Source organism: Leuresthes tenuis, unplaced genomic scaffold (genome assembly GCF_036924035.1).
Source record: "Leuresthes tenuis unplaced genomic scaffold, fLeuTen1.0.hap1 SCAF_4, whole genome shotgun sequence".
Classification (NCBI taxonomy): Eukaryota; Metazoa; Chordata; class Actinopteri; order Atheriniformes; family Atherinopsidae; genus Leuresthes; species Leuresthes tenuis.
In genome coordinates, this window is record NW_027325358.1 from 38,197,296 (window position 1) to 38,320,728 (window position 123,433).

General features: G+C 42.5%; 3 protein-coding genes across 7 annotated transcripts; 2 read left to right on the forward strand and 1 right to left on the reverse strand.

Moving 5' to 3' along the window:
* Positions 1 to 23,688: 23,688 nt before the first annotated feature.
* Positions 23,689 to 55,883, forward strand: LOC140304856 (uncharacterized). Of its 2 annotated transcripts, XM_072383652.1 has the most exons (25): positions 23,689 to 23,815; positions 30,306 to 31,908; positions 34,165 to 34,226; positions 34,517 to 34,546; positions 34,970 to 35,160; positions 36,824 to 36,940; positions 40,104 to 40,285; positions 40,434 to 40,649; positions 40,768 to 40,866; positions 45,328 to 45,362; positions 45,454 to 45,494; positions 45,818 to 45,846; positions 45,964 to 46,083; positions 46,666 to 46,797; positions 46,953 to 46,994; positions 47,194 to 47,331; positions 47,505 to 47,669; positions 47,762 to 48,166; positions 48,255 to 48,713; positions 48,804 to 48,971; positions 53,898 to 54,141; positions 54,220 to 54,462; positions 54,741 to 54,854; positions 54,944 to 55,065; positions 55,627 to 55,883. In XM_072383652.1, exons 2-25 carry the CDS (start codon positions 30,664 to 30,666, stop codon positions 55,651 to 55,653), a joined length of 4,626 nt encoding a protein of 1,541 aa, XP_072239753.1. In that variant the 5' UTR covers positions 23,689 to 23,815; positions 30,306 to 30,663; the 3' UTR covers positions 55,654 to 55,883. The 2 variants fall into 2 exon arrangements, with proteins under 2 accessions (XP_072239753.1, XP_072239754.1); XM_072383653.1 differs by lacking the exon at positions 23,689 to 23,815 and having other exon boundaries at positions 25,146 to 31,908.
* Positions 55,884 to 71,000: 15,117 nt separating this feature from the next.
* LOC140304862 (E3 ubiquitin-protein ligase TRIM39-like) lies at positions 71,001 to 85,425 on the forward strand. Its single transcript, XM_072383664.1, has 11 exons — positions 71,001 to 71,158; positions 74,490 to 75,051; positions 76,878 to 77,058; positions 77,438 to 77,533; positions 77,612 to 77,701; positions 77,830 to 77,973; positions 79,914 to 80,061; positions 80,300 to 80,344; positions 80,471 to 80,497; positions 80,608 to 80,783; positions 84,981 to 85,425. Exons 2-11 carry the CDS (start codon positions 74,507 to 74,509, stop codon positions 85,347 to 85,349), a joined length of 1,821 nt encoding a protein of 606 aa, XP_072239765.1. The 5' UTR covers positions 71,001 to 71,158; positions 74,490 to 74,506; the 3' UTR covers positions 85,350 to 85,425.
* A 9,668-nt stretch (positions 85,426 to 95,093) lies between these two features.
* Positions 95,094 to 110,982, reverse strand: LOC140304857 (adipose secreted signaling protein). Of its 4 annotated transcripts, XM_072383655.1 has the most exons (7): positions 110,695 to 110,982; positions 110,417 to 110,610; positions 107,438 to 107,515; positions 103,706 to 103,842; positions 102,952 to 103,105; positions 101,387 to 101,512; positions 99,580 to 100,366 (listed from the first exon to the last, which is right to left on the reverse strand). In XM_072383655.1, exons 3-7 carry the CDS (start codon positions 107,454 to 107,456, stop codon positions 100,233 to 100,235), a joined length of 570 nt encoding a protein of 189 aa, XP_072239756.1. In that variant the 5' UTR covers positions 107,457 to 107,515; positions 110,417 to 110,610; positions 110,695 to 110,982; the 3' UTR covers positions 99,580 to 100,232. The 4 variants fall into 4 exon arrangements, with proteins under 4 accessions (XP_072239758.1, XP_072239756.1, XP_072239757.1 ...); XM_072383657.1 differs by lacking the exon at positions 110,417 to 110,610 and having other exon boundaries at positions 95,094 to 99,670; positions 110,660 to 110,981; XM_072383656.1 differs by lacking the exon at positions 110,417 to 110,610.
* Positions 110,983 to 123,433: the final 12,451 nt, after the last annotated feature.

A 123,433-nucleotide genomic window follows, 5' to 3' on the forward strand; every position in this document is an offset into this window, starting at 1 on the left:
GACAACATTTCAGAAAACACAACGACATTTCAGAAAACGCAATGACATTTCAGAAAACGCAATGACATTTGAGAAAACACGACATTTCAGAAAACACGATGACATTTCAGAAAAAACTACGACATTTCAGAAAAAACGCGACGACATTTCAGAAAAAAACGCGACGACATTTCAGAAAAAAACGCGACGACATTTCAGAAAAAACGCAACGACATTTCAGAAAACGCGACGACATTTCAGAAAACGCGACGACATTTCAGAAAACGCGACGACATTTCAGAAAACACGACGATATTTCAGAAAACACGACGACATTTCAGAAAAAACTACGACATTTCAGAAAACGCAACGACATTTCAGAAAAAACAACGACATTTCAGAAAACACGACGACATTTCAGAAAACGCAACGACATTTCAGAAAACACAACGACATTTCAGAAAACGCAACATTTCAGAAAACGCAACATTTCAGAAAACGCAACATTTCAGAAAACACATCTACATTTCAGAAAACACAACGACATTTCAGAAAACGCAACATTTCAGAAAACGCAACATTTCAGAAAACACAAAAACATTTCAGAAAATGCAACAACATTTCAGGAAACACGACAACATTTAAGAAAATACAAAAACATTTCAGATTACGGAAAGGGTAGGGACCATGGGGACAGCACTTCTTGTTCGTGATTGGACAAACCCAAATCTGGCGATATTTCCTGTTACTCTCAGTAGCATCCTTGTGGGAATTTTAAACCCAGTTTGAAAGGATGGAAAAGGAGCTTGAATTGAGAAAATAGTATTTCAACAAAGGGCATACATATGTAATATGTGCTATATGCTCTAGACCCATCATGACATTTAATGTCCCGCAGGACTCTGAAGGCACGGCTGAAAAATGTATGACTGAGACAGGGCGGCTACTCTTCGCCAACTGAAATCAGACGGGCCATTGTATCAGAGCTAAGCGGACCAGGACAGCTGTTTGGGTACAGAACAATGTGGCTGACTTTAAAACAGAGACATGGCTTGTGTGTCAAAAGGGAGACGGTAATGCGGATGCATCGCAAACTCAATCCATGCGGAACCTTGTCGCGGTCAAGTCGTAGGTTTGTCAGACACACGTACTCCATGGGTCCCAAACTAAGAGACAACCCTGAGAAAAGTCAAATATGTCTATAGTTGATTCATTGTTGTCAGAAGGAACTAAATCTAAAAGCAGATTTGGAAATATCAGTATGTCTGATTCTAAATTAGTACATTTTTGAATGTACATGTAATAGTATCAACAGTAACAAATAAAGACAAAAAGGATGATCAGTACCAAAACTTATCTTTAGTCTGCTTTTATGATAGAATTTCTACAATTTCTGAATAAACGGGGTCAATTCTGAATTGTACACATCAACGTTCTGCCTGCTGCTCTTCTTCTTTTTCAGGTTGAACTTAATTATTTTAAGGAAAACATTGCTGCCCAAACAGTGTCAATAAGTGTTAAGAAGCACTTTCAGTTTCTTCCAACTCACACCAGCATACATGGAACTCTTTTAAAGAACCCATTTCTGAAACTAGTTAACTCCCTTAGTTCATCCACAAACTTGTGAACAAAGTTTTTATAATCCACCTTTTACACCCATTTTTTATTTATTAATGTATCTATTTTTACCACATCCCATAAAGGAAAGTTGTAAGTAGGGGGACTGTTATTGTTATCTGTTTGTATGTGTACATAAAATTGCATGCTAATAATATGTATCTATTCAATTCAATTCAATTTTATTTACATAGCGCCAGATTACAACAATTGTCATCTCAAGGCACTTAAATAATATAGTATAATTCAAGCGAATTGGAATTCAATTCATTGTAATCATAATCCAATTAATTCATATGGAGCCAATTAAAAAAATTATATCCTAGCTAAGGAAACCAACAGATTGGACCGAAATGTGTCTTCAGTCCAATCTCCCGACCTGAGCCTGAGGGACTGTGGAAAGGAACGACTCCCTTTTAACAGGAAGAAACCTCTGGCAGAACCAGAACCAGGAAGAAACCTCTGGCAGAACCAGAACCAGGAAGAAACCTCTGGCAGAACCAGAGCCAGGAAGAAACCTCTGGCAGAATCAGGAAGAAACCTCTGGCAGAACCAGAACCAGGAAGGGTGGCCATCCGCCTCGACCAGCTGGGGTTTGAGAAGACAGAAAAGAGGGAAAAGAGGGGGGAAAAACACCATAACACCATTCAAAGGATACCTGTTGGAACAGGGAAACACAAGTTAATAACCACAGTAATGTCACATGTACATAAAATCATTTAAGAAATTAAACAGGGGGAAAAAGAGAGCAAAGTGAGGAAAGGTGTGACAGATGAGGTCCCCCAGCAGTCTAAGCCTATAGCAGCAGAACTATGGGATGTTTCAGGATCACCTGAGCCATCCCTAACTATAAGCTTTATCAAAAAGGAAAGTTTTAAGCCTAATCTTAAAAGTGGAAAGGGTGTCTGCTTCCTGGACATTTACTGGCAGCTTATTCCACAAGAGAGGGGCCTGATAATTGAAGGCTCTACCTCCCATTCTACTTTTAGAAACTCTGGGAACAACAAGTAAACCTGCAGTTTGGGAGCAAAGTGCTCTGTTAGGGAAATATCTTACAATGAGATCTTTAAGAAATGATGGAGCTCGGTCATTAAGAGCTTTATATGTGAGGAGAAGAATCTTAAATTCTATTCTGAATTTAACAGGGAGCCAATGAAGAGAAGCTAAAACTGGAGAAACATGATCTCTCCTGTTAGTTCTCATCAGAACTCTGGCTGCAGCATTTTGGATCAGCTGGAGGCTTTTCAGAGAATATGTGGGACAGCCCAATAATAAGGAATTACAGTAGTCCAATCTTGAAGTAACAAATGCATGAACTAGTTTCTCTGCATCATCCTGAGACAGGATGTTCCTGATTTTAGCAATATTACGAAGGTGAAAGAAGGTAGTCCTAGAAACCAGTTTTATATGTGCGTCAAATGATAAATTCTGGTCAAAAATAACTCCAAGGTTCCTCACTGTAGAACTAGAAGCCAAGGAAATACCATCTAGAGTAACTATATAACTAGACAATTTCTCCCTGAAGCGCTCAGGTCCAAAGAGAACAACTTCAGTTTTGTCTGAATTTAGAAGCAGACAGTTCTGAGTCATCCAGGTCTTTATGTCTTTAAGACAGGCTTGTAGTCTGACCAACCTATTGGTTTCATCTGGTTTCATAGATAAGTACAGCTGAGTATCATCAGTGTGTGAGGAAGATTCTTCATTAACAAGAACAAACTGGAATCTATCAGATAAATATGACTTAAACCAGCCTAATGCAGTTCCTTTAATCCCAATAACATGTTCAAGTCTCTGTAACAGAATGCTGTGATCGATCGTATCAAATGCAGCTCTGAGATCCAACAGGACAAGCACAGAAACAAGTCCGCTATCAGAGGCTAAGAGGAGATCATTGGTAACTTTCACCAGTGCCGTTTCTGTGCTATGATGAACTCTGAATCCTGACTGAAACTCTTCAAACAGATTATTTCTATGTAAATAATCACAAAGTTGAACTGCAACTATTTTTTCAAGAACTTTGGACAAAAAAGGGAGATTGGATATAGGTCGATAATTATCCAACACTTCTGAATCAAGAGTAGGTTTTTTAAGTAAAGGTTTAATTACAGCAACCTTAAAAGTCTGAGGTACATATCCTGTCAACAAAGACAGATTGATCAAATCCAATATGGAAGTATTGATTAAGGGGAAAACCTTCTTGAACAGTTGGGATTGGGTCTAAAATACAAGTTGATGGTTTAGAAGAGACTATTGCTGTTGTTAGCTCAGAGAGATCAACTGGACAGAAGCTGTCTAAATACAAATCAGGTTCAAAAGATACTTCTAAAGCTGCTCTACTTGATGATACATCAGTGATAATAGTGGGAAGGATTCCATTAATCTTCTCTCTGATAGAAACAATTTTATTGATGAAGAATCTCATGAAATCATCACTGCTGAGAGTTAAAGGAATACATGCCTCAACAGAGCTCGGACTCTTTGTCAGCCTGGCTACAGCGCTGAAGAGAAACCTGGGATTATTCTTATTATCTTCTATCAGTGATGAATAATAAGCAGTTCTAGCTTTACAAAGTGCTTTCTTATACGTTATTAAACTATCTTTCCAGACTAATTGAGACTCTTCTAAATTAGAGGAACGCCACTGTCTCTCCAGCTTTCTTGCAGTCTGCTTTAAAGCAGCTGTGAATTATACCAAGGAGCCAACCTCTTCTGACAGATTACCTTCCTTTTCAGAGGGGCAACATTGTCCAGTGTTGTACGCATTGAAGCTATAGTGCTGTCAACAAGAGAGTCAAGTTCTACTGGAGTAAAATTTAGGTAGCCGTCCTCTGTCATATCTGCACATGGCAGTGAAGAAAAGGATGATGAAATCAACTCTTTAAATCTGGTTACAGCATTCTCTGACAGACACCTTCTATATGTAGAATTCTTCTCAGAAACCGTGTAGTCAAGTAATGTAAATTCAAAAGTTATTAAAAAATGGTCAGACAAGACAGGGTTATGAGGGAACACTGTTAACTGTTCACTCTCAATGCCATAAGTCAGCACAAGGTCAAGGGTATGATTAAGGCAGTGAGTAGGTCTGTGAACACTCTGAGAAAATCCAATAGAGTATAATATAGAATTAAAGTTAATATTTAGGCTGTCATTTTCAACATCTACATGAATATTAAAGTCACCCACTACAATGACTTTATCTGTACTCAGCACTAACTGGGATAAAAACTCTGAGAATTCAGATAGAAACTCAGAATAAGGGCCAGGTGGACGATACACAACAACAAACACAAGAGGTTTTTATGATTTCCACTTTGGGAAAAACTGAGAATCAGAGATTCAAAAGAGCTAAAACTAATCTTGGGTCTCGGACTGATTAGTAACCCTGATCTGAAGATAGCTGCCACTCCTCCTCCTCTGCCTGTGGTTCGAGGAACATGAACATTTAAATAGTCAGAGGGAGTTGATTCATTAATGCTAACATGATCCTCCTGCTGCAGCCAGGTTTCTGTCAGACAAAATTTATCAATATGATGATCACAGATCAAATCATTCACTAACAGAGACTTCCAAAGGAGAGATCTAATATTCAGCAAACCACATTTAATAGTTTGATGTTTTTGTTCAGTTAAAGTTTCTGTTTTAAATTTTTTTTGCACAAGAGGATTTGCTCCTTTTGTGTTTTTTGATTGAGGGGGGGGGGGGGGGGTAGCATCAGGTGGGAAGCCGCAGAGAAGTCTGTAAGACTACAACTCTGCATCCTGGTCTCAACCCTGGGTTGTCATGTTTTTGGATGACTAATAAATTCGTCCATATTTCTAGAAATGAGAGCTGCTCCTTCCAAACTGGGACGGATGCCGTCTACAGTGGGAATGCGCCTTATGTCAGATCCTTGGTGATGTATGTGCCTGTCACGGGAGCATCAGCCAAACCAGAAAAAAGGACTCAACAGTGAGATTCAGTTTAGAAGGGAAAAAAAATTCTTTGTGACCAAGTAGAGGTAACAGGAAAATGTTGAATCAGAATGGTGAGTAACCAGGCAGCGCAGGAGTCTATGAGGCAGGCGTAACTGGTTGAGGAGAGTTAGGTTAGCTTGTGAATCCAAATAGGGAAAATGATCCAAAACAGGAATGAAGACAGTCTTACTGTGAGCTGGTGGAATATGACTGGAGAGTGGGGCAGAGTCGGACTGGCTGGAGGATGTGTTCCAGAGTGGCGGCAGGTGAGCAGGCAGGTGGTGAGGTGGATCCGGAGGAAAATCCGGGTAAGGCACTGATGTTGGTAGGCCGAGAAAGGAAGCCAGGCGATCCGACAGAGTCTCTGGAGGAACATGGCTGAAACGATGGAAACAAGGTAAGTAAACACTAAACTCTTTGCTTAAACCCAGAGAGAATTATACGGCCTGATTAACACGGAAATGGTAAAACGATCTGGCGAAGACTGGTGCTCCTGCTGCTCCTTAAGTATGGTCCTTGATGACTGTAGATAATGAACAGGTGTGAGAACAGGCAGCAACCAGACTCCGCCCTGGTACCCAAGGAAACCTTCTTGCCCAGCCTGAAACTCAGAAACACACCTCCACAGCCAAGTCAGATCATAACGTGCCAAGGAATCTGACTGATTCCACTCACTCCACCTCCTCACCCATGATGTAGATTGGGTGCTGTGCCGTTCTCCTGGTCCTCTTGAAGTCAAAGATGACCTCTTTAGTCTTGGAGGTGTTGAGGACCAGATCGTTGTCAGCACACCACCCCTCCAGATGCTGGACCACCTGCCTATACCAGGTCTCATCATTATCCGCAATGAGGCAACCGCTGTAGTGTCATCTGCATTTAACTACAGTGTTGGAGGAGTGGGTGAGGACACGGTCCTGGGTGAAGAGGGTGAAGAGGGCCGGACTGAGCACACAGCCCTGTGGAGTGCCAGTGTTCATGATTACGGTGTCAGATTTCCCAGTGTCAGATTCCCCATCCTGACATTCTGAGGTCTATCTCAAACCAATCACGGACGCCCTCCTGGACCCTTTACAGTTTGCCTTCAGAGCAAATCGTTCTGTTGACGACTCCATCAACCTCAGCCTCCACCACATACTCAGGCACCTGGACCAGCCGAGCTCCTACGTCAGGGCCCTGTTTGTGGACTACAGCTCGGCCTTCAACACCTTCCTCCCAGACCGCCTGCACACTAAACTGCTACAGCTACATGTACCCAGCCCCATCTGTGAGTGGATCACTGACTTCCTCACCAACAGGAAGCAACAAGTGCAGGCTGGAAGCCACCTGTCGGTCCCCTCATTACCAACACCGGTGCTCCACAAGGTTGTGTCCTCTCCCCCTACCTGTTCTCCCTGTACATCAATGACTGCCTCTCAAGCTGGTCAAGTTTGCAGATGACACCACTGTCCTGGACCTCATCAAGGACGCCGATGAGACAGCGTACAGGGACACGGTGTCACAGCTGGCAGTGTGGTGTACATGCAACAATCTGGAGCTCAACACTAACAAGACGGTGGAGATGGTCATGGACTTCTGGAGACACCCCCCTCCCCCTTCTCAGCAGCAGCTCCGCAGTTCAGGTGGTGAGCTCTGTGAAGCTGTTGGGCACCACCATCACCAGCGACCTTAAGTGGGAGACACACTCCTCCAAGGTCATCAAGCGGGTGCACCAGAGGATGTTCTTCCTCAGCCTGCTCCGCAAGATGTCTCCCCCAAGGTTCGCTCCCACTTCTACAGAGACACCATTGAGAGTGTCCTCACCTGCTCCATCACTGTGTGGTACCCTGCATCCTCTGCCCACACCAAGAACAGACTGGAGCGCATCGTGCGAACAGCAAGCCGTCTCATGGGCCTAGAACAGGAGCCTCTCTGTGTTCTGCATGATGGCAGATCCCGGCAGAGAGCCAGGAAGATAGTGGGGGCCCATCTCACCCAGCTCACTCCGTGTTCATTCCCCTTCCATCAGTTTGCAGGTTCAGGTCCATCAGAACCAAAACCACCAGGCACTTGAACAGTTTTTTCCCCCAGGCCACCACCCTCTTAAATAAGGACATCTCAGCCCCCCCAGCCCTGCCACTTCCACACACACTTAAAGATCACTTAATTATAACATTAATTCCTGCCATCCTGTACATACTCCTGGTCAACTAATTTTATTTCATTCTGAAAATTCCATTCATTCAAATTGTACATATTGTATTTACCATTTTTTTCTTCTTTAATTTGTTATTTTATTGCTCTGTGGCGCTGTTACCAGGTCAAATTCCTGTGTACATTGTACATTTGGTGAAATAAAGTGATTTAGCTATTTCTGATTTTTTTGGTCAGAAAGTCCATAATCCGTGAACAGAGTGTGCTGGATAGTCTGAGGTTTATGAGTTTGTGGACCAGATTGCGGGGGACTACAGTGTTGAATGCGCTGCTGTAGTCCACAAAGAGCATCCTGACGTAAGCCTTAGGCTGCTCTAGATGCTTCATGGCTGTGTGAAGTGCAATGGAGACTACATCCTCAGTTGATCTGTTCGCTCGGTATGCAAACTGATGGCTGTCCAGGTCTGCAGGGATTATTTTACACTGCATCATCAAATACAGTTAATCCCCTTTGGAATACCACTTACTTGTTATCCATTTTGACAAGCTGACATTTAGGTAAGATGCCATAGAGTTGAACCATGTCGCTTGAAAATGACATCTGAATACCCTTCTTCTCTCCAACCTTCAGGTGGTGGCACCCTAGGCAGCTACCAAACCCTCCTATGCTTAAAACCAGTCATGTGATGATGACGGTGATGTGTGTGAGCCCTTGGTCCGGTGACATCAGGAATCTGCTTGTATCGTTATTATATACCGCCACTAAGCTCTAAACTTTACTGACATGGCTTTTTTTGGCTTCCTAAGCTGTATGACATTATCAAGGTCTGCTACTGCCAGGTAATTTCTCAGTAAAATATTCATAGACTGCAGAGGAATGAATGTGATATTTCAAGCACACGGGAGAGAGGTCCCCATGATCCTGCTACCACAAATCACAGACAACTTTATGATGCCTCTCAGGCGTGTCCTGTTCAGATGCTTGGTCATGAGACACACATCATAGCAGTCATTTCACTTGACACACAGAGTGTGTACCAGCAAGATTTCGTGGAAGGTCAATAAAAAACTGAACTAATCTCAGAAAGGCCACACACAGAGACATTCACCTCCAAACTCACCTCCACACTTGAACCCTCCTCCAGTACAACAGTAACAAAGTTAAATACCAGACAGGTCACATAGTAAACGGTTAAATTGGCACTTTATTACAGATGAGCATGAAATTGAACATGTATTTTTTTGTAATATTCAGCATCATTTACTATATGTAATGTATTGGGTGAGATATTCATTTCCAGCCCAACTGCACAGAAATGTGGAAAAGGCATAAAACAGAAAAAACTTGATATGTTAAGTACTGATACTACTGTAAGATGATCTTATTGTAATGACAAATGACAACATAACCGCACACATACTCGATCTCTCTAAATTTTCCATCTCAACGACCCCATGGCCTTGGCCCTTCAGAGAAGTGTCAGCAGTAAAATGGTCAATAAATCACACAGACACAATTAGACAACTTAAATATCAGCTTTGGCATAATTTGGCCTTTAGTGGTCAAAAATCTGACAAGTATTTCAAGTAGACAGTCATAATTTTGGCATCTGGTGCTCATGTGTTTAAGACATTTGTTCTAGTGTTTCTGGCATTGAAAATAGCTGCACCAGACTGGCGGCATGCCACCTGTCCCCATAAAGTAAAGTCAATGTTACTGCTACACAGATGAACACTGGTTTAAACCAATGAAAAGTTTGTTAAGTTTAGATGTTGAATGTTGAATCCTCACTTCTCATCACTGGAGATACAGACTCAGCATGTATTGCTAATTTCTTTAGAATAACAAAAATAATAGGGAAACTGATATGGCACCAGGAATGCATTTAAACAGCACATTGTATTCTGATAGATTACAAATGCATTAGTGCCTATGAAACTGGCAACTTGCACATCATGAAAGGCATGATCAGTGCTGAAAAGTATATATAGATTTTAGAGCAACACATTTTCCTGTCCAAATAACGTCTTTGTCTGTCAATGACTTGCATATTTCAGAAAGACAATGCTAAACTGCATACTACATCTGTTACAACAACATGGCTTTATTGTAGAAGATTTTGGATACTGGACTGGCTGGCCTGCAGTCCAGACTGTCATGAAACTCTGAGAAAGAAGATTTGCTAATAATTGTATCCTGCTTTAATTGTATTTTAAAGAGCATCCCAACTCCAATTCTTTTGGAACTGGGGTTGTAATTCACTGTTGTAAACCTAACATGAAACATGACACCTTCAACTGACTAAGCACCTGTATTGATAAAGAAGCTCAGGCTCATTACTAAGGTACAGGACTGCAGGTTGGTCTCTTGCCATGCATCAAGGACTGGTAGTATACTAAAATTTTAAAGGTTTAACTCAGAGGATGCGTCACCTTATTAGAATTTGTTGGTGATATCATGTTCATGATGTTTAAGAAGTCATTACTGCTGAAATCAAACGGTTGCCTAAAAACTATTTTTATCTAAATTGCAAGATACATGTTCATCTACTGTTTGTGACTACAAATTAATTTTTTTAACTTAAAGTATACTATTGTAATAGCATACTGGGAAACATTTAAAATAATTCACAGCAACTAAGATTTCTTGGTCTTAGTTCAATCATAGTTCAAGGCCATCCAGGTCCATATGAGAGTCACTGCAGGCACCATTGCACCCAGAAGACAATACTTTGGTATTATCCTCATAGAAATTTCTGAAATGTCAATAACATCCAAGCTTTTATTTTTAAGGAAGGACATAAAATCACCAGCCTTACAGAAAAACTTCTGTTGGAAAAGTAAGACTGGAACCATTCAAGGGCAGCACACACAATGAAACAACACTGGTCTCTGCCACTCAACCCTTGAAAAACACCACAATCAAGGTTAAACCACAACAGAACCATGAATCTGTAGTGTGGTGTGGTGGTTAGTGCTGTCACCTCACAACAAAAGGGTTCCTGGTTCAAATCCCAGCTGGGCCTTTCTGTCTGGGTACTCTTCCCACTCTCACCACCCAAAAACATGCATGTCAGATTAACTGGTGACTCTAAATTGTCCCTAGAAGTAAGTGTGAGCATGGATAGTTATTTGTCTGACTGGACTGAAGGACTCACCATTTGTCTCTCCCAATAACAGCAGGAATAGGCTCCAACAACCCTTAGTTGGATGGATGGGTGAGTCTTTGCTCTAAGCATCATTACTTCAACCATACAAAATAATAACAGATTAATAACAACAGAGCAACATGTTTTTAATCCCAAAATGCAGCCTAACTTAATGCTAAACACTGCACACCATAGTTATGCATTAATAGGAGTGTCATCCATGCTGCAGCTATGAAGACTGTGACAGTGAGGAGTAGCCGTGCTTACTGCAGCTGCTTAAGTCTCCACAGCCATAGACAATCCACTTTCTACCAACTTTACAAAACACAGATACTATAAATACAATTCTAAAATGCATAACAGCCACTGCTCTTACCTAAAAAGGGAAACAGTGAATGTTTTATAGGAGGTTTCTAATTAAGGTTTCACCGTCATCACAGGGCATCGGTAAGAATACCCGCAGTCAGGAGTCCAAGAGTTTCACGATTAACTAGTTTATTTGTCAAAATAGGATTATTTCTTTAAATTATATACGAGGGAGAAACAAAACACACATGGGTTTTCATATCAGCACTGCTACCCCATGCCAAGGTGAGGAACAAAGGGGTGCAGGGGAGTGCAGTCTTTAAATAAGAAGTGAACAGGTGAACTCAATCAGATAAATGAGGGAGGGATAGAAGGTGAAAACTAGAGCCAATTGATGAGATGGAGAAAAAGAAGTGATGTAAAGGAAATGATAGAGGTGATGACAGGAATGTAAAAGTAAAATAAGGATCTTTGCTACAGCCAACCCCAAATTTCTAGTGAGAAATACAATTATAAGATCAAACCATGATTAGAGGGTGTCTTCGGGTATGGCAGGAAGGGGGATCAGACTAGCAACAGGCCCGACATAGGTCTTATCTTTAACCAGAACTTTGGCGGTCCTGATACAGCCATCTTTACTCTGGAGGATTACTCTGTACTCAGTTACTTTCCCAACTGGCCAAAGGGCTCTTGGGTGCTGAGAATCCATAATCAACACTATTGAATTCAACATCAGATTTGGTTTATCCTTTTGCCATTTTTGCCTGGTCTGAAGCAAGGGTAGGTAGGATTTGATGAAATGTTTCCAGAAATGGTCAGACAGTATCTGTGTATGGCGCCAACGTCTTCGGCTAAGTAGTTCGGAATCAGGGTAGGACACTAGAGGGAGTGATGCATCATGTCGTCCCATGATGAGAAGGTTGGGAGTGACTGGGTATCTGCGATATCTGAAGACACGTAGCCCAGCGGTTTTGAATTGAGAATACCTTCAATTTCAATCAGCACTGTTCTTAGAACCTCTTCAGTGACCATTTGTGCACCAATGATTGTCTTTAGAGCATTCTTTACCGACCGAATCTCATGTTCCCAGACCCTACCAAACTGGGGTGCGTGTGGAGGGTTGAAACAAAGGTTTATTTGTCATGTTGCCAGTACTGACTTAAGGGTAGGAGACATGTTATTGAAGGCTTCCTGTAGTTCTTTGTGCCCTCCTTTGAAGTTGGTTCCCTGATCACACAAAATCTCAGCTGGTGTTCCTCTCCGAGAAGTGAATCTTTGAAAGAATGAGGAAAGAATCTGTATCCATGTTATTAAGGAGATCAAGGTGTATACATTGTGTGGTGAGACATTTGAATATTATATCCTACCTTTTCTCAGTTTTGCGGCCAATCTTGACACTATAGGGTCCAAAACAGTCTATTCCAGTGGAGTAGAAGGGAGGCTTAAGTAACCTGAGACGAGCTTCAGGCAAATCAGCCATCTTTGGAATGACTGGTTTTGCTCTCCACTTCTGACATGAAGCACAGGTACGTTGATATCGTCGTACTGCCTCTCATCCTCTCAAGATCCAAAATTTCTGTCGGATTTCAGAAAAGAGTCTTTCTGAGCCAGGATGATGCAGTTTTTCATCATAATCCTGAATGATTATTTTGGTGACATTGTGAGAAGGATTCATGACTAATGGATGGACTGACTCTGATTCCAACTGATGACTGTGCCGCAATCGGCCTCCAACATGAATAAGTCCAGAGTTACTGCAGAGTTCTGGGGATAAGCAGAGTGAGCGACTGTGTGATGAAAGTGGTTTCTGTGATTGAAGGCAAGCTATCTTCTCACCAAAGCTGTCCATCTGTGCTTGCTTGAGGATTTTCTGTTCTGCTTTCTGGTGGTCAGCTGCAGAAGGATTTCCAGTAGTTGGATTTGAGAGAGATCGGGCCGTAACAGCCAGAAGATCTTGGTAAGACTTAAGGTTGTTGATGTTTGGAACATTAGCAATAGGACTGATGACACCACAGAAAATAGGTCTTTTCAGTTCTGTTCTATCATCTTCAGGTTTACAAGAGGGCAGCCTGGGCCAGTTATCTGGAGGTCCATATAAGAATATTGGACCATTAGTCCATCTGTTTGGACTGAGGAAATCTGACAAGGATTTGCCTCTTGTGACATCATCTGCTGGGTTATTGGCTGACTCAACATATCTCCAGTCTTGACTGTTTGTGAGATTTTGGATCTCTGTTACCCTTGCTCCTACGAATACTTTGAAGCGTCAAGAGTCTGCTTGGAGCCAGTGGAGTACAGTTGTTGAGTCCGCCCAAAGTGTAATGTCTCTGATTAGAAGTGTGAGTTCATTCCTGATGAATTCACAGAGGCGTGCACCAATTAATGCTGCACAGAGCTCTAGTCTGGGAACTGACAACTGTCGCTTAAGGGTCACACGTGATCGAGCAAGTATGAAAATCACATCTACCTGGTTTCTGTTATCGTCTGATCTCAAGTATGCAACAGCACCATAGGCATGTTGAGAAGCGTCACAAAAAATATGTACATCTCGAACTGTGGTTGGAGCAACCATTTCTTTGGAAGTATAACAGCGAGAGATGGTAATTTGTGGAAGGGAACTGAGTTCTTCTTCCCAGGATATCCAAGCTGTTAAGAGGTCATGTGGAAGAAGAGGATCATCCCATTCTCGCTCCTTTCTCCAGAGTTGTTGGACCAGAATTTTGGCACGAGTCGTGAAGGGTAAAAGATAACCTAATGGGTCATACAAACGGGCAAGAATGCTGTAGATGTGACGCATTGTTACAGTATTTTTCTCCAACGTTCTGTATTTGTACTTGAAGAAATCTGGTTTGCAATTCCACAATAATCCCAGTGAACGTTCTTGGGGGTTAGTCCGGTTTTCAGAAAGCCATAGTTCACTGCTGTAAGATCTTGCATCGGATGGTAGATGGCTGATGACAGAAGATGGCTGATGACAGAAGGATCATTGCTCGCCCATTGATGGAGGTCAAACCCTCCTGATGAAAGGATAGCTCTCAGTTTATCAAGGAGTGTTTGTGCTGCCACTGATGAAGGAAAGCTTTGCAAGCAATTGTCAAGATAGAAGCAGCGGGTCACTGAATCCTGCACCTCTCCATCAGGTTGGTTGCCTTTGACATGCCTTTGCAGAGCATAAGTGGCACAGCAGGGGCTGCAAGTGGTGCCGAAAGGAAGGACCTGCCATTGATACACTGAAGGGGGAATATCCTTGTTCATATCACGCCAGAGGAATCGAAGAAGGGGCCTGTCTTGAGGTAAGAGACAAATCTGGTGAAACATACCTTTAATGTCACCACTTATTGCTACAGTATGTTGCCTGAAGCGCAACAACACACCAATTAGTGAAGGACCAAGGATTGGTCCTGGCAGTAAGTATTTGTTGAGACATTGTCCTTGGAAAGGGAATGACCAATCAAATACAATACGGTCTTTGTTGTTATGTGTGACCATATGATGTGAAATGTACCAGGCTTCTTTAGTGTTGTGAACCTCTTCTGGGGTCAGCTTTGCTACATAACCAGCCTGCTCTAGTTTTGAGATCTGATCACTGTATGAGGTGGCTCTGTTTGGATCCTTGGATAATCGAAGTTCAGTATTACAGAGCCGTGACATCACAGACCGAGGAATATTCAAGAGGGGAGAATTTGCAAATCTGTTCAAGGAGCTCTATGGCTTGTTGGTCTTGCCTGGATCTGATCACTGCCTTCTCACTTCGCATCAAGCATCAAGCTTCCAAAGTTTTTCGACATGATAATGCAGCTCATCAGCAGGAGATCTAAAGGATGTCAACAGGCACTGGACATGTACTAAAGAAGACTGAGTGTGATAATCTGTAATGGGGTCTTGAAATGTCCATCCTAGACGAGTTTTGCTGCTGCAGGAGACCCGATGGGGCCTAGTCTAACTGGAATAGTTGGGGTAATAAGATGGATGTGATCTGATCCTATGAGCAGTAATGGTGATGCTCTGTTGATGGATGGTAATGAATTGCAGTGTAAATGTCTGTATTTACTTTGAAGGGTTAATACAGGATATGTATGTTCTGAGAGGGCTAACTGATTAGCAATAAAGGCATGATTGATAATGAAAGTCTTTTCAGGATATGCCATAGGAGAGAGCTGAAAACTAACAGACAAACCATCATGAGTTTCGACATCTTGGCGAACAGTTCTGAGAGAAAATTTCTCAACTTTACCATCCAGATGGAGGTGCTGAGCAACTGGCTGCAGAAGAATGGTACGCTGAGAACCATCATCAAGGACAGCATGTGTTTCAAGAGTATGTTTACCATTATGGAGAAGCACTTTCACAACTTTCAGGAGTACACCATTGCAGTCACTTGGTCGGTCTAAATATAATGTTTTCACAGCAAGACTAGCAGGATGACTGGATCTTTGATTTACCTCGTACAGGATTTGTAGATGTTTTCCTTTGCTGTTGGCACAGGATTTCTTCAGATCACACTTAGCAGCTTAATGAGTCCGAGCATGTCGCCAGCAGCATTTTTTCTCCTTTATCCAATTTACCTTTTGATCCTTTGTCATAGCAATGAAAGCAGGACATTTGCTGATATGATGTTCAAGTGAGCTGCAGTATGCACAGGTTGCTCTGGACCTTGGAATGGGTTCTGAAAATGGCATGTCATCACTAGGTTTGTTTGCTCCATGCAGAATTGTTGTTAGAGCAGGTATTGACCTACGTGGGGGTCTCTGGTTGAAAGATGACACTGGGCTTCAGTTTGCAACCAGGATGAAAAAATATGCAAGTCATACTTCATGGTCCCTTGATTTCTATATACATGACGCTTAAAGCAACTGGAGTGTTCTGCAGGCAGCTTTTCAAGGAAGCGATCTACATGAGAGCCGCAGAGAAGTTCTGCTTGTCCTTGATCCTCCATGGTGTTAAGCAGACCAACAAGTGCTTGTACACGAAGGGAAAAGTTGTCAAGAGCATGACCATCACCTACCCTAATGGAAGGGAGATCCATGATGTTCCTGAGCTCCTTCAATGCCAGTTGCCTTGGTTGTACATACCGTTCATCAGGGGCTTTGATGGCTTTAGTGTATGGGTTAGAGGCATAAGAAAAAGCAAGAGCTAGTTGCTTGGCTTGGTCCATTTTCAGATGATCAAGAATAACATGATATTTGAAAAGCTCTGTTTCATTAGGATCAAGTAGATTGCTCAGTGCCATCCGCAGCATCCTCTACTGCATTTCATCCTCTTTAGTAAGGTTTGGAAAGGAAGGGCCCTCAAGCTTATAGACATGTGTCGTGCCTGGAAGGGGAGCCAAAGATCTCTGTTCCTGATGGTGGCTAGAAGACTTAAAGGACTGATGCATTTAAGAGGGAGACTGCCTCTGCTGTGGTGAAAGGGAAACAAGAGGCTGAGTAGGGTTTACTTGGAGATTCAAAGGCTGAACACGGGAACTCTGTGGTTGGCCCTCTGGTGATGCTGCATGAAAACTGGAAGGTGGCAAGTCTTGTGAATACAGAATTGGTCTAGGTAGGCCTGTAGGAACTACAGCATCAAGGATTGATAAATTGGGTGAATGGGGCATAGCAGAAGAAACTGCTACATGATGATGACTGACCTCTGGTGGACAGGAGGATGACTGGTATAGTGGTGATTCATACTGAACTATTTGTGGATCCGCCAGAGAAATTGGGGGTTGATTACACACCGAGTTTCTACTCCGTGTTGATGATCCAGATTTAGATGAATGAGAAGTATCTGATTGTTCCATGAAACGTTGAATGTCTCTCATTGTCAAGAATTTCTTTCATGATTTCAGCCTGATTAATGGGCACATGATCAACACATTCAGTGAAGTCTTCTCTTTGACTATCAGGCCCATGTCTTTGTTCTTCCTCTGGAACGTCTTACAACCCATGTGTGCTTGCATCACATTGTGTGCACTCAGTTTGACATGCAGCACCTTTAACTTCAACTCTAGGATATTGTACATCTTAATCTTTCAAGTGGCCAGGGGTTCGAGTTTCACGGCCAGAACGGCGAGTTTCCTCTAATGACTGCGCATCCATGAAAATGATGAATTCCGGCTCGAAGGACCATGGTTTATAGGAAGTTTCAAATTAAGGTTTCACTGTCATCACAGGGCATCGGTAAGAATGCCCGCAGTCAGAAGTCCAAGAGTTTCAAGATTAACTGGTTTATTTGTCAAAATAGGATTACTTCTTTAAATTATATATGAGGAAGAAACAAAACACACATGGGTTTCCATATCAGCACTGCTGCCCCATGCCAAGGTGAGGAACAAAGGAGTGCAGGGGAGTGCAGTCTTTAAATAAGAAGTGAACAGGTGAACTCAATCAGATAAATGAGGGAGGGATAGAAGGTGAAAACTAGAGCCAATTGATGAGAAGGAGAAACGGAAAAGGAAGCGATGTAAAGGAAATGATAGAGGTGATGACAGAAATGTAAAAATAAAAGGAAATAAGGATCTTTGCTACAGTGAAAAACAAACACAGTGTCACCTCTGCCATGTCCAGTCTTGTAATGGACGAACACAGGCAACATGCCTCCCCTACGGAAAACTGAGTGTGTTACACCTGCGTCAGTTTTTCCTTATCAAGTTATCAAATTACAATGCTATCAATATATCAATGCTATATTGTTCTTTTTACCAGTTACTTTCATTAATTAAAGCAAATTACTTAGAACCTGATAATGTTAAAACAATGCATTCTTTACTTAGTGGTCTTTTTTTAACTGTATTTGTATAACCATTACACACCCACCCAATCTGTCTTCTTTTTCTCCATCCTGACCAGTGTTTCTTGGCAGTGTGTTGGTCCAGAACACAGGCCAACATTCCAGATCCAGATGATTTAATTAAGTCCTTCATATGACTCAACACAGAAATATTTTCTGGGTGCAGTTATCAGGTTGAGTGGAAACGAGAAGGATAAGTCAGAGCATATCATCTATCTTATTATCACATTTATTTCAATTCAATTCAGTTTTATTTATATCGCTCCAAATCCAATTAATTTAATTCAAAATTGGTCCAATTCATTCATGTAGAGCCAATTCAAAAACAATTTTCTAGCTAAGGAAACCAACAGATTGCACCGAAACTTGTCTTCAGTCCAATCTCCCGTCCTGAGCCTGAGGGACTGTGGAAAGGAACGACTCCCTTTTAACAGGAAGAAACCTCTGGCAGAACCAGACTCAGGAAGGTTGGCCATCCGCCTCGACCAGCTGGGGTTTGAGAAGACAGAAAAGAGGGAAAAGAGGGGGGAAAAACACCATAACACCATTCAAAGGATACCTGTTGGAACAGGGAAACACAAGTTAATAACCACAATAATGTCACATGTCATATGAGAAATTAAAGGAGGAAAGGTGTGACATAACAGTCAAATGATAAATTCTGGTCAAAAATAACTCCAAGGTTCCTCACTGTAGAACTAGCAGCCAAGGAAACTGGAATCTATCAGATAAATATGACTTAAACCAGCCTAATGCAGTTCCTTTAATCCCAATAACATGTTGAAGTCTCTGTAACAGAATGCTGTGATCGATCGTATCAAATGCAGCTCTGAGATCCAACAGGACAAGCACAGACACAAGTCCGCTATCAGAGGCTAAGAGGAGATCATTGGTAACTTTCACCAGTGCTGTTTCTGTGCTATGATGCACTCTGAATCCTGACTGAAACTCTTCAAACTGATTATTTCTATGTAAATGATCACAAAGTTGAACTGCAACTATTTTTTCAAGAACTTTGGACAAAAAAGGGAGATTGGATATAGGTCGATAATTAGCCAACACTTCTGAATCAAGAGTAGGTTTTTTAAGTAAAGGTTTAATTACAGCAACCTTAAAAGTCTGAGGTACATATCCTATCAACAAAGACCGATTGATCAAATCCAATATGGAAGTATTGATTAAGGGGAAAACCTTCTTGAACAGTCTGGTTGGGATTGGGTCTAACATACAAGTTGATGGTTTAGAAGAGACTATTGCTGTTGTTAGCTCAGAAAGATCAACTGGACAGAAGCTGTCTAAATACAAATCAGGTTCTAAAGATACTTCTAAAGCTGCTCTACTTGATGATACATCAGTGATAATAGTGGGAAGGATTCCATTAATCTTCTCTCTGATAGAAACAATTTTATTGATGAAGAATCTCATGAAATCATCACTGCTGAGAGTTAAAGGAATACATGGCTCAACAGAGCTCGGACTCTTTGTCAGCCTGGCTACAGTGCTGAAAAGAAACCTGGGATTATTCTTATTCTCTTCTATCAATAATGAATAATAAGCAGTTCTAGCTTTACGAAGTGCTTTCTTATACGTTATTAAACTATCTTTCCAGACTAATTGAGACTCTTCTAAATTAGAGGAACGCCACTGTCTCTCCAGCTTTCTTGCAGTCTGCTTTAAAGCAGCTGTGAATTATACCAAGGAGCCAACCTCTTCTGACTGATTACCTTCCTTTTCAGAGGGGCAACATTGTCCAGTGTTGTACGCATTGAAGCTATAGTGCTGTCAACAAGAGAGTCAAGTTCTACTGGAGTAAAATTTAGGTAGCCGTCCTCTGTCATATCAGCACATGGCAGTGAAGAAAAGGATGATGAAATCAACTCTTTAAATCTGGTTACAGCATTCTCTGTTAGACACCTTCTATATGTAGAATTCTTCTCAGAAACCGTGTAGTCAAGTAATGTAAATTCAAAAGTTATTAAAAAATGGTCAGACAAGACAGGGTTATGAGGGAACACTGTTAACTGTTCACTCTCAATGCCATAAGTCAGCACAAGGTCAAGGGTATGATTAAGGCAGTGAGTAGGTCTGTGAACACTGAGAAAATCCAATAGAGTCTAATATAGAATTAAAGTTAATATTTAGGCTGTCATTTTCAACATCTACATGAATATTAAAGTCACCCACTACAATGACTGTGGTTCGAGGAACCACAGGCAGAGGATTTGCAGTCAAATGTGGTCAAAGGTAATTGATAAAGACAAACCTGATAGAGCTGTTCTAGGATTCAGAGATGTGTGTTATCATAACCCATTACAAAAAAGCAAAGCTTTCTTTTGTTGTGCTAAATTTAGAGAAAGTACAGTTCCTTCAAACATGTTGCCACAACACATCTGCACATGAATAAAAACTTGTCAGGCATGCACACAAACCTACACACACACACACACACCCACACACACACACAGAGCTCAGTGACCACTTGCTAATAAAGTTCAACCTCTGACATTCAGGGGTTCAGAAGACCACATTACAGCCATTTGATAACATTCTGTTCTCCCATCTCCCCTTTCTTTCTCGTATGGCATACACATTATATAATTGCACTTAGTTATTTTGGAATATTATTCTGCAGTCTAATTGCCAAAATGTGTTAGTGCCTGACATAGTTTGTGTGCAGTCAATACTGGCAATGTCCTCACATGCCATAAAGGCCAAGGCCTTGCTTGCAAGGAGGCACACACAGTCAAGCTGAAGCAAATTAATGATATGGATGATGTTACTTTCAAAAGGTCAGGGTTATTTAAGATGTATGCTTCCTCAGAAGAAACATTAAAATGAAAACACATGATCATATCAGGGGATTTAGGTTAAATCACAGTCAGACTGAGGATTTCTGAGGGGGTAGGATATGGTGCTCTCATAAGGCAGGCCTAGTCCACAGGAACACAGGTATTTTTAAAAAAAGACAGAGATATAAGGAGTTCTCCCCTCCGTCATCCACATGGCACTGTTGAATTCTACATCCATAGGGAAACACATGATACAACAGTACAACATAAGTTCCTGAGTGACAGATAACTGTACATACACAGGACCTAGGTGGACTCTTATGTCATTTGACTGCTGCAATATTTCCAAACCCTTTATGGGCTGTCCAAAACAATACCCTGGAGATGTAATCTCATGCCATGTGCTAAACTGTGCAATGTGCACAAAACGTGTTTTTCAACACTGAATGGTGCTCACATTATACTAGTTTCCTTCTAAACGTGTAGAAAAAAGTGGTTCTATTGAAGCAAACAGCACTGTCCGCAACATATGAAAATTCTGTGTTTTGGTTTATTAGTTTCTATGTCATGTGGTGTTTTGTATTCTATTTTTTTATCCTGTAGCTCAAGATACCACAACATAGTACTCCACATACAGGAAAAATGAGAGGAAATTTCTGCCCCAGCACTAAACTGGTTTGAATCCTTAAAGACAGAGACTACTGTGTGTCCTCAGGTAATCACACATCTGAGTGGACTAAAATGGCATGTGGAGCTGCCCATGGTTAAATTCTAGAACCTCTTTTTTTCAACATTTGTATGCTCCCACTGGTTTAGATCATATAAAGCAGCAAAATATACTACCGCTGTTATATGGACGGTACACAAATCTACATCACCATATCGCCTGTGAATTCTGATCCCTTACAAACACTCAGACAAGTAAACAACTGGATGTTCTGGAACTTTATCCAGTAAACAAAGACAAAACATTGTCTTTGGGAGAATGACCCACGCAATTATCTTCAGTAGACTGGTGTGTCTAAAACATTGAAACAGAATAGAATAGCCTTTACTGTCATTATATATTTCCAGTGCATACATATAGTGAAAATCTGATGCCACTCCTGCTGGTGCAAATATGGAAAAAATAGAAAATATATAAAAGAAATACAAATCTTCACAAGAAAAAAAATAGAAAATAAAATAAGATAAGAATAAAATTAAATCGGTGTTCTGTAAGACCAGAAAAATGAATCACATCACTCCAATCCTGAGGTTTCTACACTGGCTTCCTGTGCATCAAATAGACCATTTTAAAATACTGCTGTTGGCTTGTAAAGCTTTAAATGGTTCAGGGCCAAAGTACATGTCAGCTCTCCTGATACATAATGAACATTCAAGACATGTCAGGTCATCAGTAACAGGTTTACTTTGTGTTAGAACTAAACATGGAGAAGCTGCTTTTGGTTTTATACGAAGAGCACCAGACGGACGCCTACCTGCAGGACTGCATCAACGCTTGCTTATTACAAACGATAAGCCTTTCCGTTCACTGCTGAATTTAATTAGTTCATTTAATTGGCTTAATTACTGTGATCAATCATTTACACTGCACATTATCTTTTTTTCCTTTATCTCATGTAAACTTTGTTTGAATGCTTTTATGTAAATGCTTTTTTATGTAAAGCACTTTGAATGACCTCGCTGTCCTACACAAATAACTTTGCCTCGCCTGCCATTGACAGTTTAGCAGAGCCTATAGCTCAAGTACATTTTAATGGCTCCATCAGTCTGTCAACGATATGGCATACATTCATTCAGATATTGCTCAAGTTTTGAAAGTGGCATGTAAATGTTAGCACATAGTGAGCTACTCATTGGCTGTTACCCTCAACCCTGTTACCTTTCATCCCTGGAACTTCTCGTTTGAGAATGGCAATAAACTCTTTGAATCCTTTGAAATGGTTTGTAGATATAAAAACATAGATGCACTGTTTGCTATTGAGCTGTGACTTTGCCATACTGGGACAGTTAATGTTTTCTTATAGCCATTTTGGCTAGGTTCGGCTACTTGACGTTTCCTGTGAACTCGGGTATTGATAGCAATCAGTACTGTGTACCTTTCAAGTTCAGGTTACTATCATAGGAATGTCACATTTTATTCACCTGAAGCACAGTATATCTGAAGACACTCTAGGAACTTATGTCATCCACTTTCTATGAATGGCAGCAAAGTTTGACTGTCTAGCTTTCTCACTGAGGTAATGCAAATCTATGAAACATGAGAAGCATAAAACAAGGCCTCATGATCTTATGATGAACCACTAAGTTATGAGAAACCAAGCTTTTGGCCCTTTGATTTGCCAAACCAACCAGAAAGACTGGAGAGACATTGAGTTCCAATGAATCTAACATAAGCATTCTTGAATTTATCTAGTTTATCTCTTTTATTGATTTATTTTTCTTTCATCTATCTATTTTTCTGATTCGATTTGTGGGGTCATAAAACTGGAAGCCCACTATACATCAGCTACAAACTACACTTTTAAAGCTGTTTTTGAGTGTTAAATGTTGATGTCATGGTCAGTTAGAATCTGGTTGTGGTTTAAGTCAGGCTTTTGGTTAGGCATTCAGTTGGTTAGGGTGGGTTAGGTTACGTTGTTCAGAGTGAATGGAAGTCAATGTTCTCACACAAGCTCGTGTGCATGTTAAAATACTTTGAGCTCTTCGGTGCCCTTCGGTGTCCCCGAACGGTAAAAAACAAAAAAGGATGCTTTTCAACATATTTTTAGAGGAGAGTTTGAACAGGTTGCCCAACTTACAAATAGCCTACACCGCAGCTGTGTCTGTCGCGCACGTAGATTTTTGTTCTGAAGCAATACTCTTGTTTTTTGTTTGTTTCTGTGTTTTTAAAAAAAAAATAATGTAATCAAATACAATGCAAGACTCAAAATTGGGAATATGACGTGATTCATAGTAATGTTATATCGGTTGGATGTATAGAGATTTATTCTGAAAAACCTAGACGGAAGTATGTCCTGATGGTGCTGATGGCGGACCACAGGCTAACGGCAACGGGTTGAAAAACAGTCAGGAGCGTCCAGTATTACCTGAGACCCTCGTCAGCTCATTGTGAAAGGTATTTATTGACTGTATTATGAACACGCTAAAGGTACGAGTGTCCATCATATGTTAAGGAAGTGTTGGTAGCAAAACTGTATCGTGGCTAATATTAGCCAGCCACTCAAAATGGCTGGTATGTGCGGGGCTACTGAGGGCGGTCCAGTGTTCCCCAACGGACGGAATGATTTATCTGAACATATACAGTATTTCTTTCATTGCAGTTTGGAATGTCGTGTATATTTAACTGCGCGGGTGAGTTGAAAAGATAAACTGCACGTTTGTGTTTGGCGTCCTGGAAAGAGTTGAAAGTTACGCGTTCACACTCGTTCCAGTCAACCACTGTTGTGGAGGCCTGTACCTCATCACGAGCTCATGTATGCGCGCCATGCAGGGCTCTCGTGCAGCCATTCAGACAGTGTAGTCGTGTTTCTGCGGAACTGGGTCTAACCTCAGCATGGTACAGCAGAGTCTGTGTACCGGGGCAGAGACCTGAAATAAGTGTTTCTTGAAAAGAATGTTAAAATTGAAAAAGTGTCATTCATATGCCAGTGCTCCATCATAACGGACAGAGCTCTTTTTTTCTTTAAACATGAATCAAACTTGGATGTCATTATAACCTGTCATTAGAATGTCATTATAACCCTCATGGTGAGAATATTCCACCTTGAACTGGTGTTGTGGCTTATGTGAGCACATGGAACCCGTGCATGATTTCACGTGTGCGACTGGTAACAGCTGATCAGTCTGAATGTTAGACCTCACTGCTGTCAGCCTGTTTCGGCCCTCCTGTTCTCCACTTGCAGCTTTCTGTTGGAGCAGTCCTCACTGTGTTCATTTGTGTCTTTAGTGATGGACTCGGGCTGGGGGACATGGGGAAAAAGTCATATCACGATATATTTTTTACATTAGTCGATAAATATCCAGTTCATAACTTTCAGCAAACAGTTGAACGCCTTATTTTCCACTGTGCTTCTTGGTAGCATGTCTTTTGCTAAACAATAAGCTACTGCATTTGTAATATCACGGTGTCTCTTAGATTTTTTTTGTCATGCGGCATGACGATGGACAAAGCAGACTCTACTATCTTTTGTTGCTGCTGCACAGGTGCTGTTATTGGGGGAAGATTAGCACTTGTTCCGGGCTGTGTTTGGAATCGTTTGCATTCTCCGTGCTTGTACGGGTTGTGTCTTCCGTCGTTTTTTTTTTTATACGGTTACAGCAGCACAGACAAACACGCCACGACTAGCTGCTGGCATGGCTCTATTTCAGCCATTAGTGATTGGTTCAGCGCGGGCAACTCTCGTTGTCATTGGCTATTTGTATTGTCTGTCAAAACATGAACGAATGTAATCTGTCAAAAAGTATATTGACCATGGCTGTGTCCAAAATCACTCCCTAACCACTATATAGTGACCAGCCATTTTGTAGTGGTGTCCGAATGTTTAGTGATTATTAATGTTCACTATATAGTGCTCTGAATGTATCCCACAATTCACCTCAAAATGTAGTGAACATCAGATGAGCAAGATATCCCATCATGCAACATTTGGGAGTGAGTAAAAGTTATTTTTTGAATTGCTCGTCGTTAGCCGTTGGATGACAGGCGCGAAACAAATTCGTCACGAAGCCAGTTTATTCCATTTTTATTTTATGACACATTTCAAAACAAGGCAATTTAAATGGCTTCTTACATTCATTAAAAGAAAAAGTGTAAAACGAACAGCATATAATTAAAATTTTCAGTTGGTTACAGAGTAACTTGCTGTTACTAATGAGCCCAGAGAATAAAATAGGCTTAAAATACGATGTAAAAATTACAGGGCAGTAATCAAAAGCCTCTAATTTAACAAAAATGCAGTAGTAAACAGGAAAGTATTGTGTGAGACAACATTGATGCGGTACGTTTTAATTGCACGATAACAATGATGTGATTACTGGCGCCGAGAGTCGTGTCCGAAAGTATCTAAAATATTTTTCTGTTGAGCTCACTATATAGTCCACTACCTTTAGTTCCCTGAGTAGGGAAAGAGTGAGTGATTTCGGACTCAACATGTTTCGTATAGCTATCGAGGAAAAGTTATTCCTTGATAGTTATCGTTTTATCGCTCAGCCCTATGGTGGACTGTACAGCCTAGTTTATGCTTCTACACCGTCGACGTGCACCCCTACGCCATAGCGGACCGCCAGGGCTGAACATCATTCCGGCAGTTGCTTTTTCCAGTCTTCATGGCTGAATATGGTGTATATTGTTCATCCAGGTCCTCAGTGGGGGAACCAGTGTTGTAAATTCACCCGTTCAGCCTCGGCCGGTCGTACAGACCACCCCCGCAAACGTCTTCTCTGTCGCCTGCTTCAACATTTGCAATTTAAGCATTTGGTCTTCATATTGATGAGCTCCAGCTGCAAATTCAGCTGCTCCACCTCGGTTGTCATTGGTTACTGTTGTTAACTGTGACCGGAAGAAGAAGCAAGGATTCGGCCATAACCCCTGAAACCACACAAACACACAGCCACACCCCCCTACTGGCATGGTGGTGAACTGCAGAGCAACGCAGAACTTCGACTGCTCAATGACGGCGTCACGTCCTACGCTGTCGACGTGACTCACATGCATAAACTAGGCTGTAGATGGTGGGTCTCTCATCCAGAACCTGTGGCAGATGGAGGAGGTTCATTTGTTGCCGGGACTGATGTCAGCTGATCAAAGATTGCCATGACAAACTGCTGTCCAAGACAGGCGGGTTGGGGTCTGTACATAGGATGAGGGGGCAGTTTGATATTTTGTCACAAATGACTTTCTAATGACCAATCACAAGCTGAATGGCATGTTGTATGAAGTCTTTATGGATTCTATATGCAAATTAGTTGTCACATTATGCAGAAATTGCTGAAGCTTTGTTGCTTCCAAAGTCCCATTTTTGGTCTTTGTCTGGAACCCTAACCCTGGGACAAAGCTGACACATGCTGCTTAAAAGCCTTCTTTTTGCACATGGAGTATCTGTTTATGCCTGCTTGTTGGAGAAAGAGCTGATGGATGTTGGTTTGCTGTTATTCGTATTGGGAATGTTAACCTGCGTGATACAGATGAAAGAACATTTGCTTAAAGTTGTTTGGATTGACATGATGAAGTCTGCACTGTTTTCACCCCTCAGCTTCACCTTGATTGGGTCACCCAGGTCAATGCACAGATCGCCAGATATCTGGCAGACTGAATGTTAAATATGAATTTTTTTCTTATTATATATTTAGAAAACGATGACAGTTCCTCATTATTGTAGGGTTTGGTGTCTTTGATGGTTATCTACTGTATTTTGAAAGGTCAGTTGCTGCTTTTTACTGATGCTACTGAAGCCAGGGAGGACCGGTTCTAAGGCTGCATGATGTGTATAGTGTTCTGATATGTGCACGTCCCATACAAAATGGATCGAGTGTTTTCTCATGTTTATGCACATGTCACATACATGTATGATTTCTTTTTTCTGCATGACCTTTTTTCATGATTAATCAACAAGTGAAGATTGTGAATTAGTGTTTTTGTCCGTTTTTTTCGATGAACAGCTGCAAATTCTCTTTTGTTAGAGACGACTCAGCCGCCTGACAGCTCACAGACTTGAAGCCCCTCTGCTAAGACGCTCAGTTTCCTCGGGCAAATTGAGACCCAGCCTCCTTTCAAGCATCAGTCCACTTAGTTATTGATCTCTGCTTGAAGTCTCTTCTGCCTCCCCCTGACTTTCAGACTTATTTCTGCTTCACCCAACCCTGCTGACTGAGCAGTGTTGGAAGAGGATATAAGACTCCATCAATAATCCATAGTGATGGTCCTTTAGTTAGAGACTTTTCTGTGGTGTTTGATCATTTAAAACTACCATATTTTCTGAACTATAAGTTGCACTTTTTTTCATTGTTTGGCTGGTCCTGCGACTTATAGTCAGGTGCGACTTATATATGAAAAAATATATAATTGAACATGTTTTTAAATGTTAATTCATACTGACTGACATGAACCAATGGGTAAACATTGCTATCTACAGCCGTGAGAGGACACTGTAGGCTTGTGACAACTATCTGCTGCTCCTGCACCGCTGAAACATCAACTTGGAGACAACTGAGAAAGAAAATCCTATTCTGCAGATTACAAACTGCTGGTGGTAAAATGTGCAGCTGAAAACGGTAATCGAGCAGCAGAAAGAAGGTTTGGGGTGAGTAAGAAACTTGTGAGGGACTGGAGGAAAGCAGAGGTTAATCTGACAGCAAAGAAGAAAATAAAGAAAGCTAATCGTGGGCTGAAAGCGGGACAGCCAGAGCTGGAGGAAGGGGTCCACAGGTGGGTGCTGGAACAACGTACTGAGGCTCGTCAACAGTGCAGTTCCGTCTCCACGCCCTGGTCGTTGCCAAGGAGATGAACAGAAATGAGTTCATGCAACGCAACCGCCTCGCAATCAGGGCAGGGACAGCAATGTGTCAGAAACTGCCAATAACTGTTAATGTGTTACGTTATAACAGTACAAATCTTCACTTTTATTGTTCAGCTCAGTATTTCAGTTTCCCAAAGGGATTAATAAAGTTGTCTATTTTTCCAGTCCAAGCAGTTTTCTTACAGGGAAAATAAATCATTTCCAGTTTCAAACAGGTGCCAGGTTGGTGTCTAACACTATCCTACACACTGAGGATACTTTTCCTTCAGAAACATCAGCATGTCTGCTTTCTGCAGTATTAAGCTGCAGTAACATTGAGATTACTGCCGGTTTTCGCTGAACGTTACCTGTTATAATCCCACACTCTGCGCCGTCCTCGGTGCTCTTAGATGAAGCCGAGTCCAGTGGTGGACATTTTGAATTATGCTGTCCACAGGCTGACTTGAATGCTGAGAGGAGGATGGCTGCGGTCCGACCTTCTTGCAGTCAAACACGGAGCAACTTTCTGCTCTTTAATGGATTTTTGTGCAGGTCAAATAATGAATTAAATTAGTTGTGTTGCTGGGCTTAGCAGTGATGACTTTTTGGCACATGTTGCATTGCGCACTGTTGGCGTCGATCTTAGTGAAATGGAGGCACGCTTTAGACCTCGGTGGCAATGTTTAACCGGTTCCACACACACATATGAACCCGTCTGTGGGCGTAAGCACATTTTCCTGCAGGCGGCAAAGTGTAACGTTCATACAGCCAATCGAGAGCAGCACGATCAGTTCTTGATCACGTGATTAATCTCTGGGCACCGAAACTTGGCACCAAAAGACGAGGCATGTTTTGATACTCGGTGCTACCGAAGCATTTCGGTCGGTGCCTTAAAAGAACCGAAGTTCGGTACCCAGCCCTATACGTTAACATACCGCTCACCTATCCAGCCTGTTCCGTGTGCGATGGGGGAGTTGAATAATTTGCCTTTCCAGATTAAATGGAATTTAATTTAAATTTCTTAATAAATGCGACTTATAGTCTGGAAAATGCGGTAATTGGATAGCATCAAAGTTCAACTGTGCGATAACTTGTGGGTTCTATTTATTTCAGTCTTTCTGCAAAATGATGCTAGAATAATGAAGTCTTTCCAAATAAAGCTATTTTAGGTAATCTCCTGAAAGTATCTTTGTGATAAAGCACTACAGTTGGGAAAAAGGATTCCAACGTTTCCTTGTTTTTCATTCAAACAGCAGGTCCTTGTTGGGATGGGTTTGTAGAGAACACGGCAGGTTGAGTAAAACTGATGTGAGCTGGGTTTTGCCTGTGTGTGATCATGGTCTGTGAGCTGAGCCCCCCCCTGCACACTTGCAGCAGATGTGTGTTTTCCTGGTGCTCTGTAACTAGCTGTTGTGCACTTGATACAACAGAAACCCTCCTGCTGTCACCTGCGTGCGTGAACAGTAACTGGGGAAAAAAGGGGGCTCAAATTGTCCTGATTTTATCCTGAAGATATCAATTCTTCATGTATGAGAATGGCTCATTTTCTTGTTGGAGGTTTACCAGCTTTATGCAAATGCAGCACAGTAGAGGTGTTTAATGTCTGTTCTGGGGCGAAGTCGTTAAGTTTTCTAATTTAGAAGCACTGGAATGATCTCATTTTACCTGCAGGATGTATACTGTAAAAAATGCCATCATTTGACTTATTGCCCTCTGTAATGTTGAACAGTCCTCACAGGTTAGCAGATACTGCTTTATGAAATGTTTCTTTCAGGCACAGAGGGTTAGCCTCGTGCAAAGCCTTCTTTTGGTTATTAAATCCATATTTTCTGTTTGGGTTTGTCATGCTGTTGAGTTAATTGTTGTTGCATTAACCATAATTAAATTTCCATCCCAAAAGAAAGTTACCTTGTCTTTGGTGCACTGGACTACACGAAAGAGATCTATAAGCTGACTACACTTCTATTTAAAGGAGACACTGCGAGCAGAAAGGACTGACAGCGTGTTAGAGCGTGCGTTGGAAAAAGAGGAAGACTTTGACTGAGAGCTACTTTTGAAATGACAAACTGAATCTTGTTTATTGTAATAGTATATTTCTGCTTTTCACTTCAGCATCACCGTGCACACAGACAGTAATTCTCACCTTGCTCCTACCCTTCGTTCGGAGCGGAGTGCAACACTTTCCATCGCCAACCGTACCCGAGGGACCCATTTCATAGTTGGACCTGTGGCTGCAGTGACAGCTCTCCGACTTGCTCAGATTGAGACTCGGACACAGATCGCTCTCCAGCAGCTTGCTCTATTAGCGTCCATCATCATTGGCCATCAGTTGCGCAGCAGTGAGCTTGCAATACTGTTGCCTCCTCACCAGGCCCTCCTGAGTCTTTTAAATAGACAGCAGGTGTCGGCTGTGAGGTTAAACGTCAACCGCAAGAACTCAACAATCACACGGCCGAGTCTGTCAGCTGCCATGTATCAGCAGCACTCTCAGCAACAAGGGTCCCAGCCCTATCCTAACGCACCCATGCCTTCTCATCATCAGTCACCTGCAAATCAACATCCAAATCGCTCCAGCATGCAGGCCATGGCTTTCCAGTTTCCCCGTCCCACTCAACTTCCTGATGAGCTAGAGTCTGCCCTGGCTATCCGGGGTGCCAGGGACATGGACCACCGTCAACTTGACCACATGAGTCAACCAAACCAAGGCTCAGGATCTGGGATCGGTCAACATGGAGGCTTCGGTCCTAATCCAGTGTCCCTTCCTGCTGATAACCAGCCTGGCCAGCAGCAAGGAGTAGACTGGTCAAGCTACCAACCCCCAACTAAACTGTTTGCCAGTCCTCCACCTAATGCTGGCCATCAGGGGACACAGCAGCAGCCCCAAAGCCGGCAATCCCACGTTGGTGGAGGTGGTGGGGAAGGTCAGAGTTTGTACACACCTGAGAGTGCAGGGAGCATCTTGGCTAGCTTTGGACTTTCAAACGATGACTTAGAAGTGCTGAGTCATTATCCTGATGATCAGTTAACTCCGGATACTTTGCCGTTTATACTTCGGGACATTCAAATCAACAAGTCAGGCAACAAGAAAACTGTGGCTTCCTCATCCTCATTTTCACGCAGCATCCGTGACATGCCAGCACCTCCTTCCTGCACTTCACGCTCTCCCGAAGTACCCAGCCTTCTTACTGTTACACAGACGGCGGGTAAAGTTATTGACTATGGTCATGCCAGTCGGGGACAGGATGATAGCAACACTAGAGAGACTTTCAAAAGAGAGCCACTCTCCAGTGAAAGGACAGTTAAGATGTACCCAGCAGTATCGTCATCAACAGTTCCAAAAGTGGATGAAACTGAAAGACGACAAGTTCGTTTAGAGCACAAGGAGCCAAATAAACATGGAGACAGGGACTATCGCAGGACAAGCAGCGAAAAACACAAGAGCAGTCGCTCACCAGGGAGAGAATTTCCACGGTCGCCCAAATCACGTAATTTAGACAGAGACTATCGGCACGAGGGTTCCAAGCCAAGGCCCTCATCTGAAACCAGGAGTGAGGCTTCATCAAGACGATCTGTTTCCTCTTCATCTGGCTCAAGACCACACGGCAGCAGCAAGAAGTTACCAACTCCTACCATGATAAGTGATTTTGCTGCTGTCTCTCCAAAGGTGTATCCCCATACCTGCTCCCTGTGCAACATACAGTGTGATCAGGACAAGGTGAGTGTTACACCATGCCCTTGTACAAATGTCCAACTCTTACCTTAGAATGAATGCCTTGGATTTTATTCAGTGACCTCTCCTCCAGGTAGTTAAGATGTCATTCCGTCTTTCATTATCATAAATCAGTGCTACAATATAACACGGTGTCTTTAGAAGCATCAGCTTTTTAGCATTAAGCCATATGATCACTACGATTGATCTACTTCAGAAGTTGTCAGAGCATCACATGTTGCAAATGGACGTATTTCACAGCAGACATTTTGACATGTAACCGCAGGGAAACAACATGCTGAATAAATATCACAAAGCACCTGTTGGCAACATGGTGACACTTAATACATCCAGTTGCAGAGCCCCCCCTGAGTCCAATGAAATAACTAATACCCATGCCCAGCCGCTGGTTTCCCAGCTTGCACATCGGTGATTAATTTCCTTCCCTTCCTTTATTAGTTCCACCCGGCTGATAACGGAGGAGGTAATGATAAGACAACGAGCACACTTTAATATGACAGCATGTTTCAGAAGCGTCATTTTAAATTGTTTCGCTCTGACTTCGACCTGTTTGAGATGGAGCGTACCACCTTGGTTCGAGGTGTCATATGTATTTGATTTGGTTCAAGGCTAATGGCTCTTATAGTGAGCCTCCATGATGGCGTGTCGAGATGCGTTTCTGGCTACAGTGAAGAGGATCGATAGCAGCAGATAATGATCATTGAGTAAAGAAAGGAGAAGCATGCGTGATGCCTGCTCTTCCAAAGCGAGGCTCTTTTCTTCCCACATGGAGAGAAATGATTGTCTTGTAACATTAAAAACCAAAACTCTTTTTCATTCAGCGCCTGGGTGTTAGTTGCTGTGTTGTCATCGTAACACTGTTCTACTCAGGTTTGCTCATCATTGCTCAAATAAAGATTTGCTTTGAGTCAGTAAAACAAAGCAGGCTTTAAACATTTCTGATAAAACCTTTTCTGCAGTCAGAAGGCAGGTTCTGGTGAATTAAAATAAAGTTGAATTTAAACTGCAAAGTGAGGCACGGAAACCTTCCTAAACGAACTTCTGATCAAACCTTTTGACTGTTTTCCAATAACGAGTTATCCCTAATTCCATCAAGTGTGTTTGCTTAACCGCAGAGATGCTTCCTCTGATTCCCCCGATCAATTAAATCAATATGACACTGTAATAATATCCGTCTCAACTTTCCACTATTTCTACAGTATGAACAGTTTAATTCTCGAAAACAATAGTAATTAAATGAACTTGCACAGTAACAGCATATGTGTTGGGTTAAAATTCTACCCACATCGCAGGTTTTAAAGCAGTCCTGGTATTTTGCCGTTTTCTGCTGTTGACCATTTCATTGATTAATCTCTTTGGTTCTAATTTGTAGTCAAATGATAGAATAAGTCAAACTGACAGTAAACTGAGTTATCGTCTTTAAAGAAGCCTTAAATCTGAGACTTTAGTTTTTTCCGTTGCTGTGAAAACAAGCACAGAAAAACTGAAAGTGTACTCTGAGCTAATCCAGCACTGGTTGTAGGATTGTTAGTCATCCTCTGAAATGATGACGTGATTGATTTCACGAAGAAATGAACTGAGTTTTAAGATTGTTTCTGGTTTATTGTCAGTGTAATCATTTGGAATTTCACAAAGCTGACTGTGACTTCTAAAACTTTTCAAGTTAAAGCCAGTTGTAGAATTTGGAAAAGCTTATAAATTCAGACAAAAGAGCATAAACACATAATTTCTGTCATCCTCCAGCATCTCCCCGGGTACATGAACACTCACGTGTCACGGTCTGCAGCTTTATTCATCTGAGTTGTTCAAAGTTGTTGTACAATTTCCTTCATTTATTTAGCTTAATGGTAATGATATTTTGATACACTATGAATTCCATCTAGCAAATAATGGTGTAATCAGTGTTTTTTACCTTGGAAGCCAGCGTTTTCCACGACAGGCTTCATTTTCTGGTTTCTGCATTGTATTAACGGTGAAGCGTCACAGTTGCACTAAAGATGGTGGAACATGGGCCGAACATGAAACATGTCTGCATTATGTTGTGTTTCTGCTGGCAGGCAGTAAGCAGAGGAGTAAAGAGCTGGACCTTTTCTTTGACTTTAGGGGTGTGCATGACTTTAGGCATTGGCACAGAGATCCACATCTTAGATCCCTGACAGTGAGCCCGACTCTCTGGTTGTTTTTATCCATCTGTGTTTCCTCTCCTGTTTCCTCTTCTCTTTTTTCTTTTCTTAACTCCAGGACTGGATTGAGCATATAAACACTGTCGACCACACAGCTGCCTGCAGAGACTTGCGCAACAAGTGAGGACACTTTAAGAAAGCTTTTGCACCTGCGCTGTATGTTTAGTACTAGAAGACAGTAGGAAAAGTATTCTACTTTTAGTTTTGGATGAGTGATCAGAAGGTCTTATTTGAAGATGTTAATTGGAAGTTTCCTTTTGATAACAGCATTTTAGATGAGAATGAAATGTTTATGGCTTAAGTGTGTGTTTGGTGACTCTGTAAACCACAATTTGCCATCTCACACTTTAATTTATTCCACTATATCCTAACTAACAGATAACTGTGTGTGTGTGTGTGTGTTTTTGAAGGTACCCTGGCTGGAGGCCAAATCTACCGAGGTCAGTTGCACCCAGTGGGTGTCACTTCTACCACTTGGCTCATAACATTACATAATAGTTACAATTTTGACAACCAAGCATGGAAAGCAGTTGTGGTTGTTATTTTGGATAGCTTGTATAAAATGCAACGCGTTATGTAAAATTGAAAGTAATGTAAAATGTGTTAATTCCAACATAATTTGCTCTCCATTCAGTTGTCTATATTTGATATGCAACAACAGATATTTGCTATGAGATGCTTGTTCTGACACGCAGCAGACTTTATTTACAACGATCCAAAACCTTAGGAAGCTATGGTGCGAAGGCAGCAAAAAAACAATAAAGTGAACAAAACTTTACCAGTGCCAGTTTTAAGCTGGCTTTTTTCTTTCTGAGTGATGTCAGGGGTAACACCTGTAACTCTGAATGTTGTTCTTTTTCCAGTCGGAGTGGACGATATGGAAGCCGGGCTCTGTGGGATCCCAAGGATGGCTCTCCATTCCATTCTGCATCTCGATCCCTATCTCGTTCTCCGAGCCCCTCACAGGGCAGACATAGGGTGGACAGCCATCCTCACAGGCCTCACGGGAGGCCTTACTCTACCCACCATCATCCTCGTTCCCCTCACTACACAGGTAGACTTCCTGCCAGATGAAGGGCTCAACTACATATGGTTCTCCCTCAGAGTTAGAGTTGATAAACAAAACTCCTGAGCTAATTTGCAGAAATTAAATTGGACCCTATATGGACTTAATTAATTATATTACAGTTCAAAACCTTGATTGAATGTACTGGTGATATGAACACCAGATGTCAGACATACACTTAATTGCCAAAAGTTTTGCTCATCTGCCTTTACACCCATATGAATTTAAGTGACATTCTGTTCTTAATCCATAGGGTTTAATATGACGTCCTATAAGTCATCCCAAAGGTGTTCTATCGGGTTGAGGTCAGGACTCTGTAGGCCAGTCAAGTTGTGGAAGATCCACACCAAACTGGCTCATCCATGTCTTCATGGACCTTGCTTTGTGCACTGGTGCGCAGTCATGTTGGAACAGGAAGGGTCCATCCCCAAACTGTTTCCACAAAGTTGGGAGCATGAAATGGTCCAAAATCTCTTGGTATGCTGAAGCATTCAGAGTTCCTTTCACTGGAACTAAGGGGCCAAGCCCAGGTCCTGAAGAACAACCCCACACCATAATCCCCCCCCTCCACCAAACTTTACACTTGGCACAATGCAGTCAGATGAGTACCGTTCCCCTGGCAACCGCCAAACCCAGACTCCTCCATCAGGTTGCACTGTTCCTTTGCAAATCTGAAGGCCACATGAAGTTTGGAGGTCTAGCAATTGACTCTTCAGAAAGTAGGCGACCTCTGCGCACTGTGTGCCTCAGCATCCGCTGACCCCGCTCTGTCATTTTACGCGGCCGACCACTTCGTGGCCGAGTTGCTGTCGTTCTCAATCGCTTCCATTTTTATGTTTCTGTTTATGCATTTAGCAGACGCTTTTATCCAAAGCGACTTACAGGTAGGCAGGTAGGGTAAGGGGGTCTTGCCTAAGGACCGGAGGTAATACCTTTCATGCAGGGGATTTGAACCCAGGTCACCCACACGGAAGGTGGAATCATACCACTACACTATCCAGCGACATTTTGTTATATACTATAATATAGTATATTTAGTAATGGGGAAATTTCATGACTGGACTTGTTGCACAGGTGGCATGCTATCATGGTACCACGCTGGAACTCTCTGAGCTCCTGAGAGCGACACATTCTTTCACAAATATTTGTGGAAGCAGTCTGCATGCCTGGGTACTTCAATTTATACACCTGTGACCATAGAAGTGATTGGAACACCTGAACTTAATTATTTGGATGGATGAATGAATACTTTTGGCAGTCTGGTGTGCATTAATTTGCTGAACAGTTCATACATACAAGGAGTTTATTGAATACTTTAACATAACATACATAGGAATCAAAAGTTAAAACTGATGCCCAGGGTTTACAGCTAATCAGTAAATGTAAACAATCTATTTCTGTCAACCTCTGCACTGAAGTTACTCATGTGTTCATTCACTGAGGCTTTCCACTTCTCCTTGGCTGCAGTTCTCTGTTGGCCATTTACTTTTGAGACGATGGCATCATCTTTCAACTCATCCCTACAGAACTGTTCTTTATTATCTATTACACTTGAAAGATACTCACGGCTGAATTGATCAAACAGGAAACATGTGTGCAGCATTGTATATCTACTAATAAACTCAACTATTAAAATTTTTGCTTTACCAAGAACGCAGTCATCGGTTCGCCCACCACAACTCCAACTCACAGAGTCCCTACTATACGCACCGAACTGCCTCCTCCTCCAGAGAGAACTGGCCTGAGAGGAGGAACAGGGGACCGTCAGGTTGGTTATTTACTTTTTTGTGCAGCTGACTGCAAGTTGTACGTTTATATGCTGTCTGTGTGATCCATTTTTATGAACAGTTTCTTAGGAATTACATGAAAGAAATCAAAGGCCCCATGAAACAGTTCATTGAGTGCTATTTTCTTCCTGTGAAACAGGAACTAGAAGGCATTCCAATAACCCCAGTCTGCTCTGGCTGGTCAGCCCCAGTTGCCCTGATTAGGCACTACCAGTGTTATGCATCAGCTGTGCTGAATTTCAATATACTGTAAATTCCAGACTATGAGCCGCTACTTTTTCCCAGAATTTGAGCGCTGCGGCTTATGATACGGTGCGGCTAATATGTTTTTTCTTTCTTTTTTTTTTTTCATGCCGCCAAAACATTTTGCCTCGTAACATTAGACCAATAAAATTAACGAATAGTTCACAGTGGTCAAATTAAATTGCAAGATAAATTTGTCGGTCATTTGTACTCACCCTCAACATGGAAAACAAACAAAGAAATGCATATGATGCAGCTTCTAATTAAAGGCGATCAATCTGAGATGAGATTGTGAGAGCGACAACGAAGAGACTGAAGTGAGTGACTAAGTTCTGAGGCTTTTCAATTCGGACATAGAAGAAGATGACTTTGATGGTTTTAGTGTGCAGGAGGGAGATGAAGAAGGCGATCAATGACTTTTCCTGGTAGGCTACAGTCTTTTTCTTTTTTTTACCAGGCGTGTTACAGGCACTGTTTGGGGGGAAAAAAGACATTTACTCCACGTATTTGTGCGTTAGCGACAGGTATTTAAGTTAAAACCATCGGTGTTACAGGCACTGTTCAGGAAAAAAAGACATTTACACCACGTATTTGTGCGTTAGCGACAGGTATTTAAGTTAAAACCATCGGTGTTACAGGCACTGTTCAGGGAAAAAAGACATTTACACCACGTATTTGTGCGTTAGCGACAGGTATTTAAGTTAAAACCATCGGTGTTACAGGCACTGTTCAGGAAAAAAAGACATTTACACCACGTATTTGTGCGTTAGCGACAGGTATTTAAGTTAAAACCATCGGTGTTACAGGCACTGATTGGGGGGAAAAAAGACATTTACACCACGTATTTGTGTGTTAGCGACAGGTATTTAAGTTAAAACCATCGGTGTTACAGGCACTGTTCAGGAAAAAAAGACATTTACTCCACGTATTTGTGCGTTAGCGACAGGTATTTAAGTTAAAACCATCGGTGTTACAGGCACTGATTGGGGGGAAAAAAGACATTTACACCACGTATTTGTGTGTTAGCGACAGGTATTTAAGTTAAAACCATCGGTGTTACAGGCACTGTTCAGGAAAAAAAGACATTTACTCCACGTATTTGTGCGTTAGCGACAGGTATTTAAGTTAAAACCATCGGTGTTACAGGCACTGTTCAGGAAAAAAAGACATTTACTCCACGTATTTGTGTGTTAGCGACAGGTATTTAAGTTAAAACCATCGGTGTTACAGGCACTGTTTGGGGGGAAAAAAGACATTTACTCCACGTATTTGTGCGTTAGCGATAGGTATTTAAGTTAAAACCATCGGTGTTACAGGCACTGTTCAGGGAAAAAAGACATTTACACCACGTATTTGTGCGTTAGCGACAGGTATTTAAGTTAAAACCATCGGTGTTACAGGCACTGTTCAGGAAAAAAAGACATTTACTCCACGTATTTGTGCGTTAGCGACAGGTATTTAAGTTAAAACCATCGGTGTTACAGGCACTGATTGGGGGGAAAAAAGACATTTACACCACGTATTTGTGCGTTAGCGACAGGTATTTAAGTTAAAACCATCGGTGTTACAGGCACTGTTCAGGAAAAAAAGACATTTACACCACGTATTTGTGCGTTAGCGACAGGTATTTAAGTTAAAACCATCGGTGTTACAGGCACTGATTGGGGGGAAAAAAGACATTTACACCACGTATTTGTGTGTTAGCGACAGGTATTTAAGTTAAAACCATCGGTGTTACAGGCACTGTTCAGGAAAAAAAGACATTTACTCCACGTATTTGTGCGTTAGCGACAGGTATTTAAGTTAAAACCATCGGTGTTACAGGCACTGATTGGGGGGAAAAAAGACATTTACACCACGTATTTGTGTGTTAGCGACAGGTATTTAAGTTAAAACCATCGGTGTTACAGGCACTGTTTGGGGGGAAAAAAGACATTTACTCCACGTATTTGTGCGTTAGCGATAGGTATTTAAGTTAAAACCATCGGTGTTACAGGCACTGTTCAGGGAAAAAAGACATTTACACCACGTATTTGTGCGTTAGCGACAGGTATTTAAGTTAAAACCATCGGTGTTACAGGCACTGTTCAGGAAAAAAAGACATTTACACCACGTATTTGTGCGTTAGCGACAGGTATTTAAGTTAAAACCATCGGTGTTACAGGCACTGATTGGGGGGAAAAAAGACATTTACACCACGTATTTGTGTGTTAGCGACAGGTATTTAAGTTAAAACCATCAGTGTTACAGGCACTGTTCAGGAAAAAAAGACATTTACACCACGTATTTGTGCGTTACAGATAGGTATTTAAGTTAAAACCATCGGTGTTACAGGCACTGTTCAGGAAAAAAAAACGTTTTCAGCATGTATTTGTTTATGTTACCATACGTATTTAATTAAAAGTTTAAAAATCCTCACGTGTAACATCTTTCTGTGTAAATTTCTCATTACAATGTGGACACCTGTGGTTTATAATCCGGTGCGGCCTATACACGTACAAAATGGATTTTCTTTTTAGAATTACAGGGTGTGGCTTATTTTCAGGTGCGCTCTACGGTGCGGAATTTACAGTATATATTTTTTAAACTAACGGGCCACATACTGTAGGTATTGAACAAGAGAGATCATGTTAAACCACTTGATTTGATTCCCTGATGACATTTTCTGTGCATTTTTAATTCAAGGATGAGAAGAGCAGATTGCTTTTGTTTTTGATCCTTTGTCACATTTCTCTAGAACTCAGTCTGTGTGTGTTCACATGAAAACATTACATACTGGTTTGAAAAATATCTTATCCTACCATATGTAATGTGGTACATGTTATTGTGGATTGATTAAAAATAAATATCCTGTCCTTTCCCCCCTCTTTTTTTTGCTTCTGATTTGTGGTGTATGCACAGGGGATTACTCTCGCAGTGGTGTGAAGCGTCCATATGAAGTTTTATCCAAGAACTCTGCTGACGTCAGCCAAAATCCAGCCTCCTCAGCTACAGGACACGGTTCCAAACAAGGACCATCGCAGCCCTCCACAAAAAGCATCAAGGGCATCATGTCGAAGCCTGCAACCAGAACACCCAAGATGGCGAGTCCCAATATATATATATATATATATATGTATATATGTATATATGTGTATATATATATATATGTGTGTATATATATATTGTGTGTGTATCATTTTTGAGTAATTTATTGTGGATTAAATCTAAACAAAATCTGTTGGTCTATAGTCAATTAAACCTCCACCAGCCAAGAAGAAGAAGAAGACCGTGACCCCAGCCTCCCAGCATTTGAGTGTTGCAGATCGTCTGGTTTATCTGACGGGCATCCCACAGGACGCCTCCGAACAGGAAGTTACTGATTTGGTTGGGTCTTTTGGAAAGATTAATAATGTGATCCTCATGCCGTGCTCTGAGGAAGAGTGTGAGAAGGGCCAGGGGCAAAAGGTGAAGTTGAAGGGTCATTGATGTATTTTGATGTAAAAGAGTTCAGATTATGATTCCAAACAGTTGCCGTGGTTTTTCTCTGTCACACATCTTGACTGTGTCCCCTCTCTTATTGCAGGCATCTGTATGCATGGTGAGGGCCGAGGACGCACAAGCTCTGGCCTCCTCTCCAAACCTCTGCATCAGAGACCAGGAAATAACAGCTACAGGAGCCAAGGTATGTGCGTGTGGCATTGTGGCAAATTCTATGCTCATATCCTTTGGAACTTTGGAGTGGCTGTAGCTCAGTAGGAAGAGCAGTCACCTACCAATCAGAAGGTTGGTGGTCCAACTCGGCTTCCCTCGGTCACATGTAGAAGTGTCCATGGGGAAGACGCTGAACCCCATTGCATCCATCTGTGTATGAATATGTGTGAATGTAGAACCTAATAAGATTTCCACATCACTGAATACGGCACAGTTGTGAAATGCTGCAGCCACATTAATGGACAAACGCCCAAAGCAACCACATGATCAAAACCACTGGTCGGGCTCTGTCAGAGGTGTAGAAATGGAGTGCAGGCACAGAGGGAAGTACAGAAAAAAGTGCAGTAGAGGGGGTAAGTGCTATGGTAGGCGGTAGGGATGGAAGGATGTTCGATCGGATCGAAGGGAGGGTCTTGATCTTTTTTTCAAATGGCAATCTTTAAGGTGATCTGGAATTAATTTAATGCCATAAGATGTTGAAGAACTGCATACAGAGCCCTTTGATCTGTGCAACTGAGGAGTGAATATTAAACTCTTAATCACACCCTGTTGTAGGGCTGGGCGATATACTGAAAATTTACTGATACCCAAAGTTACGACTATAACCAAATTAATTTTGCCTATGTTGGTATATTTGGAGTTTTTAAAAAAAAAAAAAAAAAAAAAAGAAGTGTTTTTCGTCTTTTGGCTGTGTAGGTCAGCTGTGTTCAAGTCCCTTTAATACGCGGCACATGTACAGGGTTCCCGCGGGGTCTTAAAAAGTCTTAAAAACATTGAATTTATGAATTTGGAAATAATACCTTAAAAAGACTTGAAAATGTCTTGAATTGTTATATACGGGTCTTAAAGCTTGTGCAATATGTAACTTCTCCGTATCACATTCTCCTCAAAGGTTTCGTTTGTCAACCACTAATATTTTGATTAAATAGCGTAGCCTGAATAAAGAGTGGTGGAACCAATAATTGAGAACGCAGCTGCTCCGGGTCTGAACACGTCACTTTGCGACAGCACGGGCCACCACACAGACACGGACACGATCAACAAGCCAAGCAGAAGCACAACACAAGAAGTTTGTTTTTGGTAGTTACCATTTCATGTTTTACGGGGAAATGTAAATTTAACGACGCTTGGCGAGAAATGCAAGCATTTTGTCACTGGTTAAAACCGGTGGACAACAATGTATTCCAGGCTTTTTGCACTCTATGCAAAAAAACATTCAGCTCGGTACCATGGGCATGAAGGCTTTAGAGCATAGGTGTCAAACTCTGGCCAGAGTTTGGCCCGCAGTGTAATTATATTTGGCCCGCGAGGCAATTTCAAATTAATATTAGAGCTGGCCGGCCAGTATTATACGGCGGCAGCGCTGTAACACCTGTTGTTTTGGCGCGTCAATTAGAACAGAGGCAGATACGCCCCCTCCTCTGTGTCAGTAGCGTCTATGCCAGCGGTTTTTTTGCGCACTCCTTCGGCTGAAAGCCCCGTGCCTCTCCCCCAGACAACACTTCGACCTCAAACCACAGCTGTCACTGTTACCTACCAAAAAATGGCCAAAAGAAAGGCAGAAAATAGAACTTTTGGACCTGGACAGGTGGGAGACAGAATATCTATTTACATATGTAAAAGACAGACCTGTTTGTCTTGTTTGTGGAGCCAACGTGTCAGTAACTAAGGAGTAACTAAGGAGTAACTAAGGATATAATATTAGACGACACTATGAAACAAAACACTTGGACACAGCTCAAAGGAGCCAGAAAGTAAAGGAGATGAAAAGAGGTTTATGTTATTTTATTTTCAAATTTATTAGCCTGTGTAAGAAGCTAATTTTGACATTTACCTCAGAAGGCTGCAAACAGAAAGGAGGCATTAAATTTTTATTTTTATTTAATTTAATATGCCATTGATATATTTTTATTATTACTATTGTTATTATTATTAGCAATTTTGCAGCCTGGACTTTAAAGTTATATAAGCCTTGCTTGTTCGGTATTCATTGTTAAATCAAAACTTGTTGGGTTCCATATTAAAAGGTTCATTTGTTCAACCTCGGCCCGCGGCTTTGTTCAATTTAAATTTTGGCCCACTGTGTGTTTGAGTTTGACCCCCCTGCTTTAGAGTCTCATGCCAAGTCGTCCAAACACATCAAGTCAACCAAAGGGAAGTGTCAAACTCCTTCCATTGCCGGAGTATTTCAACCCGCTAACGTTAGCCAGTTAGCTGTTAATGTGCCGTAAGCAGCTAACTTAAAACCAGCTAGCTGCTAGCGCTACAGCCCCCCCAGCTACAACCGCAACTAGAGTGGATCTGCGCGCAGCTTTTGGGTCCAAACCAGCTATGAAAGTTTAATTTTCATCGGTGTGGATTCAGTTGTTCAGGACTTTCTCTACTCCCCATATTCCCAGCATGGAATAAGTAGCTAGCTGCTGTAACCAATGTTAAAAATAGAACTGATCTGTTTTAGTCGAACTTTTGTGTGGCCTGCTGAAACTTTTTTTTTTTTTTTTTGTCCACATTTTAACATTTGTTTGAGAAATAAATGAACAACTTTAGAAAATAATTATTTGCCGGTAGGTCTGTGAAATAGGTATTAAGTTTTTATATAAATGGTCTTAAAAAGGTCTTTTTAAAAAGACTTGAATTTGACTTGAAGAAACCTGTAGGAACCCTGACGTAGTACAGCGTATGTAGTCACATGATAGAGGGCTCCCGTGGTACCCAACTCTCACAGGAGCGGGCAGTATGAACTTTGCTGCGGGCGACTAATAAATGATGTGGAAAGGAAGCTCAAAGAGGGTCTTTACAGCGCAAAGCAAGGCAAGGCAAGTCTGACATTTGGAGAAGTTTCTCAATTGTCCATGAATCTCTTTATTAATAGCCTATAAAATGACGTGTTTCCTCCTGCGGGACGGGAGAAGACACAAGTATTGATTCTATTCTTAAAGTTTTGCGGGTGCGGGTGGTAATGGTCAGAAACTCAGCGGGAGCGGGATGAAGAGAAGAGACGGGGAAGAGACGGTGACAAAATGGAGGACAGTTCAAATACTGAAGCTGCAGCGCCGGCAGCGGAGGTCGACCTGGTCGAGGAGGAGGAGGAAGAGCAGCAGCTTTTCAGTTTAGCTATTTTAATGCGCAGGTTATTTTAAACTTTTAAACTTGTTCAGTTGTGCTTAGTTGTTCAATAAATCTTAACTAAACGTACTTAATTTGTATCTTCATTTATTTTCAGATACTGTAGATTTTACAGTCCTTTTCAAAGTGACAAAACTAGTTCCAATAAATGGGTCCAGGGGAATCGTACTAGTATCGATTTAACTGGCTGTGGAGAAATTCTGCTGCCACAGCCCCGTCGAGTGGTCAAACTTTTTTTGGCGCAAGGGGTGGTGGTAGTTATCGTTCATTTATCGTTATCAAGGTGAGCTGCTCGCTATATTGTGGTGTTGATTTTAGGCCATATCGCCCAGCCCTACCCTGTTGCATCTTTTTTTCCTTCTCACCTTTTTTCGGAGGTGCGTGCTCTCTTTGTCTCCTCTGTTCTTTATCTTCTTGTTTGCTTACCAAACACTCTTCTCTACGCCACAAGTGGCGTGCTATATTATCTTTCTTTTTAGTCACAAAATAAATAATTCACGCACATATTTGAACAACAATAACTTTATTAAATTGAGGGATCAGTGTGCATAAATGAAATGCTCCTCACACAAATAACCAAACCAAAATAAAAATTTGAGCCACAGACACTTCTGTCTGTGCAGACATGGTGCAAAACCTATATTTCTAAATAAATAATAGGGATGGAGGGATTTTCGATCGGATAGTCTATCGTAATCGACAGTGGCCATGATCAAATGATCTGAAGACGGGGCCGATTTCACATCCCTAGTAGGCGGGAGATGACCATAGACTGCACCAGGAGCAGGGTGGCGTGTTGGGTTAGGTACAGTCTGATCTTTCTTATGTTTAACAGTGCAAAGTGGCACGAGGTCAGATCAATGCATCATTAGCAGGCTTGTGCAGAACTTCATCTTTTGAAGAGATCCATTTCATCTGAATCAGGGAAACATCTAAAACCTGCAGGATAGTGGCCCTCCAGGACCGACTTTGGACATCCCTGCCTTAGATATTCTACTCTCTGGTTCCTCTGGTGGATTCTGCAGTTTTACTCACATGCTGGGCTAACACTTGTAACGTGTTGGGTGTATAGAGTCGCTCTGCTGGCAGCACCAAAAGCACATGCTGCTACACAACAGAAATCTTTTTAATGTTTATGCTTCCTAAAAACAAAATAACACTTTCTGAAATCGGCATCAGTGGTTTGGTCAGTTGGAGTAAGCTTGTAGAGGAAAAATGCTAATATGTTAAACTTAATTTCTGGATGCCATTGAAATCTTCTCATATGCATTCTCCTAAAATGCATACTTTGTTTTTCTTCTTACAGAAAGCTGAAGATGGACAATCTTCTGATGCCAACAGGTTGGTCTTTTCATTTTTTGCTCTGCACACTCTCCAGACACACTGCCTGTCTTAACCCTCACGAGAACTATTAACTCTCCTTTCTTTCCAGTAAACTTGCTCCAGAACAGGACAGAGCTGGGAAACACTCAGGTAGGCAATCTGTTCAGTGCCCTCTTTGTAGTTTGTGGAACAGTTGAACTGTACTGTGTTGAAGGTTTTCTGTTACTCTGACCACGTTTGTATCAGTGATGGTGAAAACACGATCATTGTCACACCATTAACTTAAACAGTATTACAATTTACATTTTTAATGAAACTGTAAGTTTGCCAGTGGAAGGGGTAAACCTTTCTCAACCTTGTGGTTTTTAAAAGCTGCTTCCACCTCTGTATGAGGTCAAGACTTTTTACCCAGGTGTGTAGTAGAAAACGTACTGACTGTGACTCTTCCCTCCTGCTCCGACTCCATCCTGCAGGGATTGAGACTGACAAGACTGAGGACCAGGTACATTCTCCAAATACTATTTCTCAAGTGCAAAAATGAATCGCCAGAAAAAATTCTGTTTTTTAAAAAAAACAATTCAGCATCACATTTGACTTCTCAATACACTGTCTTCAACAGAAGTGCAAGGTGTTGATCACAGGACTTCCTGAGACAGGTTGGTCAGAGAGTGACATCATCCAGTTGGTCCAGCCGTATGGCAGTCCCTCTGACATCATCTTGGCGACGCACACCGGAAAGGTTAGTGTCCCTGGGTCAGTCAGCAGCACGTTAAAAAAGATAAAAATAAAAAAGTACAAATCGCAGCTTTCGCGATCAAATGATCACGTTGTCTGAAATTGCAATTTCGATCAGAAAACGATAAATCGTTCAGCCCTAATAAGGAGCCTCATTTGCTATCTTCAACATGTTTTAAAGTAAACACAGTCATTTCCACGGTGTAATTTCTCCGTCACATGCCGCCTCCCACCGGCTCGAAACACGCATTGCCGGCACCACTTCCCTCACATTTCCGGCTGGGAGGGGGCATCTCCAGCAGAAAGCCTCCCGCTGTCATTAGTTTGTTGGACAGCATCTACAAAAAGTCTGGGCTAGATGGTCACACATTGACGTAAACATCACCTTTGTTCATGTGAGACATGATGGCTTTTAAAAGAAAGTTTTAAACCTTCTGAGCATCACTATTAACAACTCAGTGGGGCCTTCTTAATATGGATGGTTTTTCTGTAGTTATCATTTCTGACTGACCACTGGCCTTAAATATGATATAGAAAAAGTTGATGTGCCTGCAACAAACACTAAGCATGTTGGGTGTTTTGTTAGGCACTGGTGTCGCTACCTGACCTGGATGTTGCTCAAGAGTTGGTGAAAGTCCACAGCTTCAAGCCTGCAAGTGTTAATGACTCCGAGGTGAAAATCAGTCTTCTGAACCAGCACATCAGCCTCAGCACACCGGTAGGGCTCCAGCTACAGCTCCACAGTAAACAATATCTGGTTATTTTTGTTTCTTTGATTTTGTTTTTTTTTCCTTCTTCCATTTTTGTGTTGTAATAAAAAATGGATAATTACTGACTGATTACTGACTGATTCTCTAAAAACCTATCACACAGGTGGCTCTTTACAATCTTCTCATGGGTTCAGTGGATCCATTAGTAAGTATAGTTTTGATGGTAAGATCACTTTGATTCTGATGAGCATGAGAAACGCAGGGATACTTGTAATGCCTTTTTAACTAGTATGGCTGCTTTTTGTGGTAGGAGCTTGTTGAAATGTAAGTTCATTGTATTTTCCTTTAAAACAATGTAATACCGCAGAATACCTCAAACAGGTGGTTATCCTTTTCTCTTGCAGGAAAGTTCAGCTCTAGTTGGCTGGAGCAGCCTGCTGGTAATCAGGAATGTTCCAGACACAGTGTCGGCTTCCTCTGAGGTCCTGAAACTAGTGCGACGCTTTGGTACCGTCATTAAGACTCTCGTTCTCAACAACATGGTGAGGGCTGGGCCTGGCTGTTGGTCTGCGCAGCCCTGTGTTGTAAACCACTCTTCCTATGAGTTCCCTCAGACAGACTTATGCCAACAGTTAAACATCAATTCCCCTGAAAGATCCCACTTTTTATTTGTAAGATAAATAGATGTAATGTGCTGTTGTGTCTTCCCGCTCAGGTCGTTTGCGAGATGGCAACCGCGGCCATGGCCTTGTCTGTTTACAAACGCTTTCAGATGTTTCCGTGCATCATCCAGAACAACCCTCTGTTTTTCTCCCGAAAGCCTGATCCCAAACCCAACCCACAGAGCAAAGTTATTGCTGCGTACCAAGATTCATCTGAGGTTAGTAACTGTGATCATTTCCACTGATTTTAGATATGAATCTTCTGGAATGCACGTGACTGACGTCAGTACCTCTGTATGTCTGGTTGTAGGATAAACCTGCAAATGGTGAAAACCAAACAGCAGCCGCTGCAGAAGAAGAGGTGACGGCACATGAGGCAAATTCAGAATCTTCATTGGAGGGGTTGGAAAAAGATGGTGATGAAAATATTAAGAGCACAGAGAAGACAGCTGAAGGTGAATCTTTGGGGGAAAATGACAGCAAAGATGAAAGTATTAAAAAGAGGGAGCTCTTTATTCCTGGCTCATCAGCAGACGCAGACCTGGTGACAGAGATGAGAGGAACATTAGCTGTTGAAGCTGAGACAGCAGAAGTCAAAGCTGTCGTTGCAGCTGAAATGGGAAGCGACACAATTTCTGTTGGAGTAGAGACAAAACCACCCACTTCTGATGGCAGTTCAGCTTCCCAAGAGACAGCCATGCTAGAGCTCCCAAAGGTTAATCATCCGTTAAGATTTTGAACCTGCAACACTTTAATTGATATTCAGTTTCTAACATCATACTTTTCTATCACTGTTTGAGCAGATGACTCAAGCTATGGTGAACGCACTGCTTGTGGAGTGCAGAACAAGGACGTCGAGCCATCCAAACAACGCAACCGCTCACCCCACTGGAGAGGAGGAAGAAGCTCAAATGGAGACAGAGCCAGGGGACAAAGCTGCAGAGGAGACAAAGAAGTTGGCCAAGAGCTCCACAGGAGTAGAGGAGGAAGAGTTGAAGAAGCAAGAGAAGGAGAGGGAGGCGAGAAAGGAGAGAGAGAGGAGAGAGAAGGAGAAGAGGGCCAAGAGGGAGAAGGAACGGGCTGAAAAAGCCAGGAGGGAGAAGGAAAGAAGAGAGTGTGACAGGAGAGAAAGAGAGAGAAGGGAGAGGAAAAGAGCCTATGGTGAGGGATTGTCGGGGTCGAGGTCGTCCTACAGATCGGAGGGATACAGGCAGAGCTCCTGGAGGGATGAAAGGGCCAGTGTGGAAGCTGAAACCAAAAAGGTGAGCACATACAGACAAGTCAACAGGTGTAGAAACCTGGGAGCTCAGTTGCATCTGATACATTCTGCTTTTGTCTTGATGTAACATCAGGAGGATGAAGATTTTGAGGAGTTCCCGTTCAACTTGAGCGACTTTGTGACAGTAGATGAAGTTGGAGATGTGACTGACCTTCCTCTGTCTCCATCTCCCACTGTTCCCATGGAAACTTCAGAAGAAGCAGATGGTGCTCCTAAAACTGGCCAACAGGATGCTCCTGAGGTACTTTATTTAGCTTCTATTGCATGCAAAGGCTTGTTCACCAATAGGTAAGAAATAGTCGGTTTCCAATAAGACTCACTTCTTCCACCCTTGATGTTCGACATTTTTCAAAGAAAGATGGTGTTTTTGATTAAAGGATATCCTCTGTCTCCCTGTAACATGCAGATTTTTAGTAATACTCCAGAGCTCCCAGAGTTGGTCTTCTTTATACAGTGTGAAGAACTTCCATCCACAGGTTACCTTGTAGACGTCAGATGTTGATATTAGTTATGGATTGAGAAGGCTTCCCTTGCATGGCCCTTCCACAGCCCCTTCCAAGGGTCATTCCATGGGTCCCTCCACGGCCCCTTCCAAGGGTCATTCCATGGCCCCTTCCACGAGTCCTTCCACGGCCCCTTCCAAGACCCATTCCATGGGTCCCTCCACGGCCCCTTTCAAGGGTCATTCCATGGCCCCTTCCACGAGTCCTTCCACGGCCCCTTCCAAGACCCATTCCATGGGTCCCTCCACGGCCCCTTTCAAGGGTCCTTCCACGACCCCTTCCACGAGTCCTTCCACGGCCCCTTCCAAGAGTCCTTCCACGGCCCCTTCCAAGAGTCCTTCCACGGCCCCTTCCAAGAGTCCTTCCACGGCCCCTTCCAAGAGTCCTTCCACGACCCCTTCCAAGAGTCCTTCCACGACCCCTTCCAAGAGTCCTTCCACGGCCCCTTCCAAGACCCCTTCCACGGCCCCTTCCAAGACCCCTTCCACGGCCCCTTCCACGAGTCCTTCCACGGCCCCTTCCACGAGTCCTTCCACGGCCCCTTCCACGAGTCCTTCCACGGCCCCTTCCACGAGTCCTTCCACGGCCCCTTCCACGAGTCCTTCCACGGCCCCTTCCACGAGTCCTTCCACGGCCCCTTCCACGAGTCCTTCCACGGCCCCTTCCAAGACCCCTTCCACGGCCCCTTCCACGAGTCCTTCCACGGCCCCTTCCACGAGTCCTTCCACGGCCCCTTCCAAGAGTCCTTCCACGGCCCCTTCCAAGAGTCCTTCCACGGCCCCTTCCACGAGTCCTTCCACGGCCCCTTCCACGAGTCCTTCCACGGCCCCTTCCACGAGTCCTTCCACGAGTCCTTCCACGGCCCCTTCCACGAGTCCTTCCACGGCCCCTTCCACGAGTCCTTCCACGGCCCCTTCCACGAGTCCTTCCACGGCCCCTTCCACGAGTCCTTCCACGGCCCCTTCCACGAGTCCTTCCACGGCCCCTTCCACGAGTCCTTCCACGGCCCCTTCCACGAGTCCTTCCACGGCCCCTTCCACGAGTCCTTCCACGGCCCCTTCCACGAGTCCTTCCACGGCCCCTTCCACGAGTCCTTCCACGGCCCCTTCCACGAGTCCTTCCACGGCCCCTTCCACGAGTCCTTCCACGGCCCCTTCCACGAGTCCTTCCACGGCCCCTTCCACGAGTCCTTCCACGGCCCCTTCCACGAGTCCTTCCACGGCCCCTTCCACGAGTCCTTCCACGGCCCCTTCCACGAGTCCTTCCACGGCCCCTTCCACGAGTCCTTCCACGGCCCCTTCCACGAGTCCTTCCACGGCCCCTTCCACGAGTCCTTCCACGGCTCCTTCCAAGACCCCTTCCACGGGTCCCTCCACGGCCCCTTTCAAGGGTCATTCCACGGCCCCTTCCACGAGTCCTTCCACGACCCCTTCCAAGAGTCCTTCCACGACCCCTTCCAAGAGTCCTTCCACGACCCCTTCCAAGAGTCCTTCCACGACCCCTTCCAAGAGTCCTTCCACGGCCCCTTCCAAGACCCCTTCCACTGCCCCTTCCAAGACCCCTTCCACGGCCCCTTCCACGAGTCCTTCCACGGCCCCTTCCACGAGTCCTTCCACGGCCCCTTCCACGAGTCCTTCCACGGCCCCTTCCAAGAGTCCTTCCACGGCCCCTTCCAAGAGTCCTTCCACGGCCCCTTCCACGAGTCCTTCCACGGCCCCTTCCACGAGTCCTTCCACGGCCCCTTCCACGAGTCCTTCCACGGCCCCTTCCACGAGTCCTTCCACGGCCCCTTCCACGAGTCCTTCCACGGCCCCTTCCACGAGTCCTTCCACGACCCCTTCCAAGACCCCTTCCACGGCCCCTTCCAAGAGTCCTTCCACGAGTCCTTCCACGGCCCCTTCCACGAGTCCTTCCACGGCCCCTTCCACGAGTCCTTCCACGGCCCCTTCCAAGAGTCCTTCCACGGCCCCTTCCAAGAGTCCTTCCACGGCCCCTTCCACGAGTCCTTCCACGGCCCCTTCCACGAGTCCTTCCACGACCCCTTCCAAGACCCCTTCCACGGCCCGTTCCACGAGTCCTTCCACGGCCCCTTCCAAGACCCCTTCCACGGCCCCTTCCAAGACCCCTTCCACGGCCCCTTCCACGAGTCCTTCCACGGCCCCTTCCAAGACCCCTTCCACGGCCCCTTCCACGGCCCCTTCCACGGCCCCTTCCACGAGTCCTTCCACGGCCCCTTCCACGAGTCCTTCCACGACCCCTTCCAAGACCCCTTCCACGGCCCGTTCCACGAGTCCTTCCACGGCCCCTTCCAAGACCCCTTCCACGGCCCCTTCCAAGAGTCCTTCCACGACCCCTTCCAAGAGTCCTTCCACGGCCCCTTCCAAGAGTCCTTCCACGGCCCCTTCCAAGACCCCTTCCACGGCCCCTTCCAAGACCCCTTCCACGGCCCCTTCCACGAGTCCTTCCACGGCCCCTTCCACGAGTCCTTCCACGGCCCCTTCCACGAGTCCTTCCACGGCCCCTTCCACGAGTCCTTCCACGGCCCCTTCCAAGAGTCCTTCCACGGCCCCTTCCAAGAGTCCTTCCACGGCCCCTTCCACGAGTCCTTCCACGGCCCCTTCCACGAGTCCTTCCACGGCCCCTTCCACGAGTCCTTCCACGGCCCCTTCCACGAGTCCTTCCACGGCCCCTTCCACGAGTCCTTCCACGGCCCCTTCCACGAGTCCTTCCACGGCCCCTTCCACGAGTCCTTCCACGGCCCCTTCCACGAGTCCTTCCACGGCCCCTTCCACGAGTCCTTCCACGACCCCTTCCAAGACCCCTTCCACGGCCCCTTCCAAGAGTCCTTCCACGAGTCCTTCCACGGCCCCTTCCACGAGTCCTTCCACGGCCCCTTCCAAGAGTCCTTCCACGGCCCCTTCCAAGAGTCCTTCCACGGCCCCTTCCAAGAGTCCTTCCACGGCCCCTTCCACGAGTCCTTCCACGGCCCCTTCCACGAGTCCTTCCACGGCCCCTTCCACGAGTCCTTCCACGACCCCTTCCAAGACCCCTTCCACGGCCCGTTCCACGAGTCCTTCCACGGCCCCTTCCAAGACCCCTTCCACGGCCCCTTCCAAGAGTCCTTCCACGACCCCTTCCAAGAGTCCTTCCACGACCCCTTCCAAGACCCCTTCCACGGCCCCTTCCACGGCCCCTTCCAAGACCCCTTCCACGGCCCCTTCCAAGAGTCCTTCCACGAGTCCTTCCACGGCCCCTTCCACGAGTCCTTCCACGGCCCCTTCCAAGAGTCCTTCCACGGCCCCTTCCAAGAGTCCTTCCACGGCCCCTTCCAAGAGTCCTTCCACGGCCCCTTCCAAGAGTCCTTCCACGGCCCCTTCCAAGAGTCCTTCCACGGCCCCTTCCACGAGTCCTTCCACGGCCCCTTCCACGAGTCCTTCCACGGCCCCTTCCACGAGTCCTTCCACGACCCCTTCCAAGACCCCTTCCACGGCCCGTTCCACGAGTCCTTCCACGGCCCCTTCCAAGACCCCTTCCACGGCCCCTTCCAAGAGTCCTTCCACGACCCCTTCCAAGAGTCCTTCCACGACCCCTTCCAAGAGTCCTTCCACGGCCCCTTCCAAGACCCCTTCCACGGCCCCTTCCAAGACCCCTTCCACGGCCCCTTCCACGGCCCCTTCCAAGACCCCTTCCACGGCCCCTTCCACGAGTCCTTCCACGGCCCCTTCCACGAGTCCTTCCACGGCCCCTTCCAAGAGTCCTTCCACGGCCCCTTCCAAGAGTCCTTCCACGGCCCCTTCCAAGACCCCTTCCACGGCCCCTTCCAAGACCCCTTCCACGGCCCCTTCCACGAGTCCTTCCACGGCCCCTTCCACGAGTCCTTCAACGGCCCCTTCCACGAGTCCTTCCACGGCCCCTTCCACGAGTCCTTCCACGGCCCCTTCCAAGAGTCCTTCCACGGCCCCTTCCAAGAGTCCTTCCACGGCCCCTTCCAAGAGTCCTTCCACGGCCCCTTCCACGAGTCCTTCCACGGCCCCTTCCACGAGTCCTTCCACGGCCCCTTCCACGAGTCCTTCCACGGCCCCTTCCACGAGTCCTTCCACGGCCCCTTCCACGAGTCCTTCCACGACCCCTTCCAAGACCCCTTCCACGGCCCGTTCCACGAGTCCTTCCACGGCCCCTTCCAAGAGTCCTTCCACGAGTCCTTCCACGGCCCCTTCCACGAGTCCTTCCACGGCCCCTTCCAAGAGTCCTTCCACGGCCCCTTCCACGAGTCCTTCCACGGCCCCTTCCACGAGTCCTTCCACGGCCCCTTCCACGAGTCCTTCCACGACCCCTTCCAAGACCCCTTCCACGGCCCGTTCCACGAGTCCTTCCACGGCCCCTTCCAAGAGTCCTTCCACGAGTCCTTCCACGGCCCCTTCCACGAGTCCTTCCACGGCCCCTTCCACGAGTCCTTCCACGGCCCCTTCCAAGACCCCTTCCACGGCCCCTTCCAAGAGTCCTTCCACGGCCCCTTCCAAGAGTCCTTCCACGAGTCCTTCCACGGCCCCTTCCACAGGGCCATTTTTTGTTTTAATTACTCTATATTGTTCTTGTCCTTAGAGACGTTTGCTTCTATTTCGTCAGTTTGATACTGTGATATCATGCTCCTCTGACCCTTCCAGGACACGCCCACGGAGGCCCCAGTGACTCTGGCAGAGTCTGATGAGCAGACATCAAAGTCTCAAGATGCAAACTTGCCGATGGCTGATACTTCAAATGGTTTGACGCTGCCAGATTTAACACCTCTGGACCTCATCACTGGAGTATCTTGTCCACATGCTTCACAACTTGACTGTTCTCTGGGTGGAACACTTGCACCAGCATGTCACCCAGAACCACCGCAGGCTGATGTCAAACCTGAGCCCGGTATAGCTGTCACACCAAAGAAACACTCTTTGATTCTGTACTGGGTATCTTAGTCTGAAATCTTTCACTCCTCTTTAGAAACGACAGCGGACTCCACCCCAGATGTTCACCCTTTTTCCGTGCCAGCTCCCGCTGAGTCAACTGACCCCTCCTCGAACAGCCCTGATGCAGTGACTGTAGGGAAAGAAGATGGGAAAGAGAGCGTTCCTGTTAATCCCAGTCAGGCCAACGATGAGGAGGTGGTGGAGTTGTCGCAGAAACAGGAGGAACTGGAGCAGGATGAAGACAGCAAGGAGATGGCAGGTGTAGCTGGAGGAGCACGTAAGCTTCATTTGATTTTGTTTGTGACATTTAGCACCCTGACACAGCAGCGGTACGGTTTTCTTTTGGGCAGAAGAACTCTGGTTGGGATGCTCAGATTTGCTGAAATAATTGACGCCATGTTGACAACATGTGCCAGTGTTCAGTTATGATGCTGCCAAGATGATGACATCTGCAGTTATTCAGCTGTCTGTATTAACCTGCTGTTTAAAAACCAGGACCACTTATTTCTTTATCAGTCCATGGTCTAAATTCTGAAGACGGTTGTTTTTTCACAGGAGAGCTGCAGAAGGCTGAGGATCACAGCAACAGCCAAGAAGAGACAATAAAGACAGAATTAAAGATGGAAACACACGAGCCCCTCCCTCCGTATGACCCCAGCAAGCCTGTTGGTAAGATGGTTAACTGAATAAATGCTAATGAAATATGATTTTGCATTGACAGCCCTTAACTTTGTGTGTATGTGTTTGTGTGGCTACAGGTTTGGAGTATTTGGTCCCAAAAACGGGGTTCTTCTGTAAGGTGTGCAGTCGGTTCTTCAGCGGAGCAAAGGTGGCAGAGATCAACCACTGCAAAACCTTCAAACACTACGAGAACCTGCAAGTAAGTGCCTCACACACTCACTGCCAGCGTCATGAATATTTATGCTCCTCACAGCTCCATTCAGACACTGCTCTAGAGAATTATTGAGAATGAAGTCATGTGATTTATTTTTTTTCCTTTGCAGACATACTGGCAGTAGAAGTCTTTACTGCTGTCTATAGTTAGAAGTTCTTCTGTGTGATGTTAATGTTGTCTTCGCCCCCATCATCTTACTGTAAAGCTCCAGTTTCACTTCACCTGAGTTTAAATTCTACAGCTGCCTCTGCTGTTCACGTTGTGTGTCAAACAGAGACGGAGGTGCAGCACGACCGTACTTTACATCATTTAACACAGGTGCTGCAATATTGGCTTAAGCCACAGGAGGAGAAAGCATGCTGTAGGGCAGTTTAGGAGTTACAGCAACATGTCATCAAACAGACCTCACCTAATGACTGTATGTCTGCTGAGGTGAACACGAAGATGACATGTTCACATGCAAATTAAAGAAGTCTGTCAGCAGTCTTGTTCTCCATCTGAATATTAGTCACTGATAGAGCCGCTCTCTCGTTTGTTCTCTTGCAGAAATTCTTGCAGAATACGAAACATTGAATGCGACTGTCAAACCAACGGAATGCTTCTATGAAACGATGTGGCCACACTTGGTGTCCAGATTTGTATCTTGATTTTGATTATTTTCATCTTGTCTCAGTTGAATTATGTGGTATTGATAACACCCCCCCCCCCTACAGTTAAGTGACATGAATGCAAACTGTATATTGGAAGAGTGCTACCAGGAGGAACTATCCACAATCATTAAAAACCTTTTTACTGTACAGAAACATTTGCATCTCTCATCATTTTAGTTGTAATATGCATAAGAAATGATTAAATCATTTATTTATATTGATAAATAATATGTGCACTGCATATTTTCATATATTACATTTGGACAGTTCTTGGATAGTCAGAGAAGTCCAACCTCTGCACGTCTCCAGTCACCCATTGCTTCAGTACAGAAATGTATGGCTTTCATTCAGATTGTAGGTTTGAATACAAAGCGCCACAGTCGTCAGTTTGCTGAGCTTCAGCTGCTTGTAAAACAAAGGTTTGGTTACCATTGAAATCCTACCCATCTAACATTTAGATAAGCAGAAGACAGACAAAATAGCATTCCTGTTTCAACCAGATTATTTTGTAGCAAGACTGGAGAATCTAATCAGTGATCCACACATGGAGCCTCTACCATCACTGCACCTGCACGCCACATTGTGTGCTCTTTAAGTAGTAGACGTCTGAAGAGGCTACCAGAAGATGGCAGTGGAGAGCTTTTAGAGGCTTGGAGCAATAAACATGGATAGTGCTTTGAAGATTTTGTGAAACGAATTAGAATTCTTTAGTGCAAAGTTTAAAATGTCCCCATTACAACAACATAAATGATCTGCTGTTCCGAGGTTGACCCACTTCTTCCCCCTGCTCAGCTGAGCGTAGCGGTTTACAGCACTCCAACAAGGGTTATTTAAACAGGGGTATCTCATAGCACAAAATGTGTCAAGTAGGCTTCTTTCCTTCTTTCAAATGAGGCACATTAAAAGATGTCAAACAGGCCTAAAAACCTCCAATTTTTGCAGCGTTTTCCTGTAAAATAATTGACCTTGTGCAAAGTCTCCAAAGTGTCCAGCTTTCAGTGGATGGAATATGAATTTCACATGAACAGAAAAAAAATATTTCAGGTAATATTTTATTACACAGAACATGTTTTAGTTGTGAGCACGAAATAATAGTAAAGTCGGCACAGCAGAGCAGCCTCTCACTCTGGCTTGTGTTTAAAAAATGGGCAGTTTTACACATTTTTGCAGCCTAAACTTATTGTGTAAGAGTCGCCTTATTGCCCTGAAGACTCTAAAAAACAGGTATGTTTTACATACTTTGCAGTTATTAAGGTCCTATTGGCTTTTCATAACTGAACCCCAAAGTTAGACCCAGTTTATGCTTTCATGGAGATATCGTTTGCAGAGCTTTCAGCCTATGCAGATGGACATATTTTAACACTTTTTCCCCATTGCAAAGCAGGTGTTTGTCCACTGACCTGCCTTGTTCACAACAGAGCGAAGCTAAAGTAACAGCAACAGTGCTAACACAACCAAGAGCAACCCCCAGCTGGTCGAGGCGGATGGCCACCCTTCCTGGTTCTGGTTCTGCCAGAGGTTTCTTCCTGGTTCTGGTTCTGCCAGAGGTTTCTTCCTGGTTCTGGTTCTGCCAGAGGTTTCTTCCTGTTAAAAGGGAGTCGTTCCTTTCCACAGTCCCTCAGGCTCAGGACGGGAGATTGGACTGAAGACAAGTTTCGGTGCAATCTGTTGGTTTCCTTAGCTAGGATATTGTTTTTGAATTGGCTCTATATGAATGAATTGGACTGATTTTGAATTGGACCACATCACACAAGTGCCTTGATATGGCATTTGTTGTGATTTGGCACTTTATAAATAAAACTGAATTGAATTGAGTTGCTTTGACAGGACTACAAAGAGATTGTGATTATAAAGCCTGTCAAACCTGTGGAAGTGTCCAGGTGCAAACAGGAGGCCCAGCGCTACCTCCAGCCCTGCACTGATGCACTGGCTTGTAATCTTCCACAATCCAGGGACCAAAGGTGCATTTTTTGAAAATCCCAGAGAGTTGTTACGACTGTGAAATCCTCTAAATAGCTTGTTGACAAATTCTCTGTCAGTCGTGGTGACTCAAGCTGAACTTCACATCTCCATAGACAGAAAGAGCCAGTTTGGGCGTTAATGGCAAATGAGTGTCTTTGTGAGAGGCTTTTGCTGTGTTTATCACAAAAGACCAAATGGGAGCATTGTTTATGGCGTTTATTCAGTTTCAAAAGTGTGTTGAGGGCTTAATATTACCTTTAATTGTACATATTCATGCATTGTGCTTATACAGAGTTGATGCACTCCTTTCTGAAGGGACCAAGCATTAACCCCACGGTGTGAAGGGTTAAACCAGGAAAGGGACTGAGTTGAGTGTTGAGAGAAACGGCTACATGCTTACAGGAAGAGTTCAAACAGGTGGGATGAAGCCTAGAGTGGAAAAGTACCAGGCACAGGGAGATGGGGAGGAGTCTCCCCACACAGGGAGAAGAGGTCTGAATGGAGCAGAGATGGGGTAGGAGGCTGATATCGGACCCAGGACCAATCAGGAAAAGCCAAGTCTAAACCACAGCTTCTCACCAACTTTTGGACCAATAGTATTTACATTGTCTATCTCTCAGCACACTCGCCTGCAGGACCTTTGAGATTCTGGAGGCGGGGACTAAGAAAAGTGGTTATAACACAGTTTAATCTCAGATTTTGATCCTCCTCTCGTTCAGTTCAGGGGGTGATGTGTGTGTCGAGAGCAGCTTGTTGCATTCAAAGGTCATTGTGGATTTGAACAATATATGCCGAACAAGCCTGTAAAGTATGGCATCAACATCTGGGTCATCTGTAATGTGGCAGCTGGAGGATGCCTGGAGGATGCAGATTTCCATGGGAAAACCCCTGGTACTTCTCAGGAAGTTGACTAGGGAATGAGGGTAACACTCCAATCTGAAGATCCGAGACTTCATTTTCAAAGGTAACCATGTCAAAACGTCCCAAGAAACTAAGAAACACAGAAAGACGTAACAGTAGAATTCTGTGTGGCCTAAAGGTCAGAACAGAGAAACTACTTTGGATTGATTTTGATAATCTTTGAGGTACCCTAAGGCCACCTGTGTCATCAACAGCAGTCCATGGAAATGTATACTTAATCACATAGAACAAGAGCATCAATAAACAGACGCAATATGTAGAAAATATAATACCTGTAAGATGCAGATCAGTGATAACGTGCTAGACTTCTCAAGGGTTAACAAGAAGTGGAGGCAATCAAACATAAAAAATATTTGGTCACTGGTGTTCTTGAGAAATTGATAAACAAAGCAACACATTTTTCCAAAACTATTTTCAATTCAATTTCAATTCTATTCAATTTTATTTATAAAGCGCCAGATTACAACAATTGTCATCTCAAGGCACTTAAATAATATAGTCCAATTCAAGCCAATTGGAATTCAATTCATTGTAGTCATAATCCAATTAATTCATATAGAGCGGTGGAATGGCTGAACCTATTGAAGAAGGTGTTCAGGTCGTTGGCTCTCTCCACCCCTCCCCCTTCTGGGCTGGGCCTGGCTTTGTGTCCAGTGATGGTTCTAACACCTTCCCAGACGTCCTCCAGCTTCTGCTCCACTTTCTGCCTGTAGCAGTCCTCCTACAGGCAGCGTTTCACCTCCCACTGTGCTGCTTTCATATCCTCCTTGTCCTTGCTCCTGAAGACCTTCTTCTGGTTGAGGACATTCTTGACTCCCTGTGTTACCCATGGTTTGTTATTTGGGTAGCACCAAACAGTCTTGGTGGGGGCAAGCACATCTGCACAGAAGTTGAGATAGTCTGTGAGACAGTCAGTGGGTTTACATGATGAGATTAACTGGATTATAGCTACAGTTGGGTTCTGCTCCTTATCTGAGGGTAATTATCCTTGGATATATGGTGGTGAATGAATGGAATCACTGGCACAAAGCATGTCATACCCCGGTACCATAGGTGGCGCTGTCCCCATTTCAGCTATCGCTAATAGAGCCACTTCCTGTTGACGTCTTCACCACCAACAACAACAATCTCAGGCATTCAGAAAGATGGCGAACGCAGAGCGAGATGAAGCTGCGTCCCTCTCCATCTGTGATGAGCTGGTTATGGCACAGACGATGCACAACGGCGCATTCTCCATCGCTTTGTTTCTTTCTTTCTGACGGCGACGGCTGCAACAACAGTTGAGGACCTCTTATGCAGCTGCTCTGGGATATTGTGCCTTTGTCCATGTGTGCTCCTTCTGAGAGCCAGCAACTCCCTGCGAGAATAAGCGAGAGGGCTGGCTCTTGTGTAAAAGTCAGCTGTATCCATGGGATACATTTACAAAAGACAAAAACGTTTCCTACAGCGCTGGAAGCACTTCAAAAAGCAAGGTCACCGAATGGCAATGAAAACCCAAGTGGTAGTGGCGAGAGTCACCCACCCCAGCAAACCGAACTCGTGCCTAAAAAAGGCTCGGTGTGGAAGTATTTTGAAATGAAGCCAAATGATGACAAACAGTGTGAGATACATTGTAAAGTGTGTTTTTCCCTAGTTGCAGCACCATAAGGCAACACCACAAATCTCTTCAGTCACTTTAAATGTCACCACAAAGTGCAGCACGATGAAACCATACAAAGCAAGAAACAAAGACAGACGTCAATAACCGGAATCTCGTACAATGCAATGTCTTACCCACCAAACTCCAGTAGACCGTTATGTACCACCTGGCCAAAGATATGGCCCCAATAAACACTGCACAACAGGGATTTCAGAGGAAACACTCTTGATTCCCTCCTGCAACGACTTTTCTAACCTTTCGACCCGACATGTACAAAAAGCAGAGGGCGGGGGTCGAGGCAGGACTGCAGAAAATGGAACATTTTTCTGCTACCTCTGATTTGTGGTCCAGTCGCACCATGGAGCCATATTTGAGCATCACGGTTGATTCTATAGCGCATGATTTCACTATCAAAAGCCAGTGCTTACAGACAGCTTTTTTTCATTGAAGACCATACAGGAGAGGACCTAGCACAGGGATTAAAGGATACCCTCTCATCTGGGAGTCTGAAAGAGGATAAACTGACCTGCATCACAACAGACAACGGTCAAAACATAGTAAAGGCCATCTCCCTCAATAACTGGACCAGGCTGCAATGTTTTGGCCATAGACTCCATCTGGCAATAGAGCTCCTTTATAAAGTCACAACAAAAAATAATTAACTGTACTGTGTTTGTATCACAACAACAACAATAATAATAATTCTTTTGAAAAGTCTAATACTAGTTGATGTTGTACTGAGTCTTTTTTTTTCCTGTGGAAAAAAAAATAAAAATCTTGCCAGAGAATCGTGATCTCAATTCTAAGCAAAAAAATCGTGATTCACATTTTGTCTAGAATCGTGCAGCCCTACTTGTAGGTCTAAATTTACATTTTTATATAAAGATCACTTACATGTGAATTGAATTCAATGTCACAGAATAAGGCAAAACGTGAGAATCTGGAGAACAAATCACCTGCAGAGAATATCTACACAAACTGGTTCTGAAAGAGAATTAAGCCATAAAAGACAAAAAAAGGTTTAAAAGGAAACAAAAAGATTGCTCACAACTTCTAATCCATTATTTGATTACAAACTTAGAAAGGAGCCTGTCATAGGGAGGTTTATAACGTCTCTTAAAACTACTTTTTATGTGTAAAGTGTGGTATAATTAATTTAAAGTTACACATGGAGAAATCAAAAACAGCCATTAGTCAACTAAAGGCAACATGCAAAGCACCGGAGGATGGAATTACTCACATGTATATTTGAACTGAATCCTATTAAAATGAATAAAAATAAAATAAATTTAAAAAAATGGACCAGACTCAGTGAATAATTCATTATAATTCCTATATAGACCTGTGAGCAGTGCTGACCAACATGTCTTTGGGGTCATCAGGTGGGAACCTCCTTTCATCAGTGTTTCGTCTAGTTGGGCCCACGACACCTCCAGGAGGCCAGACATTGATCACTGGCATCCCAGAGTCACTCCCCTAATGCCAGCCATCACTGCTTCTTACACCACAACAACCATCTTTTTTTATTTCCACAACCACAAGCTACCCCAGCCTCCCACCAAAAACAGAGTGAGAAACCTCAGGACAGCAGAGTGAGAGGAGCATGATTTTTTCCTAAAACAGCCATTGTGTCAAAGCTATAAAAGACATCAACAGACCCTTCAGTTCAGTAAAAGTCGAGTCTTTCCTGACCTGTTTAAACTTTGAATGATGTGATGAATAATGCCTGAGTTATGAAGGCTCCAAATTGGGCTATTTTTGTCACATTATATTGGTTAGGGTTATCAAAATCCTATGGGCCTCAATTCCCAGTTTTTCCCAACTTTCCAGGAAAACAGTTCAAGTAATGAGAAAGAAAAATGCAAGCACACTATTCCCGATCGAGGAACACGCGGGGATATGATTTTTGTCTCATTCGGACCAACCGTGCGGGACTAGTTATGCCTCGAAATTTGTGACCGAAACGGGAGAATAATAAGTATGCACAATAGTAATGTGTGTGCCTTGATGGCACCCTTAATAAACCTTGTTAAAGGGCACCATCCTTACAAGAAAAATCTTAAAGTCATTAATATTAAAATGAATGTTAATCAGTCTCAAAGTACTGCTTCACGAGTTCTCGTTTGCACTGACCGAAATTACATAAAGTGACATTCAACAATGACATGTTAAATATATATGAACTATTTATTGAAAGATGTAACAAAAAACATGATCTTTAAAGGACAAACAGGAGACATTTGTGGACCATGTATGGTGGTATAGGGAACGCTTTGAGGTTTGGGAAAGAGGCAACAGAATGGAGAAATGTACCAGATTTGCTAAAATTGTCCCAATTTTAGTCACTATTACGGTTAAAGGCTAACAACTTTGGAGTCATTTATAATTTTTAACAGTGAATTCTCTTGACACTACCGTACTGTCTGAGAAGGAGAGGAAGATGGCAGACCTTACTTTAGTTGGCACTTAGCCCAGTTAGTCAGCTGTGAACACACCAGGTCAATGGCCAGCGATATCCAAGTGGGTCTCCCTCAGGTCCGCCGTCTCTGGGCCTCTCTCGGTGGTCAGCTGGTTGTGAATAACTTTCTGTGGCCTTTCAAGGTGCCTGGGAAGTTGTGGTAAGTCTCTCATCTCCACCAGGGGCTTCTTGTTGCCAAGGAGACAGAAGGCTGATAATGAAGTTTTAGCATAAAAAATTACACACAACTATAGATGTTCACCTGAGTGTTGGAGTTGGTTCGTTTGTTTGGTCAAATAACCAACTCTGGTGAAGTGAACTTCAGTTGACAAAATTATTAACAAAACGTTGACAAGCTTATGCGGGCTTTCTTTGCAGGAAAAACTATTACTGTGTGGTAACTTATGCAGCAGCGAAGGTTAAAATGTACAACGAAAAAACAGACGTGGAGATGAGTTAATGACAGACAAATGAAAACAAAAAAACTTAAATCTTTCTATTACTTCATTCTTCTTTCTTTCTCTTTTCTCTCATATTCTTTTCCATTCTTACTCATTATCATACTTCATACATCTTAATTTCAAGAAACTGGAGTCGTACTTAATCGTGTGCATAGCCATAGGATATATAATGAGCCTAAACTTAAACTGCGACATGAAAAACACACGTAACATACAAAAACACAGAGCTCCTGAGAAGGCTGCCTGCTCACTTCAGGCGCTGGAAGTCTAAATAGACATAGGCAGGTTTTATTGTCATTCAGATATACAAGTATACAGGATGAATACTTGATGTTACATGATGTTATTTCCTGTTTAACAGTCTGGTGTCATGGGGGAAGAAACTATTCCAGGAACCTGGTGGTTCTGCACTGAATGCTCCCAAACATTTTCCCAGAGGCCAGCAGGGTAAACAGTCTCTGGTGGGGGTGTGAGGCATCACCGATGATGTTCCTCGCTCAGCTCACACAGCGTTTTAATGCAATGTTCTGAATGGGAGGAAGAGAAGTCTCTATGATCTTCTCTGCTGTCCTCACCACGCTCCTCACGTTCCTCCAGTCAGAGGCCCTGCAGCCTCCACAACACACAGAGATGCAGCTGGTCAGGATACTCTCTATGTAGAGTATAGAAGGTGGTGTAGAAGGGTGGGGGCAGGTGGGATCTCCTCATTCACCGCAGGAAGTGCAGACGCTGCTGTGCCCGCTTTACCAGTGATGCAGTGTTCATAGACCAGGTGAGGGTGTCTGTGATGTGCACCCCCAAAAACTTGGTGCTGTTTACCACCTCCACGTCCATGTTGTCGATGAGGAGAGGAGCGTGGCTGGACTGGTTCTTCTTGAAGTCGACGATGATCTCTTTGGTCTTGTCCACATTCAGGATCAGGTTGTTCTCCCTGCACCAGTCCTCCAGCTGCTCCACCTCCTCTCTGTAGGCCATGTCAGCATTGTCCCTGATGAGGCCCACCACTGTTGTGTTGTCTGCAAACTTCACAATGTGGTTTGTGGCAGACCTGGGGACGCAGTCGTGTGTCATCAGGGTCAACAGCAGGGAGCTCAGAGCACAGCCCTGACGATAACCCGTGCTGAGGGAGCAGACCACACTCTCACCTGCGTCACTGTAGGTTTTCCTCTGATTAGCAGGGGCCTGTATGCTGGAATTAGCATAACAGAGGAGTGATCCGAGGAGCCAAGGTGAGGACGGGGGCTACCCTGAATGCCTCCTTGATGTTTGTGTAGACTTTAACCAGGGTGTTTGCGCACCGAGTTGCAAAATTGGCATGTTGATGGAACTGTGGGAGGACTGTTTTCAGGTTGGCCTGGTTGAAATCTACAGCAATGATGAAAACATCCTCAGTGTGGGCAGTTTGCAACTCACTGATAGTTTGGTAGAAAACACCCTCCTTGGTATTAGCGCTGGAGGACACGTACACAGCAGTGATGCTCACCACATTAAATTTCCTGAGTAGGTAAAAAGGTCTCCACTTCAGTCAGAAGCTCAATGTCCGGTGAGCAGAACTTTGAGATAACTCTAGCGTTGTTGCACCAGTTGCTGTTCATGTAGATACACAGTCCACCTCCCCGGGATATACCACTGAGTACGGAGCTCCTGTCAGGCCATTGTAGAGTTAGCCCCTCGATGCTAACCGCACTGTCTGGGATAGATGAGTTCAGCCCCATCTCTGTCAAAATAATAGCACAGCACTCTCTCAACCTATGATTTCATGTTAATTCCAGATGTATATGGTCTATTTTTCACTCAAGGGAGTGAACGTTGGAGAGGAAGATGGATGGAGGCGGCATTTTGTAGGGGCTAGTCTTTAGCTGTTAGCCCTCCCCAACATCCGTACTTCCATCTCCGATCACACTTCTTTCGCTTGCTCCAACTGTCCTGAGCTTGTGCAGCCACAGCCAATCAGGGTACCGCCATATTGGTACTCCCTTGATACTCCATGGTACTAAATAAGACGAGTTGGTCATTGTAATATACTTGGTTTCAACAGTTCAACACATGTACATATCAGTCTGAAATTGTAAAATAGACAATGTAAAATATCCTTGTGTGTGTGTCTAAACAGCTTTTTATACTTATTTCACATCATCAATAAAAGAATGTTGTCTTGTAAGTTAAATAAAACAACCAATTCACACAGACAGTGGAAAACATCTAGGGGTAATATAAAGGAGCGGGACAATGAAGGACATTGTCTATTAAACTTATGAATGGTTGAAAGCTAATTTAGATCAACCAATCAAAACTAACACTGTCAAATGTCAGATTATTCAGGACTGCTTGCTAAGACTATCTCTCAAAAGTAACTGTTCCAATGCGGGCCCAGATTGTTCAGTATGTAAGTATGAGAGAAGATCTATATTTGCCCTATCAACTCCTTCTTTGCCACAAGAAAGAGTGCATATATATACGAAAATGGTTAAGCAAACAATGAACATTTGTTTTCACAACTAGTAGGCACATTAATTGTGGGATTTGTTATGCAGTGATACAAATGCAAGACAGTAACTCTTGATCAAACATTTGGAAGCAAGATAATGACTGTTAAGTATGAATAATTAAAACCAATCAATTACTTTAAAAACAGAAATCAAATATGACCAACTTTTTTGGGAGACTACTGTGAGTCAATTTGAACTAGTTTTGTATCTTTTGTTTTCAGATCCTAGTAAATGAGTCATCCAGGTCTTCTGTCTTTAAGACAGGCTTGTAGTCTGACCAACCTATTGGTTTCATCTGGTTCCATAGATCAGTACAGCTCTCGGCCATTTTTATTTTGTAAAAGTAGCTCTCAGAGGAAAAAAGTTTGGAGACCCCTGATCTAGAGTAACTATATAACTAGAGAATTTCTCCCTGAAGCACTCAGGTCCAAAGAGAACAACTTCAGTTTTGTCTGAATTTAAAAGCAGACCGTTCTGAGTCATCCAGGTCTTTATGTCTTTAAGACAGGCTTGTAGTCTGACCAACCTGTTGGTTTCATCTGGTTTCATAGATAAGTAAAGCTGAGTATCATCAGCATAACAATGGAAATGTATACCATGCTGTCTGATAATGTTACCTAATGGAAGCATGTATAAAGTAACAAGAATCGGTCCAAGCACAGAACCCTGAGGAACTCCATGACTTACTCCAATGTGTGTGGAAGATTCTTCATTTACAAGAACAAACTGGAATCTATCAGATAAATATGACTTAAACCAGCCTAATGCAGTTCCTTTAATCCCACTAACATGTTCAAGTCTCTGTAACAGAATGCTGTGATCGATCGTATCAAATGCAGCACTGAGATCCAACAGGACAAGCACAGAAACAAGTCCGCTATCAGAAGCTAACAGGAGATCATTGGTAACTTTCACCAATGCTGTTTCTGTGCTATGATGCACTCTGAATCCTGACTGAAACTCTTCAAACAGATTATTTCTATGTAAATGATCACAAAGTTGAGCTGCAACTATTTTTTCAAGAACTTTAGACAAAAAAGGGAGATTGGATATAGGTCGATAATTAGCCAACACTTCTGAATCAAGAGTAGGTTTTTTAAGTAAAGGTTTAATTACAGCAACCTTAAAAGTCTGAGGTACATATCCTATCAACAAAGACAGATTGATCAAATCCAATATGGAAGTGTCAATTAAGGGGAAAACCTCCTTGAACAGTCTGGTTGGGATTGGGTCTAAAATACAAGTTGATGGTTTAGAAGAGACTATTGCTGTTGTTAGCTCAGAAAGATCAACTGGGCAGAAGCTGTCTAAATACAATTCAGGTTCGAAAGATACTTCTAAAGCTGCTCTACTTGATGATACATCAGTGATAATAGTGGGAAGGATTCCATCAATCTTCTCTCTGATAGAAACAATTTTATTGATAAAGAATCTCATGAAATCATCACTGCTGAGAGTTAAAGGAATACATGGCTCAACAGAGCTCGGACTCTTTGTCAGCCTGGCAACAGTGCTGAAAAGAAACCTGGGATTATTCTTATTCTCTTCTATCAATAATGAATAATAAGCAGTTCTAGCTTTATGAAGTGCTTTCTTATACGTTATTAAACTATCTTTCCAGACTAATTGAGACTCTTCTAAATTAGAGGAACGCCACTGTCTCTCCAGCTTTCTTGCAGTCTGCTTTAACGCACGCAGCTGTGAATTATACCAAGGAGCCAACCTCTTCTGACTGATTACCTTCCTTTTCAGAGGGGCAACATTGTCCAGTGTTGTACGCATTGAAGCTATAGTGCTTTCAACAAGAGAGTCAAGTTCTACTGGAGTAAAATTTAGGTAGCTGTCCTCTGTCATATCTGCACATGGCAGTGAAGAAAAGGATGATGAAATCAACTCTTTAAATCTGGTTACAGCATTCTCTGACAGACACCTTCTATATGTAGAATTCTTCTCAGAAACCGTGTAGTCAAGTAATGTAAATTCAAAAGTTATTAAAAAATGGTCAGACAAGACAGAGTTATGAGGGAACACTGTTAACTGTTCACTCTCAATGCCATAAGTCAGCACAAGGTCAATGGTGTGATTAAGGCAGTGAGTAGGTCTGTGAACACTTTGAGAAAATCCAATAGAGTCTAATATAGAATTAAAGTTAATATTTAGGCTGTCATTTTCAACATCTACATGAATATTAAAGTCACCCACTACAATGACTTTATCTGTACTCAGCACTAACTGGGATAAAAACTCTGAGAATTCAGACAGAAACTCAGAATAAGGGCCAGGTGGACGATACACAACAACAAACACAAGAGGTTTTTGTGATTTCCACTTTGGGTGGGAAAAACTGAGAATCAGAGATTCAAAAGAGCTAAAACTAATCTTGGGTCTCGGACTGATTAGTAACCCTGATCTGAAGATAGCTGCCACTCCTCCTCCTCTGCCTGTGGTTCTAGGAACATGAACATTTAAATAGTCAGAGGGAGTTGATTCATTAATGCTAACATGATCCTCCTGCTGCAGCCAGGTTTCTGTAAGACAAAATATATCAATATGATGATCACAGATCAAATCATTCACTAACAGAGACTTCAAAGGAGAGATCTAATATTCAGCAAACCACATTTAATAGTTTGATGTTTTTGTTCAGTTAAAGTTTTTGTTTTAAATTTTTTTTGCACAAGAGGATTTGCTCCTTTTGTGTTTTTTGATTGGGGGGGGGGGGGCAGCATCAGGTGGGAAGCCGCAGAGAAGTGTGTAAGACTACAACTCTGCATCCTGGTCTCAACCCTGGGTTTTAGGTTGTGGACTGACAAATAGCTTCATCCCAGTGCATGTAGTTTCCATTTGCTCTGCTGGTCCCATCATGCTCCTCTGAATTCTTCTGCAGTGTGTCCACCATCAACATCCTTAGGAAATCTGAACCATGAGACAAAGATGCTCAACTGAGGAAGGAAGGGAACCGACAGAAGAAGATGGCTTTAGAGATTATTTGAATATGGTATCGATGCTAGTTTTTCATGTTCCTCCATTCATTGTGGCACCTTTACTTACAAAAGTCAATCAAACGGATTTGTTCAATATAGCATTCACACTGACCACTGTTATATGTCCAGTGCAGACATTTTTTTATTCCTTAGCAGGTGGGAGAAGCTGCCATTTCAAGGTAAAAGGACATTTGTCTTTAAATAGGATTACAGCTGTCTCTTTGTCAGTCCTTGAATACTGATTTACAACAGTTCCAACTCATCACATTGGATTGGGGGATTATTATGTATTTATCTTATTATTTATCGAGATGGGGACTCAGTCTGTATGAGGAGGATGGCTGAAAAACATGTTGGCAGTGAACAACAGTGAATGTTTGGTAAGACATCTGTATCCCCAAATTATGGATGAACTCAGTAATATCTCTTCATAAGAGGGGTTTGCTTCATGATGCACCCCTTTCACTGATTGTGGCTTGTTAAATTGTATCTGTGTCTTCCTAATGATGCTTGCTTTTCCAAATTTTGGATGATAGAATTACCTGTAACAACATTTGGCAGATTTCCTTGTACTGTTTTAATTTTAATTTTCTGTCTCTTTTTGGCTGACCCAAAGCGAACATCCCTGAAGTAAAATCCAAGCTAAAAATGAAAATCACTGAATCCAGTGAGACCTGTCTGCTGTCTAGTCTTGGAAGTTTTTATCAACTGAATGTGTTACGAACCATTTTAAATGAAAAAAAGGAGCAGGGCTGCTTCAGAATTACTCTCGGAATTAATCTCCAGGCTCCCTTTTATTTCCAAAGTTTAAATAATGTTGGTCCTTAAAACTGCTCTTGGCAGCACAAGATAGTGACATTTGTGAAAAGTCTAATCCATCTGGTTTTCATCATTTTTTTCTTACCTTTTAAATAGCATATTTGGTTTCTTCATCGGGAACAAAAAGTCATCCTTCTCTCCTGTAAAGTGTGGCTCCATCAGAGATCAGTTTTGGAACCTGTTTTCCTTTCTTTTGACAGGATGTGAGATCTATTATTCTGTCACTGTTTTGCTGATGAAACACAGCTGCACTTGTCAGTTTGATTCTCTGGTTCTGGAACAATGAGTGCTCTGCATCATTACTTTTGATGGTAAAAGCTAAATGTCACTTTGGCATATAATGACACACATGCACAATCATTCAGTCTCTCACTACAATGTGGCTTTAATAATAATCAGTAACTACAGTGACTTTCCATCTCGTATACTTGCTGCTGGTCGTGTTGTTGCTGTTTGTTTGTTGTGTGTTTCTTCCCATTCCCACCTGCCGGTGCTCCTGGTGATCCTGTGCCTGGTCACAGTTTGCTTTGTGTTTTGGCTGTTGGTATTAATCCTTTCAAGTTCTCTCCTTTCCTCACTCCTCACTCCCTCTCTTTCTTTAAATTCTCCTTTCAAGTATTAAAAAAATATATAGAATGGTGCTGCAAACTAAGATGAGAACACTGGCACTGAGGGCTTTGGCTTTGTTGTGCCTCCGAGTCCAGCCAAAACAAAAAAAGTTTGACATTAAATTCTCACGAAAGAGTGAACAGTCAACAGTGTAATCATGGTGCTAAACAGATAGCCTAACAAATGCTGTTATAATTTGTCCTGATATTTTTGTTTAATATTTGTCTAAACTTGACTGTTTCAGAGGTGAAAACGAGAGGTGACAGAGCATTTGAATCAGAGGTTCTTAAATGTAGAGCAAGCTGCCTGACTTTAAAACTTTGAAATGTTTTCTTAAAACACACTTTTCTCAGGAAGCCTTTTCTGATTGTTCTTCCTTTTCCAACACAATGCCCTACAACCTTATAATGTTTTTCTTAATTGTTTATCATACTCGTTTTGCTTTGTTCAACTTTTCATATTGATTTGATAATATTTGCATACTGTGAAATAAAAAAAACTTTATTATCTATGTTTAGAAAAGAAAAGTGTAAGTAGAAATGATTCTATTGAAGAAAAGAGTACTATGATTATGTCAAAGAATTGATCTCATCGATTGGGTTGATTTCTAATTTATACCAAACACTTTTTATTCAGAATTGACCCGTGGTAGCTTCAGCCTGAGTCTGCAGAGCTGCAGAGCTGCAGAGCTGCAGAGCTGCAGAGCTGCAGAGCTGCAGAGCTGCAGAGCTGCAGAGCTGCAGAGCTGCAGAGCTGCAGAGCTGCAGAGCTGCAGAGCTGCAGAGCTGCAGAGCTGCAGAGCTGCAGAGCTGCAGAGCTGCAGAGCTGCACCTGTTCAGCCGCACCTGTTCAGCCGGTTGGGCTGGTTATGTTTGCTGGGTAAAGGGTGAGAGGGGAGGGATCATGAGCCTGTTCAAGGGAGGAACAAGACGAATGATGCTGCAACTCACAAGCACACAGATTAAGAGAAGAACACTATGAAAGACCGAAAGGGTTGAGAACATTTTGGACTTGTGCTTTACCTCTTTACCACTACTGACCAAGAAATAATATCCTCAATTAAAGAGTTTTGGTCCTCACACACAGGTAAGCCACGTTAACTCACTCAGAGATGTTGGAATTACCCTATTATGAAGTTGACCTTTTTGAAATATTTTCTACATCATTGCTTGTTATTTCAGAGTGAGACTTTCAGTGCTCCATGATTATCTTGTAAAACGTCCATAGGAAGCGTCAGTACACACATGCGATAAAGGTTTCAGGCTGACAGCACAGTTTGTTATTTAAGGTGCCCATAACTGTGAGCAGTGTGTGAAAGAATGTGACAAGGCATTAATGGGCACTGGTGGAGGAGGAGAAGAGTCATCTACACTACATCCAACTCAGAATAACTAATTCAGGTAAATGTGTGGATAAAGATCATCTCTTATACTTCTATGAGGGTGTGCCATGTGCTTTGTTTAGTGCAGTAATTTGAAAGTTTAGAAACAGCTGTGAAATCAATCTAAAGAAAGAGGTAATTATCTCTTAAAGTTTGGCTCAGGAACATTTACAACAATGGCCTGTTGCTAATATTGTGTGGGATGATCACTTTTCAATGGATTATCTAGGTTTCTTTTGTAAAATAATCATATATCTACGTCTACGAATCTCCTGGTGAGAAAAATTCTCACTTTTTTCTCATTAAAACTATTCTGAAGAAAAATAAACTTCTCTGTGATGATGATCTCTGACCGAATATCTCAAAACACTCACTTGGATTTCACAGTTTTCCTTAGTATCCCAAAGTTCTTCCTAAAATTTCAAAATTCTAACTTAGGATCTCAAAATTCTGACTGAGTGTGAAAACTTCCCACTTATGGATTCTTCACCTTAGAATTCCTAGTATCTCTAATCTCCCATTCTTTCTTAGTATCCTACACTAATGTTGTCAGAATTCTGATTAAAAATCTATTATTAAAGCTGTTATTTTAAAAGGATTTTGTTTGTTAAGCTTAAAGTTCTGACTGAGAGTTCTGATGTCTGATGTTTTGACTCAGTCTCTAAACTTCTGACTTTGGATATCAGAATTCTGACATAGTGTCAAGGAATTCTCTCTTCGTATTCTGACGTAGTTTTTTAAAATTCAGCAGTTCTATGTGATTATTCATAATTAGTTTGATTAAGTATCTTGAAATCCTGACTTATTGTCTCAAATTCTGAGATATGTGGTCAGAATTTTGAGACCGAATAACTTTGAAGGTTTTATCTGCAGAGGGATGTTTGCAACCTCTGAGTTATTTCAAGTCTACAATTTAGCTTTGTTAGCAATGAGTATTTGTCATATTATTTAGCACATTATTCACAGAATATGTTGTGACAGTCAGTCTCATTCACACAGTTTCCACTTGTTTCCAGCTAACAAGCAACATTTTTATGATTGTTAAAAGAATTTAGTTCTGTCTGGAAGAACTGTTCCCTGTCTCACTAGAACCACACACCAGACGTAGAATACCTCAACATGTCGGTGGGTGGTGAAAGGAAAGAATTTACTGATCTATATCAACACCTGCAGTAACTTGGAAAGCATTGAGTTATTCCACAGGAAAAGACAGTCAGTACTGTGTCATGTTCCCTCTAAACCAGCTAACGTCACAATGCTCAGGCTGTTGGCTTCATACCCAAACTATTACCTGTGGCTCACCAGTGAGAAACTGCCGCGACTCGTTGGGCAACTATTTTGCCTATTTGCTTGTGTTATAAGATCCTTGGCAGCATATCCACATAATCTCTCTTGTTTGCTTACGTTACTATCAAACTTACATTTTTAGAACAGTGAGGATTATGTTAGAGCACAAATGTAGGACTTTGTGAATAAGAACACAATCATATGTATGTGTGTGTGTTCCACCTTTTCATCTGACAACAACTTAGCCAGTTTTTGGGCACTGTATGGCTGAACTGGTTGAGCAGGTGTCCCGTGCACAGAGGCTGTAGGTCTGCGATGCAGCTGGTCTGGGTTCGAGTCCCAGCCATAGGCCCTTTCTGTATGTCTTCCCCCACTCTTTCTGCCCCCGTTCCTGTCCACCAACAGTCAAAGAAAGATCAGTAGGGTCCAAAAAAACCTCCAAAGGAAAGCTACTTACAGTTACCTATGATACTGCTTAAAGCAACACCTTACAGTTATCTCCAGACTGAAAATGAAATATTCATTGATATAGTTCAACTTAGGGGGCTGCACAGTGGTGTGGTGGTCAGCACCATCGCCTCACAGCAGAGGGTTCCAGGTTCAACTCCAGCTGGTTCTTTCTGTGTGGAGTCTGCATGTTCTTCCCGTGTATGCGTGGGTTCTCTCCAGGTTCTCCGGCTTCCTCCCACCATCCAACAACATGCTGTTAGGTTAACTGGTGACTCTAAACTTGTCCTTAGGAGTGACTGTGAGTGTGTGGTTGTTTGTCTCGTTTGTCTCTGTGTGGCCCTGTGATGGACTGGCGACCTGTCCAGGGTGACCCCGCCTCTCGCCCGATGACCGCTGGGATAGGCTCCAGCCCCCCCACGGGGGGTATAGAAAATGGATGGATGGAGTTCAACTTAGCTAAAGATGCAGTTTGAAGGAAACAATATATTTTTGGGTTAGGTTAACCCTAGCCCTTTCACTCCAGGTGTTGTAATTAGCTGATGTTAAGGCTGGTATCATTATCTGTTTTTGTCTGCAATCCCATGTAAAGAAAACAAGTTTTCTGACTGTTAATGGGCCTAATTTCTAATTTGTTGTAAAAAGCTAATAATTAGGCTTTAGAAGTCGCAGTTTTTAACAAATGTGACTTAAACAGGAAAAGCACTGCATTTTTTGGGATCCACATTTTGTGATCTTTAGGTATTTCCAATTACTATTCATCAGAGCTCTGTGGCAGAGAGAAATAAGAATACACTTTAATGATGACGCCTGATTTGTGTACGGGAGGGGAAAAAAGAGGTGAGAAAAGGACGCTTTTTTTGTTAGTTATCTTTATTGCTATATTTATCAAGGGAATGATAACATCATGTTCGTCATACCATGTTCCAACCAAGCCTGAATTTCCAGATCTTTCATAACTCCCCAGTTTGTTGTTTCAGTGTGTATATTTGTTTAAGGACCGGGAGTGCATACTGTCTGAGATCAAGTCACATTCCACCAGCAGCAAGACAGACTTCCCCAGCAGTGTTGGTTGGCTGCTTTAGTCTGGAAGAATTTCACTAATCACGAATGGATTAGTTTTAGGTTGAACTAAGTCTTAGGATGACCTGTATTATCCTAGAAGTGAAAACATAAACTTCTGATATCCCTAAAACTAAAAGGATGAGGCGTCAGCAACGTGGCAATACTTTGTAGAGTTTTCTGTCTTCCTAATGAGTTATTTCTAAGTAATTTACTATGTTGGAACTCTCTCTTGTACAGCTGAAGACTAAGTGGTTATGGCCTTGCCTGCTGCCTATCTGTCTGAAGACCAGTTCACCTGCTCTATCTGTCTGGAGGTGTTCCGCGACCCAGTCTCAACACCATGTGGCCACAGTTTCTGCCAGCCTTGCATCTGTTCCTACTGGGACGGAGGTGGAGGAGGACGGGGTGCAAAGTCTTACCAGTGCCCCCTGTGCAAGGAGTCTTTTCGCAAGCGGCCAGAGCTCCATATCAATCGAACCCTAAAGGAAATCACTGAAAAATTCCAGCAGATGGCAAATTCTAGTTTGCCAATAGACGGAAGAGTCAGAGGAATAGAGAATTCCAATTCACATCATCATCAGCCTGCAGTGTCTGCACCCATGAGACCAGTGGAGATGCCAGATAGTGTCTTTGCTGAAATGATAACACGTTTTCAGCAGCTGACAGCTCCTGGAAAGCCACACGCCAACCTCTCCTACATTGGTAACTCTCCCCCCCAAAGCCCCAATGCTCCCCTTGCTTTTCAGGCTCAAAATAATGTGTTCCCTGACCCACCACCACCTTACTCCCCACCTCACAGGTACAGTTCTACACTTTTTACATCAGAAATTAAGATATGAGTCCTGAAATGTGGTATAATATTATCCTTTATGGTTATAATACTGTGTGTACCCAATAACAAAAATGCATAAAATAAAAGAAGTCATTCAGCTCATAAAAGTGATTTTATTCATACTTTTCAATATGGCTAATATCGATGTCCTGTAAAGTACCGTCCCTACAACAGCAGAAGGAAAGAAATTCATAAAAATGTTTCCACATCAGAGAAGTAATTCTCAAGTCTTTTGTTAAAGAAGCGTCTTTTGTTTAAGTCCTCATACGGAGGAAGGAGAGGGATGCATGAAGGGTTGCTGCACTTTCACCCATGGGCCTTTGTGAGATGTGAGATTGAGACCAACATATCAAGAATACAACACTACACTCCACAACACCATTACTAAAATGATTTGCTCTTCGAATTGACCATGGTTAAGTCTAAAATAAAACCTTTTTCCAATACAACCTTCAACATCACGGACACCATTTTCCTGGTTGCCTTGATTACGTGGAAACTCAACAGGTTACAATTAACAGTTCTGATTGGTTCAGATTTAGCTTTAGAGTTAGATATCAGAACTCATTGGGTAGGGCTAAAGAACATTCTGTTCAGAACACGTCTGCACCATCCCAAAGCGGTGAGAACAGTATGGATGTTACATTTACATTTTGTTTGTTTATGTGGTAGATTTCTTATTTTTCTTATTTATGCTGCTTCAGAAAAAGTCAGGAAGCCATTCATTTGAAAATGATTCACCCTCTTGGGATCTTGATCCATGACCAATTTTTATCTCCAGAATGTCTGAGCTAACATAATTTCCATTTGCTGTGTATCTTTGTGACATGGCTCTATGAAAAACATACCACCATCTTTTACCACACCTCGGTGTGTCCGATAACTGTAAATACTTTTCTGGGGGAGGATCTATGAAATGTCAATACCAGTTCACCAAAATCCAAAGCTCTCATATTCAAATGTCAGTTCATTTTTGAGCCAAAAATGATTGAAATTTCCGCCCATCTCCTACTGGATCAAACAGTTAATCGCTGCAGCTGTAATTTGCAGTAGGTTGACAGAGATTTGCAGCTTTTGGTAACATGCTGCTGGGTAACAATAAGGAATGTGCACCCAACTGCACTTTCGAACTAAAGTCTATTCCGAATATAAATCGAAAGTAAAGCAGGTAAAGATTAATTAAATATTCTGTTTTATGCTTATGAGTGAGAAAAAAACAGCTCTTAATAGCACTTTTACACGAACAACAGATCAAATAAATGCATGTGGAATGAGTCATTTATGGTGAGAAACCAGTTCAAGTATAAAAGACCATATCTGAAGGAGCTCTTCAGTTCTGCTCATTGTTTGGATTTTACAGCATCCAGCTTCACTGTTTGGGTTCAGTCTAACCATGAACCTGAACCTGCTCAACACCAGACACAGTTAGAGCCTTTCTGAGAGGTTGGTAGAAACCAGGTCAAAGGTGTACGGCGAGATGTTGGAAGTCTACTGATGTCAGATAACAAAACATAACTCCAAATGTGTAACTTAGCAAGTGTGACTAAACTGATACGTTTCAATGGCCCAGATATTTCCGATGCATCTGTGATGTTTTTCATTAAAACCTTTTTTTTCTTCTTCTCTTATTGACTTCAGCATAAACTGCTGTTTTTTAGAAAAGCGCACATACAACTCTCACATACAATATTTCTATAGCTGAAGCACTGATATGTTGGGATTAATTGTGATTTTTGGATATAGGGCAATGAAACTGATAACCATGTTAGCATGTTATTTCATTGTTGATACAGTTCCACTCTGAGCAGTTCCAGCGAGTTCTGCTCCTATCTGCCTCTGTGCCCCATCCACCTGAGAGGGCTGGAGTTTTTCTGTCACTCTGACAACGCCTGTGTCTGCAGCATCTGTGTGGAGACAGCAGGGCACAGAGGACACAAAGTGGTCCCCGCTAAGAGAGAGTGGCACATCAAGAAGGTGTGTGTGAGTCAGCTATGAAGGAACTTACGGCAACTGCCAGCCTTTTGAGATTATGTTAAAGATTTTATCATGATGACGTTTGCATAATCTAATTGGAAAGATGCTAAAAACAAAGTGACATTTTAGCCTCAAAACTTGTTTCATCATTTAAAAAAAACTTGTTGTGACATTTTAGAACAAAATGTACCGCCAGAAAGGTTAAAGACATTCCATAGAAGAGATAAGAAGCATGTTTAAAGGATGTAAATAACCATCTTCTTATTTGTTTTGTTTAACAAATTAAATTCTCATTTACAAAATCCTATGTGCCTCACACTTTGTTATTAGTGTACATCATGCCATCTGTTCACCTTGCGGTGCTGTTCATATTCTCCAGTCCCAGTTAGGTATTGCAGAGGTGGAGCTGAAAGATCTCATCTGTGAGAGAGAGAGGAAAGTGGAGGAGATCCATGACGCAATTAGAGAGATGAAAGTGAGTTTTCAGGGTCAGGGCTTTTTTCAGAATTTGCCAAACTTCCAAAATCTTACCCTTTTACTTTCTTTCAATCAGGCTGCTGCTGACAGGGAGAGACACGAAGCTGTCGGTGCTTTTTCCAAGCTGATCTCCAGCGTGGAGCAGTGCCAAGCTGAAGTCTTGGAGGTAAATAACCTGACACAATTTGGATGAGATTTCAATAAAACCCAAAGAGAACCACGTGCTGACCATTTCAAGGTTAATTCACCAACCTGCCTGACATACAATGTTGCTGTCATCACTGTTACCACCAGGCAGTAGACGGGACTCTTCGAGCGGCACAGCGCAGGGCTCAGAGTTTGCTGCTGGAGCTCAAGGAGGAGATAGCTGCACTTCAGCACAGGAGTACGGAGCTGAGCCAGCTGGCTTTGTCTGAAGATTACGTACTCTTTCTCAAGGTAGATGAATAGGATGGGGAAAAAGAATTAAACAAGATGACACTAAACACAGTCTATAGATATGTGGCATTCCGATATTTCACTATGATAACAAATTCTCCAGAAACATAATAGAAAATTCTGTCAAGGGACTTATTGACAGCAGTGAAGAGAGCATTTAAAATGTGAAATCATGAGTGAAAATACTTAGCATTTATTTGAGTTTGTTAACACAATGTATGTACAATATATCCCTCAAACAACAGTATTATCTTAAGAATTGAAATGACAAACTCTGACAATGGTCTGGGAATTTTGGAATATCTTGCTACTGATTTGCTTTAATGAGTCATTACAAGTCGTTGTAAAGGTGAATTTAAGAGACATCCCAAATTCCAAGTCAAAGGGACTCTCCACAAAAACTGCTCTTAAGCTGTGCCATGACCAGGCTCATGAGCCATGGCAAAAAGGGAGAACACACACTTCTTAAGTAACTTTAAACTGAAAATGTATTTGTAAGTACAACCCAAAACAACATAATAAAGAGTCTGTATTCTGTAAAGTCAGTAATGTATGCAAGGATGCACGTAAGTGAGGTATGTGAGGGATGATAAAACAAAGAAACACAAACCCAAACAAGCCAAAAGTGATCAGAGAGAGAGAAAGAAATCATGAATGAGGAGCCAGCTAAATAACCTGGGTCCAGACTGCCAGGTGTAAATGGTAAATGGACTGAACTTGTACTTGTACAGCGCTTTTCTAGTCTAGCTGACCACTCAAAGCGCTTCACTACATGCCGCATTCATACAGCATGTCTTAAGATATAACTACGTGCTTTCTAAGCATTCACACACATTCATTCCCCAATGATACACTGGGGGAGCACTGGGTTCAGTGTCTTGCCCAAGGACGCTTCGACATGTATCCTGGGGAAGCCAGAGTCAAACCACCGACCTTCCGATTGGTGGGCGACTCTTCCTCCTGAGCTACAGCCGCCCCGTGTATGTCATCAGGTCCTCAGCTCCACCTAATCTTGCTGAAATGAGCAAAACAAAAAAATAAAGGATGACCAGAAGAGAGGGCGGGGTCGTCACAACAGGCTTTATGAGAAGATAAATGAAACAGCGTTTCAGAGAGTGAAAAAATGGTGCTGTAGCAATGCAAAGTGTGTGAAAAGAATAAAGCCTGTTGGGTTCCAGTGGACCTCCAATAAGAAATGATGAGCCTTTAGGAGAACATAATACAGGCTTTTCAATGACAGCGACATTCACACTGCATGGACACTGCAAGTTTCCTCATATCTCATCACGTATGTTCTCTGAATGGAGCTGTATAACACAACCTGCTGTGTTGTGCAGATGACACTGACCACATCTTGGAACAATACTGTCTGTCAGGGTCTGTTTTATCTTTGACTGTTCAGGTGGCTTTTATAGTTCACATGTTGGCTGCAGGAGAAATGAGACTGACTTCAACGAAAGCTAGATCCCTCTGTCCTGAAGAGTTCCCTGAAGCATCTCTTAGATAGTGAGGTTTGTGGAGTGATCCCTGTCAGCTGTGTTGAGCACCTGCTGGTACTAGTCTGAGGGGAGAGAAACTAGAGGCATCAGGATGGGGTATGTACTGAAGCATATCCTATTGAGATTACTTCAAATTGGATCTTCTGGAGTAAATGTTGCAAACATGCCAAATACTACAGAGCATCTTCAGAGGTGCTGTAGAATCTGTTGAAAGTATTTTATTTAAGAAGCCAAAATCCTCCTAAAGAGGAAGCGGAGGGATGGAGCTTTAGATTTAGAGTTAAACGTCAAAACTCATCAAAATATTCCAAAGGCCAGGCCATGTTAGTGGTGCATGATGGACCATGAGCAAATTAAGCAGGCGGTCATAGTATTTGGCAACTGAGTGACTAGTTGCTAACAGGGAAGTCTCAACTTCTTTGACATATTCTCTCCCTGCAGACATTCCCTCCCCTGGCCACGTCTCCACAGGTTAAGGACTGGTCCAGTGTCTCTGTGTCACCTCAGCGGACATCAGGGGTGGTTCTCAAAACTGTCAACAATATTATGGAGCGCCTTCAGGCGGACATGCGGAAAATCAATGAAGTCTGTAAGTTTTTATGTAGACTTTAGATGTGAAATTCAAGGGAAAATTCAAGGGTTTACTTTGAAAATGTTCTTCAAGGCCTTTACAACTAAATGGACCAACTGCACTGTAACATAACTCTCTTTTTTTTCTATTTGTCCAAAAATAAGAAAATCCCATTTATCTCTTTTATTCCAAAAACTCCTATATCTTTCTTGCTTTTCTGAGCTTCAGTGATCTTTTCCTTTTTTTTTTTTGACAGGTCAACGATCCTCATCAACCAAGTCTGTACCAAGAGGAAACCCAAGTTAGATTTGGTTAACTAACAGCACAAATTGATATTTAGAATTTCTGTTCCTGTTAAAATCAGTTGCTTAACGGCAGTAACAAAACTAATAGATAAATGAAAATGTATGTTCTCCTTTCTTTGCAGAGGTAAGAAGAGTTCAAGACTATGCAGGTAAGTCTTTAGAAACACATGCTGACCTTCATTGTTTGTTCTTCTTTCATTTCTTTGGTTTGACCATTTGCTTGATGAAGAACCAACCTTGACTCTCTCCAATCTGTCAGCCGACGTGACTCTTGACCCCAGCACAGCTCACCCCCGTCTCATCATCTCAGTAGACGGGAGGCAGGTACACTGTGGTGAGCGCCATCAGTTGTTGCCAGACAACCCAAAGCGCTTTGACCGGGTGGTGTGTGTGCTGGCCCACCAAGGCTTCAGCTCAGGACGGCATTACTGGGAGGTAGGTGGGTTTCTATGTTTATATGGATGGCTTTGTAAGAATCCCTTGCTGAAAGGCTTACTTTCAGGGCAGCCGTGGCTAAGTGGTTAGAGTGGGTTGTCCAATAACCGGAAGGTTCGATTCCCACTCTTACCACTCAAAAAGATTGGTGAAAGAGGTGTCAGTCCACCTCCTTTCACGGCCGAGGTGCCCTTGAGCGAGGCACTGCACCATGCTCCCCGGACACTGTGAACGGCTGCCCACCGCTTCAGTGTATGACTTCTGTCTCCATGTGTGTCAACAGGTGCCAGCCTGGGTGGGATAAAAGCAGACAACAAGTTTCTTGCATATGCATGACAATAAATCTGATCTTAATCTTGCAATATTTTAGTTCATCTGCAGGTTCAGCATCTATTTCATTAAGATTTACTAATATAGCACCAAATTTTCATCTCAAAGAAACTTCAAAGAAACAGTCCAATTCAAGCCATTTACAAGCCATTTTTTTGTAATATAATAATAATCTAATCAAATTAAATACATTTAAATCCGTATTAATCCGATTCATACAAAGGCAATTTTAAATAATGGCTGAGGACGCCAAAAGATTGCACCAAAACTTTTCTTCAATTAAATCTGCGGCCCTGAGAATGCTCGAAGTAATGGTGGAAAGAAAGAAATCTCTCTTTTAAGAGGAAGAAACCTCCAGCAAAACCAACACGAGGAAGGCTGGCCATCTGCCTCAGTCGATTGGGGGTTGAGAGGACAGGGAAGAGGGGACAACAAGCATTATAACACCAAGCCAGAGATACCTGCTGAGAAAAAGAGTTAGAATAATGTCATAAGTACATGGAGAGTAAAGAGAGCAGAGTGAAGAGGCGCGCATCATGGGAGCTATGTGAGGTTTCATGGTCACCTGAGCCATCCCTAACTGTAAGCATTATCAGAAAGGAAAGTTTTAAGCCTAATCCTAACAGTAGAGAGGGTGTACGCTTTTCCAAAATCCAAACAGCAATGAATACAGATCCCATATGATTTAGTCTTATAAGCCTTAAGAAATCCTATCAGCAAATGAACAAAATACAGGTTGCATGAAAAATTAATCAGTTCTCATTAGTATTTGCTGCATTGAAGGTGATTTAAATTTTTTTACAAACACATATGGTGTGTGATCTCAGTGAATATCTCAGTAGGTAGAATTGAATAGAATCTCTTTGTTGTCATTGTACAGGTACAACTAAATAAAGGTGACGTAATATCCCGCAAGGTGCCGTATGAAAATAAGAATAAAAATGTACTAAATATAAAAAACACTAACAAGTCCCAGTCTACGGAAGCGAATCTTGACCATAATTCAAATTAAAATGCATTTGCAGAAATGTTTTTTCATTTTAAAAATGTGGCTGCATTATTTGACTAATAAATAAAATTAGTAAACGAAAAAGCGTTCTGAGCGGCGCAGCAGAGTGACGTCAGCTCTTCTTCAGCTCCCTGCTGACCGAGCTACCCATCTTGTTCGGTAGGGGGCGCTGTGCACATCTGCATTGCATTACATTGTAAATGTGCCGGGAAATTGATTGAATTGCCGGGTCTTTAGAGGACGCATCACGGATCATGGCGCTCCCTCAAATTGTGCAAACACTGTTAGAATTAGCTGAGCAGGTAGAATCTAATAATATATCTGAGTCTGATGCCTGTGGCCGAGTAGAACAAGTCAGAGAGCCTGGCTGCATACTCTGCCGTCACAGATTTACACATTAATGAGGTTCCATAGTAAACCTCTGTTCAGTCCTGGAACAGCTGGATGCTGTGGAGCCTCAAATGGGACGAGGACGACCAACCATCAACATCCGTTCGAGTCCATTGAAAGCTGCAAAGCAATGGGTTGATGTAGCAGACTCCTTATTACTATTACTTGTAAAGGAACCGTGTTCACAACTAAGCTTAATTGTTGCCATTTGATGCTTTGTGCCAAAGTTATAACCTGATCATTGTTGATGTGACTGTCACTAAAATAACTTTTATAACGTAGATCAGCGGCTCCCAAACTAAACGTTCAGCGGCTCCCTTCTATGTCCCAACCAGGTTGACGCACCCTCAATCCCCCAGACATTAAGTAACTGGGCGGGCGGTTACGTCCACTCTTCATTCATGGAACGGGGGTTTACGTCCACTGCTACGTCAGACCTTGGGACGTGTAACATAATTTTGCTGGCAGGGAGAGAGCCTGAGCTGGTGTGTGAGGTGGAGCAGTACCAACGAGATGTAGTTTATTGGGCTTACTTCCACACACAGCATTGGCTCTGGAACCAAACTCCTGGAGAGGGTCATTGGGCGGGTTTGGGGATACTTGCAAGCCAGGCAAGCCAGGTGTCCCTCTCTCCAGTGAGCAAGAGGATCACCTCACTGTGGCTCAGATTACCTGGCCTTCTTGGAGTTTATGGGTGGCAGTGGGAGTGTCACCTGGGGATTTCATTGTTCTTCTGGGGGACTTCAATTTCCATGTTGGCAATGATAGAGTAACTTGGAAAGGCGTCCAGGGAGGAACGGCCTCCCTGATCTGAATTCGAGTGGTGTTGTGTTTTTGGACTTCTGTGCTCGCCATTGATTGTCCATTCCAAACATCAACTTTGTCATGTCATCAGACCTAAGGTCATATGTCTTGGACAATACGGGTAAAGAGAGGGGCAGAACTGTCAACTAATCCACACCAGTTAGATCCGTTGGTGGGGAAGACTGTCAGCAAACCTGGTAAGCCCAAACAAGCATAGAGAGTGAACTTAGAATGTCGGGTGGAGGCCTTTTGTGAGGTCTTAAACTTGCACTTCTGGGAGAATTTTTCTCACATACTGGGGAGTTTGGAGATATGAAATCTGAATAGACCATGTTCAGGACCTCCACTGCGGATCCAACTTCCAAGAGTTGTGGTCTGAAGGTTGTCGGTGCCTGTCATGGCTGTAACCGGAGGACTCGCTGGTGGATACCAGCGGTGAGGAAAGTGGTCAAGCTGAAGAAGGAGGCCTTTTGGGCTTGGTTGTTCCAGGGATCAGCTGAAGTAGCTGACAGGTACCAAGTGGTTAAAAGGGCTGCAGTATTGGTGGTTGCTGACACTGAAACTCGGGTGTGGGAGACTATGGAGAACGACTTTCATTTGGCCTCAAGGATGTTCTGGCAAGCCTTTCCAGGTTGGGCTTGACCTGGCTGGAGAACTTAGGATATTGTCAGACGGTAGAAGGAGCACTTTGAGGATCTCCTCGATCTGGCTAGCATGTCCTCCATTGATCACGCAGAGTCTGATGTTCCTGGAAGGAAAGCGCCGGGGGTGGACAAGATTTGCCCTGAGATGCTAAAGGCTCTGGACGCGGTGGGTTTGTCTTGGCTGACACGCCTCTTTAATGTCAAATGGAGGTCTGAGTTAACGCCTGTTGAGTGTCAGACCATATTTGGAACCTCTCACATCTCACATCTCTGCTTACTGTGAATGATGTGGTTCCATTGGCTTCTTCAAGCCAAGGCCTTCAGAGTGCACTGGAGCGGTTCGCAGCTGAGTGTTAAGCAGCCAGGAATATAGTCCGCTCTTACAAATCCAAGGCCATTGTTCTCAACCAGAAAAAGGTGGAATATTCTCTTCAGGTTGAGGATGAGTCTCCACCTCAGGCGGAGGAGTTTAAATATTTAGCTATCTTGTTCACGAGTGATGGCAAGTTGGAGTGATGATGGAACGACAGATTGGGGCTTCGTCAGCAGTAATGAAGGCACTTCTCTGGTCTGTTGTGGTAAAGAGAGAGCTGAGTTCGAAGGCAAAGCTTTCAGTTTACTGGTCCATCTTTGTTCCAACCCTCACCTATGGTCACAATGTCTGGGTAGTGAATAAAAGAATGAGATCATGGATACAAGCGTCTGAAATGGGTTTCCTTTGGAGGGTGGCTGGGCTCAGAGGGTGATTGGGCTCAGCCTTAGAGATACAGTGCATTCAGTAGTATTCACAGGGCTCCACTTTTTCCACAATATCTTATGTTACAGCCTTATTCCCAAATAGATTAAATTAATATTTTACCTCAAAATTCTTCACACAATATCCCATAATGACAAAGTAAAAAAAGGCTTGTTTGAAACTTACTGAAATGGATTGTTTCCATTCCATTCCATGGTAACCTCATGTTAAAGTGCTGGAAAGTGACCTATTGCATTAATGTGTTCCACATCATCATCTTCCAGGTTGAGGTTGGAGGAAAGACCGATTGGGATCTGGGAGTTGCAAGCCAGTCTGTCAGTCGAAAAGGCAAATTCACTGTAAGCCCCGCCCACGGCTACTGGTTCCTCAGTCTACGGGATCGGACCGACTACGTCTTCCGAACAGAACCCTCAACCAACCTGACAGTTAACATCAGGCCCTCCCGGATTGGGATCTATGTAGACTGTGATAAGGGACTGGTGTCTTTCTACAATGTGGAGGCCAAAGTGCTAATCTATACATTCACAGGAAGCTTTCCTGAGACAATCCATCCATTCTTCAGTCCCTGTACAAACAAATCTGGACAGAATGAGGCTCCATTGATTATCTGCCCTGTTGCAGTGGCAGAATGAAATGAGTCAGCCTTCCTACATACATGAGACACCTTCCATGTTTCATGTATGTTGGAAGGTGACTGACATGCAAAAACATACCTCTGGACACAATGGGCCACATGCAACAACCGTTTGTACGAACACATTTGTTCTTTAGTCACGGGTACGAGAAATTTAAGAGAATTTCTGCGTTCACCAATTTTTTCGTATTTTAAATTTTCTTTCAGGTACAAACAGAATTTACAAGTGATCGTAAAACAGGAGTTTGCTTGACAAATGGATTATATATTTGATCAAATTGAAGCAATCATCGATAAACATATACATTATACCCCATAATTATGCTGACATTACTCTGTTTGACTTAAATTATGCACTAATTGAAGATTAATTTGACTCTGTACATAACAAGGTCAATGGGAAGTGTAACCAGCGACTGACCTGCTACTTTTGGATGCCTAAGTGCGTCAGGCTCTTAGAGGGCGTGTGTTCTGAGACTGTGTAAATATCCTTGCGGATGCAAACGAATGGCTGACGTCGCGATTTAGATTACCAAGGACTGTCCTGCTGCAAATATGCAGCTTGCTAGAGCCACAACTCCAGACATGCCGATCAAAGCCAATTCCACCACACATCCAGGTCCTCACCACCCTTGGATTTTTGGCCACAGGAACCTTTCAGAGGGAGATTGGAGACAGGTCGGTTGTGTCCCAGTCCTCTGTGAGTCGTGTGCTCGCCTTGGTCATCAAAGCTGTCATCAGTTTATCACCTATGGTACATCAAATTCCCATACACCGCTGTCCAACAAGTACAAATTGAGAGGGACTTTCATACCATGGCTGGACTACCAAACATAATTGGAGCAATAGACTGCACACATATTCGCATCAAAGCACCTATGCCATTGTGGAGCGCACTGAGCTTAAGGCCATGTGGATTTGTCTTGATACAGCAGGAGGGCAAACCTCTCGACAGCCCAGAGAAGGCATGCCGGAAGGACTAAACCATAGTCCTTCCGGTTCAAAGGATGGACCACCACCAGTCCAGTCAGTGATGATTCATGTCGCCCGAGGTTACCTACTTTTTCCGTTTTTAGTTAATTTTGTTGTTGTTTCTCTTTTGCAATTGTGTTTTCTCTTTTGCCGTTGTCGTTTCTCTTTTGCCGTTGTGATTTGCACTTCAGAGCCACCGTAGTATAGTTCATGGAGAGAAAAAAATCTGGTTGAAAAAATAGTTGAAACAAATGTTTTGTTGCATTTGTGCTTTTGTCCGCAATGATGTCTTGTCTTGCTTGCCAGCTCTCATGGATAGTGCAACACTGGACGTCAGCAAGAGGATATGTTTGGCTGTTACCATGCTAAACATGAACATAAGCTGTATGAGAATAAAAAGAATTAAGCACTTTTGTTTAGAATAACACAACAATCTCACAAATCAAGAGCCCCAATGTCATGTGTACAACATCTGTTAGCTAAAAGTTTTTGTGATTTTCACAAACATTTTGGGTGATACTTTTCGATAATTTGTTGATGATAGAATCAGAGTTACTTAGTGGAAGAATGTTTCTTGAACAAAAATAAAATTGTTTGTCACAAGTAGCAATGTGGGTGTCATTTTGTCTGAGCAGGAAGCTATGATTTTGTACACTCTGGATATATTTTTGCTGCTGCCAATCATATACAGTCAGTACTACATATATATATATAATGTACATTATACATTATACCAACAAGAAAACAAGTCTTCAAAATGAACACGACAAATGGCTTTCTCAATAAGCATTATATTGTTTTAAACTTTAAAGTACACAATGTAAAAATATCTTGAATATCAGCCAGCAATGACAGCAAAAGACCAACTAGGAGTTGATAAATGGCTTAGTAAATGGTTCCTTAGTTGGTGATTAGTACTGAGCATTATCCCCCTTTTCAGGGCAGTCCTCCATCCAAGAATGAAGGTACCAGTTCAGCTAAGCACACCATCTCTATAAAAAAACATTTTCTTCGTTTTATATAGCGCCAAATTACAGCAAACGTCATCTCCAGGCACTTCAATAATACAAATCCATCCATCCATTTTCTTAATCCGTCGGTCGGGTCTCGGGGGGACTGGAGCCTATTCCAATGGTCATTGGGCGAGAGGCGGGGTACACCCTGGACAGGTCGCCAGTCCATCACAGGGCCCAATCAAATCCAATTAATTAAATTCTAAATCAGTGGAATTCATACATACAGAACCAATTAAAAAACACTTTTCTAGCTAAGGAAACCAACAGATTGCTCCGAAACTTGTCTTCAGTCCAATCTCCCGTCCTGAGTGTGCCTGAGGCGACTGTAGAAAGGAACGATTCCCTTTTAACAGGAAGAAACCTGTGGCAGAACCAGAACCAGGAAGAAACCTCTGGCAGAACCAGACTCAGGAAGGGTGGCCATCCGCCTCGACCAGCTGGGGTTTGAGAAGACAGAAAAGAGGGAAAAGAGGGGGGGAAAACACCATAACACCATTCAAAGGATACCTGTTGGAACAAGGAAACACAAGTTAATAACCACAATAATGTCACATGAACATAATATGTACATAAGAGAGCAATGTGAGGAAAGGTGTGACAGATGAGGTCTCCCAGCAGTCTAAGCCCTTAGCATCTTAACTATGGGATGTTTCAGGATCACCTGAGACATCCATAACTATAAGCTTTATCAGAAAGGAAAGTTTTAAGCCTAATCTTAAAAGTGGAAAGGGTGTCTGCTTCCCATACATTTACTGGCAGCTTATTCCACAAGAGAGGGGCCTAATAACTGAAGGCTCTACCTCCCATTCTACTTTTAGAAACTCTGGGAACAACAAGTAAACCTGCAGTTTGGGAGCGAAGTGCTCTGTTAGGGAAATATCTTACAATGAGATCTTTAAGATATGATGGAGCTCGGTCATTAAGAGCTTTATATGTGAGGAGAAGAATCTTAAATTCTATTCTGAATTTAACAGGGAGCCAATGAATAGAAGCTAAAACTGGAGCAACATTACTCCTACGAACAGTTTAATTGGCAAGTGTTGGTCTTTTATAAAGAGTGGGAAAACTGTAGTAACTAATAAAAGATTCAAACTAGAAAAAGCTATTCCTGCAAAACAGCAGTGATAATGCTGATGAGGTGAATGGGGTTAGCTGCCATGTTAAAAACAAAACAAAAAGAAAGTCATGTTCTGAAGTTTCAAAAGGCCTGAAAGGTATTTTTGAATAAGCTGTGCTGCAGCCATGCATGTCGATGAAGTGGTCCTAGTAGAGTGCCTGTGTAGAAATCCCTCCATTAGCTCTCCTATAGCTGTAAGTAGCCACATAACAGCAGCTATGAGCTAACAGAGCTATAGTACACGTTCGTTCATTCATTCTTCTTAAAGTACTGGTGAAATAAAGACAAGATAATGCCTTATTTAGAGGCTGCATCATCTAAGCCCCGTTCACTCCGTTATATGAATCGCGAGTTATCTAAATTTCTTCCGAAAGATGCCGACTTTTGCCAAACTGCTCTTGGTGAGTAATTTCATGCCATAAATAAGGTCTAGGAGTTCCCCTTTAAGAGTTTTATATGTGATGAGAAGAATCTTAAATTCTATTCTGAATCTAACAGGGAGCCAATGAAGAGAAGCTAAAACTGGAGAAACATGATCTCTGCTGTTAGTTCTCATCAGAATTCTGGCTGCAGCATTTTGGATCAGCTGGAGGCTTTTCAGAGAAACAGCTCAAAAATAAGGAATTACAGTAGTCCAATCTTGAAGTAACAAATGCATGAACTAGTTTCTCTGCATCACCCTGAGACAGGATGTTCCTGATTTTAACAATATTACGAAGGTGCAAGGAAAGCTTGACTGGCATAGCAACAGTAACAAAGGGGGTGGGGCTCAGCGAAGGGTCAATTGGTCCCTCGGCAAAACTGCTAAAATTTATGTCCAATCAAAATTCATAGTTCTAACACAAAAGGATTATTTGCCAATTAGCTGTCAATCAAAAAGTTACGGATCAGTCAATCTTGACGAGTCAGTGGTGATGTGAGATGAGCAGGAGTTTACGATAGCAACAAGTGTACAAACCAATAACCGGATTAAAACGTACCATTTTCACCAATAGTGGGAGACAGAATTTTGTTTTCAAACGTTAACGACAAGTGTGTGTCTGATCTGCAGTGCCAGTGTGTCGGTCGGTAAAAGATGTAACATGGAGCGCCATTTCACCAAAGTCCACGGCAACTTTTCACGGGACTTTCTTGCAAATGGTTCTCTATTCTATGCGATGAGTCTGTGGACCGCCGTGATACAGCCCAGCTGGCGGTTTTCATTCGGATGGTGTTTGACGACTTTTCCACCAAAGAGGAGTTTTTGACCTTACTCCCATTGAAAACAACAACCAGGGGAGTTGATTTTTTTGTACTTTGTGGAAAAAAGACCCCTATTGAAAAGCTGGTGTCTGTAACAACTGATGGAGCAGCTGCGAAGACATGTCGTCACTCTGGACTTATTGCGCATTGCAAAGCGGACCCGGACTTTCCAAAGTTTTTGAACTATCATTGCATCATTCACCAACAGGCCATATGTGCAAAATTTATAGCAAAAACAACAGCCAGCTGGGCAGTATCACTGCTCCTCCACATTCCTCTGTGAGTCAGCTTTTTCTGACATGAATGTCCTGAAATCTTATAACAATGATAAGAGAATAAGTAACAATATTTGTATTTGTAGTAGTAATAATAATAATAATATTTTTGTGATGTTTTAATACAGAATGTAAGATGTGGACAGTAACATATTTTAAATGTTCAGGAAAATAAATCTTATTGAGTTTGTTTGTTTGAAATGAGCAATGAGTGTTAATGTTACAAAACACGAGTAGCTCTCGGCCATTTTTATTTTGTAAAAGTAGCTCTCATATACAACTAGAGAATTTCTCCCTGAAGCGCTCAGGTCCAAAGAGAACAACTTCAGTTTTGTCTGAATTTAGAAGCAGACAGTTCTGAGTCATCCAGGTATCCTTTAAGACATGCTTGTAGTCTGACCATCTGGTTTCATCGATAAGTACAGCTGTGTATCATCAGCATAGCAACTGAAGCATGTATAAATGTTTATGCATTTAGCAGACACTTTTATGGGTAGGGTAAAGGGGTCTTGTCTAAGGACCCCTACTGAAGGTAGAACCTTTCATGCAGGGGATTTAAACCCAGGTTACCCACATGAAAGGTAGCAACCTTATCACTACACTATCCACTATCCATGACTTACTAAGGTATGTGAGGAAGATTCTTCATTTACAAGAACAAACTGGAATCTATCAGATAAATATTACTTGAACCAACCTAATGCAGTTCCTTTAATCCCAATAACATGTTCAAGTCTCTGTAACAGAATGCTGTGATCAATCGTATCAAATGCAGCACTGAGATCCAACAGGACAAGCACAGACACAAGTCTGCATATTTATCTCAAAAGGGCTACTTCAGGAGTTCTCCCTTGAATTGACCGAAATTACCTCCGGGTGTAAGTTTGCATAGGGACCATGGGGACAAGTCACAACCAAAGTTTGGGAAAGACAGAGTTGTCCCTACCAATATTTGATAATATTCTAATATAATTTTTTTTTACATAATGCATTAAACATAATATTTTTCACAAACTCATTCGTAGTGTTAAGCATTTGTAGAGAACTATTTTTCCGATGTGCCCTGTCGTTACAATGTTCAGTGTAACCTGCATGGCAACAAGGTTAGATATGCTGCCATTTGATTGGTTGAAGGTCTCTCGTCACCGCCCCCGATGTTGGTCTCAACATGTTTGCCCGTGCTTCTGCTTTGTAAATAGAAAATGTCACTGAAAAAGAAAAGAGACATCAAAAGTTATTTCACCACCCAGAGAGTAAGTAGTAGCTAACTACCTGCACTATGTTAGCCTTCTAGGCTAACACAAACACTCATTCTATTATGGAAAAGTGTTATTAAGGTGTTATGGTGTGAATGTAATGTAGGCTGGGAGGCTAGTTTTATTTTACATTAGCATTTTTTTTTCTTTCTCTATATTTTTGAATTACCGTATTTTCCGGAGTATAAGTCTCACTTTTTCATAGTTTGGGTGGTCCTGCGACTTATTTATGTTTCTTTCCTCGTCATGACGCATTTTTTGACTGATGCGATTTATACTGTGGAGCAACTTATAGTCTTGAAAATATGGTATAAACAAAGTTGGTTCCATAAAGCCTAAATTTAGTCTATTCCTGTAATATTCCCAAAGTTTTTCTTATAAGTTTGAAAAGTGTAATGCATATAGTCATCATATAAGGTCAACAATTTATTCATTGATGCATTATTTTGAAATACATTCAGGAAATTCAGAGATCCAGTACAGATGTACTGTAGGTTGAGGAAGCAGCAGCTGGACCATCAGAGCTTCAGATGAGGTCTTAAAATGGTTACTATCAATGTAAACAATTATTTGAGTGTCTTGTGAACTGTTAGAAATGGATACAGGTGCAGACTGGTTTAAATTTTCTTTGCTCATTAGGACACAGTCAGCGTGAGCGACAGTGACCCTCAATCAAGTCATTGGAGCAGTGTCCTGGACATGGGGAGTATGCCATCCAAAATTCATTGAAGTACAGCATCTTTCAAACAAAAAGTTACGGTTTCAGGAAAAGTGGTATAGTCAGTATCCATGACTCCATTATAGTCCTACATTGCGAAGGGTTCTTTGATTTGAGTGTGTTAAAGCATATACCATCAAAAAGACCACTCTGGGAAAAAAAACATGACCAACCTTCTGCCTAAATGGTTTTTGTAATTGGAAAAATGCTGTTGACACACAATTACCACAAATGCACTGGAGAAAACGCCAGTTCACACTCAATTACTAAATGTAATGGCTGAAACACAGGATGAACCAAGACACTGCCTTTTGAAAATCATGGGATACATGAGGTATCTTGCAAGACAGTGCTGAACAACAGAGACAAAAAACATCTCAACAACATAATCAGAAAACAAAATCAAACAAAAATCAAGAGAAGGCCAGATGATAAAAGTGAGTCTTTAGAAGAGAGTTTAAAAAAGCCACTGAGCTGGCCTGCCTGAGATCGCAGGGCAGGGAAGGCAAGGCCACCTTTGGTTATGAGGCCTGAGTTTAAGCTCGTAGGTTAAAGCAGGTGATGGATATAGGCAGGAGTCTGACCATTTAGAGCTGTAAAAACAAGTAGTAAAATCTTAAAATCAATTCTAAAACTCACAGTCAGCCAGTGGAGAGCAGCAAGAGTTGGAGTGATGTGATCACTTCTCTTTGAACCTGTGCCACAGGAAGTATTTGTGGGACTAAATGAGGTGCCAGAGACAACTGGTGAGCAGATGGCCAAGTTAGCTCTTGATGTGCTCCAAAGACAACATTACTGTCTCTTGCTTGCGAGGTCAGACATACGATTGAGCTGCCAATATGGCAGGGAAGTTCTCTGGGGCACAGGCAGTTTTGAAAACCTTTTGTAAAACCTCTATGTCCAACAAGGTGGACAGTGCGTAACCAAGTTGTTGATACAGTTCTTAGTCAGTAAGAGGCTGTGTTGACCAGTTTAGAGGCAATGGCCTCAACTGTTTCTGACTCTGGATCCAGAGCTAATGGTCTCCGAGAACCTTTCCTTAAGGGCAAGACGGTTCTTGGATTAATGGTGGCCTCTGATGTGTTGGGTGGACTGGAGTTTTTAAACCGATCATTGCAAAAACAATCAGAAACGATTGGTGGCATGCAGGCTGCTGTTGCCTACGTGAGCTCTACACTTCAAGGAGAAAGAACTGAGGAGAAGTTTGCGGAGGTGTTTGAGAAGGCTGTTTCAAAGATTGAGGATCTGGGAATAGAGCTGATTCAAATTCCCTACCAGAGAGCTCCACCCAAACTGGTGGGGCTAGCCATCACAAGGCAGAGACACCTGAAGAGTTCTTTAGGGTAGAGTTTTTCAAGGTATTGGACTGTTTGGCTGTGCAGTTTAAGGAGAGATTTAATCAGCCAGACTTGGAGAGACTTAAAAAAATTGAGAATGTTCTCCTCACAGGGAAAATGGATGATATCATTGTACAATACCCAGAAATAGACAGGGGTATTTTGAAGGTGCAACTTGCTCCTTCCTGGTTTTTATGAATGGGGAGCCAGCACAGCCACTGATCATTTTCAGCTTTTTCAGATGAATATCAGAAAACACGTTTGTTACAGAAACAAAAAAGTGTAGGAAAAGTTGTCCTCTTTCAGCCAATGTAACTACCAAAGAGCTGACATTTATATAATGAGCCTTGAAGCGAGAGAAACTTTTCAAATTCTCTCACTAACTCCAATGGAAAGTTTGGTCTGACACAGCAGACAGCTTCAAGTGTGTTCAACTCGCTGCAGATTGCACCAAGACAAGTTTTGGTGCAATCTGTAGGTTTCCTTAGCTAGGATATTGTTCTTTAATTTAGCTCTATATGAATGAATTGGATTATTTTGAAATTAATTCATTGGATTTCATTGGATTATGATTACAATTAATTGAATTCCAATTGGCTTGAATTGGACTATATTATTTAAGTGCCTTGAGATGACATTTGTTGTTATTTGGCGCTATATCAATAAAACTGAACTGAATTTAATTTAATTGAGTAGAAGGCCTAAAGATGATGAACAGAGGAATGTTTGCCTGTTTTTTTTGTATATTTTTATATTTTTTCAGATTTAAAGATGTCAGGGAAGAAACAAAAAACTATTATTTTGTATTGGGCGGCAAAGGCTCAGTCATCCAAAAAGGTTTCCAGGTCAGATGAGACATTAGGGGAGATAGTGACAGTGGAAGTGACAGAAGAAGAGAATGTGGAGGTGACAGAAAAAGCAAGTGTGGAGGTCAGAGAAGTAACTGTCGAAAAAAAGGCCCTAACTGGAGCTGCAGTCTATAGGAGCACTTTTAAAAGTGAGTGGACAGCAAAATGGCCATTTATTATTGTTGGTACCACCAGCTCCTACTATTGGTGCTAAATCTGCTGTGTAGTTCTGTGTAAGTGCGTGTGTTAGCACAGCAGGTGTGTCTGCTTCTTTGCAGGGGGTTAGGTAGCTCTAGTTTAAGTTGTAAATTGTCACGGTTTATGTTCTTTTCCATGTCTTGTCTCGTCATCCTCCTGCAGTGCTATCTTGCATTGTAATTTCTTCTTATCCTTAGCCTTAGTTTATTTATTCTACAGTAAGTTTCACAGCCTTGTTTTTTCCTCCGTTTTCAAGGAGCGGTTTTTGTTGTAACCATTCTTAGTCGCCTCCGTTAAAGGAGAGCTTTAAGTTTATCGTTAAAGTTCATAGAGCCTCTGTTTTGTGAAGAGTGCGTCTTTCGTTTTCTTCCGCCTCGTTAGGAGAGCGTGTCTTTTTTTGTTAAGTGTTCATAGCTTTTCTGTTTTCCTCCCAGTTGGAGAGTTTTATGTTTGTAACTTTCATAGCTGCGCTCCTCCTCCGCTTAGTTACTGAGGAGAGCGCTTAGATTTTTTAGCCTTTTTCTTTTGCGCTGCCAGGAGATTGCCTTGCATTCCTGTGCTCTGTGTGCTGCCTTTAAATAATAAAAACCCTCTTGAAACCCATACAACCCTGCATCTGTGTCCTGAGTCCCCTGGTAAACTGACATAAGTAATGAAAACAGAAACAATATTAAGTTTTAGCCTTTGATTCTTAAAGTTTATGAGGAAATGATTAAGTCATTACACTTTACTCTCAATGACAGCAGATGTATTGGTTATCTATTTTTCAGTGAGTTGTACTTTATTGTCCTTCAAACAAGATTCCCTTTGTCAAAACATAGCAAATTAAAGGAAAGCACCAAAAGCAAATGACAGCATTCAAATTATGCTTTATTCATTACTAGTTTGATACTTGAGACATGCAGTCACAGTCAAACAACACAGCACTACAATATACTTCAGGCTTCAAATCAACAATCAACACATTTAAACAAATAGTCTGGGTATGAATTCAGATTCTTCCTCAGTAGTCAAAAACATGACTTTGGTGGACAGCAGTCATCAGAGTTTTACTCCAACACTTTCAGCCTACATTTATAGACCATTTGGCTACTTGTATGGAAAAGTTTGGTTTAGTATGGTTTAAGGTTGTCTCAATGTCGAAGGGTCTAGGCAGCCAACATTCACTGATCCAACCATAAATTCTACACCATGAGAGTTGTTGAAGATGATGGGAGGCCATTTGTCAAAATGTTGAACTGGAAGTGGATAATTCCACTATAAACTGGTCTGACATAGTCGAGCACGTCCACCAAGGCATGGTTCAAAAGATAGAAACAGAGGGTAACAGAATGGTTTGGTCAAAAAACTGATTTCAATACCTTTCAGTGTTGTAGGAGGATTTTCAAAATCTCAGACTGATGGCAGGGTGGTCAGAAATTTCACCAAGCCCATGTCAGACTGGTGGACAATTATACAAAATGCGGAAGAATATTCTGTGATTCTGAAAAAGGAGCAAATCTAGCCTCTGAGTTTACTTTATCAACCAAGTAACATTCAGTTAGTTGACAATTTCTGTAGGCACAGGTTAAATGGGAATCAAAAGGTTTGATTGTCCGAATATGTTATTAAAACCAACAACTAGAGAATGTGGATGTGAAGATGGATTTGGTGAAAAGATGCTTCTGGCAGAATTCACATTTTCCAAATCACACAACACAGCTTGTCTGTGAGGTTTGAAAACAAAACAAATTTTTTAGATCAGACAGTGCTTCAGTGACAAGAAAAACAACACGTCTTGCTTTTTTTAGGACAGCACTCTGCTTTTTAAGTTCAATTAAAAAGCATCATGCACTTTCATACTTTGTAAATGTTTGTCCCACATTATATAGTTTTCTTTGCAAATCAACATTAAAAAAATAGAAAAATAATAAATAAAAACAATCTAACACATGAAAAACCTCATAATCCCCTCTTTTCTTTTGTATAGATTTGTTGAGATGTTCCGGTGAAGTTTGACGACAGGAAGGTGGGTTTGTTGAGCAAGCAGGCCCAGCTTAAAAGTCAATACTGACGTAAAATCATCATGAGGGGATACAGTAGTGCACGAGTGAGGTGCAACCACCAAAACATTCGATGCCATTTGTAAGAAACTAACAAAAGCAGTGAAAGTGTGTCATTCTACATACACCTAGGCAGCTACAGTTCATAACAAACGCTATGCTGGGATGTGTTTTAAATTCAAGCTTGTTGGTCATGCACTGCTCTAAGAGGTGGATCTACAGGTGTCTTGAAAAAGTATTCACCTCCTTGACATTTTTCCTGTATTTTTTGCATTGCAATCTGTAATGTAAATGGATAAAATAGGATTTTCTATGATGGACCCACACAAAACTGTCAATATTGGTGAAGTGAAACTAAAACAACATTTTTTTTACATTCGAATAAAATTTTTCAAGCACTTTGTGCATTGTATTCACACTTTTAAAGCCTTCTGGTGCCAACAATTACCTTAAAAAGTCCAATAAAAGTTCCATTTAGTCCGCCTCTCTCAGTGCCACATGATCTCAGTATATACATGCCAGTTATGAAAGTCTGCAACACCAGTAATCAAGGGGCATCACCAAGAAAGCAGCATGATGAAGGCCAAGGAGCTTTTCACACTGGTTAGAAACAGTTCTAGAGAAGTACGGACTAAGGTTGGACATAACGTTACAGAAAATGAAAGATTCCAAAGGAGATAAATGGGCTGGTTTATTCTCATTTGCAGTTGTGCACACAGACAACTGCAAGAATCACAGACCCAACTGTTCCTCTTCTTCAGTCCTATTTTGGTCCCATCATACATCTTACAATAGTGTTACAGAGTAAAGACCCATTAAAATATTGGTTTTTTTTTCCAAGTAAAATGTCTTCAAAACAACGAGTTGTTAATTTAGTAAATAATGATCTGATTTAGAGTAGAAAAGATGATGATGAACAGGGTAATGGGGGTGCACAGCTCCTTCGATTTCCCTGTCAGATCCACTAATTGTTCCTCCTTGGCTCCACTCTCTCATTCAAATATTGTTTCCCTTTATTCTGTTTCAGGCCAGTTGGCTCTGTTCTTAAAGCCAGTAAAGATGTACATGAAACTGACATTTATCCCTAAAAACCATTAGCACTCATAGAAACCTGCTGCTCTCTGGGTTGTAAACACATCCCTGAACTGCATTTACAGGAACGTTCTAAAGGTATGAGGGATAACTAAGATTTTCTTCATCGGATTGTTGTATGGACTACCGTGCTGATGCTGCGGATGACTTTTCGTGGCAGTGGCTTTGTGTGTATGTGTTTGTGTGTGTGTGTGTACAAGTGCAATGTGTAAGCTGGCTAGTGTCCATGCTGGTTTACTTTGCCTATCCAACAGCAGAACCTTCATGGCTTTCTAAATTGGAGGAGAGCCAAACTATAAGCTGGTGGTATTTTAACTTTTGTGCTGAGGAGCCCAAGCAAATATCTTTTTAGACCCATGTCTTAGCATCAGATATGGAAACTCATCCCTTTACATTAAAGGACGTCGCGAGCAAAACACAACATCCCAGATCCAATATTTCCAAGTCAAGAAGTTTATAATCTGGTGGACACATGTAGGTGTTTCTACATACCGCTGTGAACCCAGCCCCAGTCGCTGAATTATACTCTTGTAGATGTATATACACTGCTCCAAAAAATAAAGGGAACATTAAAATAACACATCCTAGATCTCAATGAATTAAATATTCCAATTGAAAATGGTTATTCATTACATAGTGGAATGCGTTGAGAACAACATTAAAATGATCAATATAAATCAAAATCTTTACCCCATGGGGGTCTGGATTTGGAATCATACTCAAACTAAAAGTGAAAAATCACATTACAGGCTGATCCAACTTCAGTGGAAATTCCTCAAGACAAGTGAAAATGAGGCTCAGTAGTGTGTGTGGCCTCCACGTCCCTGTATGACCTCCCTACAACGCCTGGACATGCTCCTGATGAGGCGGCGGATGTTCTCCTGAGGGATCTCCTCCCAGACCTGGATTAAAGCGTCAGTCAACTCCTGGACAGTCTGTGGTGGGTGGAACGAGGCATGATGTCCCAGATGTGCTTGATTGGATTCAGGTCTGGGGAACAGGAAGGCCAGCCCATAGCATCAATGTCTTCATCATGCAGGAACTGCTGCCACACTTCAGCCACATGAGGGTTAGCATCAGAAGCATCATGCATCAGAAGGGACCCAGAGCCCACTGCACCAGCATATGGTCTCACAGTGGGTCTGAGGATCTCATCCCGGTACCTAATGGCAGTCAGGGTACCTCTGGCTAGAACATGGAAAGCTGTGTGGCCCTCCAAAGAAATGCCTCCCCACACCATTACTGACCCACCACCAAACTGGTCATGCTGGAGGATGTTGCAGGCAGCAGAATGTTCTCCACGGCGTCTCCAGACTCTGTCACATGTGCTTAGTGGGAACCTGCTTATCTGTGAAGAGCACAGGGCGCCAATGGCCAATCTGCCGATCTTGGTGTTCTCTGGCAAATGCCAGTCACACTGAACGGTGTTGGGCTGTGAGCACAAGCCCCACTTTTGGACGTCGGGCCCTCATACCACCCTCATGGAGTCTGTTTCTGACAGTTTGAGCAGAAACATGCATATTAGTGGCCTGCTGGAGGTTCTTTTGCAGTTCTCTGACAGTCCTCCTCCTGTTCCTCCTTGCACAAAGGAGGAGGTAGGAGTCCTGCTGCTGGGTTGTTGCCCTCCTACGGCCCCCTCCACGTCACCTGGTGTACTGGCCTGTCTCCTGGTATTTCCTCCATGCTCTGGACACTGTGCTGAGAGACGCAGCAAACCTTCTCGCCACAGCTCGCTTTGATGTGCCATCCTGGATGAGTTGCACTACCTGAGCAACTTCTGTGGGTTGTAGACACCGTCTCATGCTACCTCTAGGGGTGAGAGCACTGACAAAATGCAAAAGTGACCGAAACATCAGCCAAAAAGGATGAGAACAGAGAAATGGTCTGTGGTCAACCACTCCTTTATAGTGGTTGTCTTGCTAATTGCCACCATTTCCACCTGTTGTCTGTTCCATTTGCAAAACAGCAGGTGGAATTGATTCACCATCAGTGTTGCTTCCTAACTGGACAGGTTGATTCCACAGAAGTGTGATTGACTTGGAGTTTAGGCGTTCCCTTTATTTTTTTAGCAGTGTATATGGATACTGAATGTGTGTATCTTTTCATCATATCCTCTTCCGGTCAGTGCTGTGCTTTGTGTGAGCGTCTTTCTGAGCACCCAGGCACCTCACTCCCTCCAGCAGCATAGGCGTCCCGTGATGTGGATCTGGCAGCGAAAGAGAGAGGCACCATTAGAATGTAAATAGTGCACAATAATATAATGCTTTTCAGCCTATTGTTACTTTAGAGCTATTAAGCACTTTATTCTTAGTGCAATACACTCACAATATAGTTTCCCCAACATATCCACTAATGTTAACCAATGCAATGGAATTTTGTCCAAACGTGCACTGTTGGTGTCTTTTTTCATTGATAAAGTACTTATTCAATATATGCAGATTTTTTTATTTTATTGCATTTGTCTCCATGTACACACTCAATTGCATGAAGCGGTAACACCAAGAAGGCCCGCGTGCAAACTCATTTCTGTTCATCTCCTTGGCAACGACCAGGGCGTGGAGACGGAACTGCACCGTTGACGAGCCTCAGTACGTTGTTCCAGCACCCACCTGTGGACCCCTTCCTCCAGCTCTGGCTGTCCCGCTTTCAGCCCACGATTAGCTTTCTTTATTTTCTTCTTTGCTGTCAGATTAACCTCTGCTTTCCTCCAGTCCCTCACAAGTTTCTTACTCACCCCAAACCTTCTTTCTGCTGCTCGATTACCGTTTTCAGCTGCACATTTTACCACCAGCAGTTTGTAATCTGCAGAATAGGATTTTCTTTCTCAGTTGTCTCCAAGTTGATGTTTCAGCGGTGCAGGAGCAGCAGATAGTTGTCACAAGCCTACAGTGTCCTCTTACGGCTGTAGATAGCAATGTTTACCCATTGGTTCATGTCAGTCAGTATGAATTAACATTTAAAAACATGTTCAATTATATATTTTTTCATATATAAGTCGCACCTGACTATAAGTTGCAGGACCAGCCAAACAATGAAAAAAAGTGCCACTTGTAATCCAGAAAATACGGTACTAAGGGTTCAGAGCAAAGCAGTGGTGCCCATATGATACCCAGAGAATACAAGAGAAATTGATTTAGTACCACCATGTAAAGTGCTCTGAAACTGAAGCAGCTACAGATTAATGTTCCAGCAATGGAAAAGGCCTGCAAGACTAGAGTAGTAGCTCCATACTAGTTCTGGCTTAGTTAAGTATTATCAGTTAAGTTTTACATAAAACTTTCATTTGTATGAAAAACTTAACTGAGGGCGCTTTCCTCATCTGGACTCTAGTCCGCCTGAAAACGTGGATACAGTGGGAAACGCAAACGGACTAACCACAGAGAGGAACTGACGTACCTCGCTCGGCGTCTGTGTAGCCACAGCAGCATGTCATAGTCTGCATTTTTTTCAGTTCTGCTGCATTCGTCTCATGCAAAAAGCAACATGCTGGATAGCTCCCTGCCTCATACTGGGCAGCTTCTTGTGAAAAAGCAATAAGGTTTGGACACCAAAATAACAGAAAGCCCAAGGCTGCATAAATTTGGTGTTGCTCCATTGTTTGTTTTTGTTGTAAACCAGCCGGAGAAGGATTTCCATCTCTGGTCCTGGCCAAAGCTTTCTTCTTCCTCATGCTTTTTTTCTTGCTGGTCAGTGCTTTCAAACAAACATGTAGCATGAAAGTAAGCCACCGCCCAATCAGTCCCCCGGACTATCCTGCAGGGAAAGCGCCCTTAAACTCAAGGCTCATCAATATTAAACCAGTTTGTTTTCAAAATACAAACAGAGAAAACCATACTCATACAATTTCCTGTCTCATGAGTAAATTGAACTAAATGTGAATTCACATATAGAATTCACAGCTCCAGTGGCTGTGCACACCTACCAATGACTCGAGCCTGAAGTCTGATCTTCAGACTGTTGTCTCTTCTTCCTCTCGTCACCAGAGTGATCTCCTCTTGTATCACCCCCTCCTGGTGAGTCCTGTACTCACACATTACCTTTGCTCCTCCTAAAACGTGGGGAGAGCATTCAGCTGTTTAGTTTTGCAAACTTTTTCATACCATGTTCAGTTCAGATTATGGAAAACGGAGTAACTAGGATTATCTATGCAATCAAATGAGCAGTTCAGACAGCCAAAGGCAGAGGGAGGGAGGGAAGAAATACTGAAGGTGGGATAGGATGGAGGAGACTACTGATTTCTTCACTCTGGAAGGCCGTCTGAAAAAGTGCTGTCACAGAGGGGATGAGTTTATATTTGAAGCTGTGAATTAAAGCTGAAGTGTCTGACAGCAGACCACGACTTTGTGTCACATAAGAGCAACCCAATTTAAGCTGTCTTGGAACCACGCCTGTATAAAATGTAAAAAATAAATGTGAACTAGTTGGTGGTACTAAGAGAAAAAGCTGTGAATCACAAAGGCCATTCTGAAAAGCTTGCATTCATCATGTGGAGAGCATTGCTTTTGTTCCCAGGAATATATAAATGTTATGTAAATGTTATCAAAATATTACTGGCCACGAGTCACAAAGGGAGAAAAGGGATGCATGAAAACATTTGCCTGATTAATAGCTGTTGGACATGACTTGCTCCAATTGTACTTCAGAGATTTTATGTCTTTGCTCAGTTTTACATAATTTAGGTTCAGTACGGATCAAAACAGATCCGTCCACTACTCTGACCACAAACTCAGAACGGTCTAGTTCAAAAATGCCCAGAGCTCAGCTCATATATTGCTCTCTGTTTGCTGGTATGTGTGAGTTATTAAAGAGCTTCAAACAATGCAGTGTTGTCTGAAGAGCTCTCCAGATGTCCCCATTCCTACCATCTAAGACTTTCCTCTGCCAGCATATGGGCCTTCAGACATTGAGATGGACTGAGCTGTCTGTTCTAGAGCCCTGCATGGGACTACTTTTTAATCCCTCCTGCTCCCACTGAATTTCTGACCCTGACTGTCTGCTCCCACAATATCTGCGCTCAACCCTGCGTGCATCCGCAGATTGATATGCTATACGATTAAATACGTTTATATGCACTTAATGTTTTATATCAGTGGAACAAGAGCCGAATACATAAAAACATACTCAACAAAAATCTCTCAGCTTTGAATCACAAATACTCTGAGGCCAACCTACTCAGATGTCCAAATGTCTGCTCAGTCATAAAAAGCAATGAGCAACCATTTTAAAGCTGTTCCATATATCTGATTGTCCCTTCTTTTCTTTACTTTCATACTCTCCAGCCTTAATTTTATCACCAACCTCAGTTGAACTCTCCATCCTACCAACAATCTTGGAAATCTTCAAACCGCCATCTCCGCGACATTAGCGTTGAGTCCCAGGGAACCCGCTGGTTCCCAGTCCCAATGCAGGGCTCTGGTCTGTTCCATTATATTTCAGGGGTTGATATAGAAATGAAGTATTTTTTCCATTGCTGATGCCTGGACGTACCCTCCAGTGTGGAGTTTATTCGGTGGACACGGAGGCTCTGGGATCTCCGGGATGGAGAGGAGGAAGGAAGGCAGGAGAGGTCTTTACCCAAAGTGGGTACATCTGGGACAGTAAAGACAACCTCATAACAGTGGTGGCTCTTCAGGAAACCAGCCTTGAGAGAAAAGTGACAGAGTAGAGGCAAAGAGCAAAGGAGAGAGAGAAAGGGTTTTTTGGGAGGATGGGGTGTTGACAGAAAGAAGTATGGAGTTAGATTAAAGCCCTGTCAGAGCCTGTCACATTTTCATGGGTGTGAGGTGAATCACTTATTTGTTTTTTGTGGGCGGGGCATTATTACATGCAAATCAATCGTGAACGCACGTGAATAAAACTGTTATTTACTCCTCCTCGTCATCTCAGTTATTTTCCTACAGCACAATGCTTTTTATTGCTTGAAACTGGGGGATAACAGCATCAAACTCATTGCTTTGACAAACTTTGACTTTGTCAGTGAAGAAGAAATTTGGATTCCACTGTACATCCCTCGAAGCCTGATGGACACTTGATTAAAATAAACTTACTACTTAAGTCATCATTAGGTTCCATCAGTATGATGCTTATCTCACTGGAACATTGACAATCTATCAAAGTATTTTTATACCCCAGTTCTACATTAGAAAAGTTCATTACAATACCAATGCTTCTCCTGTTTTACTTTAAAAACACAATGAGATCATGTGTAAACCAGTCGACACACCCACACAGACAGACACACCTTGACCAAGTAGCTGCCATCCTTCTCCAGGATAGCAATGAGCGTCGAGAGGTTTGACTGGTCATCTCGCCGTGTCGGAGAGCCGGGAGGCTTATCATCGTCAGGGAAACGCACTCCACAGGCTTTTGAGGTAGAGCCTGGTGACAGAGAGTATTGCTTTGAATCCTCCCGCCGCCATGGAAGGCAGGAAAAGTATAAAGAAACAAAATGTCTAAAAACAAAAACATTTCCAGATGACTAAAGTTGCTATAAAGAAACTGTAATGGTTGTGTCAAGTTGCACTTTACTTCCATTTTGCAAATTAATATCAGTTGGTCATTATGGAGTCAGCCATCTAAGGATAGAGGATGTTTTGCTGTACGGATTATAAGCCATTTCTTGTCAATAAATAGTGGAACATAAAAAAATCATTTGCGTTCAGACTGTCTAGACAAAGACTGCACATGACAGATATGATGTGGCAGAGCTGGGGCCTCTAGCAACGTTTCAATGTGTTTAAGCAGAACAGTTAGCTGTTGCCCATGAAGAGAGCTCCAATGCAAGGACACAAGAATGTGCGTTGCATCATCACACACGTGATTGCAGCTCTCTGAGGACAAAGTGTTGTGGATTCTTTCTAAAATCAGTCTATTTGCTGTGACTATATCTGCAATATAAATATCTAAATACGATAAATCCTTGAGTTAGTCCTGGACAGAGTTTAATAATTAGTCCTGGACAGAGTTCAATAATTAGTCCTGGACAGAGTTCAATAATTAGTCCTGGACAGAGTTCAATAATTAGTCCTGGACAGAGTTTAATAATTAGTCCTGGACAGAGTTTAATAATTAGTCCTGGACAGAGTTTAATAATTAGTCCTGGACAGAGTTTAATAATTAGTCCTGGACAGAGTTCAATAATTAGTCCTGGACAGAGTTTAATAATTAGTCCTGGACAGAGTTTAATAATTAGTCCTGGACAGAGTTTAATAATTAGTCCTGGACAGAGTTTAATAATTAGTCCTGGACAGAGTTTAATAATTAGTCCTGGACAGAGTTTAATAATTAGTCCTGGACAGAGTTCAATAATTAGTCCTGGACAGAGTTTAATAATTAGTCCTGGACAGAGTTTAATAATTAGTCCTGGACAGAGTTTAATAATTAGTCCTGGACAGAGTTCAATAATTAGTCCTGGACAGAGTTTAATAATTAGTCCTGGACAGAGTTTAATAATTAGTCCTGGACAGAGTTTAATAATTAGTCCTGGACAGAGTTCAATGATTAGTCCTGGACAGAGTTTAATGATTAGTCCTGGACAGAGTTTAATAATTAGTCCTGGACAGAGTTTAATAATTAGTCCTGGACAGAGTTCAATAATTAGTCCTGGACAGAGTTTAATAATTAGTCCTGGACAGAGTTTAATAATTAGTCCTGGACAGAGTTCAATAATTAGTCCTGGACAGAGTTTAATAATTAGTCCTGGACAGAGTTTAATAATTAGTCCTGGACAGAGTTTAATAATTAGTCCTGGACAGAGTTCAATAATTAGTCCTGGACAGAGTTTAATAATTAGTCCTGGACAGAGTTTAATAATTAGTCCTGGACAGAGTTTAATAATTAGTCCTGGACAGAGTTTAATAATTAGTCCTGGACAGAGTTTAATAATTAGTCCTGGACAGAGTTTAATAATTAGTCCTGGACAGAGTTCAATAATTAGTCCTGGACAGAGTTTAATAATTAGTCCTGGACAGAGTTTAATAATTAGTCCTGGACAGAGTTCAATAATTAGTCCTGGACAGAGTTTAATAATTAGTCCTGGACAGAGTTCAATAATTAGTCCTGGACAGAGTTCAATAATTAGTCCTGGACAGAGTTTAATAATTAGTCCTGGACAGAGTTTAATAATTAGTCCTGGACAGAGTTCAATAATTAGTCCTGGACAGAGTTCAATAATTAGTCCTGGACAGAGTTTAATAATTAGTCCTGGACAGAGTTCAATAATTAGTCCTGGACAGAGTTTAATAATTAGTCCTGGACAGAGTTCAATAATTAGTCCTGGACAGAGTTTAATAATTAGTCCTGGACAGAGTTTAATAATTAGTCCTGGACAGAGTTCAATAATTAGTCCTGGACAGAGTTCAATAATTAGTCCTGGACAGAGTTCAATAATTAGTCCTGGACAGAGTTTAATAATTAGTCCTGGACAGAGTTTAATAATTAGTCCTGGACAGAGTTTAATAATTAGTCCTGGACAGAGTTTAATAATTAGTCCTGGACAGAGTTCAATAATTAGTCCTGGACAGAGTTTAATAATTAGTCCTGGACAGAGTTTAATAATTAGTCCTGGACAGAGTTTAATAATTAGTCCTGGACAGAGTTTAATAATTAGTCCTGGACAGAGTTTAATAATTAGTCCTGGACAGAGTTTAATAATTAGTCCTGGACAGAGTTCAATAATTAGTCCTGGACAGAGTTTAATAATTAGTCCTGGACAGAGTTTAATAATTAGTCCTGGACAGAGTTCAATAATTAGTCCTGGACAGAGTTTAATAATTAGTCCTGGACAGAGTTTAATAATTAGTCCTGGACAGAGTTCAATAATTAGTCCTGGACAGAGTTTAATAATTAGTCCTGGACAGAGTTTAATAATTAGTCCTGGACAGAGTTTAATAATTAGTCCTGGACAGAGTTCAATGATTAGTCCTGGACAGAGTTTAATGATTAGTCCTGGACAGAGTTTAATAATTAGTCCTGGACAGAGTTTAATAATTAGTCCTGGACAGAGTTCAATAATTAGTCCTGGACAGAGTTTAATAATTAGTCCTGGACAGAGTTTAATAATTAGTCCTGGACAGAGTTCAATAATTAGTCCTGGACAGAGTTTAATAATTAGTCCTGGACAGAGTTTAATAATTAGTCCTGGACAGAGTTTAATAATTAGTCCTGGACAGAGTTCAATAATTAGTCCTGGACAGAGTTTAATAATTAGTCCTGGACAGAGTTTAATAATTAGTCCTGGACAGAGTTTAATAATTAGTCCTGGACAGAGTTTAATAATTAGTCCTGGACAGAGTTTAATAATTAGTCCTGGACAGAGTTTAATAATTAGTCCTGGACAGAGTTCAATAATTAGTCCTGGACAGAGTTTAATAATTAGTCCTGGACAGAGTTTAATAATTAGTCCTGGACAGAGTTCAATAATTAGTCCTGGACAGAGTTTAATAATTAGTCCTGGACAGAGTTCAATAATTAGTCCTGGACAGAGTTCAATAATTAGTCCTGGACAGAGTTTAATAATTAGTCCTGGACAGAGTTTAATAATTAGTCCTGGACAGAGTTCAATAATTAGTCCTGGACAGAGTTCAATAATTAGTCCTGGACAGAGTTTAATAATTAGTCCTGGACAGAGTTCAATAATTAGTCCTGGACAGAGTTCAATAATTAGTCCTGGACAGAGTTTAATAATTAGTCCTGGACAGAGTTTAATAATTAGTCCTGGACAGAGTTTAATAATTAGTCCTGGACAGAGTTTAATAATTAGTCCTGGACAGAGTTTAATAATTAGTCCTGGACAGAGTTTAATAATTAGTCCTGGACAGAGTTTAATAATTAGTCCTGGACAGAGTTTAATAATTAGTCCTGGACAGAGTTCAATGATTAGTCCTGGACAGAGTTTAATAATTAGTCCTGGACAGAGTTTAATAATTAGTCCTGGACCACAATTCGTACACAAGGCGATTCGAAGTGCATTTACCTTTTCTTCCTGTTGCCATGGTAATGTGGTTAAGATTTGGGCAGTGTCAGACAATACCTTTGTGATGTCATCACTGACCTGAGAATGGAGAGTAAAACACAGAGAGACGACACGTCGTTACAGGCCACCCAGAACATGATAATCTCTCGCCTCAACTACAGCAAAGCTCTTCCAGAGCACCTCGGCCATGGCAAGGTGTCAAGTCACTAATTTCTGCTGTCTCAGACTTTATGCGAGACGCTGCTGACACAGCACAAATCACAGGGCCATGCCTTTCTTTGTGCAGCACTTTACTGTTTCATCTATATCCACAAAGCAAAAGCTGATGTTATGTGAACAGACATCATCAGTTCAATTTCCCACACAGGTCAATCCGAGAAAGGCAAATTAATGTGGCTCTTGGGTCTTCTTCATAACCAGCCTTACGATGGCCCTACGCACCTGATCCAGTGAGGCTAATGGATCAGATTAGCCATGAGAACAAACTGAGCTACTTCCTGAGTCTGACAGATGAAAATAATAAAAACAATCTGTTTTTGGTTATGATGCTAAAAATAGATCGATTCTCATGATGTCATATCAGAGAAAGTTTTTTTGAAAATATCACTTTTACAGTCTTCAAATATGTGAACAGATGCCAACTTTTACAAGAGCCAGGTCCAGTAACAGCCTGCATCCCACCCTGAGTCCAACCCAACACCTGTCCTGGTCCAGTAACAGCCTACGTCCCACCCTGAGTCCAACCCACCACCTGTCCTGGTCCAGTATCAGCCTGCATCCCACCCTGAGTCCAACCCAACACCTGTCCTGGTCCAGTATCAGCCTGCATCCCACCCTGAGTCCAACCCACCACCTGTCCTGGTCCAGTATCAGCCTGCATCCCACCCTGAGTCCAACCCACCACCTGTCCTGGTCCAGTATCAGCCTGCATCCCACCCTGAGTCCAACCCACCACCTGTCCTGGTCCAGTATCAGCCTGCATCCCACCCTGAGTCCAACCCAACACCTGTCCTGGTCCAGTAACAGCCTGCATCCCACCCTGAGTCCAACCCAACACCTGTCCTGGTCCAGTATCAGCCTGCATCCCACCCTGAGTCCAACCCAACACCTGTCCTGGTCCAGTAACAGCCTGCATCCCACCCTGAGTCCAACCCACCACCTGTCCTGGTCCAGTAACAGCCTGCATCCCACCCTGAGTCCAACCCAACCACTGTCCTGGTCCAGTATCAGCCTGCATCCCACCCTGAGTCCAACCCACCACCTGTCCTGGTCCAGTATCAGCCTGCATCCCACCCTGAGTCCAACCCAACACCTGTCCTGGTCCAGTATCAGCCTGCATCCCACCCTGAGTCCAACCCAACACCTGTCCCGGTCCAGTATCAGCCTGCATCCCACCCTGAGTCCAACCCAACACCTGTCCCGGTCCAGTATCAGCCTGCATCCCACCCTGAGTCCAAGCCAACACCTGTCCTGGTCCAGTATCAGCCTGCATCCCACCCTGAGTCCAACCCAACACCTGTCCTGGTCCAGTATCAGCCTGCGTCCCACCCTGAGTCCAACCCAACACCTGTCCTGGTCCAGTATCAGCCTGCATCCCACCCTGAGTCCAACCCAACACCTGTCCTGGTCCAGTATCAGCCTGCGTCCCACCCTGAGTCCAACCCAACACCTGTCCTGGTCCAGTAACGGCCTGCATCCCACCCTGAGTCCAACCCAACACCTGTCCTGGTCCAGTATCAGCCTGCATCCCACCCTGAGTCCAACCCAACACCTGTCCTGGTCCAGTATCAGCCTGCATCCCACCCTGAGTCCAACCCAACACCTGTCCTGGTCCAGTATCAGCCTGCATCCCACCCTGAGTCCAACCCACCACCTATCTTGGTCCAGTATCAGCCTGCATCCCACCCTGAGTCCAACCCACCACCTGTCCTGGTCCAGTATCAGCCTGCATCCCACCCTGAGTCCAACCCAACACCTGTCCTGGTCCAGTATCAGCCTGCATCCCACCCTGAGTCCAACCCAACACCTGTCATGGTCCAGTATCAGCCTGCATCCCACCCTGATACCAAGCCAACACCTGTCCTGGTCCAGTAACAGCCTGCATCCCACCCTGAGTCCAACCCAACACCTGTCCTGGTCCAGTATCAGCCTACGTCCCACCCTGAGTCCAACCCAACACCTGTCCTGGTCCAGTATCAGCCTGCATCCCACCCTGAGTCCAACCCAACACCTGTCCTGGTCCAGTATCAGCCTGCATCCCACCCTGAGTCCAACCCAACACCTGTCCTGGTCCAGTAACAGCCTGCATCCCACCCTGAGTCCAACCCAACACCTGTCCTGGTCCAGTATCAGCCTGCATCCCACCCTGAGTCCAACCCAACACCTGTCCTGGTCCAGTATCAGCCTGCATCCCACCCTGAGTCCAACCCACCACCTGTCCTGGTCCAGTATCAGCCTGCGTCCCACCCTGAGTCCAACCCACCACCTGTCCTGGTCCAGTATCAGCCTGCATCCCACCCTTAGTCCAACCCAACACCTGTCCTGGTCCAGTATCAGCCTGCATCCCACCCTTAGTCCAACCCAACACGTGTCCTGGTCCAGTATCAGCCTGCATCCCACCCTTAGTCCAACCCAACACCTGTCCTGGTCCAGTATCAGCCTGCATCCCACCCTTAGTCCAACCCAACACGTGTCCTGGTCCAGTATCAGCCTGCAGACAGCACATCCCACATCATTCCTGATCCTGATTGTGGAACACTTCTTTTACATCATGTTATCATTTTGGACTGTGGGGACTGTAGAAAGCACTCTAAATTATTCATATTCAAATCCATTTTTTCGTGTCTTTAACAGTTTGAATCACAAACAATGCTGTTCACAGAGGAGAGCAAAAAGTGATATTTTGAATGATCCGGAAATTACTCAGATTTTTCGGATTCACTGATGTTCAAACACGTGCACGTGCACATGCACATGCACCTGCCCCCTTCTGTTTAGTCCGGTGTTGAAACTCTTCGGGCTGAAGGAGGACAACACCCTGCAGTACTGAGTAGGTCATTCAGCTGCGTCATACTGAATCAGGGCTCTTAGCAGCTGCTCCGTGTTCACAGTGAAGCTGCGTCTGCCCACGCCCATCCAGTTACATCCTGCAGTGAATGTCTCTGTATTCGCTGCTGAAAGATGAATTATTCCATATGAAATGAATCATATAAAAATACATACCATGCCATTTAAATGTGCTGCGCGTGCCGCTGTACCTCTTACGTCGATATTAACAGTGCTAGCATTCTGTCATACTATAAACGCTGTCCGGTGTTCGTCCCTGTGAAAATAGAGAGATGCTGCTATCCTGTCCCGTGCGCGCAGGCAAGCTGTCACGCGCGTGGCGTCAGCGTCGCTGTCACAGTCTGAGCGGTCATCAGCCTGCTGCCTTCACTGTGGCAGGCACATATATTCAGACACGTTGGAGACTCAAGCCCCGACTTTCCGTCATGTGAATGATCTTTCTCGGCTAATATCTGTCTCTCCTGAACATGAACCTGAAGTTGTCATGCCCCACCATACCGTCATCCTCGACCTTTTCATTGGCTAGTTGACTTCTGGGGTCATTCTCTGAATTCGGTGCACATTGGGTTCTCTAGCCACTGAAAATATACCACAAAAAATGTGTTTCTGAACATTGTATCTGATGAAGGACTATTTCAACCTCTGAGAAAATATGTTTTCCCACTTTAGGCATTATTAGGAATTTCTTTATCACTTGTTGTTGTTTCAAATTCAACCCCGTAACGGGACAATTTGATTCCTGTATGATTATAATACTAAAACATCCATCCATTTTCTATACCGTCAATCCGTCGGTCGGGTAGCGGGGGGTGGGGGGGCTGGAGCCTATCCCAGCAGTCATCGGGCGAAAGGCTGGGTACACCCTGGACAGGTCGCCAGTCCATCACAGGGCTAATACTAAAGCATATTCAAACTAATTCTTCCAATTCCTTGGTAATCACCTGTCCCTCTGTAACTTATTGCATTGCAAGTATCTTTTATTTGATTGTAATCATTTGACTGTCAAGTAGGATATGGCAACTAAATGTACAAGCTGTCTTCATAAATCATGAAAATATACTTTAACATAAACATTAGATTTGGCTTTTGTATATTTTCTACTTGTCCTTTAAACTCTGCACACAGTTCAACAAACATTTATGTAATATTTGTCATTATTATCAAAAAAATTATGATAATGTATCAAGTAACAGGGTTGAAAACACTGTAACAGGGTGGAACACACTTTAACAGGGTTGAACACACTGTAACAGGGTTGAACACACTGTAACACGGTTGAACACACTGTAACAGGGTTGAAAACACTGTAACAGGGTTGGACACACTGTAACACGGTTCAACACACTGTAACACGGTTGAACACACACTTGTCCTTTAAACTCTGCACACAGTTCAACAAACATTTATGTAATATTTGTCATTATTATCAAAAAAATGTATGATAATGTATCAAGTAACAGTGTTGAACACACTGTAACACGGTTGAACACACTGTAACAGGGTTGAACACACTGTAAGACGGTTGAACACACTGTAACACGGTTGAAAACACTGTAACACAATTGAACACACTGTAACAGGGTTGAACACACTGTAACACGGTTGAACACACTGTAACACGGTTGAAAACACTGTAACACGGTTGAACACACTGTAACACGGTTGAACACACTGTAACACGGTTGAACACACTTTAACAGGGTTGAACACACTGTAACACGGTTGAACACACACTTGTCCTTTAAACTCTGCACACAGTTCAACAAACATTTATGTAATATTTGTCATTATTATAGAAAAATGTATGATAATGTATCAAGTAACAGGGTTGAACACACTGTAACAGGGTTGAAAACACTGTAACACAGTTGAACACACTGTAACAGGGTTGAACACACTGTAAGACGGTTGAACACACTGTAACACGGTTGAACACACTGTAACAGGGTTGAACACACTGTAACACGGTTGAACACACTGTAACAGGGTTGAACACACTGTAAGACGGTTGAACACACTTTAACACGGTTGAACACACTGTAACACGGTTGAACACACTGTAACACGGTTGAACACACTGTAACAGGGTTGAAAACACTGTAACACAATTGAACACACTGTAACACAATTGAACACACTGTAACACGGTTGAAAACACTGTAACAGGGTTGAACACACTGTAACAGGGTTGAAAACACTGTAACAGGGTTGAACACACTGTAACACGGTTGAACACACTGTAACAGGGTTGAACACACTGTAACACGGTTGAACACACTGTAACACGGTTGAACACACTGTAACAGGGTTGAACACACTGTAACACGGTTGAACACACTTTAACAGGGTTGAAAACACTGTAACACGGTTGAACACACTGTAACACGGTTGAAAACACACTTGTCCTTTAAACTCTGCACACAGTTCAACAAACATTTATGTAATATTTGTCATTATTATCAAAAAAATGTATGATAATGTATCAAGTAACAGGGTTGAACACACTGTAACAGGGTTGAACACACTGTAACAGATTGAACACACTGTAACAGGGTTGAACACACTGTAACACGGTTGAACACACTGTAACAGGGTTGGACACACTGTAACACGGTTGAACACACTGTAACACGTTTGAACACACTGTAACACGTTTGAACACACTGTAAGACGGTTGAACACACTGTAACATGGTTGAACACACTGTAACACGGTTGAACACACTGTAACACGGTTGAACACACTGTAACAGGGTTGAACACACTGTAACACGGTTGAACACACTGTAACAGGGTTGGACACACTGTAACACGGTTGAACACACTGTAACACGGTTGAACACACTGTAAGACGGTTGAACACACTGTAACACGGTTGAACACACTGTAACAGGGTTGAACACACTGTAACACGGTTGAAAACACTGTAACACAATTGAACACACTGTAACACGGTTGAAAACACTGTAACAGGGTTGAACACACTGTAACACGGTTGAACACACTGTAACAGGGTTGAACACACTGTAACACGGTTGAACACACTGTAACAGGGTTGAACACACTGTAACAGGGTTGAACACACTGTAACACGGTTGAACATACTGTAACACGGTTGAACACACTTTAACAGGGTTGAACACACTGTAATACGGTTGAACACACTGTAAGACGGTTGAACACACTGTAACACGGTTGAACACACTTTAACAGGGTTGAACACACTGTAACACGGTTGAACACACTGTAACACGGTTGAACACACTTTAACAGGATTGAACACACTGTAACACGGTTGAACACACTGTAACACGGTTGAACACACTGTAACAGGGTTGAACACACTGTAACACGGTTGAACACACTGTAACACGGTTGAACACACTGTAACACGGTTGAACACACTGTAACAGGGTTGAACACACTGTAACACGGTTGAACACACTGTAACACGGTTGGACACACTGTAACAGGGTTGAACACACTGTAACAGGGTTGAACACACTGTAACACGGTTGAACACACTGTAACACGGTTGAACACACACTTGTCCTTTAAACTCTGCACACAGTTCAACAAACATTTATGTAATATTTGTCATTATTATCAAAAAAATTTATGATAATGTATCAAGTAACAGGGTTGAACACACTGTAACAGGGTTGAACACACTGTAACAGGGTTGGACACACTGTAACAGGGTTGAACACACTGCAACAGATTGAACACACTGTAACAGGGTTGAACACAATGTAACAGATTGAACACACTGTAACAGGGTTGAACACACTGTAACACGGTTGAACACACTGTAACAAGGTTGGACACACTGTAACACGGTTGAACACACTGTAACACGGTTGAACACACTGTAAGACGGTTGAACACACTGTAACACGGTTGAACACACTGTAACAGGGTTGAAAACACTGTAACACGGTTGAAAACACTGTAACACAATTGAACACACTGTAACACAATTGAACACACTGTAACACGGTTGAAAACACTGTAACAGGGTTGAACACACTGTAACACGGTTGAACACACTGTAACACGGTTGAACACACTGTAACAGGGTTGAACACACTGTAACAGGGTTGAACACACTGTAACACGGTTGAACATACTGTAACACGGTTGAACACACTTTAACAGGGTTGAACACAGTGTAACACGGTTGAACACACTGTAAGACGGTTGAACACACTGTAACACGGTTGAACACACTTTAACAGGGTTGAACACACTGTAACACGGTTGAACACACTGTAACACGGTTGAACACACTGTAACACGGTTGAACACACTGTAAGACGGTTGAACACACTGTAACACGGTTGAACACACTGTAACAGGGTTGAAAACACTGTAACACGGTTGAAAACACTGTAACACAATTGAACACACTGTAACACAATTGAACACACTGTAACACGGTTGAAAACACTGTAACAGGGTTGAACACACTGTAACACGGTTGAACACACTGTAACACGGTTGAACACACTGTAACAGGGTTGAACACACTGTAACAGGGTTGAACACACTGTAACACGGTTGAACATACTGTAACACGGTTGAACACACTTTAACAGGGTTGAACACAGTGTAACACGGTTGAACACACTGTAAGACGGTTGAACACACTGTAACACGGTTGAACACACTTTAACAGGGTTGAACACACTGTAACACGGTTGAACACACTGTAACACGGTTGAACACACTTTAACAGGATTGAACACACTGTAACACGGTTGAACACACTGTAACACGGTTGAACACACACTTGTCCTTTAAACTCTGCACACAGTTCAACAAACATTTATGTAATATTTGTCATTATTATAAAAAAAAATGTATGATAATGTATCAAGTAATAGGGTTGAACACACTGTAACAGGGTTGAAAACACTGTAACAGGGTTGGATACACTGTAACAGGGTTGAACACACTGTAACAGGGTTGAACACACTGTAACACGGTTGAACACACTGTAACAGGGTTAAACACACTGTAACACGGTTGAACACACTGTAACAGGGTTGAACACACTGTAACACGGTTGAACACACTGTAACACGGTTCAACACACTGTAACACGGTTGAACAAACACTTGTCCTTTAAACTCTGCACACAGTTCAACAAACATTTATGTAATATTTGTCATTATTATCAAAAAAATGTAAGATAATGTATCAAGTAACAGGGTTGAACACACTGTAACACGGTTGAACACACTGTAACACGGTTGAAAACACTGTAACACAATTGAACACACTGTAACACAGTTGAACACACTGTAACAGGGTTGAACACACTGTAGCACGGTTGGACACACTGTAACAGGGTTGAACACACACTTGTCCTTTAAACTCTGCACACAGTTCAACAAACATTTATGTAATATTTGTCATTATTATCAAAAAAACTTATGATAATGTATCAAGTAACAGGGTTGAACACACTGTAACACGGTTGAACACACTGTAACACGGTTGAACACACTGTAACAGGATTGAACACACTGTAACACGGTTGAAAACACTGTAATACAATTGAACACACTGTAACACAATTGAACACACTGTAACACGGTTGAACACACTGTAACACGGTTGAACACACTGTAACAGGGTTGGACACACTGTAACACGGTTGAACACACTGTAACACGGTTGAACACACTGTAAGACGGTTGAACACACTGTAACACGGTTGAACACACTGTAACAGGGTTGAACACACTGTAACACGGTTGAAAACACTGTAACACAATTGAACACACTGTAACACGGTTGAAAACACTGTAACAGGGTTGAACACACTGTAACACGGTTGAACACACTGTAACAGGGTTGAACACACTGTAACACGGTTGAACACACTGTAACAGGGTTGAACACACTGTAACAGGGTTGAACACACTGTAACACGGTTGAACATACTGTAACACGGTTGAACACACTTTAACAGGGTTGAACACACTGTAATACGGTTGAACACACTGTAAGACGGTTGAACACACTGTAACACGGTTGAACACACTTTAACAGGGTTGAACACACTGTAACACGGTTGAACACACTGTAACACGGTTGAACACACTTTAACAGGATTGAACACACTGTAACACGGTTGAACACACTGTAACACGGTTGAACACACTGTAACAGGGTTGAACACACTGTAACACGGTTGAACACACTGTAACACGGTTGAACACACTGTAACACGGTTGAACACACTGTAACAGGGTTGAACACACTGTAACACGGTTGAACACACTGTAACACGGTTGGACACACTGTAACAGGGTTGAACACACTGTAACAGGGTTGAACACACTGTAACACGGTTGAACACACTGTAACACGGTTGAACACACACTTGTCCTTTAAACTCTGCACACAGTTCAACAAACATTTATGTAATATTTGTCATTATTATCAAAAAAATTTATGATAATGTATCAAGTAACAGGGTTGAACACACTGTAACAGGGTTGAACACACTGTAACAGGGTTGGACACACTGTAACAGGGTTGAACACACTGCAACAGATTGAACACACTGTAACAGGGTTGAACACAATGTAACAGATTGAACACACTGTAACAGGGTTGAACACACTGTAACACGGTTGAACACACTGTAACAAGGTTGGACACACTGTAACACGGTTGAACACACTGTAACACGGTTGAACACACTGTAAGACGGTTGAACACACTGTAACACGGTTGAACACACTGTAACAGGGTTGAAAACACTGTAACACGGTTGAAAACACTGTAACACAATTGAACACACTGTAACACAATTGAACACACTGTAACACGGTTGAAAACACTGTAACAGGGTTGAACACACTGTAACACGGTTGAACACACTGTAACACGGTTGAACACACTGTAACAGGGTTGAACACACTGTAACAGGGTTGAACACACTGTAACACGGTTGAACATACTGTAACACGGTTGAACACACTTTAACAGGGTTGAACACAGTGTAACACGGTTGAACACACTGTAAGACGGTTGAACACACTGTAACACGGTTGAACACACTTTAACAGGGTTGAACACACTGTAACACGGTTGAACACACTGTAACACGGTTGAACACACTGTAACACGGTTGAACACACTGTAAGACGGTTGAACACACTGTAACACGGTTGAACACACTGTAACAGGGTTGAAAACACTGTAACACGGTTGAAAACACTGTAACACAATTGAACACACTGTAACACAATTGAACACACTGTAACACGGTTGAAAACACTGTAACAGGGTTGAACACACTGTAACACGGTTGAACACACTGTAACACGGTTGAACACACTGTAACAGGGTTGAACACACTGTAACAGGGTTGAACACACTGTAACACGGTTGAACATACTGTAACACGGTTGAACACACTTTAACAGGGTTGAACACAGTGTAACACGGTTGAACACACTGTAAGACGGTTGAACACACTGTAACACGGTTGAACACACTTTAACAGGGTTGAACACACTGTAACACGGTTGAACACACTGTAACACGGTTGAACACACTTTAACAGGATTGAACACACTGTAACACGGTTGAACACACTGTAACACGGTTGAACACACACTTGTCCTTTAAACTCTGCACACAGTTCAACAAACATTTATGTAATATTTGTCATTATTATAAAAAAAAATGTATGATAATGTATCAAGTAATAGGGTTGAACACACTGTAACAGGGTTGAAAACACTGTAACAGGGTTGGATACACTGTAACAGGGTTGAACACACTGTAACAGGGTTGAACACACTGTAACACGGTTGAACACACTGTAACAGGGTTAAACACACTGTAACACGGTTGAACACACTGTAACAGGGTTGAACACACTGTAAGACGGTTGAACACACTGTAACACGGTTCAACACACTGTAACACGGTTGAACACACACTTGTCCTTTAAACTCTGCACACAGTTCAACAAACATTTATGTAATATTTGTCATTATTATCAAAAAAATGTATGATAATGTATCAAGTAACAGTGTTGAACACACTGTAACACGGTTGAACACACTGTAACAGGGTTGAACACACTGTAACACGGTTGAACACACTGTAACACGGTTGAAAACACTGTAACACAATTTAACACACTGTAACACAATTGAACACACTGTGAAAGGGTTGAACACACTGTAGCACGGTTGAACACACAGTAACACGGTAGAACACACTCTAAAAGGGTTGAACACACTGTAACACGGTTGAAAACACTGTAACACGGTTGAACACACTGTAACACGGTTGAACACACTTTAACAGGGTTGAACACACTGTAACACGGTTGAACACACACTTGTCCTTTAAACTCTGCACACAGTTCAACAAACATTTATGTAATATTTGTCATTATTATAAAAAAAATGTATGATAATGTATCAAGTAACAGGGTTGAACACACTGTAACAGGGTTGAAAACACTGTAACACGGTTGAACACACTGTAACAGGGTCGAACACACTGTAAGACGGTTGAACACACTGTAACACGGTTGAACACACTGTAACAGGGTTGAACACACTGTAACACGGTTGAACACACTGTAACAGGGTTGAACACACTGTAAGACGGTTGAACACACTGTAACACGGTTGAACACACTGTAAGACGGTTGAACACACTGTAACACGGTTGAACACACTGCAACACGGTTGAACACACTGTAACACGGTTGAACACACTGTAACAGGGTTGAACACACTGTAACACGGTTGAAAACACTGTAACACAATTGAACACACTGTAACACAATTGAACACACTGTAACACGGTTGAAAACACTGTAACAGGGTTCAACACACTGTAACACGGTTGAACACACTGTAACAGGGTTGAAAACACTGTAACAGGGTTGAACACACTGTAACACGGTTGAACACAGTGTAACAGGGTTGAACACACTGTAACACGGTTGAACACACTGTAACACGGTTGAACACACTGTAACAGGGTTGAACACACACTTGTCCTTTAAACTCTGCACACAGTTCAACAAACATTTATGTAATATTTGTCATTATTATCAAAAAAATGTATGATAATGTATCAAGTAACAGGGTTGAACACAGTGTAACACGGTTGAACACACTGTAACACGGTTGAACACACTGTAACAGGGTTGAACACACTGTAACACGGTTGAAAACACTGTAACACAATTGAACACACTGTAACACGGTTGAAAACACTGTAAACTGGTTGAACACACTGTAACACGGTTGGACACACTGTAACAGGGTTGAACACACTGTAACACGGTTGAACACACTGTAACACGGTTGAACACACTGTAACACGGTTGAACACACTATAGCACGGTTGAACACACTGTAACAGGGTTGAACACACAGTAACACGGTAGAACACACTCTAAATGGGTTGAACACACACTTGTCCTTTAAACTCTACACACAGTTCAACAAACATTTATGTAATTGTCATTATTATCCAAAAAATGTATGATAATGTATCAAGTAACAGGGTTGAACACACTGTAACACGGTTGAACACACTGTAACACGGTTGAACACACTGTAACACGGTTGAAAACACTGTAACACAATTGAACACACTGTAACACAGTTGAACACACTGTAACAGGGTTGAACACACTGTAGCACGGTTGGACACACTGTAACAGGGTTGAACACACACTTGTCCTTTAAACTCTGCACACAGTTCAACAAACATTTATGTAATATTTGTCATTATTATCAAAAAAACTTATGATAATGTATCAAGTAACAGGGTTGAACACACTGTAACACGGTTGAACACACTGTAACACGGTTGAACACACACTTGTCCTTTAAACTCTGCACACAGTTCAACAAACATTTATGTAATATTTGTTATTATTATCAAAAAAATGTATGACAATGTATCAAGTAACAGTGTTGAACACACTGTAACACGGTTGAACACACTGTAACACGGTTGAACACACTGTAACAGGGTTGAACACACTGTAACAGGGTTGAACACACTGTAATACAATTGAACACACTGTAACACAATTGAACACACTGTAACACGGTTGAAAACACTCTAACAGGGTTGAACACACTGTAACACGGTTGGACACACTGTAACAGGGTTGAACACACTGTAACACGGTTGAACACACTGTAACAGGGTTGAACACACTGTAGCACGGTTGAACACACTGTAACAGGGTTGAACACAATGTAACACGGTTGAACACACTGTAACACGGTTCAACACACTGTAACACGGTTGAACACACACTTGTCCTTTAAACTCTGCACACAGTTCAACAAACATTTATGTAATATTTGTCATTATTATCAAAAAAATGTAAGATAATGTATCAAGTAACAGGGTTGAACACACTGTAACAGGGTTGAACACACTGTAAACGGGTTGAACACACTGTAACACGGTTGGACTCACTGTAACAGGGTTGAACACACTGTAACACGGTTGAACACACTGTAACACGGTTGAACACACTGTAACACGGTTGAACACACTATAGCACGGTTGAACACACTGTAACAGGGTTGAACACACAGTAACACGGTAGAACACACTCTAAATGGGTTGAACACACACTTGTCCTTTAAACTCTACACACAGTTCAACAAACATTTATGTAATATTTGTCATTATTATCAAAAAAATGTATGATAATGTATCAAGTAACAGGGTTGAACACACTGTAACACGGTTGAACACACTGTTACAGGGTTGAACACACTGTAACACAATTGAACACACTGTAACACAATTGAACACACTGTAACAGGGTTGAACACACTGTAACACGGTTGAACACACAGTAACACGGTAGAACACACTCTAACAGGGTTGAACACACACTTGTCCTTTAAACTCTGCACACAGTTCAACAAACATTTATGTAATATTTGTCATTATTATCAAAAAAATGTATGATAATGTATCAAGTAACAGGGTTGAACACACTGTAACACGGTTGAACACACTGTAACACGGTTGAACACACTGTAACAGGATTGAACACACTGTAACACGGTTGAAAACACTGTAACACAATTGAACACACTGTAACACAATTGAACACACTGTAACACGGTTGAAAACACTGTAACAGGGTTGAACACACTGTAACACGGTTGGACACACTGTAACAGGGTTGAACACACTGTAACAGGGTTGAACACACTGTAGCACGGTTGAACACACTGTAACAGGGTTGAACACACTGTAACATGGTTGAACACACTGTAACACGGTTCAACACACTGTAACACGGTTGACCAAACACTTGTCCTTTAAACTCTGCACACAGTTCAACAAACATTTATGTAATATTTGTCATTATTATCAAAAAAATGTAAGATAATGTATCAAGTAACAGGGTTGAACACACTGTAACAGGGTTGAACACACTGTAACACGGTTGAACACACTGTAACACGGTTGAAAACACTGTAACACAATTGAACACACTGTAACACAGTTGAACACACTGTAACAGGGTTGAACACACTCTAGCACGGTTGAACACACTGTAACAGGGTTGAACACACTGTAACACGGTTGAACACACTGTAACACGGTTCAACACACTGTAACACGGTTGAACAAACACTTGTCCTTTAAACTCTGCACACAGTTCAACAAACATTTATGTAATATTTGTCATTATTATCAAAAAAATGTAAGATAATGTATCAAGTAACAGGGTTGAACACACTGTAACACGGTTGAACACACTGTAACACGGTTGAAAACACTGTAACACAATTGAACACACTGTAACACAGTTGAACACACTGTAACAGGGTTGAACACACTGTAGCACGGTTGGACACACTGTAACAGGGTTGAACACACACTTGTCCTTTAAACTCTGCACACAGTTCAACAAACATTTATGTAATATTTGTCATTATTATCAAAAAAACTTATGATAATGTATCAAGTAACAGGGTTGAACACACTGTAACACGGTTGAACACACTGTAACACGGTTGAACACACTGTAACAGGATTGAACACACTGTAACACGGTTGAAAACACTGTAATACAATTGAACACACTGTAACACAATTGAACACACTGTAACACGGTTGAAAACACTCTAACAGGGTTGAACACACTGTAACACGGTTGGACACACTGTAACAGGGTTGAACACACTGTAACACGGTTGAACACACTGTAACAGGGTTGAACACACTGTAGCACGGTTGAACACACTGTAACAGGGTTGAACACACTGTAACACGGTTCAACACACTGTAACACGGTTCAACACACTGTAACACGGTTGAACACACACTTGTCCTTTAAACTCTGCACACAGTTCAACAAACATTTATGTAATATTTGTCATTATTATCAAAAAAATGTAAGATAATGTATCAAGTAACAGGGTTGAACACACTGTAACAGGGTTGAACACACTGTAACACGGTTGAAAACACTGTAACACAATTGAACACACTGTAACACGGTTGAAAACACTGTAAACGGGTTGAACACACTGTAACACGGTTGGACACACTGTAACAGGGTTGAACACACTGTAACACGGTTGAACACACTGTAACAGGGTTGAACACACTGTAACACGGTTGAACACACTATAGCACGGTTGAACACACTGTAACAGGGTTGAACACACAGTAACACGGTAGAACACACTCTAAATGGGTTGAACACACACTTGTCCTTTAAACTCTACACACAGTTCAACAAACATTTATGTAATATTTGTCATTATTATCAAAAAAATGTATGATAATGTATCAAGTAACAGGGTTGAACACACTGTAACACGGTTGAACACACTGTTACAGGGTTGAACACACTGTAACACAATTGAACACACTGTAACAGGGT

Coding starts and splice junctions, on each gene's coding strand:
- LOC140304856 (XM_072383652.1), top strand. CDS start 30,664: ATGTATCAGCAGCACTCTCAGCAACAAGGGTCCCAGCCCTATCCTAAC. Junction 40,286..40,433: donor CAACCAGAACACCCAAGATG/GCGAGTCCCAAT, acceptor GTTGGTCTATAG/TCAATTAAACCTCCACCAGC. Junction 45,363..45,453: donor CAATCTTCTGATGCCAACAG/GTTGGTCTTTTC, acceptor CTTTCTTTCCAG/TAAACTTGCTCCAGAACAGG.
- LOC140304862 (XM_072383664.1), top strand. CDS start 74,507: ATGGCCTTGCCTGCTGCCTATCTGTCTGAAGACCAGTTCACCTGCTCT. Junction 75,052..76,877: donor CCTTACTCCCCACCTCACAG/GTACAGTTCTAC, acceptor TTGTTGATACAG/TTCCACTCTGAGCAGTTCCA. Junction 77,059..77,437: donor GAGAGTGGCACATCAAGAAG/GTGTGTGTGAGT, acceptor CATATTCTCCAG/TCCCAGTTAGGTATTGCAGA.
- LOC140304857 (XM_072383656.1), bottom strand. Junction 103,106..103,705: donor ATGGCAGCTACTTGGTCAAG/GTGTGTCTGTCT, acceptor TTTTCTCTCAAG/GCTGGTTTCCTGAAGAGCCA. Junction 100,367..101,386: donor ACTTCAGGCTCGAGTCATTG/GTAGGTGTGCAC, acceptor TGCTATCTACAG/CCGTAAGAGGACACTGTAGG.